We start from the raw sequence: 144,179 nt of genomic DNA, 5'->3' as shown, positions 1-144,179 counted from the left end.
CTTTTCAAAGGTCTCAAACTTGTATTTCATCAATTAGACATACCCATATCTACTTAAGTCATCAGTGAGGGTGAGAACATAACGATAGCCACTGCGAGCCTGAACGCTCATTGGACCGCACACATCAGTATGTATGATTTCCAATAAGTTGGTTGCTCGCTCCATTGTTCCGGAGAACGGAGTCTTGGTCATTTTGCCCATGAGGCATGGTTCGCACGTGTCAAATGATTTGTAATCAAGAGACTCCAAAAGTCCATCTGCATGGAGCTTCTTCATGCGTTTGACACCAATATGACTAAGGCGGCAGTGCCACAAGTATGTGGGACTATCATTATCAACCTTACATCTTTCGGTATTCACACTATGAATATGTGTAACATCACGTTCGAGATTCATTAAGAATAAACCATTGACAAGCGGGGCATGACCATAAAACATATCTCTCATATAAATAGAACAACCATTATTCTCGGATTTAAATGAGTAGCCATCTCACATTAAACGAGATCCAGATACAATGCTCTTGCTCAAAGCTGGCACTAAATAACAATTATTGAGGTTTAAAACTAATTCCGTAGGTAAATGTAGAGGTAGCGTGCCGACAGCGATCTCATCGACCTTGGAACCATTCCTGGCGTGCATCGTCACCTCATCCTTCGCCAGTCTCCGCTTATTCCGCAGCTCCTGTTTTGAGTTACAAATATGATCAACCGCACCGGTATCAAATACCCAGGAGCTACTACGAGTACTGGTAAGGTACACATCAATAACATGTATATCACATATACATTTGGTGTTGCCGGCCTTCTTGTCTGCTAAGTACTTGAGCCAGTTCCGCTTCCAGTGACCGTTTCCCTTGCAATAAAAGCACTCAGTCTCAGGTTTGGGTCCATGCTTTGGCTTCTTCCTGGCAACTGGCTTACCGGGCATGGCAACTCCCTTGTTATCCTTCTTGAAGTTCTTCTTACCCTTGCCTTTCTTGAAACTAGTGGTTTTATTGACCATCAACACTTGATGTTCCTTTTTGATCTCCACCTCCGCTGATTTCAGCATTGAATATACCTCAGGAATGGTTTTCTCCATCCCTTGCATATTGAAATTCATCACAAAGCTCTTGTAGCTAGGTGGAAGCGACAGAAGGATTCTGTCAACGACCGCGTCATCCGGGAGATTAACTCCCAGCTGAGACAAGTGGTTGTGCAACCCAGACATTTTGAGTATGTGCTCGCTGACAGAACTATTCTCCTCCATCTTACAACTGTAGAACTTGTCAAAGACTTCATATCTCTCGACCCGGGCATGAGTTTGGAAAACCATTTTCAGCTCTTGGAACATCTCATATGCTTCGTGCTGCTCAAAACGCTTTTGGAGCCCCGGTTCTAAGCTGTAAAGCATGCCGCGCTGAACCAGGGAGTAATCATCACTACGCGACTGCCAGGCATTCATAACGTCTTGAGTTGCTAGGAAAACGGGTGCTTCACCTAGTGGTGCTTCTAGGACATATGCTTTCTTGGCAGCTATGAGGATGATCCTCAAGTTCCGGACCCAGTCCATATAGTTGCTACCATCGTCTTTCAGCTTGGTTTTCTCTAGGAACGTGTTGAAGTTGAGGGCAACATTAGCGTGGGCCATTTGATCTACAAGACATATTGCAAAGATTTTACACTAAGTTCATGATAATTAAGTTCATCTAATCAAATTATTTAATGAACTCCCACTCAGATAGACATCCCTCTAGTCATCTAAGTGATACATGATCTGAATCAACTAGGCCGTGTCCAATCATCATGTGAGATGGACTAGTCATCACCGGTGAACATCTTCGTGTTGATCGTATCTGCTATACGACTCATGTTCGACCTTTCAGTCTCTTGTGTTCCGGGGCCATGTCTGTACATGCTAGGATCGTCAAGTCAATCTAAGTGTTTTGCATGTGTAAATCTGGCTTACACCCATTGTATGCAAACGTTAGAATCTATCACACCCGATCATCACGTGGTGCTTCGAAACAACGAAACTTCGCAATGGCGCATAGTTAGGGGGAACACTTTCTTGAAATTTTATGAGGGGTCATCTTATTTATGCTACCGTCGTTCTGAGCAAATAAGATGCAAAAACATGATAAATATCACATGCAATCAAATAGTGACATGATATGGCCAAATATCATTTTGCTCCTTTTGATCTCCATCTTCGGGGTGCCATGATCATCATCATCACCGGCATGACACCATGATCTCCATCATCATGATCTCCATCATCGTGTCTTCATGAAGTTGTCTCGCCAACTATTACTTCTACTACTATGGCTAACGGTTTAGCAATAAAGTAAAGTAATTACATGGCATTATTCAATGACACGCAGGTCATACAATAAATTAAGACAACTCCTATGGCTCCTGCCGGTTGTCATACTCATTGACATGCAAGTCGTGGTTCCTATTACAAGAACATGATCAATCTCATACATCAAATATATATCATTCATCACATCCTTTTGGCCATATCACATCACACGGCATATGCTGCAAGAACAAGTTAGACGTCCTCTGATTATTGTTGCAAGTTTTTACATGGCTGCTATAGGTTTCTAGCAAGAACGTTTCTTACCTACGCCAAAACCACAACGTGATATGCCAATTGCTATTTACCCTTCATAAGGACCCTTTTCATCGAATCAGATCCGACTAAAGTGGGAGAGACAGACACCCGCTAGCCACCTTATGCAACTAGTGCATGTCAGTCGATGGAACCTGTCTCACGTAAGCGTACGTGTAAGGTCGGTCCGGGCCGCTCCATCCCACGATGCCGCCGAATCAAGATAAGACTAGTAACAGCAAGTAAATTGACAAAATCGACGCCCACATCAACTTGTGTTCTACTCATGCATAGAAATTACGCATATACCTAGCTCATGATGGCATTGATGGGGATTGTTGCAGAAATTAAAAGTTCTTCTACGCATCACCAAGATCAATCTATGGAGAGATTAGCAACGAGAGAGAGAGGGGAGTACATCTTCATACCCTTGAAGATCGCGAAACGGAAGCATTGCAAGAACGTGGTTGGAGGAGTCGTACACGTAGCGATTCAGATCGCGGTCGATTCCGATCTTAGCGCCGAACAACGGCACCTCCGCTTTCAACACACGTGCAGCCCAGTTGCATCTCCCGCGCCTTGATCCAGCAAGGAGGAGGGATAGGTTGGGGAAGAAAACTCCAGCAGCAGCACGACAACGTGGTTGTGGTGGAGCAGCGGTTCTCCAGCAGGGCTTCGCTAAGCTCAAACGGAGGAGGAGGGGTGTTGGAGAGGGGGAGGGCTGCGCCTTGGATGTGGTGCTGCTGCCCTCCCTCCTTCTCTCTATTTATAGGGTGAAGGGGGAAGGGGGCCGGCCCCTCTAGATGAGATCTAAAGGGGGGCGGCGGCCAAGGGGAGGGGGCTTGCCCCCCAAGCCAAGGGGGCGCCCCCTTTAGGGTCCCCCCAACCCTAGGTGCATGGGCCCTAGGGGATGGCGCCCAGGCCACTTGGGGCTGGTTCCCTTCCACATAAAGCCCATAGGGCCCTTCGGGGCAGGTGGACCCTCCCGGTGGACCCCCGGAACCCCTTCGATGGTCCCGGTACAATACCGGCAAACCCACGAATACTACCGGTGACCGTATGATGACTTCCCATATACAAATCTTCACCTCCGGACCATTCTGAAGCTCCTCGTGACGTTCGGGATCTCATCGGGACTCCGAACAACATTCGGTAACCACATGTAACCCTAGCGTCATCGAACCTTAAGTGTGTAGACCCTACGGGTTCGGGAATCGTGCAGACATGACCGAGACATCTCTTCCGCCAATAACCAATAGCGGGATCTGGATACCCATGTTGGCTCCCACATGTTCCACGATATCTCATCGGATGAACCACGATGTCAAGGATTCAAGCAATCCCATATAAAATTCCCTTTTGTCAATCGGTACATTACTTGCCCGAGATTCGATCTTCGGTATCCCAATACCTCATTCAATCTCGTTACCGACAAGTCACTTTACTCATTCCGTAATGCATGATCCCGTGACCAACTACTTAGTCACATTGAGCTCATTGTGATGATGCATTACCGAGAGGGCCCAAAGATACCTCTCTGTCATACGGAGTGACAAATCCCAGTCTCGATTTGTGCCAACCCAACAAACACTTTCGGAGATACCTGTAGTGCACCTTTATAGCCACCCAGTTATGTTGTGACGTTTGGTACACTCAAAGCATTCCTACGGTATCCGGGAGTTACAAAATCTCATGGTCTAAGGAAATGATACTTGACATTAGAAAAGCTTTAGCAAACGAACTACACGATATTCTGCTAGGCTTAGGATTGGGTCTTGTCCATCACATCATTCTCCTAATGATGTGATCCCGTTATCAATGACATCCAATGTCCAAAGTCAGGAAACCATGACCATCAGTTGATCAATGAGCTAGTCAACTAGAGGCTCACTAGGGACATGCTGTGGTCTATGTATTCACAAATGTCTTACGATTTCCGGTCAATACAATTATAGCATGAACAATAGACAATTATCATGAACAAGGAAATATAATAATAACCATTTTATTATTGCCTCTAGGGCATATTTCCAAAATTTTGGACCCCTTCTGATATTGATTTACTGTGATGTAAAAAACATGCAGAAAACAACAACTGGCACTTGGCACTATGTCAATAGGTTAGTACCAAAAAATGATATAAAATGACTATATAATGATTATAAAACATCCAAGATTGATAATAAAATAGCACGGAATAGTCAAAAAATATAGATATGTTCGAGACGTATCACCATGACAAACCTACGAACTATGAAGAAGCTATGATGAGCCTAGATTCTGATAAATGGCTTGAGGCCATGAAATCTGAGATAGGATCCATGTATGAGAACAAAGTGTGGACTTTGGTGGATCGGCGACCCATAGAGAATAAATAAATCTTCTAGAAGAAGACTGACGCTGACGGTAATGTTACTGCCTATAAAGCTCGACTTGTTCTAAAATGTTTTTGACAAGTTCAAGGAGTTGACTACGATGAGACTTTCTCACCCGTAGCGATGCTTAAGTCTGTCCGAATCATGTTAGCGATTGCCGCATTTTATGATTATGAAATCTGGCAAATGGATGTCAAAACTGCATTCCTTAATGAATTTCTTAAAGAAGAGTTGTATATGATGCAACCAAAAGGTTTTGTCGATCCTAAAGGTGCTAACAAAGTGTGTAAGCTCCAGTGATCCATTTATGGACTGGTGCAAGCATCTCGGAGTTGGAATATATGCTTTGATGAGGTGATCAAAGCATATGGTTTTATACAGACTTTTGGAGAAGCCTGTATTTATAAGAAAGTGAGTGGGAGCTCTATAGCATTTTCTAATATTATATGTGGATGACATATTGTTGATTGGAAATGATGTAGAATTTCTAAATAGCATAAAAGGATATTTAAACAAGAGTTTTTCAATGAAAGACCTCGGTGAAGCTGCTTATATATTGGGTATCAAGATCTATAGGGATAGATCAAGACGCTTGATAGGACTTTCACAAAGCACATACCTTGATAAAGTTTTGAAGAAGTTCAAAATGGATCAGTCAAAGAAAGAGTTTTGCCTGTGCTAAAAGGTGTGAAGTTGAGTCAGACTCAATGCCCGACGAATGCACAAGATAGAGAGAAAATGAAAGTCATTCCCTATGCCTCAGCCATAGGTTCTATCATGTATGCTATGCTGTGTACCAGACCTTATGTGTGCCTTGTTATAAGTTTAGCAGGGAGGTACCAAAGTAATCCAGGAGTGGATCACTAGACAGCGGTCAAGAACATCTTGAAGTACCTAAAAAGGACTAGGGATATGTTTCTCCTTTATGGAGGTGACAAAGAGCTTATCGTAATTGGTTACGTCGACGCTAGCTTTGACACTGATATGGATGACTCTAACTCACAATCCGGATACGTATTTTTATTGAATGGTGGAGCTGTCAGTTTGTGCGGTTCCAAGCAGAGCGTCGTGGCGGGATCTACGTGTGAAGCAGAGTACATAGATGCTTCGGAAGCAGCAAATGAAGGAGTCTGGATGAAGGAGTTCATATCCGACCTAGGTGTAATATGTAGTGCATCGGGTCCAATGAAAATCTTTTGTGACAATACTGGAGCAATTGCCTTGGCGAAGGAATCCAGATTTCACAAAAAGACCAAACACATCAACAGACGCTTCAACTCGAGATTTGTTTAAGGAGGGAGACAAAGAGATTTGCAAAATACATACGGATCTGAATGTTGCAGACCCATTGACTAAGCCTCTTCCACGAGCAAAACATGATCAGCACCAAGACTCCATGGGTGTTAGATTCATTACAATTGAATCTAGATTTTTGACTCTAGTGCAAGTGGGAGACCGAAGGAAATATGCCCTAGAGACAATAATAAAGTTGTTATTTTTGTATTTCCTTATTCATGATAAATGTTTATTATTAATTCTAGAATTGTATTAACCGAAAACTTGATACATGTGTGAATACATAGACAAAACAACGTGTCCCTAGTATGCCTCTACCAGACTAGCACTGATCAAAGATGGTTAAGTTTCCTAGCCATGGACATGAGTTGTCATTTGATAAATGGGATCACATCATTAGTGAAATGATGTAATGGACAAGACCCATCCGTTAGCTTAGCATAATGATCGTTCAGTTTTATTGTTACTGCTTTCTTCGTGTCAAATATACATTCCTCCGACTATGAGATTATGCAACTCCCGGACACCGGAGGAATGCCTTCTGTGCTATCAAACATCACACCATAACTGGGTGATTATAAATATGCTCTACAGGTATCTCCAAAGGTGTTTGTTGGGTTGGCATAGATCGAGATTAGGATTTGTCACTCCGAGTATCGGAGAGGTATCTCTGGGCCTCTCGGTAATGCACATCATATTTAGCCTTGCAAGCAATGTGACTAATGAGTTAGTTATGGAATGATGCAGTACGGAATGAGTAAAGAGACTTGCCAGTAACGAGATTGAACTAGGTATAAAGATACCGACGATCAAATCTCGGGCAAGTAACATACCGATGACAAAGAGAATAACATATGTTGACATTGTGGTTCGACCGATAAAGATCTTCGTAGAATATATAGGAACCAATATGAGCATCCAGGTTCCGCTATTGGTTATTGACCGGAGATGTGTCTCGGTCATAGTTCTCGAACCCGTAGGGTCCGCACGCTTAACGTTCGATGATGTTGGGAAGGAAATTGCATTTGCACGCTGAATGATCACTCGGAACAGATAAAGTTACTATGTACATAGAAAGTAATCCCTTCTTTTCTGCCATTGCAGAATTTAGACTTGGTAGATATCAGTGCCCATTGCTTCTGAAGAGTGTAATTCTTTTTTCTAGAAAGTGGAAGCTTTATCACCCCGGCTCTGCATCGATGATGCATAAAGCCAATTTATTACAGAACTACTATGCGCTCTGAAAGTACTATTGTATGCCCTTTCAGAATTTAGACTTGGTGGATATCAGCACCCACGGCTTCTAAAAGAGTGTAACTAGAGGCCACCATACTTGCAAGCTTGTACTGCATGTGTCCATGTAAAGAGTTATGTACTCCCTCCGATCGGAAAAAAGTGTCCAGTTTTACGCTCTTAAAGTTGGGACACTTTTTTTCCGATCGGAGGGAGTAGCAACTAAAGTCACACTTCCTCTAAGATGCTCTTTACAATATGGTCATCGCCATGTTTTTATCTAAACGAATGAATAGTCATGCCACTCACAATATGATCATTGCCAATTTATCACAACATAGTCATGCCATTCACATGTATGAAGTAAGCATTCAACCAAGATGATGCATACCTGCAAAATGATTAGCTGACTAGTGACTACAGATCACAGGTGCCAGTTCCTTTTCAAATGAATGAATGGAGCCTGCAGTAGTATACAGCTAAAAACAGGGACCAAACATTATACTTTGAACAAGTAGGCTTGTACTTTTGTCTGACAGAAAAAACAGAAAATGTGGACAATGCCAGAGCCTGCAGGAACAGTTGAGCGCCGCAACGACTATGACAAGCATACCTAATCTAATCCCTGTCATTCCCTGACATGTAGTATACACAACCTTGTCTCGCCACAATCCAATCTCCACAAATCCCCTAGCACTGAAAATCAGTTTCATATTCCGAAGTGGTGCAACACAGTTTTTAGTTTTTAGTTATGTGCACTAGCATTTCACTGCAATTCACCATTGTGCAACAGTCAGAAGCGCCTTACTCACTGACAGGAGGCCAGAGCAAGCGGGAGGGAGAATGAATGGGGCGTACACACAGACAGGGGCAAAGAGGGAGACCTTGGTGCCGTGTGTCACCACGGCAGTGCTGAGCACCACAAAGTGACCGCCAGTTGGCATAGCCAAGTGTAGCGTGCGTGTGTTAGCCAGCTGTAAGCAAGTGGATGGCCAAGGGCCGGGTCGGGTGGGTAAATAACCCCGGACGAGTGATGTAACAGACATGCTGTTGAAAAGTATTATGTATTCTCTCACCTTCTCTCTCCCGTGCTCATCCCCTTCCTCACGCCATCCTCACCCCCTTCCTCTCTCTGGCCTACTTTGGTCGCCCTCGATCCAGATCGGGGCGTGATATTTGGTATTCAGAGCCAACAGATCCTGCCCCAAATTTTTCTTCTCTGCTCCACGATCCTCTTGGCCTTGATCTGTAACATCCACCGCCGCGGGTGCGATCTGCTAGGGCAAATCGCCGAAAATCCCCGGCGGGTTGGATTGGCTCAGAGAGGAGCAACGGCGCCATCCAAACCCTCGGCTCAGGCGCGACAGTTGCTGTCCGCCATGGACGACAACACCAGCACGCTCAAGGCCCTCATGGAGGCCGTCGTCTCACGTCTCGACGAGCAGAAGATCGACAACGACAAGCGACTCAAAGCGCAAAACACCTTCAACGCCCAGGTTTCGCAAGATCTGCGGGCGCTGTCCAAGCAGGTGGATCTCACCTAGGCGGACGTTGACGTGACGTGCAAGGCGCTCGAGCAGTCGCCGTCTCTGCGCGGATCGGGATCGGCCACCGCCCTCAACCTTTCTCCACCTCCACCCCCATCGCCTTCGCTTTGTCATCCACCTACGCACCAGGAGCAGCAACCAGGACCGCCACCATCCCCCCGACTAGCAGATCAGCGACCACCCCTTTTTCAGGTGCCGCTCCAGCAACCGATCAAGCCGCACCACCATCACCACAATGACAGCTACATCAAGCCACCCAAGCACGACTTCCCGCGTTTCGATGGTTCCGCTCTATACCTCTGGTTGGACCACTGTCGCGCCTACTTCAACCTCTACCGCATGCCGCCGTCCAGCTGGGTGACCACGGCGACCCTGTACATCGAAGGCCAGGCTGCTCACTAGCTGCAAGCATTTCGCCGAACACATGGTGGCCCGGGGTGGGATGCGTTCTGCGTGGCCATAATCGAGGAATTCGGCACTGATGAGTTCGAGCTCGAGATGCACAAACTGCTTCAACTACGATAGAGCGGCACCGTCAGCGAGTACCGTCAGGTGTTCGACAGCCACATGTATCACCTGTTGGCGTTCGACCCCTCGCTCTCCACCAAGTTTTTCATCACCCAGTTCCAGCTGGGACTTAAGGATGAGCTGCGTGTGGCTGTGCGTCTTCAAGCGCCCACAAGCATCACATGCGCGTTGGTTCTCGCGTGGATCCAGGAGGAGGATTTGAACACGCCACAGGCGCGGCCACGTCCACAACTGCAAGGCCGTCCACCTCTAGTGCCCCCAGCGCGCCCGGGCGCTGCACCCTGTCAACAGCCTGGCGATTTTGCACGCGAGCGCCAACTCAAGGAATTTCGCCGCGCCAATGGACTCTGCTTCAAGTGCGACGATCAGTACAGTCGGGAGCACCGCTGCAATCCGCAGGTGCAACTGCTCACAATCCAAGTGGGTGCATACGGGGAAGTGCTCACCCATGACACCGTACACACACTCGACTTGCTCGACGCTCCTGACCCGGCAATGCCCCCTCCGGAGTGCTACACCATATACGCGCATGCGCTGGACGGCACCGAGGCGCCCAATACCATTCGTCTCCGGGCACTCGTGGGCAACCAGGTCATGCTGCTGTTGTTAGACTCCGGGAGCACCCACAACTTCATCAACAAATCCTTCGTGGAATGCGTCGGTGCCATCACACAGGAAATCGCCGCTCTGGACGTGTGGGTGGCAAACGGAGATCGACTCACCTGTTCGCGACAAGTTCCAGAGCTAAAGTGGTGGATGCAAGGGCACACTTTCTCCACACCAATGTACGAGCTCGACACCGGCGCGTATGACGGTATCCTCGGCATGGGCTGGCTCGCCAAACACAGCCCGATGACATGCCACTGGCAGGACAAGTACATTTCCTTCATCCACAATGGAAAGATGGTCACGTTGCAAGGTGTTCAACCCAACTCGAGGACCAAACTAGCTGCCGTCCAACCGGCCGAATTATGCAAGCTCATCGCAGGCAACGACATTTGGGCTATGGCCATGGTGGAAATGCAGCCACCTCCATCTCGATCGTGCAAGCCGTCCCTGACACTGCTCAGTGATCTCTTGGACGAGTTCACTGATGTCTTCGCCACTCCCACCGGCCTGCCTCCTCATCGACAGTACGATCACGTGGTCACTTTGGAGGAAGGAGCTCAACCTACCAACACTAGGCCGTACCATTACTCGCCTCTACAGAAGGACAAAATCGAGCGGCAAGTGAAGGAGATGCTCGATGCGGGTGTGATCACCCACTCCGTCAGCCCGTGCGCTGCACCTGTGCTCCTGGTGAAGAAGAAGGACGGCACATGGCAATTCTGCGTGGATTACAGACACCTCAACGACATCACCGTGAAGAACAATTTCCCCTTGTCAATCGTCGATGAGCTCCTGGACGAGCTGGCTGGCGCGGCATTCTTCTCCAAGCTGGACTTGCGCCCGGCTATCATCAGATTTGCGTGCAAGAGGAGGATGAACACAAGACATCACTCAAAACTCACCACGGTCATTTTCAGTTCCGCGTCATGCTGTTTGGCTTGACGAATGCCCCTGGAACCTTCCAGTGCTCGATGAACACGATCTTCGCCAAGTATACACATAAGGTCGTCATCATATTCCTTGACGACATCCATGTTTTTAGTGAGACATTGGAAGAACACTTGGAGCACCTCCGACTCATCCTGAGTTTGCTCTGCGAGCACCAACTCTTTGCCAAGATGTTGAAGTGCTCCTTCGCGCAAGATCACATTGATTATCTTGGCCACGTCATCTCCAAGCAAGGCATCGCGACGGACTCAGAGAAGACAGAAGCCATGGCGCAGTGGCCTACACCGACACATTCCACTGAGCTCCGTGCATTCCTGGGGCTCACCAGCTACTATTGCAAGTTCGTGCCCCACTACGAGATCATCCCAAGCCACTTACACATCAGCTCACCAAGAAAGGCTTCGAGTGGCCCGAGTCCGCGCAGCTCGCGTTCGACACGCTCAAGACGGCGATGGTGACCACGCCGGTGCTCGCCCTCCTAGATTTCAACAAGCCCTTCTCAATCAGGACAGACGCTTGCGACACGGAAATTGCCGCGGTGCTGGTACAAGAAGGCCACCCCATCGCCTACTATAGCAAGGCACTGGGAGTGAAGAACCAGAAACTATCAACTTATGAGAAAGAATTTCTGGCAATAATGATGGCCGTGGACAAGTGGTGCTCCTATCTGCAACGCGGCCCATTCACCATCGTCACCGACCACAAGAGCCTGTGCACATTGGGAGATCAACATCTAGTGACTGCCATCCAGCGCCGCGCGATGTTGAAGCTTGTCGGCCTGCAGTTCAAGTTCCAGTACAAGCGCGACATCGACAATGGCACAGCGGTCGCTCTCTCCTGCGTGGGTAGCAACTTCAGCGCCAACGCATTGTCTCTCTGCCAGCCAGCATGGATCCAGGAGGTGGCCAACTCCTACGCCACCGATACAGACGCCCAAGAATGGCTGCAACAACTTGCTCTTCACAGTCCAGATGACGAGGAGTATGAGCTTTACTGTGGGCTCATCCGTCGTCGGGGACGGCTGTGGATTGGCGCCAACATGGCTCTTTGTACAAAGTTGATCAGTGCAATGCACGATAGTGCCGTGGGCGGCCACTCCGGTGCCACGGCCACCTACCACCACGTTAAGAAAGCATTTGAGTGGAAGGGCATGAAGCAGGATGTCGATGACTTTGTGCGGCAATGCCAAATCTGCCAGCAAGTCAAGCATGAATTGCGCAAGCCAGCAGGAAAACTAGCACCTCTACCAATCCCCACGGCACCGTGGCAAGACCTGACTATGGATTTCGTGGAAGGCTTACCCAATTCAGAGGGGTAAGGTGCAATCATGCTGGTGGTCGATCGCTTCACAAAGTTTGCACACTTCATGCCGTTGAAGCACTCGTTCATGGCAACTCAGGTGGCACGCATGTTTTGGGACAACGTCATCAAGCTCCATGGCATTCTAGCCTCCATTGTCTCCGATCGCGACAAGGTGTTCACCAGCGTGCTCTGACGCGAGCTGCTAGCCGGCGCAGGCACAAAGCTTCTCAACTCCACAGCCTACCACCCCCAGACAGATGGCCAAAGCGAGCGCGTCAACCAGTGCATGGAGATGTACTTGCGCTGTGTCGTTCATGACACCCCCCGGCAATGGCGACGTTGGCTGCCTTCTGCTGAATTCTGGTACAACTCCTCATTTCACTCCTTACTGGGGTGCTCTCCCTCCAAAGCTCTGTATGGTGTCGACGCCAACGAGGGGAGCATGGCCACCTGGCCAGCATCCCAACCATCCTTGCCAGACGGAGAACAGTAGGATTGGTCACTACACAAAGACAACCTTCGCGCGCACCTGGCATGGGCGCAAGTCAAGCACAAGAAATTTTCTGATCTGAACCGGACAACGAGAGTGTTTCAGGTGGGGGAGCAGGCTCTGCTGAAACTGCAGCCATATGTGCAGAAATCCGTGGCCAGTCTCCCCTGTCAGAAGCTGGCATTCAAGTTCTTTGGTCCCTTCGCTGTCATCGCCAAGATCGGCCCCTCTGCATACAAGCTGGATCTTCCACCGGACAACAGAATCCATCCGGTGTTTCATGTTTTGCAACTGAAATCCTTCACACCTAACTGTAGTCCAGTGTTCTCTAAACTACCTATTACTACAGACCTGTCGACAGTGGAGACAATGCCAATGGAAATAGTGGACACAAGGATGATGAAGCACGGCAACGCACCAGGGATCCAGTTACAAGTGGCCTGGGATATCATTCCGCCGTCCACCACCTGGGAGGACTACGACGTGCTTCGCAGGCGCTATCCACGAGCAAGCATTTGGGAAGACAACACCGTCGAGGAGGGAGTTCCTTCTCAAGGGGGGGGGGGAGAATGTCACCACGGTAGTGCTGAGCACCACCGAGTGACCGCCAGTTGGCATAGCCAAGTGTAGCGTGCGTGTGTTAGCCAGCTGTAAGCAAGTGGATGGCCAAGGGCTGGGCCGGGTGGGTACTTAACCCCAGACAAGTGATGTAATAGACATGCTGTTGAAAAGTATTCTGTATTCTCTCACCTTCTCTCTCCCGTTCTCATCCCCTTCCTCACGCCATCCTCACCCCCTTCCTCTCTCTGGCCTACTATGGTCGCCCTCGATCATCCCCTTCCTCATGCCATCCTCACCCCTTCCTCTCTCTGGCCTACTCTGGTCGCCCTCGATCCAGATCGGGGCGTGACACCGTGCTGGCGGATGATGATGGCGCCGGGCTTGGCGAGCTGGTCGCCGTAAATCTTGACCCCGAGGCGCTGGCCCTTGGAGTCCCTGCCGTTCTTGGTGCTCCCGACCCCCTTCTTGTGCGCGATCTGGATGGTCAGCCCGCGCGCCAGCAGTGTCGCCACGCCCACGCCGCCGGTGGCGCCGCCGGGGAGCGCGGCGTGGTCGCCGTGGAGGAAGGAGGAGGAGGACGCAAGGGACAGGCCCTTGAAGGCTCCCACCAGCGTGAACGCCATTTCTGTCGCTTGGAGAAACGCAGCAGCAGCAATCCAGCAACGGCAGTAGACACTCTGTGCAGGGGAAAGAAGACGAAATCACTAATTAAGGTGTACTCCTTGCGGAGATCACTCCAACTTCCCCAGGTTGCGACAAATGGCGGGCTGCATGTGCGCCACTTGTTGCAACCTGAGAGTTTTCCCTTTTTTTGTAGTTCCGTTTATTGAAAACGTTTTATCTCTTAAACCATGCGTCCAAATCTCGAACCGCTTTCGCCATTGGATTCCTCGCATCGAGATCTTCAAAACTAGATCCAATGTTGATAGGTTTTGACGAACTTTTTTTCACGAAAAAACCAGACGAAAAAAATCGACGAAAAAAGCGAATCGGAACACGGTTTTTTCCCTTTCTGAAAGAGGCACACCCGTGCCTCTGACAAAATCACAACCGTGCCTCTCGCGGAAGCAAAACCGTGCCTCTCGCAAAAGGAAAAAAACAAAAAACATGTTTTTTTCCCTTTCAAAAAGAGGCACGCCCGTGCCTCTCGCGAAAGCATAACCGTGCTTCTCGTGGAAGAAAACCCGTGCCTCTCGTGAAAGAAAGAAAAACAGAAAACGTGTTTTTTCATTTCCGAGGAGGCACGGCTGTGACTCTCGCGAATGCACAACCGTGCCTCTCGCGGAAACAAAACCGTGCCTCTCGCGAAAGGAAAAAAAACAGAAAACATGTTCTTTTTTCCATTTCCAAGAGGCACGGCCGTGCCTCTCGTGAAAACACAACCGTGCTACTCGCGAAAACAAAACTGTGACTATCGCCAAAAAAATGCGTTTTTTTGCGCAAAAAAAATATTTTTTTCGAAAATTATTTTTTTGTCGAAAAGTTAGGGAAGACCGGTGGAAAACCAAAACGTAAAAAAAACCGTTTAAAAAGCCGAAAACGCGTGCAGAAAAATAAAAATAAAATTCGGAGGGAGCGCCCAGAGCACGACATGTGGCGAATGGCTGAGAGCGCGCCCAAGTGGCACTGATCATTGTGAGGCTTCCGAAGAAGCACTCGTTAATTAGTTGCTCCCGAAAGAAGATGAGGTGATAAGGGTGGAGTCGTGGGCCGTCAGTTGGCTGAATGTACTGGGCTGCTCACTAGGTTTGAGCTATGACCGGCGCTGCGCGCGCACGCCGCGCAGCAGCAACCCAGCGGGCCCAGGCCAGCAAGACCGAGCCCGTCCCCAAGCGCGCTAACGCCCGGACCGGCGTGTCATCCCCGACCTTGAGCCGGTGTCCATGGAGGAGTCCGGCCCGAGCACCGCCTCGCCGTGTAGCCCCGCGCCGCCTCTCGATCCCTGCATGAATGGAGGCGCTACACCGCACCTTAACCCGAGTCTGCAGCCCTCGAAACCACTCGAATCCGAGCTCCAATTTCTTGTGGTGCCGCCGCCGCCGCTGCCGCCACAGCTCCAGTCGACGCCAGAGACCACCACCGCCGTCTCCAAGGAGAGCAATGGAACCGCCAAGTCAAGACGAGCCTCCCGAATTCGAGCTCGAGTACTCCCCGGCGCCACTAAAGCTCCGACCGAGCCCAGCCGACGCCAGAGAACACCACCGACGTCTCCCAGGATAGAAACAGAATCGCCGACTCAAAGAAGATCTCTTGGACGCCTTCCGGAGGAGCAAGGATCACTGGAGCCAGCTCAGCGACAAGCCCCAAAGCCGCCGGCACCGCCTGAACGCATCTGATTCAATTAGGTATGCAATCTGGACCGCCCGATCCAACTTAAATCCTACTTCTTGGTCAACCGGTGGCGCTTCTTCAAGTGTAGTGTAGAAGCTTCAGGTGGGGCAAGGAAGTTGTATGTTGGAAATCCAGCTCCAATTGAGACTGACATGCTCCCCACATTGCAAAACAGACAGTGCTTTTCTGTGCAGGGTGATACTGTAGAATAAGTTTCTTGTCACAAAATGGATGGCATTTTGTTTTACCAAGCTAGTCTTTCAAACTTCTCCCTTTATTAATGTTATTAATCATGCTATTTACTATGATTCGTATTGGTAGTAGAGCAGACGAGAGGAACATTAAGTTTTAATCTAGTTTATTCAGGGGAAATAGGTGATTCTTAATTCTGTGTGATCTCTTAATTTGTGTGCCACTTGTAGTTGTGTGCTGATAGGTGATTCTTAATTCTGGGTGATCTCTTAATTTGTGTGCCACTTGTAGTTGTGTGCTAGCCTGGTGTTTGATGTTCCTTCAATAGTGATTGTCATATATACATGAGGCAGTTTTATTTTACTTATTTTCAAAAGCTCATTACAGTTGTTGTCTAATGGTTTTTTTACTGAGAAAAAAAATGACTGCTGCTATCTATAGGTTGTGCATTTCAGATTGCTTGATATCTCTAGAACTGTATGTGTTAGAAATCTCTGAACCTTCATTTAACACATTGACTTCTCACATAAAAAAGTACTGATAACTGATTTTACTTTCATACTTGTAGATCAAAACATTCCACATATATGTTGTTGACAAAGTTGCACAACATCTTGGTATGGATGATCCTTCAAAACTTCGCCTTACAAAGCACATGCCGCATTTACAGCAACCAGGTCAGGCACCTTTTTTTAATGTTTTCCTATTTATTTACTACTACATTGCATGGGAGTATTGATCATCTTGAGCTTCCTTTTTACTTGAAGATGTCTGACATTTTATATTATGAGACACTGACATTCCTTTGCCAGAACTGCAAGGTCTAATAACGTTGAGTTGCTTTTCACCAAGCTACAAACAATGAGGTTGTTTGCACCAAATTTTGTGCTTGCAGCCGCTTTTATGTGTCTAAACATGTCCTGCAATAACCTTTGTTTATCAGGTGTTGTTTCACGTTATATGATTGCCAAAAAGAAGTATGTTTTCTGATTTGATTGACAACTTTAAAATCAAAGGTGAATTCACTGTAAATACTGTTAGGTTTTTTTATCTTTCTGAATGGATTTTTTATGTTCTGCCAACTTGATCTTGAATTTTTCAATTTTTCCTTTTCTTAGGTTCAGCTATATCAAAGTAATGCTGGACTTAGCTATTTTAGGTCAACAATAACAAGATATGGAAGGTACTTGTTATCTCTGTTGTGCCATGGAAGTTGTAGTTCCTCTAGAGTAGATTTTTACTATTGAAATCTTGGTTCGGAAACAGTAGATTGTATTATCACGAAAGTCAACTTGTACCATAATGCATGTCTTTAGTTTAGTAGGTTGCAATGGCTGAAATATGGTACACCCTTATAAACGAATGCAATGGGACTGCTGATGGCAGTATGTTGGCAGGAATTAGGAAGGCAGTGCGCTAGTCCTTGCCTGGGTGGTACTACTACCCCATGATGGTGCTACAAACCCCACTTCTTTTGGAGTCCGTGTAATAAAAATGAATTAAATATAAATTGTAACCATGGATATCCATCTGTAAAATATGTGGTTTTGGCTATCTGCAAGGAAAGTACAAATTATCTTATCATGGTTCGTGATTTCATTAAACTTCTTCAAAGTTCCGTCTCTCTTTATGAATCCAGTTTTCATTAAGATGATGCACATACTTCACAATAATTCGGTTGACCTTTGTATGCATTATCAGTCATTGCCTTATTTTTCAGGTGTACCAGCCAATTGAGAAAATAGATGCATGATCCAAACCTCTTCATGTTGAGGAGGTATGCAACATTAACACAAATACTGTTTACAGTCTCCTGGAAGCTTTAAAGGCTTAACCTCGGGCCATTTACTCCTATTACATATCCATTCCTTATTTTCTTGCTTGGTTTGTTAGTTAATAGAGTGACATGGTCCATGTCCATCTCATGCATTATAAGCACTTCATGTAATTACCCATTCCCCGAATACGCTAGTCATCGTCTCCTTTCCCGTATTTCTCTTAGTCTCACTCCCAAACACTTCACGATTCGACAGAGGGAATGCCAACAACCATGGTGGCATTGTCCCCTTCGGTCATTCATGCCACTTGAGAGGATGAAGGCTCTAGCAACATCGTGCGAAAGGCATCGGCGCTAGCGAGTTTGCCACCATCCTAGCCACAACGACAATGCGCTGAGCATGTAGTGGAGGTAGAGTAGGAAAGTGGAGCGACGGCGCCGCGGGAGGAGGTGCACTCGAACGGGGGCACTGCAGTCTGTTTCTTCTTCTGGGCGAGTGACAGGCATATAGACAAGACTTCCAACAAAATGTATAAAGCGTTGGATCAGACAACGGGTCAACATCAGTAGCAGGGAGGTGAGCATTAAGCTCCATGCGAGTCTCAAGAGTGCGCTCATCAGTAAGAGTAGCACGATTAAGAAGATCATGGATTATTTTTGAGCAAGAAGGGACCTCAATCCCAAGAATATAGCGAGGAGGGCCAAGATAAGACATAAGAAATTGCTAACTAAGACGTGCCTTCACAAAGGTAATATACTCACGATCTTCGTCTGGTGATGATCAAGTCATCAACATATAGAAGAAGAGTCCTACCAAGAGCAGAAAGGTGGACAAACAATGTAGGATCATGAGCACTTGTTGAAAACCAGCGGCAGCCACCATAGAGGTAAAATGCTCAAACCAGGCGCGAGGGCTTGCTTAAAGCTATAGGGAGAGGGATGAAGATGACAAAGCATGTCGTCAGGAGCAGAATATCCAGGTGGTTGCTGCATGTAAACCTTCTCATGCAGCTCACCATTAAGAAAGCCTTTCTTAATAACAAGCCAAGGCACAGACCAGTGGAGGCATTCTTAACATCAAGCCGAGACATAGACCAGTGGCGAACAGAGGCCACGATAAGTGTGCGACAATGGTCAGACGGTTTACAAGAGAAAAAGTCTCATCGTAATCCGGACCATGCTCTTTCTGAAAGCCACGCGCCACAAGACGAGCTTTGTAAGGCTCAAGAGAACCATCAGAGTGAGTCTTAACCTTGTAGACCCACCAAGTGATGGGACGAACACGAGGAGGAGCAAAAACAATACCCCATGTGCCGATGCGCTCAAGAGCAGCAGTCCCCTCTGCCATCGCAATATGCCATCACTATAAGTCGGCTCAAGAACAACAACGCCAACACTTGGAAGACCACGGTGGTCAACAAGCCAAAGAGGACGAGGAAGCAAGCCATAAGTAGGCTGAGACGAGGAAGATGGCACATTAGTAGACGCATCCACAACACGCAGGTGACGTGTATATAAGACATAAGTTAGGAAAAGATAAAATAATAGGAGCAGGAATGATTGGAATAAACTCAGGTGATGGAGGCAAGGAAGCCACACGTGTAGAATCATGTGATAAGCGAGGTGAGGAAATCACAAGATATGATGGCGTTGGTTCTATAATAATCAGGGAAGCATGAGCAGTACATCAAATGCATAAGGGCTCAATAGGTCTGGTAGGAGTGTCGGGAAAATTGTGGAAAGAGATATACTCCACTGAAATGGTCGAGGAAGATGGACGCGGGTAGTAGGGACGAGACTCATCAAAAGTCATCCCTGAGAAATAGGTATCCAAAGACCAACATGATCCCAATAGCGATATCCCTTATGCTCATCGTTGTATCGTAAGAAGACACATGCAAGGGATTGAGCAGTCAGTTTGGTGCATTCACGTGGGGCAAGAAGGACATAGCAAAACACAACCAAATAATTGAAGCACCGAATAATCAGTAAACGCTCGAATAGATGCTCGAAAGTAGCGCCACCCTTCAAAGCAGTGGATTGCTGAAGGTTGATGAGATAGATGGAAGTGGAGATAGCCTCGGCCCAAAAGTGCAAGGGAGGAGGGGTAGTGACCATCAATGGACGAGCCGTCTCAAGAAGGTGACGATGCTTACGCTAAGCCATGCCTTTCTGAGCATGTGCACCTGGATAAGAGAACCAAATGCAAGAGTATCCTGCTCATCAAGGATACACAACAACTTGGGAGATATACTCTCCAGTATAGTCATCATAGAACACACGAATAGGCGTAGAGAACTGAGTATGAACCATGACGGGAAAGCTTATAGATAAGACCTCACTACGAGAAGAAATAAATTATATCCAGGTGTCTGGGTCAAAGCTATTTTTAGTGTTTGGGTCAAATTATTATTTGCAAGCAGGGGTTAGAGTTTGCCAAAAAGACAAGATTATCATTTGGTTTGATATATGACTATATCCCACTCAGTCTTGTTTTGCATCAAAGGTGTGGCCCACTTTGGAGAAGAATAGACCAACCATTTTGGCAGCGGGCCTCTCATCTCAGCACTTCTATTTAGGCCTCATTCCCCTAATTCGCTAGTCATCTCATTTTCCGTATTTCTCCTACCCTCACTCCCAAACACTTCATGATCCGAGAGAGGGAATGCAGCCTTGGCGGCATGGTCCACTTAGGTTGTTCATGCCACTTGAGAAGCTAAAGGCTCTCGCAACATTGTGTGAGAGGCATCAGCTCTAGCGAGTTTGCCACAATCCTGGCAACAATGGCAATGCCGCATAGCATATATGGAGGGTAGAGTAGGACAGTGGAGCGATGATGTTGTAGGAGGTGCACTAGAACGGGGGCACTGCAGTCTGTTTCTTATTCTGCGTAGTGGTATCCTAAGAAGAACATGATCCCAATAGCTATGTCCCTTATGCTCATCGTTGTATCCTAAGAAGACACACGCAATGGACAGAGCAGTCAGTTTGGTGCGTTCACGTGGGGCAAGGACAATGCAAACACAACCAAACAATTGAAGCGTCGAATAATCGGGAAATGATCGAATAGATGCTCAAAAGTAGTGCCAACCTACAGAGCACTTGCTGAAGGTTGATGAGACAGATGGAAGTGGAGACAGACTCGGCCCAAAAGTGTGAGGGAAGAGAGGCAGTGACCATCAACGGACGAGCCATCTCAAGAAGGTGACGATGCTTATGCTCGGTCACGCCATTCTGAGCATGTGCACATGGATAAAGAGAACCGAATGTAAGAGTACCCTGCTCAGCAAGGATTCCACGCAACAGCTTGGGGGATATACTCTCCACCAGAGTCATCACAGAACACACTAATAGGCATATAGAATTGAGTATGAACAATGACAGCAAAACCCTTATGGATAAGACCTCACTAAGAGAAAAAATAAAGTATATATCCAAGTGATGACCTCGTTTGGGGAAAAAGGGAGATGGACCACCGACATCAGAGTGAACAAGGTCGAAAGGTGGCTGAGACACTGTCTTGCTATGAGTATAAGGTAATTGGACCTGTTTACCAAGCCGACAACCTTGATGGTTTAGAGACATTGGATACGAATCGAAGAAGATCACTTCAAACTAAGGATGAGAGATCACAAGTGACCCAAGGCGGTGATGCCACTACTAAAACTAATAATTGGTAGACAAGGCAACAGAGGCAGAGACTAGCGACGGTGGCAGCAGAGGGACTTGATCCAGCATCCCACGTGCATGTGCACTCTCCGTACCGTGCCGATCCGGATTGTTGTTCTTCTCTTGTTTGTGGGTTGTGGGACACGCACTTGATTAAGCACCCCAGGTTCTCCTACTGTGTGCCCTTGGCCCCGGCTTTAGGTAGCGCCTGTCATCGGCTCGTCCCGTGCATAATCCAGGTACGCGTCGACTGTCCGAGCTCCTGCTCACCATTGGTGCTGCTCGAGCATGCAGTTATGGTGTCGCACAACAAGGGAACACGGGATGTGGGATTGAGACAGAGCCCATAGCAACCCGCAGCAAGGCAAAGGATGCCCATCCAGACTGACATGGAGCGGAGGTGGACACAAAGGTGGATGTTGACTTCATAGGAGTCTCAAGTAAGAGCAGCACGAGCAGCATGAGCAAGAAGATCTCAAGGAAGTAGCGAAGAGGACGAAGAACTATGACGAAGAAATAAGAAATGCACTATGACGAGCCTTCACAATGGCAATGTACTTAGAGTCATCGCCAGTAATGATCGACATGTAGAAGTGTTCGACCACAAATTGAATGGTGGACCGAAAGTGCAGGAAATAAAGAAGCCACTAGAGGTAGCAGAAACCTCAAGCTCAGGGAAATAATGATTGACATGTAGAAGTGTTCGACCACAAGTTGAATGGTGGACCGAAAGTGCAGGAAATAAAGAAGCCATTAGAGGTAGAAGAAACCTCAAGCTCAGGGAAGTAGCGAAGAGGACCAAGATCATACATAAGAAATTAACTATGACGAGCCTTCACAAAGGCAATGTACTTGAGTCGTCGCCAGTGATGATCGACATTTAGAAGTGTTCGACCACAAGTTGAATGGTGGACCGAAAGTGCAGGATCATGAGCACTAGCCAAAAACCAGCCGCAATGTCAATTGAGGGGAAGCACTCAAACCAGGCACGAGGGGTTTTGCTTAGGGCCATATAGAGAGTGATGAAGACGACAAACCACGCCATCAGGACGAGAACCTAGGTGGTGGCAACGTGTAGGCATTCTTGACATCAAGAGAGACAAACCATCAATGAATAGAAGCCACATTGAGAAGTGTGCGAAGAGTGGTCATGTGGGCCATATAGGAGCAAATGTCTCATCGTAGTCCTGACCATGTTCTCACCACTAGACAAGCTTTGTGACACTCAAGAAAATCACCAGTCTTAACCTTGTAGACCCACTTACAAGTGATGAGACGAGCACGAGGAGGGAAATGAGATTCCACATGACGATGCGGGCAAGAGCATCAATCTTCAATGCCATCACATGCAGCCATTCGGGATGAACAACCTTACGATAAGATGGCACATCAGTAGACACATCCACAACATGCGGATGATGTGTATAAAAGTGAGGAAAAGATGGAAGAATACGTGTTGGAATCATCAGGATAAACTAAGGTTATGGAGAGAACAAGGAAGCCACCGGTGATGATGCTGTATAATCCTGTGATAAGCGAGGTGAGGAAATCATAGGAGATGATGGCATTGGATTTGCAATAATCGGAGAAGCAGGAGCAGTACGCCGAATGGATTTGGGCCCAACAGGGGTGATAGGAATGTCGGAAAATTATGGAAAGACTCCATTGAAAACGTCGAGGAAGATGGACGAGGCTGGTAGGGTCGAGACTCATTAGAAGTTATATCCTGAGAAATAGCCATCAGACGACCTACATGATCCCAATAGAGATATCCCTTATGCTCATCGTCGTATCCTAAGAAGAACATGATCGCAATAGCAATATCCCTTATGCTCATCGTTGTATCCTAAGAAGACACACGCAATGGACTGAGCAGTCAGTTTGGTGTGTTCACATGGGGCAAGGACATAGCAAAAACAACCAAACAATTGAAGCGCCGAATAATCGGGAAACGATCGAATAGATGCTCGAAAGTAGTGCCAACTTACAGAGCACTTACTGAAGGATGATGAGATAGATGGAAGTGGAGACAGACTCGGCCCAAAAGTGCGAGGGAAGAGAGGCAGTGACCATCAACGGACGAGCCGTCTCAAGAAGGTGACGATGCTTGCGCTAGGCCACGCCATTCTGAGCATGTGCACATGGATAAAGAGAACCGAATGCAAGAGTACCCTGCTCAGCAAGGATTCCAGGCAACAACTTGGGAGATATACTCTGCACCAGAGTCATCACGGAACACACTAATAGGCGTATAGAATCGAGTATGAACGATGGTAGCAAAACCCTTATGGATAAGACCTCACTTAGAGAAGAAATAAAGAACATATCCAAGCGACGATCTCCTTTGGAGAAAAAGGAAGAAGGACCACTGGCATCAGAGTGAACAAGGTCGAAAGGTGGCTGAGACACTGTCTTGCTATGAGTATAAGGTAATTGGACCTGTTTACCAAGCCGACAACCTTGAAGGTTTAGAGACATCGTCGGATACAAATCCAAGAAGACCACGTCAAACTAAGGATGAGAGATTACAAGTGACCCAAGGCGATGATGCCACTGCTAAGAATAATAATTGGTAGACAAGGCAACAGAGGCAGAGACTGGCGACGGTGGCAGCAGAGGGACTTGATCCAGCATCCCACTTGCTTATGCACTCTCCGTACCGTGCCGATCCGGATTGGTGTTCTTCTCTTGTTTGTGTGTTGTGGGACACGCACTTGATTAAGCACCCCAGGTTCTCCTATTGTGTGCCCTTGGCCCCGGCTTTAGGTAGCGCCTGTCGTCGGCTCATCCCGCACATAATCCAGGTACGCATCGACTGTCCGAGCTCCTGCTCACCATTGGTGGTGCTCGAGCGTGCAGTTATGGTGTCGCACAACAAGCGAACACGGGATGTGGGATTGAGACAGAGCCCATGGCAACCCGCAGCAAGGCAAAGGTGCCCATCCAAACTGACACGAAGCGGAGGTGGACACAAATGTGGATGTTGACTTCATAGGAGTCTCAAGTAAGAGCAGCACGAGCAGCATAAGCAAGATCTCAAGGAAGTAGTGAAGAGGATGAAGAACTATGATGAATAAATAAGAAATTCACTATGACGAGCCTTCACAATGGCAATGTACTTAGAGTCATCGCCAGTAATGATCGACATGTAGTAGTGTTCAACCACAAGTTGAATGGTGGACCGAAAGTGCGGGAAATAAAGAAGCCATTAGAGGTAGAAGAAACCTCAAGCTCAAGGAAGTAAGTAGCGAAGAAGACCAAGATCATACATAAGAAATTTACTATGACGAGCCTTCACATACGCAATGTACTTGAGTTGTCGCCTGTGATGACCGACATGTAGAAGTGTTCGACCACAAGTTGAATGGTGGAACGAAAGTGCAGGATCATGAGCACTCGCCAAAAACCGGCCGCAATCTCAATTTAGGGGAAGCGCTCAAACCAGGCACGAGGGGTTTTGCTTAGGGCCATATAGAGAGTGATGAAGACGACAAACCACGCCATCAAGAAGAGAACCCAGGTGGTGGCTACGTGTAGGCATTCTTGACATCAAGAGAGACAAACCATCAACGAATAGAAGCCACATTGAGAAGTGTGCGAAGAGTGGTCATGTGGGCCATATTGGAGCAAATGTCTTATCGTAGTCATGACCATGTTCACACCACTAGACAAGCTTTGTAATGCTCAAGAGAATCACCAGTCTTAACCTTGTAGATCCACTTACAAGTGATGAGACGAGCATGAGGAGGGAAATGAGATTTCATGTGCCGATGCGGGCAAGAGCATCAATCTTTGATGCCATCACGTGCAGCCATTCGGGATGAACAACCTTACGATAAGATGGCACATCAGTAGACACATCCACAGCACACGGACGATGTGTATAAAAGTGAGGAAAAGATGGAAGAATACGTGCTGGAATCACCGGGATAAACTAAGGTGATGAGGACAAGAAGGAAGCCACCGGTGATGATGTTGTAGAATCCCGTGATAAGCGAGGTGAGGAAATAATAGGAGATGATGGTATTGGATCTGCAATAATCGAAGAAGCAGGAGCAGTACGATGAATGGATTTGGGCCCAACAAGAGTGATAGGAGTGTCGGGAAAATTATGGAAAGACTCTACTGAAAATGTCGAGGAAGATGGACGAGGCTGGTAGGGACGAGACTCATCAGAAGCTTATCATGAGAAATAAGCATCAGACGACCTATATGAGCCCAATAGCAGAATCCCTTATCGTTGTTTCTTAACAAGACACACGCAACAGACTGAGCAGTCAGTTTAGTGCGTTCACGTGGGGCAAGGACATAGCAAAGACAACCAAACAATTGAAGCACCGAATAATCGGAAAAGGTTCGAATAGATCCTCGAAAGTAGTGCCACCCTGCAGAGCACTTGCTGATGGTTGATGAGATAGATGGAAGTGGAGACGGACTCGGCCCAAAAGTGCGAGGGAAGAGAGACAGTGTCCATCGACTTACAAGCCGTCTCAAGAAGGTGATGATGGTTGCGCTCGGCCACGCCATTCTGCGCATGTGCACATGGATAAGAGAATCAAATGCAAGAGTACCCTGCTCAGCAAGGATTCCACGCAACAGCTTCGGAGATATACTCTCCACCAGAATCATCACAGAGCGCACGAATAGGCATATAGAATTAAGTATGAACCATGACAGCAAAACCCTTATAGATAAAGACCTCACTACGAGAAGAAATAAAGTATACATCCAGGTGATGACCTCCTATGGAGGCAAAGGGAGATGGACCACCGACATCAGAGTGAACAAGGTAGAAAGGTGGCTGAGACACTGTCTTGCTATGAGTATAAGGTAATTGGACCTGTTTACCAAGCCGACAACCTTGACGGTTTAGAGACATTGTCGGATACGAATCCAAGAAGACCACGTCAAACTAAGGATGAGAGATCAAGTGACCCAAGGCGATGATTCCACTGCCAAAAATAATAATTGGTAGACAAGGCAACAAAGGCAGAGACTGTCGACGGTGGCAGCAGAGGGACTTGATCCAGCAGCCCACGTGCTTGTGCACTCTCTGTACCCTGTCGATCCGGATTGGTGTTCTTCTCTTGTTTGCGGGTTGTGGGACACACACTTGATAAGCACCCCAGGTTCTCCTACTGTGTGCCCTTGGCCCCGACTTTAGGTAGCGCCTGTTGTCGGCTTGTCCCGTGCATAATCCAGGTACGCGTCGACTGTCCGAGCTCCTGCTCACGATTAGTGGTGCTCGAGCGTGCGGTTATGGTGTCGCACAACAAGGGAACATGGGATGTGGGATTGAGACAGATCCCATAGCAACCCGCAACAAGGCAAAGGATACCCATCTAGACTAACACGGAGCGGAGGTGGACACAAAGGTGGATGTTGACTTCATAGGAGTCTCAATTGTGCACTCATCAGTAAGAGCAGCACGAGCATGAAGATCTCAAGCAAGTAGCGAAGAGAATGAAGAACTATGACGAAGAAATAAGAAATTCACTATGACAATCCTTCACAAAGGCAATGTACTTAGAGTCATCGCCAGTAATGATCGACATGTAGAAGTGTTCGACAACAAGTTAATGGTGGACCGAAAGTGCAGGAAATAAATAAGCCATTAGAGTTAGAAGAAACCTCAAGCTCAAGGAAGTAGCGAAGAAGACCAAGATCATACATAAGAAATTAACTACGACGAGCCTTCACAAAGGCAATGTACTTGAGTCGTCGCCAGTGATGATCGACATGTAGAAGTGTTCGACAACAAGTTGAGTGGTGGACCGAAAGTGCAGGATCACGAGCACTCGCCAAAAACCAGCCGCAATCTCAATTGAGGGGAAGCACTCAAACCAGGCACGAGGGGTTTTGCTTAGGGCCAAATAGAGAGTGATGAATACGACAAACCACGCCATCAGGAAGAGAACCTAGGTGGTGGCTACATGTAGGCATTCTTGACATCAAGAGAGACAAAGAATAGAAGCCACATTGAGAAGTGTGCGAAGAGTGGTCATGTGGGCCATATAGGAGCAAATGTCTCATCGTAGTCATGACCATGTTCTCACCACTAGACAAGCTTTGTAACACTCAAGAAAATCACCAGTCTTCACCTTGTAGACCCACTTACAAGTGATGAGACGAGCACGAGGAGGGAAATGAGATTCCACATGCCGATGCAGGCAAGAGCATCAATCTTCAATGCCATCACATGCAGCATTCGGGATGAACAACCTTACGATAAGATGGCACATCAGTAGACACATCCACAACATGCGGACGATGTGTATAAAAGTGAGGAAAAGATGGAAGAATACGTGTTGGAATCATCGGGATAAACTAAGGTGATGGAGAGAACAAGGAAGCCACCGGTGATGATGTTGTATAATCCTGTGATAAGCGAGGTGAGGAAATCATAGGAGATGATGGCACTGGATTTGCAATAATCGGAGAAGCAAGAGTAGTACGAAGAATGGATTTGGGCCCAACAGGAGTGATAGGAGTGTTGGAAAATTATGGAAAGACTCCACTGGAAACGTCGAGGAAGATGGACGAGGCTGGTAGGGTCGAGACTCATTAGAAGTTATATCCTGAGAAATAGGCATCAAACGACCTACATGATTCCAATAGCGATATCCCTTATGCTCATCGTTGTATCCTAAGAAGAACATGACCGCAATTGCGATATCCCTTATGCTCATCGTTGTATCCTAAGAAGACACACGCAATGGACTAAGCAGTCAGTTTGGTGCGTTCACGTGGGGCAAGGACATAGCAAACACAACCAAACAATTGAAGCGCGAATAATCGGGAAACGATCAAATAGATGCTCGAAAGTAGTGCCAACCTACAGAGCACTTGCTGAAGGTTGATGAGATAGATGGAAGTGGAGACAGACTCGGCCCAGAAGTGCGAGGCAAGAGAGGTAGTGACCAGCAACGGACGAGCCGTCTCGAGAAGGTGACGATGCTTGCGCTCGGGCACGCCATTCTGAGCATGTGCGCATGGATAAAGAGAACCGAATGCAAGATTACCCTGCTCAACAAGGATTCCACGCAACAGCTTGGGAGATATACTCTCCACTAGAGTCATCACAGAACACACTAATAGGCGTATAGAATTGAGTATGAACGATGGTAGCAAAGCCCTTATGGATAAGACCTCACTAAGAGAAGAAATAAAGTATATATCCAAGTGATGGCCTCCTTTGGAGAAAAAGAGAGATGGACCACCGACATCAGAGTGAACAAGGTCGAAAGGTGGCTGAGAGACTGTCTTGCTATGAGTATAAGGTAATTGGACCTGTTTACGAAGCTGACAACCTTGACGGTTTAGGGACATCGTCGGATACGAATCCAAGAAGACCACATCAAACTAAGGATGAGAGATCACAAGTGACCCGAGGTGATGATGCCACTGCTAAAAATAGTAATTGGTAGACAAGGCAACAGAGGCAGAGACTGGCGCCGGTGGCAAGAGAGGGACTTGATCCAACATCCCACTTGCGGGTGCACTCCCCGTACCGTGCCGATCCGGATTGGTGTTCTTCTCTTGTTTGTGGGTTGTGGGACACACACTTGATTAAGCACCCAAGGTTCTCCTACTGTGTGCCCTTGGCCCCGGCTTTAGGTAGTGCCTGTCGTCGGCTCGTCCCGTGCATAATCCAGGTACGCGTCGACTGTCCGAGCTCTTGCTCACCATTGGTGGTGCTCGAGCGTGCGATTATGGTGTCGCACAACAAGGGAACACGGGATGTGGGATTGAGACAGAGCCCATAGCAACCCGCAACAAGGCAAAGGATGCCCATCAGACTGACTCGGAGCGGAGGTGGACAGAAAGGAGGATGTTGACTTCATAGGAGTCTCAAGTAAGAGCAGCACGAGCAGCATGAGCAAGAAGATCTCAAGGAAGTAGCGAAGAGGACGAAGAACTATGACGAAGAAATAAGAAATTCACTATGAAGAGCCTTCACAATGACAATGTACTTAGAGTCATCGCCAGTAATGATCGACATGTAGAAGTGTTCGACCACAAGTTGAATGGTGGACCAGAAGTGTAGGAAATAAAGAAGCCATTAGAGGTAGAAGAAACCTCAAGCTCAAGGAAGTAAGTAGCGAAGAGGACCAAGATCATACATAAGAAATTAACTATGACGAGCCTTCACAAAGGCAATGTACTTGAGTTGTCGCCAGTGATGATCGACATGTAGAAGTGTTCGACCACAAGTTGAATTGTGGACCGAAAGTGCAGGATCATGAGCACTCGCCAAAAACCAGCCGCAATCTCAATTGAGGGGAAGCGCTCAAACCAGGCATGAGGGGTTTTGCTTAGGGCCATATAGAGAGTGATGAAGACGACAAACCACGCTATCCGAAAGAGAACCCAGGTGGTGGCTACGTGTAGGCATTCTTGACATCAAGAGAGACAAACAATCGACGAATAGAAGCCACATTGAGAAGTGTGCGAAGAGTGGTCATGTGGGCCATATAGGAGCAAATGTCTCATCGTAGTCATGACCATGTTCACACCACTAGACAAGCTTTGTAACGCTCAAGAGAATCATCGGTCTTAACCTTGTAGATCCACTTACAAGTGATAAGACGAGCACGAGGAGGGAAATGAGATTCCACGTGCCGATGCGGGCAAGAGCATCAACCTTCGATGCCATCACGTGCAGCCATTCGGGATTAACAACCTTACGATAAGATGGCAAATCAGTAGACACATCCACAGCATGCGGACGATGTGTATGAAAGTGAGGAAAAGATGGAAGAATACGTGCTGGAATCATCGGGATAAACTAAGGTGATGGAGACAACAAGGAAGCCACCGGTGAAGATGTTGTAGAATCCCGTGATAAGCGAGGTGAGGAAATCATAGGAGATGATGGTATTGGATCTGCAATAATCGGAGAAGCAGGAGCAGTACGATGAATGGATTTGGGCCCAACAGGAGTGATAGGATGTCGGGAAAATTATGGAAAGACTCCACCGAAAATGTCGATCGAGGAAGATGGATGAGGCTGGTAGGGACGAGACTCATTAGAAGCTTATCATGAGAAATAGGCATCAGACGACCTACATGATCCCAATAGCGGTATCCCTTATTGTTGTATCCTAAGAAGACACACGCAACGGACTGAGCAGTCAGTTTAGTGCGTTCATATGGGGCAAGGACATAACAAAGACAACCAAACAATTGAAGCCCCGAATAATCGGAAACGGTTCGAATAGATGCTCGAAAGTAGTGCCACCCTGCAGAGCACTTGATGGTTGATGAGATAGATGGAAGTGGAGATGGACTCTGCCCAAAAGTGCGAGGGAAGAGAGGCAGTGACCATCAACTTACAAGCCATCTCAAGAAGGTGATGATGGTTGCGCTCGGCCACGCCATTCTAAGCATGTGCACACGGATAAGAGAATCGAATGCAAGAGTACCCTGCATAGCAAGGATTCCACGCAACAGCTTGGGAGATATACTCTCCACCAGAATCATCACAGAGCACACGAATAGGCATATAGAATGAAGTATGAACCATGACAGCAAAACCCTTATCAATAAGACCTCGCTACGAGAAGAAATAAAGTATATATCCAAGTGATGACCTCCTATGGAGGCAAAGGGAGATGGACCACCGACATCAGAGTGAACAAGGTAGAAAGGTGGCTAAGACACTGTCTTGCTATGAGTATAAGGTAATTGGACGTGTAGGCATTCTTGACATCAAGAGAGACAAACCATCGACGAATAGAAGCCACGTTGAGAAGTGTGCGAAGAGTGGTCATGTGGGCCATATAGGAGCAAATGTCTCATCCTAGTCATGACCATGTTCTCACCACTAGACAAGCTTTGTAACGCTCAAGAGAATCACTCGTCTTAACCTTGTAGACCCACTTACAAGTGAGGAGACGGGCACGAGGAGGGAAATGAGATTTCACGTGCCGATGCGGGCTAGAGCATCAATCTTGGAAGCCATCACATGCAACCATTCAGGATGAACAACCTTACGATAAGATGGCACATCAGTAGACACATCCACAACATGCGAACGATGTGTATAAAAGTGAGGAAAAGATGGAAGAATACATGCTAGAATCATCGGGATAAACTAAGGTGATGGAGACAACAAGGAAGCCACCGGTGATGATGTTGATAAGCAAGGTGAGGAAATCATAGGAGATTATGGTATTGGATCTGCAATAATCGGAGAAGCAGGAGCAGTATGATGAATGGATTTGGGCCCTACAGGAGTGATAGGAGTGTTGGGAAAAATATAGAAAGACTCCACTGAAAACGTCGAGGAAGATGGACGATGCTGGTAGGGACGAGACACATCAGAAGCTATATCGTGAGAAATAGGCATCAGACGACCTACATGATCCCAATAGCGGTATCCCTTATGCTCATCATTGTATCCTAAGAAGACCCACGCAACGGACTGAGCATTCAGTTTGGTGCGTTCACGTAGTACATAGCAAACACAACCAAACAATTGAAGCGCCGAATAATCGAGAAACGGTCGAATAGATGCTAGAAAGTAGTGCCACCCTATAGAGCACTTGCTGAAGGTTGATGAGATAGATGGAAGTGGAGACAAACTCGGCCCAGAAGTGCGAGGGAAGAGAGGCACTGACCATCAACAGACGAGCTGTCTCAAGAAGGTGACGATGCTTGCGCTCGGCCACGACATTCTGAGCATGTGCACATGGATAAGAGAACTGGGTGCAAGAGTACCCTGCTCAACAAGGATTCCATTCAACAGCTTGGGAGATATACTCTCCACCAGAGTCATCACAGAACACACGAATAGGTGTATAGAATTGAGTATGAACCATGGCAGCAAAACCCTTATAGATAAGACCTCACTACGAGAAGAAATAAAGTATATATCCAAGTGATGGCCTCCTTTGGAGAAAAAGAGAGATGGACCACCGACATCAGAGTGAACAAGGTCGAAAGGTGGCTGAGAGACTGTCTTGCTATGAGTATAAGGTAATTGGACCTGTTTACGAAGCCGACAACCTTGACGGTTTAGGGACATCGTCAGATATAAATCCAAGAAGACCATGTCAAACTAAGGATGAGAGATCACAAGTGACCCAAGGCGATGATGCCACTGCTGAAAATAATAATTGGTAGACAAGGCAATAGAGGCAGAGACTGGCGACGGTGGCCACAGAGGAACTTGATCTAGCATCCCACATGCATGTGCACTCTCCATATCCTGCCGATCCGGATTGGTGTTCTTCTCTTGTTTGCGGGTTGTGGGACACACACTTGATTAAGCACCCCAGGTTCTCCTACTGTGTGCCCTTGGCCCCGGCTTTAGGTAGCGCCTGTCGTCGGCTCGTCCCGTGCATAATCCAGATACGCGTCGACTGTCCGAGCTCGTGCTCACCATTGGTGGTGCTCGAGCATGTGGTTATGGTGTCGCACAACAAGGGAACACAGGATGTGGGATTGAGACAGAGCCCATAGCAAGCCACAGCAAGGCAAAGGATGCCCATCCAGACTGGCAGGGAGTGGAGGTGGACACAAAGGTGGATGTTGACTTCATAGGAGTCTCAATAGTGCGCTCATCAGTAAAAGCAACACGAGCAAGATCTCAAGGAAGTAGCAAAGAGGACCAAGATCATACATAAGAAACTCACTCTAATGAGCCTTCACAAAGGCAATGTACTTCATCGCCAGTGATGATCGACATGTAGAAGTGTTCGACCACAAGTTGAATGGTGGACCGAAAGTGCAGGAAATAAAGAAGCCATTAGAGGTAGAAGAAACCTCAATCTCAAGGAAGTAGCGAAGAGGACGGAGATCACACATAACAAATTCACTCTGACAAGCCTTCACAAACGCAATGTACTTCATCGCCAGTGATTATCGGCATGTAGAAGTGTTCGACCACAAGTTGAATGGTGGACCGAAAGTGCAAGAAATAAAGAAGCCATTAGAGGTAGAAGAATCCTCAATCTCAAGGAAGTGGCGAAGAGGACTAAGATCATACATAAGAAATTCACTATGACGAGCCTTCAAAAGGCAATGTACTTAGAGTCGTCGCTAGTGATGATCGACATGTAGAAGTTTTCGACCACAAGTTGAATGGTTGACCAAAAGTGCTGGATCATGAGCACTTGCCAAAAACCAGCCGCAATCACCACTGGGGCGAAGCGCTCAAACCAGGCACAAGGGGTTTGCTTAGAGGCATATAGAGAGTGATGAAGATGACAAACCATGTCATCAACATTCTAACCCATAATGAGGCTCGCCAACTCGGCCTCCCGGTGCTCCCCAAGATTGAAGCTTGGTTGGCCATTCGATAGAGCTGCTTTTCTTCAACTGGTTTGTCACGACCATCTGATTGTTCTGCCAGTTTTCACCGCACGGTTAGTTTTTAGTATTATGACCGGTGGGCTCGTTCTTTCTCCCTATTGGCGTTGTGCGGCTCGTCGTGGGCGTCTCCGCTGCTGCATGCAAACCCCATTTGAACCCTAGCCTCCCATCACAACCACCACATCTGTCCCTCCTCCACCCCTCGTCCGCCATCGTCCATCGTCCGCCATCGTCCATCGTCCATCTCCACCTCCTATCCCGACTCCTCTTGTACCTCTTGTTTTCCTCCTCGCCTCCCCATTGCTCGCCCCTTGCCCGGATTAGACGCATGTCGCCGCCGTGGGAGACCAGGGCAACAGGGACTTCACGGCGGAGGTGGAGTAGGGACGGTCATTAGGCTAGTGGCGGAGGGATGAAGCAGTGAGGCCCGAGTTCTAGGTGGTGCACACATTGCGGACTCTAGACTCTTGTGTTGTTGATTGGGTTTTGGTTCAGATAGAAGAGCTCTATGCTTACAAACTTTTGGGATAGCCAAGTTTGTCAATGCCAAGGTATGTGATTGGTTTCTCCACTTCCACCCTATGATATGCAATTTCCCCATATGCATTGATACCATTTCATTGTGCGATTTTTCTGCAGAAAATAGTCATCGGGTTTTCAAGTGTAGGCATCGTGTGTAAGCCCAGTTAGTGTTCCTGGTTTATGAATTAATACATTCTCATCTCCCTGCTATCTGTATTCCATTGTTTTAGATTTAAAAGTGCTTTAGATGAAAAAAAAATTAGGCAACCTTTCCATTTCAGGCATCATTTCTAAGTATTATGGCATCCACGAATTTCCCGATAGTTTGTTCTGCACCATGCTGCCTCATGTAGGATTTCGGCGCTCGTGATCTACCTTAGGTGTGACCTGCTCGCAGTCCTTCCCTCCCCTCTGACCTCTCTCCCTCTGTATGATGTTTGATTTGTGTTTTGGTTCAAATTTGACATGACTTTTTGATTGATGCTTGGTTTAGAAAGGAACAAGATCTAGAATTGGTAGAAGAGTCATATGTCATCCTTTGTATTTTTTGTCAAGATGAATGCTTCATAACAGGTGTATGGAAGCACAAAAGTAGACTCATATAAACTGCAGTTGCAGTATCAGCAATAAGCAAGGGAGGTATCACATGTTTCTATCAAAACTGTGTATAAATTTAAGAGCTTAGCAAAAGAATAGTATCTCTGTTCCGGGAGAAAAATTTAAGAGCTTAGCAAGAGAATAGCATCTCTATAAATTTTAGAGCTTAGTTTTTTGCATATGCATGTAACAGCAACTCTTTTGTGTTCTGGTCTAGTAATTTGCATCGGGCTTACTATGTTGAATTTTGGTAAGGGCAATCCCATTGTTTATGCATCTTTAACAAAGAACGATATTTGGTGTATCATCTGAGATGTGCTTGATTAATGTCTTTCAGGCAATGTGTGATGCCATTTGCAACCTTCTTGTTGAGCAAGCTGAAACAGGAGTAACTCCATTAATCATTATGTCACATTGTAATCCATCACAAGAATCATCTCTCCTATTTCATTCTCTGAATTTCTGTACTGCTGATGCTTACATATATGTATATTTTGCTTCTGCTTGATGTGTCTCGTGCCTGATCCGGTATTGTTGATCTATGTGGCCGAAAAAAATACATTGCCTGTGAATTTGTCTAAAGATGCATTATGATATCCAGCTGTGTTGGTATGGCTTAAAAATATGTCTACAGAGTATTATTGATGGTTATTTTACATGTTGGGTCATGTTAGTAATGTGATTTGAAATTATTTCCCCTCGTCTCAGTTTTGTTTTTCTTTAGGCAATATTATGGTATAAATATACGTATATTTTTTAGGCAATATTATGGTAGTTGCAGGAGTGGGCGGTACTCAGCTGCCAACAGGCGCTGATGACGGTGGCCGAGTTAGACCCCGTCAGGGGCAGGGCGGGCATGTACGTCGAGGCGCTCTAGGGCAGCGCGTGGGGCAGTTGTCTCTGGTCGCATTTGAGTTTTGCTTCTGAGCCATTATCGATTTCCCATTTCTTTCTTTTGTACTAGAAGATTAACCGTGTTGGAGGCTGTTAGTCACAGCGACGTCCTGATGGGGTCGTTAGATTGTCCGATGACCAAACCAGTTGCCGAGCAAACGTTGTCGCTGAACGCCGAAGGGCAAATCTGTGAGGCGCAGGGGGCAGCGGCTGCGGAGGGAGGAGGTTCACCATGGGCATCCAAGTAGTCGATTGGCGAGATGAATCCTGAACCCCCTGGCTGGACCCAAAGGTATGGCAGTATGTAGTTGTACAATTCTTGAATTTTAATCATGGTAGTCTGAAGGATCTGTGATACCTACCACACAAGCTGTACATGGATGTAGCATGACTTCTTAAGTAAGAACTGGGTCTCCTACAAGAATATATGATTATATCAGGAACTTAGATACTGAAGGGTTAAGCAATTTGGTTGTGATAGCATTTTCTAAGAATGAACACTGCAGCCACTTCGTGGCAGTACTGAATAAACATGTGCGAGTTTCAATGCTTGTGTTACCTTGAAAACAAGTCTTACTGCATAGGTAAGAAAATATAATCAGAGTGCAAATTTGAATGCTTGTGTTACTTTGAAACAAATGCTACAACATAGTTAAGAAAATACAATCAGAGTGCGAATTTGAATGCTTGTTTTACCTTGAAGAATGCTACAGCATAGTTACTTAACTGACAGAGTGAGGATTAAGTAATTTGCATTATGTGAGGATTAAGTGCTACCACCAGAAAATCCAATCTAAAAGTCCAGTGATGCAGCTCGGGATGGAAAACAAGATCATGAAGTGAAACTAGCCCTAGGTAGTAGGTGGACTGTAAATAATTATAAGTCGAAGTTGTGCGACAAAACCACAAGAGGCTTATTTAGGATTGGTACAAGTGAAACTGGAACGGCCTCTGGATCTAAGGGCTATTTCGTGGCCTGGTGCTTGGGAGCCGACGGGTTGCCGACAGAAAAAACAAAAGAAATGAAAAAGAAACAGAAACAGAAAAAACAAAAGAAAACAGGAAAACCAGTAAAAAAACACAGGCTGGCTAGTTCCGGTTGTACGCGCAAAAACTGGGCCGGCCCGTCGCGTCGCTGCTCGCTTGCTAGCCTGTGCGACGCGCCGGCGGTCGACGCAAAGAGCATCAAATAAGGCCTTGTACAATGGGAGATGCTTAGGAGAGGTGCTTAGAGAAATAAACAAGGACTTCTTTAAGCATCGGTGTTTATTTGTACAGGATAGACACTTAACTAAGCGTCTCTCCTATAGAAATAGGCACTGATGCTTCAAAAAAACCCGGTTTATTTTTCTAAACACCTACCTAAGCATCTCCCATTGTATAAGGCTTAAGGTATTTCGTGCCTTACGGCTTCATGTTACCAAAATCACTAATTGAGGAGTACTCGTTGCAAAGATCACTGCTACAAATGGCGCTGCATGTGCGTTATTTGTCGCAACCCGAGAGTTTTCCTTTTTTTTCATAGATCTATTTATTTAAAATGTTTTATCTTTTAAACTATGGGTCCAAATCTTGAACCGTTTTCACTGTTGGATTCCTCGTGTCGAGATCTTAAAAACTAGATCCCATGTTGATAGGTTTTGATGAACTTTTTTTCATGAAAAATAATAGATGAAAACCCCGAATTGGGAGCATGGGTTTTTTCCCTTTCTAAAGGAGGCACACCTTGCCTCTCGTGAAATCACAACAGTGTCTCTCGTAGAAGGAAAGCCGCGCCTCTCTCGGAAGGAATTTTTTTTTTTTGAGAAAACACGTTAGCCTCTCGTGAAAGCAAAACCATGCCTCTCGCGAAAGAAAAGAAAGAAACACGCATTTTTTCCTGTTTCTTAAAGGTGCGGCCGTGCCTCTCGCGGAACAAGAAAAAACAGAAATGCGTTCTTTTTCAGTTTCCAAGAGGCATGGCCGAGCCTCTCGTGAAAGCACTACCGCGCCTCTCGCGGAAGAAAAACGTTTAAAAAGCTGAAAGCGCGTGCGGAAAAATAAAAAATAAAATCCAGAGGGAGCGTCCAAAGCATGACATGCGGCGAGCGGCTGAGAGCGCCAAATGATGCCGATTGTTGGGAGGCTCCTGAAGGAGCGCTCGTCAACTAGTTTCTCTCTCATGTTACTGGTAGTCAGATGTGGGTTATGGATCATGCAAAAATTAATAATACGTGAACTATACCTGGGCCTAAAACATTCACGGAAGTTTTAAGAAGTTCATGAATTTGGGGGAAAATCCACGAATTTGAAAATTGTTCAGAAAAAAATAAAAGAAAACAAAACAAAAATGGAAACCGGAAAAGAAAGAGAAAAAAAAAGATGAAAAAACAAAGAAAAAAGACCGAAAGTATATGGGCCAGCCCACTACGAGCCTAGCGACATGGGGTTGTGTGCCCCGTACGAAAATGCCCTGAACCGGGCTGAATCCTATTCGGCGTCCTCTGCGCCCGCTACAGTGCAATACGCAAACGGGCGCATACCCCCCTTCTCCACTGGGCCGGCCCATCTAGCTCTTTTACTCTGTGATTATCAATTCGCAAAAAAATTCCGCTAGTACTAAGAATGGAACTCGGGATGGGCTGCTTAATAGTAAACCGCGGTAACCAACCCGCCATCCCAAACTGACATGCTAACTTTTATATATTTATTACTTTTCTTCTTTCCTTTTTTTCTTCTGTGTTCGTTTTTCTGTTTTCATTTTCCATTTTTCTTTTTTCCTTCATAGGTTCGGTGAACTTTGATCAAATTTGTGAAATTCTTATTCAAAATCGATGAACTTTTATAAAATTTGATGAACTTTTTTCAAATCTATGAACTATTTCCAAATTCGGTGAACTTTTTTCAAATTTGATGAACTTTTTCCAAATTTGATGAACTTTTTTTTCAAATTCGATGAACTTTTCTTCAAATCCGATGAACTTTTTTCAAAATTGATGAACTATTTTTCAAATCGATGAACTTTTTATTCAAAATCGATGAACTTTTTCCAGGTTTCGTGAACATTTTCCAAAATTTGATGAACTTTCCTTAAAATCGATGAACTTTCTCAAATTGAGGTATTTTTTTTCAAATTTGATGATTTTTTTAAAGTCAACACGGTCAACTGCAAAGCGGTCAAAAGTTTAATGATCAACTGAATTGAACGATCAACGTGTCGGTTGAATCGGACGAGCGAGTTTCCTGTCTGTTGAGCGATCGAAGAAGGAAGCGATCGAAGGAATGATCGATCCATCTAAATGGGCCGGCCCAAGTAACTTGGGACGTGAGCGCCAGCAGCCGAAAGCAGCGCATAAGGCGCCAACGAGGAGGACTCCTGAACCGGTGCTTGCAGCGCCGAATAGAGATTGACGAGTCCTACCATGGGTCATTATCATGTTTACGTCGTCTAATTTTTTCTTCCTTTTTTATTCACATTTTGGTTTTTCCTCTTTTATTTACTTTTTATTTTTATTTCAAAATATTTTATATATATTTCATAAAATACTTTTGTACAATTTTAAAAATACTTTACATGAAATTTTATTCTCGTGTATGAAAAATCTTAATCATGTGCACGAAAAATGTTTTAGAATAATGCATGTGACATTTAAAAAATGGTATACGTTGTAAAAGAATGTACGTGTAATTAAAAAGATGATTCATACATTGAAAATGTCTGTTACATTTAAAAATGTTAACTTGTTTCAAAAATGTGTTCGTGACATTTTCAAAAAAACGTTTGTACAATATAGAAAGTGCATAGTTCAGAAAAAAATGTTTTATTATTTAGAAAAAATTCCAATGTGTATTTTTAAAAAATGTGTTAAAATGTTATATATGTATTTAAAAATGTGAAACATTCTTTTAGTTGTATACAAAAAATGTAGAGCATGTATGCAAGTATACATCTGATGACCTGCAAAAGGAGCCGATTGGAAGGCATCACAGACCCCACAACTACGTTGTCACTTTACGCGGCTACGTACGCACCCAAACCAGAGTTTGGAAATAGTATACTCTATGACTTGCTAGGGAAACTAGATCAAAATGGTGTTTAACTAAATTACGAATAAGAAGGTAAACACTAATAAAAATATACTACGTTAGTGATAAAGGTGCTTGAGTAGCAAAGTGTTCTCTAGGACTCTGGAGTCATCACCACAAATATGACCCATGCAAGTAGTGCAGAGCAAACACTCTCTTTCGTATCGTCTATCCACCCTTCATATGCATAAGTGGTCACTCCCCAGTACAGAACATGTTCTACTCTAAAGTAGACTTCATGCCACATACGCCACCAACTATTTGCTTCCCCATGCCGGTTATTACAAACAGTCAATTAAGGAAGTGAGGTTTTAATATCACCTCAAATTCCTTCATCATCCTAACTTGTACAACGACAGTAGTTCCTTCACGGCCAATCATGGCAAAAGTGCGAGTGAGACCTCCTCTCAACACTCGCGAGAATACTAACTTAAACATGAACAAGAGCATATTGGATCACTTAGGAATCATAATGATTCTAATCATAAAGTAGTTCATTTGTATCCTTGACTAGAAATACATCCACTCAAACATAAAGGAGAGAGTCAAGTTACAAACCAGCCTAGAGTCGGTGAAGGGAGAAGGCATGGCGGCGGCGGTGGTGATGACGGGGGCAGCGCCGATGGAGGTGCCAACGCGGTGGAGATGGCACCGGCCCCAAGGCTAGTGCTCGCAATGGTGGAGCCCTCTCTTCTTCCCTTAATATTGTCCCTTCCTCTATGGTGGTGATGGAGCAGCAATGGAGATGGAGATGGTTGTGTTCTTGGTGAATGGCATGGTGTAGACGACGGCTAGGGTTGTAGATGATATATAAAATGTCTCCCTAGCCTCCTCCCTTGATGGGCTGCATCCAAGGGCTCTGGATGTGCTTTATCCTCTTCCAATTTCTTCTTTACGAGCCAAGGATCTCGTGGGATTGAATGGGGACGAAATCGGTTAAGAATCCCGTCTGGAGAGGCGACTTTCGGATCTATGTGCACATCATACGACCAGCGAAATGAGTGACCGCATTGGCATGAAACACTGTCTTTTATTCTGACCTTCTCTAGTAAAATGACCCCCATTTCTTTTGTATGAACTCGAAATTTGACGTTCTTGGGCTCGTTGGATTCATATGAATGACGTCGATCCATTCCTGGTCTTAGATATTGATTTGGACCACTTTGGGGGGTAATCACTTTTTTTGACCTTCGGAATGGCTAAGTCTGGCCCCTGGATGACTCCGTATTGAACCCATCCTTGGTCCTTTCATCATGATTGGTCCTAGGTTGGTCCAAAATACCTCTAGACACAAGAAAGGAAATAAAATTAATAAAAAAATACTATATGTGCAATGCTCACAAGGAAAAGTGTGAATACTGGTAATCATTCATAATGGACAATTATTTGGTTCAATGGGACATAATATATGAAGAGAACTTGCAACAAATGAGCTCTAAAAATGCATAAAATAGAGAGCCATCACCTCCCCACACTTAAACCTTGATTGTTCTCGAGTAAGAAGGTTGACTACCAAAAGCTCATCCTACCAACTCTAAAGCATACATTGAACCAAACCCCAAAAGTGTCCATGTTCATCGTGCAAGCATGCAAAAATTAACCAACAAGGGAGTACTAAAAGTTATCCTCTTAGTTCCATTGCCATGGAGGTCAAGATGCAGGAAAATATTTTTGTGGAGCCCAAATTTCCATTACCAAAGGTTTAGAGAGATGTTCAATATAATCTTAGGAACACAACAATAACTATCATAGACAAAACAAATCAAGCATTAGCGGCCGCTCACCAACCCGAGGCTTACCAGGTACAATAGCGAGATCGTCTGTCTGCTTTATTCAACCACTCAACTACCTATGCAACACTGAGCGCAAGCCTATGCCTCGCACCTAAGGGGAAAACAGAAAATGGTTGGGGTTTTGAGAAGTCAATAACAAAGAAAGTTTTGCATCAACGCAGCTATCCACTAGGCTATGAAGAAGGCCTTATGATCGATGTCAAGCAAGGAGTAGGGATCACCATGCAACTAGGATGCACATAGAGCTATGAATATGTGAGAGCTCTCCAAAGGACTAAGTGGGGGCGCGTCCAACTTGTTTTCTTATGAAGACCTCGAGCTTTTGAGGATGCTCGTCATTGGAATATACAAGCAAAGTTCTATACTGTAGGTTCCCTACTAGTATGAAACATGAAGCTCATGAAACTTCTACTTGACAATGCATGAAGCGGTGCTACTTTGAAGCACAAGGTATACTAAAAGAATAATGGTGTTGATCCTTCTCTCTTCCTTTCCTTTTTCCTTTTATCTTTTTTCTTTTCTTTTTTTTCTCTTTTTTGTGGAACCTCTCTGTGGTGCATTATGTCTCTCTTTTTTGGTAGGAGCAACAGCTTACAATGACTCACTTCAACGTAATTTAATCATAAGTCAAAACTGAAACATGAGAGAAACTCTATGATGAATGCCTCCGGCAGTGTACTAGCATGTGCAATGATCCAGAGTAGCATAGATATAAAAAAATGGACAAGCTATGAAAATATCGAGCTAGCCATACTATAATCATGCAAGGCAAATGAAAACATGGCTCTAATCATGTAATGTAATATGGCATGGCGATATGCTCGGAATGGCTATGAAAATGCCATGTAGGTAGGTATGGTGGCTATTTTGTTCAGACGGGGTATTTTTATGCCTCCCATGGGTTTGGATGTACCTACGAAGTGTGCGCCAAGTCTCACTATGAGAGTGGGCAATGCACAACACCGTAGAGGCTAGAAAATAAAAGATGAACGGAAGTGCAAAGGCTTCAAACTTGCTTTAGTCAATAAGAACTCAAATATTACAGAAGAGTATTGCGGTGTCATGTTGCATAAGACTCAGAAGGTAACACTACAAAAAAACACTTCTGTGATGATACGTGTTTGTCACAGTAGGTCACGTTTTCTGTCATGCATGTACATCCATGACGATTTTATGACAGAATCAAGATAGTCATACCTGTGCTGTCCTAGAAGTGCTCCATGACAATACCCAAATTATCATCACAGAAGTGTCCACTTCCATGATGATAAATGACGTGTCATGGAAGTGCTTTCGTCAAGGGTAACCGACATGTGGCATGCACCATAACGGGTCGCCGTTAAGCTATCGGGTCCGGTTTATGGTAACCCATTAACAGTAACAACAAATGGCAATTTTCCACGTGTAAAATTCTCATTAGCCGGAGGAAACACGTTCAGCTCCCCGTTTGGACAGATGGCATCCATCCAATGGACGGGCCACGCCTATGATACATTGACATGTGGCTGGGCCCAACAGTGCACATTTAGATCAAAAGGCGGCCTGTTTGACTTGGTCAAAAGGGGTGGGCCGGCCCACGAAAAGCCTGTTAATGGCTTGTTCGCGTATAGCCCATTTACACCCCGCTAACTCATGCCCCATTATGGCCCATCCAATTAAGGTCCAATATGATCCAGCATATGTTGTATTTTCTGGCCCATATAAGGCCCATGACGTCCTCTGGCCCATATGAGGCCCTTTGTAACTCTTGGCCCATTAAAGGCCCATGGTGAAAGTGGCCCATAATGAACAGTATATCGCCTTATACCCGTAAATGGCCCATTATTTTATTGGGTCATTTCCAGCCCATGTTATCTTTTGGCCTTCTAAGGGCCCATTTATTCTTGGGCTCATTTGCAGCATTCGATTACTTACAGTCCGTTACTAGCCTGTTCCGCTTGTGGGACAAATTCAGACTGTGGTTAAAGTCGGCCCATTTGCGGCCCTTTAATCCGTTGGGCCGTTTCAAAATGTCGCCGAATACGGCCCATTAACGACTTGTTATGCCTGTAGATAGAATTAGACTCGTTATACTCATCGGCCTATTAACGGCCCACTATAGTCGGCCCATAAACCCTCTAGCCCGTTTACGACCCATATTGCGGTTCGTTATTGGTCCATGAATAGTATGACCCATGTTTGGCCAATCGATCATACGGCCCGTAGAAGGCCCATTGATTCGACGGCTCGTAGAAGGCCCGTAGGAGGCAAATGGTAACTATAGTAGATAGCAGGACCATGGTTACAACGGTCCCTATGTTGCCCATGGTTATTGTGGCCCAGTTTTAAAAAATAGGTTATTGCGGCCACTGGCAAATTGCAGAAAAAGAGCTAAACTGACTACAACCAAACAAATAACAATATAACAAGGAAATAAATAAGCAAGCAACTTACGCTAGGCTATTACGGCTGAAAGGGCATGTAGCCCCTAAGTGTGGTTTTGGTGATTAATGACAATCTCTATGGACTAATGTTTTCACTGAGATATATATGAAGGTATTGCCCATAGATGGTGCATCAAGTATATTAGATGGAATCAAGGATGAAGTCCATATATATGAAGATACATTTTCTATAAGCTTTGGTATTCATGGACAATTCCTATGGAGCATCAAGTGCATTGAATCATATATGAAGAAATGTTCCATAGTGATGCATGAAGCATGTTGGATTTATGTGGGAAGAATGCCATCGAAACATTCGAAGAAGTCCTGATGGTATCCCTCTTTGGATACCCCGTGCGCACGGCCTCCTGACCCCCGTGCTCATGGGGTCGAGTGTCAACTCTCTGGATACCTCGTGCACATGGGGTCCCTGACCCCTGTGCACACGAGGCCTAGGTTTTGGCACTCGAGGTCCCATATCCAGTGAGGTTTCAAGTTGGTCTTTGGGGATTTATATTGAAGCCATCAAGATTTATTTTAATGTCTAACCAAATATATTCAAGGCGGAGTTCGTTAGAGGATCTCAAAGATTGACATATGTTGGCTTTTAAGGATCAAGGGCTTGAGAGTATAAACAAATAGAAGAATTCAAGTTATGGTTTCAAGACAAGATCATGGTAAGCTCATGTGTTGGGTTTTCGGTTGATCAAGTCTTGAATCAAGCAACTAGAGTGGAGAATTCATTATGCCTCTCAAGAGATTATGATGGAGTTTTTAAAAGAGCAAATGATGGCCAATATGATATTCATAGTGAAACTTGATATGGTCATGAAAGAGTCTTTGGTGATCTCTTTCTTGAAGCAATGAAGGGAAATGAAGAGTTCATTGTGGCTTTCAAGAAACCAAGATGGGACATGAAGTAAAGATGTTGGTTGACCAAGATGAAGTAAAGTGTGTTATATCGACTAGAGGGGGGGGGGGTGAATAGGCGACTTTTATGAATTCTTCACTGAGTAATTTGCTGGTGAGGAAATTCCTAAATGAAGAACTACTTGCAGCGGAATAAGTACTCAGAAAGGAACATAACATAACACAAGCACAGTCATCACGAAGAAATGAAGACACGCACAGAGTACAGAAAGCGTAAACACAGGATAACACAAGATGAAGACAGACAGACTGAAGAAATTGAACTGAGGAAATTGAGAAAGTCTTCAGTCAAAAGTCTTCAAATAGATATGAACAGGCACACAACAACATACATGAGGAAATGAAAGAGTTGAGGAAATAGAACCAGTTAGCTCGGTGAAGACAATGATTTGGTAGACCAGTTCCAACTGCTGTCTCCGTTGTACATCTGGTTGGAGCGGCTGAGTATTTAAACTCGAGGACACCCAGTCCCGGACACACAGTCCTCACCGTATTCTCCTTGAGCTAAGGTCACACAGACCTCGCCCAATCACTCGTGGTAAGTCTTTAGGTGACTTCCGAACCTTCACAAACTCGGTCACTCGGCGATCCACAATTCCTCTTGGATGCTCTAGACCTTAACGCCTAACCGTCTGGAAGAAGCACAGTCTTCAAAGGAAACAAGCGACAGATCCACGCAGGATCAATCTCTTCAGTGATGCTCAATCACTTGGGGTTTGTAGGTTTGGGTTTGGGATTTCCTCACTTTATGATTTTCGCTCAAAGTCCTCGAAGGATGGGTTGCTCTCTAATGACAGGTGTCTGTTTCTCTCGGAGCAGCCAACCAGCTAGTGGTTGAAGGGGGCGGCTATTTATAGCCTAGGGAGCAGCCCGACATGATAAGACATAAATGCCCTTGACTGATATGACCGTTAGGTGGGTAGATATTTTGGAACCGCTGGCGCATAGCACATCAACGGTCAGAATTTTGACTATCAAAATCCTCAGGGCTATCATGTTCCTCACTATGTATGCAATTCACACTGGTGAATTCCTAACTCCTCAGTCAGAACAAATTCCTCAGAGATCAGAAGAACTTCGTCTCTGTCACTGAAGAATAGGACTGAACTGTATGAGATTTCCAATGACTTCACTCAAAGGGATTGGTAGGTGTAGGAATTTGAGTTGAGCATCACATGGAAATTTTTCCTTAGTATTTCCTCGACCCCCTTTAACAGTACGGTGTTTCCTATGACTCAAGAAAGAGAAAATGAAACTATAAAAACAAAAGTCTTCACGCTTCATATTCCTCGAATGAATACCAAGTCTTCAAGGTCACACCAATTTCTTCACTTTCAAAGTCTTCAGTAAGTCTTCAGAAAGTCTTCAGAAATCCAAAGTCTTCAGATGAAGAACTTCATTTTTAGGGGTCGACATTCTTTGTAAATATCAAACTCCTCATAGACTTATATACCTGTGTACACTGACAAACGCATCAGTCCCTTAACCTATAAGTCTTCAATACACCAAAATCACTAAGGGGCACTAGATGCACTTACAATCTCCCCCTTTTTGGTGATTGATGACAACATAGGTTAAGTTGTCAACGGGGATAAACATATGAAGTGTAAATACTGATATTGAGGAATTTGATTGCAAGATATAGAAGAACTCCCCCTGAAGATGTGCATAGTGAGGAATTTGTTTTTGAAGCAATGCATACTTGAAGAGTATAATCATGGAGATCCCCCCCTATATCTTGTAATTCATACACGCATTTGATACATAATATGAAGAATTTGAAATGCATGATGAAATATGGTGACTGATGTAATTCAGCATGCGTGCATTAACATTAATGAGGAATAAGCATGCAGAAGAACAAGGCAAAAGTATCAAGCCACCATAGAGTTTAAGATTACAACTTGATCCAGCAAAGTCATGAGAAGAACGAGAGTTGTAACTTAGCAAAAAAAAACGCCCATATATAGACCCGCTTGAAGACTAACTCAAATTTCTCCCCCTTTGTCATTGAATGACCAAAAGGGTTGAAACTAAGGACTAACGCCCCTGAAGAATATCATGATGATGGAGGAGCGCCAGCATTGTCAGGGTCTTGAGTCGTTGTAGGGCCTGCTGCAGTGTCGTCCAAGTCTTCATGCTCGTCCGTGTCACACGATGAATGAGCTAGCTACCAAGGGAGGAACCTTGACCTTCTTGTATCTCTTCGGAGGAGGAGCAGACCAGTCAAAGTCTTCCTTGAAGCCCATTTGCTTCAGATCTTCTTCACCATATAGATGTGACAAAATAGCCCAGGTGTGATCAAACACTTCATGGAGGTAGTAGTGGTTTTTCTTCACTGCATTATGTGTGGAAGTCATGTTGTGAAGAATAGAACCAAACTGACGCTTAACCCACTTGTGATTTCGATCGACCTTCTGGTGAAGACTTATAAGTAGTTCACGGTCAGTCATCACATGAGGAGCAGTAGCTTGAGGACTTGACTTTGGAGCATTGGCAGCAAAATCATGTGTGGCAGAGTCATCATTGGTGGAGTAGGATGCAGCTTTGCGGAACTGACCATCCAATGGACGAGTGCCTTCATCGATCACAGTTGGTGACTTGCCCTTCTCATTGGATGAGGAAATTGTCCGCTTGAGGACTTCAATAGGGGGCAAGTAGTTGAGGTGATTCTGAAAATCTGCCTTGTAGTTGAGTGAAGACCTTGTTCTGAGGAATCTCATGATCCACGGCGCATAAGGCTTCAGCTCAAATGGTGAAAGTGCAACATTCGCCAGAGTCCTCATGAAGAAATCGTGATAATTTATGGGGATGCCATGCATGATATTGAAAAGCATATTCTTCATCATTCCGATAATTTCTTCATCAGATGAGTCATGGCCTTTAATGGGACTCATGGTCTTCATCAGAATGCGGTAGATGGTTCTGGGCACATAGAGCAATTCCTTCACGAGGAATTTGGTCCTTGGAGCTTGTCCTGGCTTCAGCGGCTTCATGAGCACTTGCATATAGTGATCATTAAGTTCAGGTTCATCATACAGATAGCAACCGCCGTCAGGTGGAGGACTGATAGGTAAGGCACGAAGCAATTCAGTGGCTGGCACCTTGTAATGAGTATTTTCAGCCATCCAGTCCAACACCCACGAGTTGACGTCAGCAGCATCGCCTGTGATATGCAAAGTTGCATAGAACTGAAGAATAAGCTCTTCATTCCAATCACTATGTCTGAGTAGAAATTTAGCAAGCCAGCGTCATGAATCATGCATGGTGAGGACTTGAGAGAAGCAAGGCATGGATTCCATGTCCACATGAGGAATATGCTCGTGATCGAAGACTTTTTCCTTGTTGAAGAGCACTGATGAATAGAAGTTGGCCTGGCTAGCAGTCCAGAAATGCTTCCTTCTAAGACGAGCATTGTCATAGGGGTTGAAATCCGTGAAGAATACGTGCTCACCAAAGAAATCATCAGCCTTGAATTTTTGCTTCTTGGAGAAAGGATCCTTTGGCTTGGGCTGAGGAGTATCAGTCAATTGCATTACCACCTCAGGGATCGAAATCTCAGGTTCCTCAGGCTGAGGAATTTCAGGCTCTTCATCAGCTTCAACCTGGGTTGTCAATTCTTCATTGACAATTTCTTCAGCACTAGTGGCTGGAATTTCTTCATGAACACTTGGGGTTGCATGAGGTTCTTCAGATCCCATTTGCACTTCAGTGGCGGCAGGGGACTGAGGAATAGCTTGAAGGGGAGTGAACATTGGAGAGTTGGGATGTTGACTATCCCAAAATTCATCATTGAGCACAGGAGTGGTACAGCCAATGTCCACATCCTCATCTTCAATTTCTTCAACACCTGCCTCTTCAGCAGTAAACTGAGGCAAAGGTGAGGAAATGACTGGGGTTGAAGGGATCTCATCCACTTCAATTTCTTCGTCCAACTACTCTGTCGAAGCAACAAAAGGAGTTTCTTCATCTGATGCATCAGGAATCACATATTGTTCACCAAAAGGAACAAGGTCCTTTGATGGCATTGAAAAGACAGGAACGACATTAATTGGATTGTCAATTGAACTGATCAGAGTCTTCATCTTCTTCGGAGCTGAAGAATTTGAAGAGGTTGATGCCTTCCTCTTTTTCATCGCTGCACGCTCTGCAGCCTTGGTCTTTTTCACATCAGATGCAGATGGAAGGATCGGAGTTGGTATAGGCGCAGGAGGTTCATTTTCTTCAGGCGCAACTGTTGTAGTTGCCCTGACTTGTTCACTTTCTTCAGGTGCACCACTAGTGGGTGCCCTGGCAATATCTTCAGCGGCTGGAATGGAGTCATCAGCCCTGCTACTCTCATTTTCTTCAGCAGCCATACTGACATCAGCGGTGCTGGCATGTTCTTCAGTGGGCTGGGCAGATTCTTCAGCTTGAGGAATTTCAACATGCACCGGTGCAGAGGCAGTTGAAGAGAAAGTCTTTGTCAAATTGATGAACCGAACCTTTGCTCCCTTCCAATCAGCATGATACCAATTGAAATCATCACTCAGTTGCTTGATTTTATCTTGTACAACAATGAGTTGTTCAGGGGTAAGAGTGAAGACATTGTCCTTGAGGTAGCGATGTTTCTTGTATTGCGCTTTCTTCAGCCCTCGTCCTTGTTCACATTTCCACTTTTCTTCCTCAATGAAGTGAGTGAGAACATGACTTTGACCAGGAGTGAGGTTCATCTCCGGCAAAGGTGTAGCGGGGTCCTTCTGCCATAAGTCAATGAAATCGAGGATCAACTTGGGATCCAGAAGTTGTGGCACATTGCTACCTTTGGCTCTAGCGGCCCTGGCTTGCCTGTCTCTCATGATTTCGGCAAGTTCATCATCATCCGCCTCATCATCATCAGAGGGCACTTGGAAAGCGACTTGCTTCTTGTAAGGACTTGGTCGAAGACCTCGTCCAGTAGTGGCCTTTTTCTTCAGTAGTGAGGGACCAGCGGAGGAAGTTCAAGTAGCTGAGGAGCTTGCAGATGCTCCAGAGGCAATAGAGAAGCCTTGAGTCCTTTGGCACGTGGCAAGGTGCACAGGTGCCGAAGATTTTGTTAGAGCAACTGAAGACTTTGTTAGAGGAGGAGGAGCAGACTGAGGAATTGGCCGTGAGGGCTTTGAAGATGCTGGCCGTGAGGGCATTACTGAGGAGCTTGGCCGTGAGGGCGTTGAAGGAGAAGCACTGGACTTGTGGGCAGTCTTCTTTGGCATAGCCTTCCTGGGCTTACTACCAGAGGCCTCATCAATGTTAGCAGTAGTAGCAGAATCTTCATTGAATTTCCTCACTGCTTCTTTTGCTTGCTTGGCTAGTTTGGCCTGGCGCCTAGCCCATTCAGTAGCATAGTCCTCACCGTGCTTGAGGCTGGTGGGATCCGCCAGTTAGCCAGGTCTCAATGGAGGTCTTGAGCATGGAGGGTTGAGCGCGAATTTCTTAATGTACTTGGGAGTAACATACCTGTACTCCCTCCATTGTCGTTCCCATCTCCTCTCAATTCATTGTATGCGCACCTTGCGCTGATTCTTGTCCTCCTTGCCAAACTTGGCCTCACCAGGAGTGCAGTATCTAGCATAAATATCCTTAGGGATTTCAAACGCTGTGTTGACCTCAGGCCTTTTTCCTCCCTTCTGTGGCTTCTTGTCAGCCATTTTCTTCAGCTGAGGAATATGAACAACTGAAGTTTCTGAAGAGGTATGCAATTTTTCTTCAAGGAACACTGCAAATGAGTTAAGTTGATGAGAACCTAGTGATTTAGTAGCGGACATTTGTACCTGTGAACAGAGTATAGTTGCGAGGAATTTGGAGAGGTCATATGCGTTCTCAGAAGTTTTTTTTCAAAAAGAATAGGTTTTGAGGAATTTGACCAGATAAGTCTTGAGGAATTTCACTAAGCGTTCTTTGTCTTAGGTTCCAGAGTTGTACAGATTTGAAAATCCACACAATTGAGGAATCTTGAAGAAAATCATTGCTTAGAGAAACGAATCAAGAACAGATAACATGTGATGTGTTTTAGTGTGTGAAGATTTGAAGAATAAACACCTTTGAAGATTTTTAGGAAAACACATGAATCAAAGAGGGCAATGAAAGCAACTTTTAATTACCCGAAGTGAAGAACACGACGAACTGGGAAGCGTTGAGACGAAGTTCGTCCGTTCAGATCTTCCACGCCCTAACTTGGCAGAGGAAGACGACTACGGCGGCGGCGGAGTGAAGAAATCCGCAACCAGCGCGAGTACGACGGCGACGAGGTTGAGGCAGTGAAGCTCTTCCTCACTGGCGACGATGAAGTAGCGGCGGCGCTAGGGTTTGGGAAGCTCATGCGGGAGAGAGAGGTCGAGCGGAGTAAAAGTGAAGTGAGGAGAAGGCAGGGGTATTTATAGCGGTAGTGAAAAACTGTGCGCCCGTGGATTTCGGACGAACATGCCCCTGGCTTTTCCCATTCACATGACATGTGTCACCCACGTACTGTGAGGTGGCGATCGTGTAGGATCGTGGGTGAATAGATAAGTATTTGTCGTGAGAAGCGGAACAGTTTGATCGGCAACGCCGAAAATTTAGATAAGATAAGTTAAAAGTTCCGTACGCAATTTCTTCAGCTGTCAAGACACAGTGAAGATTTTGAACGAGTTTCAAACCAGAATGCATATGAAGAATTTGTGAAAAGATTAGATTGAGTTTAGCATAGAGGGGGAAGGGTCCAATCACATTCACTTAGCGGAAACAGTCAACTTGAAGAATTATCAATAAGTGAATGCTGTAGAGGACATAAAACTCATATATATATATATATATATATATATATATATATATATATATATATTCAAATGAAGACAAACGACGGAAATAGTGAAGACATTGCAAGTTGAAGAATTTGAAAAACTGAGGAATTTCAAAACTGAGGAAAAACTCGAATTGAAGATTTTCAACGTTTTGTGGTGGCGTAACCCACCGTATAAGAAAGTTGGCTTTAGACACCGCATACAATTGTCGTAGGGCTCTGAGAGTCAATTTCTTCATTAATTTCTTCACACTTAGAGGGTTAGTCTTCATTGATTGAAGAAAAACGTTACTTCGTGTGTTGCGCATCTAAGTCGTCATGTCAACATAAGTGTTAGGATGTGTGTCCATTTCAGAGAACATTTGAAGATTCTAGGATATTTAGCTCACACCACAACTTGCTAAATCTCTTCTCATCCAAGGGATTAGTGAAGATATCGGCCAACTGATCTTCAGTGCTAGCATGGTCGATGGAGATATCGCCCTTCAATACATGATCATGAATAAAATGATGATGAATTTGGATGTGCTTTGTCTTCGAGTGCTGAACTGGGTTATGAGCAATTTTGATAGCACTCTCATTGCCGCAGTAGAGAGGCACATTCTACACGTTTATGCCATAGTCCTTGAGTGTTTGCTTCATCCAAAGTAATTGAGCACAACATGATCCAGCAGCAATGTACTCAGCTTCTGCAGTGGAGAGTGATACACAGTTCTGTTTCTTCAAGGACCAACAGACCAAAGATCGTCCGAGGAAATGACATGTGCCTGATGTTGACTTGCGGTCCATGCGATCGCCAGCATAGTCAGAGTCTGAATATCCAATAATATCAAATGAAGAGCCCTTGGGATACCATAATCCAAGTGTTGGTGTGTGAGCTAGATATCGAAGAATATGCTTCACAGCCTTATGGTGTGATTCCTTCGGTGTAGCTTGAAATGGCACACATGCAAACACTAAGCATAATATCCGGCCTAGATGCACATAGGTACAATAAGGAGCCAATCATGGAGCGGTATACCTTTTGATCGAAGTCTTTACCATTTTTATCAGTGCATAGATGGCCATTTGTGGGCATTGGAATTTTGACCCCTTTGCAATCTTGCATGCCGAATTTCCTCAATACGTCCTTGAGGTATTTCTCGTGAGATATGAATATTACATTGTGCTGTTGACGAATTTGAAGACCTAAAAAGAATTTCAACTCTCCCATCATAGACATTTGATATTCTTCACTCATCATATAGGCAAATTCATCACTATAGCGTTGGTCAGTACAACCAAAGATAATATCATCAACATATATTTGGCACACAAACAATTCACCATCATAAGATTTAGTGAAAAGAGTTGGGTCGAGTTAACCGGGTTTGAAGCCTTTCTTCATGAAGAATTCCTTCAAAGTGTCATACCACGCCCGAGGGGCTTGCTTGAGGCCATACAGGGCCTTGTTGAGTCTGAAGACTTTGTCGGGATTCTTTGAATCTTCAAAACCTGGGGGTTGAGCTACATATACTTCTTCCTCAAGCTTACCATTGAGGAATGCACTTTTCACATCCATTTGATATAAAGTGATATTATTACGGTTAGCGTAAGCAAGTAATATGCGAATAGCCTCAAGTCTAGCAACAGGTGCAAAAGTTTCATCGAAATCAATACCCTCAACCTGTGTGTAGCCTTGAGCTACAACCCGTGCCTTATTCCTCACCACAAGGCCATTTTCATCTTGCTTGTTGCGGTAGATCTATTTTGTGCCAATAATGTTGTGCTTGCGAGGATCTAGACGTTTGACCAGTTCCCAGACGTTGTTTAGCTCGAACTGATGTAATTCTTCTTGCATAGCTTGAATCAACTCAGGCTCCAGAAATACTTCATCTACCTTAGTGGGCTCTGTGATAGAGACAAAAGCAAAGTGCCCACAAAAGTTAGATAAATGTGAAGCTTTTGAGCGTGTGAGAGGACCTGGTGCACGGATGTCATCGATGATCTTCTCGACTTGCACTTCATTTGCAATACGAGAATGAGCGGGTTGTCTTCGAGGAGTTTGATCCGCATTTTCTTCAGGAGCATTTTCCTCAGCACCATTTTCTTCAGGTGTGCCAGCTCGACGTTCATCACGTTCTGGAATGAATTCTCTAGCAGATTCTTCAGTAGGAATGACATCCTCAGTGGCCTTGAACTTGATAGAATCCTCAGGTGCTGGTTCATCTATCACAGAAGGTAGGTGCTCTCTTTGCGAGCCATTAGTTTCATCGAACTGCACATCTACAGTTTCAACAACCTTGTGAAGAACGTTGTTGAAGACTCTGTAGGTGTGCGAGTCCTTTCCGTAACCAAGCATGAAACCCTCATGTGCTTTTGGTGCAAATTTAGAATTGTGATGTGGATCTCTAATCCAACATTTAGCACCGAAGACTTTGAAGTAACTTACATTGGGTTTCTTGTTAGTGAGGAGTTCATAGGCAGTCTTCTCGAAGAATTTGTGAAGATATACTCTATTGATGATGTGGCAAGCAGTATCAATTGCATCAATCCAGAACTGACGAGGTGTCTTGTATTCATCAAGCATAGTGCGAGCCATTTCAGCGAGGGTTCTGTTCTAGCGCTCCACGACGCCATTCTGCTGAGGAGTATAAGGAGCAGATAACTCATGAGTAATACCAAGTTCATCAAGATAGCTATCAAGACCGGAGTTCTTGAACTCAGTCCCGTTGTCACTCCTGATGTGTTTGATCTTCACACCAAAGTTGGTTGAAGCCCTCGAGGAAAATCGTTTGAAGACTTCCTGCACTTCATGTTTGTAAGTGACAATGTGTTCCCATGTGTAACGAGGATAATCATCAACAATAACAAAGCCATATAGAGATGCATCATTCGTCATAGCAGAATAATGATTAGGACCGAAGAGATCCATGTGAATCAATTCAAATGGTCGAGTGGTAGTCATGATAGTCTTCGCTAGATGCTTGGCCTTTGTCATCTTTCCAGCTTCACAAGCTCCGCATAGGTGATCCTTGAGGAATTTGACATTCTCAATGCCAATGACATGCTTCTTCTTCGCAAGCGTGTGCGGATTCCTCACGCCAGCATGACCAAGTCGTCGATGCCATAGCCAGCCTTCTGAAGCTTTTGCAAGTAAGCACATGGCAGGCTGTGGTCCTGTAGAGAAATAAACAATATACAGATATCCTCTCCTAAAGCCTTCGAAGACTTTGGAATGGTCAGCTTCCATGATCACAACACAACGATATCTTCCAAAGACAGCAACCATATCAAGATCACAAAGCATTGAGACAGACATGAGGTTGTATCCTAAGGGCTCGACAAGCATGACTTTGTCCATGTGTCGATCCTTTGAGATCGCAACCTTACCTAGACCCAATACCTGACTTTTGCCTTTGTCAGCGAAGATGATATGCTTCAGATGTGACGGTGATAAGGGAGCATCCATCAATAGATTCTTGTCACCAGTCATGTGATTTGTACATCCACTATCGAGGACCCACTCATTTGCTTTGGGTTGATCATCCTGCAGATGAATTAGTGCAGCTTACAAACTCATATACTTCATTAGTGAAGAATATGATATCAGTATCATCAGTTCAATTTCATCAAGAAATAGCACAGATAATTTAGTACGAGGACGTGAGAAATGACAATTCATTTCTTCATGATTAGCCCGCGTCCTTTTAGGCACTGTTCAGGTCTCCAGCAAATTCTTTAGTCGTTTTGAGCATCACTGGAGACATGATCATGCATTAAGAGATCAGTTCTTTTTCTTCACCACCCACATCTGGAGGGGTGGCAAAGAATTCATCACTCTGCGAGCACCATATGAAAAAGGTGGCATAGAAGCCAGTCCACTTTGTTTCACATAGGAGGGGTTAGGATAAGCATATGAATAAGCAGAGAAATTCTTCGAGGACTTATGAACATAATGATTTGAAGAATAATGCACATATTCATAGCCCTTAGCTCTACCCTGCGAAACAGAAAGGTTAGCACGATGATGATCATATGAGGACTTTGATCCTTTTGAGGAATTTGATCCATGTGAGGAATTTGAGGACTTGGATCCATATGAAGAATTTGGTTCATATGAAGAATTTGATCTGGAGTTACTTTTCTTCACAGGTGGTGTCATGAGGACATTCACCTGAAGACTTTCAAGGCAACTTTTGGGAACCCATATTTTCTTCATAGGAGAACCGTTCCTGCAGTTAGTCCCAACATATCTAGCAAATACTTCACCATTCTGATTTTTGAACAGTTTATAGTTAGAGTCAAATGACTCATCAGAAGAATGAGGAGATTCACATGTCAAGCAAGATAAGTTGGATGGATCAACTGGAGGTCCCTTTGCAGCAACCCATGAGGTTTTGGGATACTGCTCAGGCTTCCAATATGTTCCATCAGCATTGAGTTTCCTCTCAAAGGCAATACCTTCTTTCTGAGGGTTTCTGTTGAGGATCTGCTTTTTGAGCACATCACAAAGAGTCTGATGCCCTTTGAGGCTTTTGTACATGCCTGTCATGTACAATTCCTTCAGCCCTGCATCATCAGTGATACTTGCATTGTCCTCAGATGAGGAATTAGTGACAGCAGAGACATAAGAAGAATTTGTAGCATTAGAAGCATTTGAACATTCAGGTGAAGAATTAGCAGTTTCACGTTCAATGCACTTCAGACATGGAGGAACAAATTCTTCCTGGGTAGCGCTGATTTGTTGAGCAAGTAATGAGTCATGCTCCTTCTGAAGATCTTCATAACTCACTCTTAGCTTCTCAAGATCTTGCTTTCTTTGAAGAAGTTTAAAAGAAAGCTTCTCGTGATCAGATAAGAGAGTGTTATGATGACCTTGAAGGTCATCAAACTTGGAATGAAGTCTCTGAAGACTTTCAGCCAAAGCTTTTGACTGATCCATTTCTTCACCCAACATATCATCGCTCTTATTTAGCATGTATTGAACTTTTTCCAACGCTCTTTGTTGTTTAGTGGCAAGGGAAGAAAGTTTGACATAGCTAGGTCCGAATTCATCGCCAGATTCATCATCACTGGACTCGGATAGATAGCATTCGGTTACCTTCACATTGTTTGCCATGAGGCAGGGTGTAGAGGATGATGATTCTGGTTCGAATGTCATCGCATTGAGAGAGTCCTTGTAGTCCTCAAACCAAGGATCATGACGTGTTCGATGACCTTCATAGACCTTAGAGAGACGGTCCCAGATTAGCTTCGCGTGATTGAGATGCATGACATTCCTGAACTGATTTCGAGACAGACTGGAGCAGATGACATCCTTCGCTGTGAGGTTGAGTAGCGTGTACTTGCGAATGTCATCATCCTCTGCCATCTTGCATAGATCGGTAAGACTGATCTCAGTGACGGTCCACAGCTCACTTTCCATAGCCATGAGTCGCTTCTTCATCATGGCCTTCCACCGAGGATACTCATGACCGTCAAAGATGGGACATGATATGTTCCTCAATCTTGCAGTCGACATAACTAAAACTCCAGGCGGTTAAACCAAAATCACACAAAACAAGGGAGTACCTTGCTCTGATACCAACTGAAAGTACATTATATTGACTAGAGGTGGGAGGTGAATAGGCGATTTTTATGAATTATTCATTGAGGAATTTGATGGTGAGGAAATTCCTAAATGAAGAACTACTTGCAGCGGAATAAGTACTCAGAAAGGAACATAACAGAACACAAGCACAATCATCACAAAGAAATGAAGATGGGCACAGAGTACAGAAAGCGTAAACACATGATAACACAACATGAAGACAGACAGACTGAAGAAATTAAACTGAGGAAATTGAGAAAGTCTTCAGTCAAAAGTCTTCAAACAGATATGAACTAGCACACAACAACATACATGAGGAAATGGAAGAGTTGAGGAAATAGAACCAGTTAGCTCGGTGAAGACAATGATTTGGTAGACCAGTTCCAACTGCTATCTCAGTTGTACATCTAGTTGGAGCGGCTGAGTATTTAAACTCGAGGACACCCAGTCCCGGACACACAATCCTCACCGTATTCTCCTTGAGCTAAGGTCACACAGACCTTGCCCAATAACTCGTGGTAAGTCTTCAGGTGACTTCCGAACCTTCACAAACTCGGTCACTCGGCGATCCACAATTCCTCTTGGATGCTCTAGACCTTGACGCCTAACCGTCTGGAAGAAGCACAATCTTCAAAGGAAACAAGCGTCGGATCCACGCAGGATCAATCTCTTCAGTGATGCTCAATCACTTGGGGTTTATAGGTTTGGGTTTGGGATTTCCTCACTTGATGATTTTCGCTCAAAGTCCTCGGAGGATGGGTTGCTCTCAAATGACAAGTGTCAGTTTCTCTCAGAGCAGCCAACCAGCTAGTGGTTGAAGGGGGTGGCTATTTATAGCCTAGGGAGCAGCCCGACATGATAAGACATAAATGTCCTTGTCTGATATGACCGTTAGGTGGGTAGATATTTTGGAACTGCTGGCGCATACCACAGCAATGGTCAGAATTTTGACTATCAAAATCCTTAGGGCTATCATGTTCCTCACTGTGTAGGCAATTCACACTAGTGAATTCCTAACTCCTTAGTCAGAACAAATTCCTCAGAGATCAGAAGAACTTTGTCTCTGTCACTGAAGAATAGGACTGAACTATATGAGATTTCCAATGGCTTCACTCGAAGGGATTGGTAGGTGTAGGATTTTGAGTTGAGCATCACATGGAAATTTTTCCTTAGTATTTCCTCGACCCCGTTTAACAGTATGACGTTTCCTATGACTCAAGAAAGAGAAAATGAAACTATAAAAACAAAAGTCTTCACGCTTCATATTTCTCGAATGAATACCAAGTCTTCAAGGTCACACCAATTTCTTCACTTTCAAAGTCTTCAGAAAGTCTTCAGAAATCCAAAGTCTTCAGATGAAGAACTTCATTTTTAGGGGTCGACATTCTTTGTAAATGTCAAACTCCTCATAGACTTATATACCTGTGTACACTCACAAACGCATCAATCCCTTAACCTATAAGTCTTCAATACACCAAAATCACTAAGGGGCACTGGATGCACTTAGATGAAGCTCGAAGATTATCTAGATGCTCAACTCTCAAAGTGCATACATTATACCATGTGGGATCAAGTGATCTAGTGGTATGGTAAGTAATTGTGAATTGTGCTTTGTAACCTAACCCATGCCATGTTTTTGTTATGTCTCTGTGGGTTAGGTGTTTCTCATGGGCTTGCATCAAAAAGGAAAGATATCAAGTAACCTATGTGTGGATGACATCAAGTGGTGATGGTCATCGGGTTCGAGGAGTCTAAGTGCAAGATGAGAAGCCAGAGGTTATATGCTTTGAAGCTTGCGGTCCACATCATGATAATGCACATGTGAACATGGGCTTAAGTTAAGGCTTCCCACATTGCAATATGTGGCAGAAATTCGAGTATCGTCAACAAGTGGTTGTGGACAAGAAAGGTATTCCAACTTGAGGCAAACATTAAAGTCATCATCAAACTCAAGTTGTATTTGCAAGGCAAAGGTATAACTTAGCTAGGTTTTCCTAGTTTTGCCGGTCTCATAGTGCTTGCACTACAAAAAAAGACACATCCGTGACATTTTGGGCCGAACGAATTTTTTTGTCATGCTTATGACACTTCTATGACGATAATTGTGACAAAACCCGGTATCATCATAGATGTGGTGGGCTCCTACTTCTATGACAAAAAATCATGACAGAAAATGGGCTTTTCATCCTGGGCGGGCCGGAGATGTAGCTGCATGACATTCTTTGGGCCATCCGTGACGGAAAAAACCATGGTAAAAGCAAGGGCGAGGAAAATATCGGGGAGATCCTGGTTATAGTGGGTGGTCGGGGCCGAGCGATGCATGGAGGGATTGCGCGTCTCTCTCGTATACTTACATGCGTGGGTGCGAGGCATTGGGCTCTAACTGAACTCGAGCGAGGCGTTCACCTACTGAACCCGAGCGATTGCACTGGCTATGCGTTACTGAACCCGAGCGATCGATCGATCCCTAGTTGTCAACTGAACCCGATCGAACGATTCCTTCGCTACTGCTGCTAACTGAAGCCGATCAACCTGCTGTGTCTTGATGAACACTGAGTGTTGTTGGGGGTTGGATGAACAATTCCCATTGGGGGTTGGATGAATAGGACCCCGTGGTAGTAGAGGCCGTTGCCGCTAGATGAACATGACCCCAATCGAGCCGGTTGGGGGTGGATAAACAGGACCCCATGGAGGGATGGTTGAATAGTAGCGGTGGAGGGAAGGATGAATAGTAGCCGTGGAGGGCTGGTTGAACAGTAACCGATGGAGCTTAGATGAACAGGAGCCCGTGGATGAATAGTAGCCGTGGAGGCAGGAGGGAGACGCCGTGGATGAACAGTCGTAGGTGGAGGCAGGAGGGAGACACCGTGGATGAACAGTCGTAGGTGGAGGCTGGATGAGGTCGATGGTGGATGAACAGTAGCCCATGGAGACCCGTTTCGTGGTATGCCACACCCCTCCTGATGAACAGAACCCCCATTTCGACCGTAGGAGGTCGAAGAGAAGTCTGTTTCCTCTGTTTTTGTGGTACGTCACAGTCCTTCTGATCAACAGGTCCCCTTTTCGACCGTAGGAGGTCAAAGAGAAGTCCGTTTTCTTTGTTTTGCGGTACGCCAGACCCCTCCCGGTGAACAGGATCCCGTTTCGACCGTAGGCGGTCGAACAGAAGGCAGTTTCCTCCGTTCTGCGGTACACCAGGCCTCGTTTCGGCTGTTTTATCCAAGCTGGTTGGCTCCCGATGAGCAAGACACATTCCATTGCCTCCGGTGAACACGATGCAGTTTCTTTGTTCCGACCCAGCCAGTTGGCTGCCGATGAACAGGACGCCATCACTGCTCTCCCTTGCCTCTCCATGTACACGAGCCCTGGCCGTACGTATGCGCGAGTAGACATTCGAGACCCCGCCCGTATGTACGTATGTGGACGTATTTACTTTCTTGCACCCTGGTTGTACGTACGTGTACACGATATAGACGGGACTGCGTGACATGCTACGTCCGCGCCTGTACTACGACACGTACCCTTCCTTACTCGGCCACGATTCACCGCTGCAGCCTGCAGACAGACCGGTCGACCAGTATGTATGTACACATTCGCGACCAGATAAAAAACCATACGTGTGGTTCGACCGGGTGGTCACAGCTGTCAGAGAGGTAAGGAGGCACTTCCTTGCATGCGAATATATAGCTGGTGGGTCCCAGCTATCAGGGGCAGAATCATATTTTTTGCCCATAATATGGACGCACTTCCTTTCGTGCGAAGATGTAGATGGTGGGTCCCAACAGTCAGGGGGGAACGTTTTTTTGCGAAATACGGTGGCCTGTCCGGTGGGTCCCCACTTTCAAGTGGAGGAATCATTATTTTGCGCGTAATAAGGAGGCACTTCCTTGCTGCGGCCGTGGACCTAGCTGTTAGCCTCTTCACGTATAGTACTCTTCGATGGAAGTCGTTCCTTGACCACATTGACCACGCCGCGCCGAGAGCACCAAGGTGGTGGACGACAACGAGGCCTAGGAAGGGGACGACGCCGAGCCGGGGAAGATGCGATAGTGGATGCCCATGCAGAGAGGAGTACGAGGGTTGGCTGGTTCGGCTTGGTGTGAGGCTGCCGTCGCTGCAGAATAACAAGGGTTGTGGGTGAGTAGATGGATGGCCTGGCCAGAGGTTGGAGTAGGGTGGGGCGGTCAGGCCTGCGCGGCAGCACAACTGGCCATGGGAGGCAGGAGTAGGCGGCACGACCGGTGCTGGTTTGGGTTGCTGGAGCAAGAAGACTAGAGGTTGAAGAAGCACTACGGCCGTTGGATGGACATCACGCGGTCACTGGTGCTAGAATCGTTCATATTGACTAAGTTGACAAAGCCCTCCGTCCGCGTCAATTTAGTAGGCCCACAAGTCAGCCTCCCACTATGGTGGGTCCCAGCTAGCAGGGGGAGTATTCATTTTTTTGTGCGTAATAAGGAGGCACTTCCTTGCGTGCCAAGATATAGCTGGTGGGTCTGAGCTGTCAATGGGAGGAACATTTTTTCACGAAATATGGAGGCCATTCTGTCGGTGTTCTGGGAACTGGGGTCCCCAGACTTGCCTGCCTGCGGCCTGCGGCGTGGCTCAAGGGGTGGCCCAGTACGGCCCACCTTCATCAACTCAAGCTCAAGACCCTCGCGAGGGGCCAAGCCTTGCGGGGCGGACGACGCAAGGCTTCCTCAGGAACGGCCTCACCATGCAGGCTCGCGAGGAGGCGGAGAGATCAAGGCAGGGGTGCCTTGCGAGGTGCTCATGACGCAAGCCGTGACGCTCGAGACCAGGCGGGCGCCGGCCTGCGCAGTGTCCTTGTTTCCTCTTTGGTGTAAAGGGGGCAAGCGCAGGCGCGGAGTACCAAGAAAAGGTTACCATTCCGGTGCAACAAGACCAAGACCAGCAGAGTGGCAGGACGGAGGTCACCGTGGAGCCCAAGACGGCGTCATCGCCAGTGCCTTTGGCAGCCGAAGACCAACTTTAGTCAGGATAACCTGTACTAGATGTTCCCCTTCAAAATGGCTGTTGTTGGCTCCCTTCCCGCTCAATATTTGGGAAGAGGACTAGGGCCTCTAGATATAGAGATAGCCACCACCAAAGAAGAGGGATCACATCACCTAGAGCCTAGAGAGATCCACCAACGCGGAACACCGCACCACCACAAGAACACCCCTCGTGAGGTTGTTCTTCCTCTGTACTGTTCATCATTAGCCCCTGAGGCAATCCACCACACCACACACTGGAGTAGGGTATTACACCACAACGGTGGCCCGAACCATTATAAACCTTTGTCCCTTGTGTTGCTCATCATGTAGCTTAGATTCGCAGCGAGGCATTGGGACGTGGATCGGTAGGGGGAAGATCTTCGCACGCACCCCAGAGTTCGAACCTTAAGGGTTTTGCCGGAACCCAATATCCGACATTTGGCACGCCAGGTAGGGGTGTGCCGGAATCTTTCTTCCGCCGTCCTGCGTTCCACCGCTTCATCGCCTCCATGTTCGGCGACCCGACGGCCAACGCCGACCGCTGGGCGGCCTGGTGTGCGCCCATACCGTGCTGCCTGCTCAAGGTGACCTTAACCCCGCGCCTGAGGCAGCCCGCGCTCCGCAGAACGCTGCAGGGCACGGGCGACGCGGTCAAGCGCCGCCTGCCCTCACCCCGCGGCAGGTGCAATCAGCAGCAAGGGCCTCAAACCACGCCGCGGCCACAACACCGCACACCCGACGGGAGCAGGCAAACATGAAGGCCGCGCTCATGGTGGCTCGAGAACTGCTACGGTGTAGGCTCCAAGAAAGCGGCCATGACATGCTGCTAGAGTGCGTTGCTGAGCTCCTGGATGCCACTGCTTCAGGGGCACCCCCTTTATGCTTCCAGCTTCCACCCTAGTCCCCGGGCGGATCACATGGCGGGCCCATCCGCACCCGTGCACCCTCAGGCATACCTCAAGGCTTCATTAACACCGGCTTGGCCATCAACGCTGGCGGCAAGCTGCACCAGTGCCTCCCCTGGTAAGCGAGGGCATGTGCATCGCTGCCTACGCCCCGGGCGGGCCGCCGCCCTACCACCCCCAAGACGGAGCTTCAAGCCAAACCGCGTGGAGCGCGGGGCACTATGGTGAGGCCTTTGGGGCGGCGAACCCGGAGGCTTATGTGCCCTACATGGTGGATCAGGAATACGCACTGGAAGAAGACCATGGCTCGTTCCTCGGGCCAGGCTGGGAGAAAGAGATGCCAGAAGCCGAGACCTTTCAGGAGCCTCAAGGAAGCCTCACCAACCACGCCGACGGCAGCAACTATTGGGTACCACTAATTCCTCAAGAGCAAGCTTATGCTAACCATGGGTCGCAGGAAGTCCAGGTCACAGCAGCGGAAGGCTGCCCCAATAATGCAGCCTCCCTCCCCTTAGGAGGAGGGCACTGGGGGCTGCAGGAGAGGGGCCAGGAGCCGGGCCCCTCCCCACGGCGCGCAGAGCAAGGTGTTCCTCGGAGGTAGGCCCTCTGCTGGGGAGGTGCCGCAAGGCCTACCCCCGGCAGAGGACCCGTGGTCGTCGGGGGAACCACTGGCGTCTCCTTTTCCCCATTGGCCTCATCCTTGGTTTCCGGTCGCCTTCAATGGTGGTCAAGGGTAGCGCAAGGCGGGGCCCTCATCCGGCGATATGAAGCAAGGCCGATACCTGAAGAAGGCCCGGTGCTTGTGAAGCTTGCTGCCTGTGACACTGTCACATAATAATGAGTTGGGGATGTACACGCCCCGGAGTCTCCGGAGAGCCGCCCTCGGGCCTCGGGGGCTCCCTCCCACGCCCAATGGCAGCACTTAGCTCCGCGCTGGTGAGAAGACGTCGAAGACTAGACTAGGTGCCGGACGCGGCCTTTTGCTTTTACTTCCTTTTGTGTGGTCAAGTTTTCTCGATTCGGATCTAAGTTGAAGTTAAATTTGTGTTTGCGTATGTGGGGAGGGGTGTTTTGTCTTGTTCGCGTGCTTTCTCGTGTTCCGGTTTCTGCTCAAAGTTGGAATTCGTACTAGCTGCCTCCCCCTCGCGAGCCCCTCGCGGGTAGGGCTGGGCCCAACACACACGCGCATGCTGTCCCGCGGCCGGTTCTTGCTCTCGCATGGCTCATGCCGCAAGGTCAACAGGTCTCCCAAGGGATCCTCAGAGAGTCGCCACAAGCCTACTCGAAGCTCACTCAAGGTAAAGGTAAAATCACAGCAACTAACTCATCGCAGAGCCCATAACATCATACGGGCACCCATTCGGTGCCGACCTTAATGACGCGTGGACAACAATCTTTTTTACATGAGGGGCTTCCCATCCCAAAATGCTCTTACAACCTTCAGGGGCACACCCGAGCTTTTCCCACGTAGGATAAACAACAGGGAGGCGTAGGATCAATCAGACATATCGCTCACCGCATCCTCTTGGTCGTCTCCAGAAGCATCGCTGGCGCCACTGTCGCTGTCGCTGGCCTCACCTCACCGTCGTTGGCACCGTCTACGCCGCCGTTCACCACGTCGCCTTCATCAGCAGCGACAACCACCCCGTCATCATCAGAGGTGAAGGCCCGGAAAAGTGCATCCACGTTGTCCTCCACCCACCGCGCCAGGTCGCCTCGGATGGCCTTGGGCACCGAGGCGATGGCGGCGTCGAAGTCAAAGTGGGGGTCGATGTTCTCGAGGTGGCTAAAGACACGGGAGAATGCCCATGCAAGTAGGCCACGGCTCCTCTCCTCGACAAGCTGGCGAGCCCTCTCAGAGCGATTCTCCAGATGCGTCACCACGTCAGTGAAGAACTGGAGATTACCGGCGTAGTTGGTCATGTGAGGCTCCTCAGCGGCCGCTTCACAGATATTGCCCAAGGCCGCGTTGGCCCTTTCCTTGAGTGTTCGAAGCATGGGGCCATGCATGTGCTCCAGCGTCTGCTGCTGGCGAATCTCATCTTCGTTCCGCCACGCCATGGACTCGGCGTCATCAACCCTCCATTGGAGGAGAAGCAGCTCGGCGCAGGAGGAGGCCAGCTCAGCCTGCGCCGTGCCTAAGGAAGTTGCGGTGGCCTCAGCGCGCTGTGTTGCTTCGGTCAGCTTGGTCCTAAGAGCGGCAGTGCTACCCGCAACCTCGGCCTTGATCAACTCCAACCTCTCTTCATACTCACGCTCAAGACCCGCCGATCTTCCGCCACGCGGTGGTCGATCTCTTCTTGGATTCGGACCTCCCGCGCGCCAACATCGTCCTCTGCCTGGGTAACCTGGCGCTCCCTTGTCTCCAACCATTCAAGATCGAGGTTGCGCTCGGCAACCTCCAGCGTCAGTGCTTCCTCACGCTTCTGGAGCTCCTCATCTTCGACGGGCGCCCCTTTCAGCGATGCAAGGGAAGCTTGGCGCAGCTCCACTTGCTGCTCCAGGGAATTGCACCAGGCTTGGAGCTCCCACACGCGCTCCTCCGCGATCTCGCGTCGTCGGTCTGCCTCCTGAGCCTCCTCGATAGATCGGGAGCAGGCCTTCCGCAAGGCTACCAGAGATGCTTCGGCCTTTGCATTGTCAAGATCACGCTGATGATGCGCAAGGCTGACGGCCACCTTCAGCCTGCACCGTTCCTCAGCCAGCCGCATGCCTTCAGCTTCAAGACACGCATCCTCACCCGCGAGCTCTGCACCAAGCTGGCTCACCGCATCTGTCGCCTTCTGGAGAAACTCTCGGCGGACGGCGCTGCGCTCCCGTGCACGCCTAAGCACGTTGTCAACATCGTCCTCCGCCATCAGCGTCGGCGGAGGGCCCTGAAGTGGCTCGCCCCCTCTCGGTAGAGGGTTGGGGGCTGGCGCCCCCACAATTGCCGGACAGGCCCTGCAAGGGACCCAGCCTGGCGCTGATCCATCCCCTGAAGAGGAGCCGAAGATCGACTTCAACCATTCGCCGTCCATGATCAGGGGAGGAGCACGGGGAAAGCAGGTTGTGTCCTGGGAAATGCGAAGGAAGAGCGGCGTGCGCACAGGCTCAAGGCACACCGCGGGTCGGCCTACCTCTCTAGCCGAACTCGTGTCGGGGATGACGCACAAGCTCGGGGCGCTCAAGGTCAGCAATGAAGGTGAAGCCTGAGGAGGTGGCTCCTTGGCCGGCTCCGCAGCCTCGGCAGGAGGGATCTTGAAAGGCCACAGTCAGCGAAGGGAACGACAAATGAGGAATTACAAGAAGGAGGAACTTACGCGTCCATGGCGAAGTACTTCCTGTGCTTCATCGGGTGGCAGGGGCGATTATTGCCACCCGAAGCCTCCTTCCTCTTGCGGAGGGCATCGAAGTCTATGCGGAACCGGCCCAAGCTCTTGACATGAGGGCCGACGCGTGGCATGGATGGCGAAGCACAAAGGAAGCCTACCTCAGGGGCGCCAGGCTGGGAGGAGCAATCAGGCGCCACCTCTCGGTGGCCCACTGGGTCCTCGGAGGCCCCGGCCTTGGGGGCCACAGGTGGCGTCCCCTCGTCAACGACCGCCTCAGGATGAGCTTCGCAAGCTCCGAAGGATGATGCCTCGGGAGCCCCACGCGACATCGACATCTCGACACCAAATCCCCCAGCCTCCAGCGATGCTTACCTCCCTGCACCACCTCCCGAGGCAAGATCGATGTGGACGACGGGGGGAGGAGCCACGGCGACGGGATTTTCGCGGGGCCCCACGAGGTCAGCAGGGCGCAACCCCCATTCATCAAAGCGGGGCATCTGCCTCGCGAACTCGGCCCTGCTCGAGCAAAGATACAAGAGGCCACCCCCATGCCGGATGCTGCCCGGAGAGGGGTCGCCCGTCAAGACTTTTAGCACCTTCCTCAGTACTTCAGGCGCAAGATACCCCTCCTGGAGCCTCATGCTATCTCGATGCCCAGTAAAAGTCCACATCGGACGGGAGTGGCGCTGGAGAGGAGCGATGCGGCATTGGAGGAACTCCTTCACCACCTGGGGCGCCGTCACGCCAAGCGTCCTCAACCTCTCGAATCGGCACCAGATAAAAGCAAGCTAGGGGCTCGCGAGCCTCTCGTGACCCCAGCCTGAATTGGGGATAGCAGGCAATGTGGGGTGTGCGAGCAGGGGGCTGGGCACCCCGACGTCCACGTATAGCCACCGCTCCCGAAACCCGCTCATGGAAGGAGGAAGGCCAAAATCAATCCCCGAGGCGGCCGTCTCTGGCACAGCCTGGAAGCTCACGCACCCCGAGCACTGTGATGGGTCGGTCAGGCGCATGGAGAAGAAGTGGCACAGGAGAGCAACAGAAGGGGCAATGCCCACCATGGCTTCGCAGACGAAGGCGAAGACAACAAGAAGAGTAATGGATTGGGGACCGAGATGCATCATATGGATCTGGTAGTGGGAAAGCACCGCATTGAAGAAGGCAGAGAAAGGACGAACCAGGCCCGCCCAAAGGGCGTCGGTGAAGAATCGAACCTCCGTGACGACCCTGTCGAAGGAGGCAAGGGACGCGGGCCAAGCCGTGGTCCTTCCGCACTCATTGAAGCTAGAGGTGAGGGCGGAGCAGACCTTGTCCAAGGCTTCCGGGTTGAGTATCAGCGACCGGTCGACGGCGGGCGTGCCTGCCGGAGGCGAGCGGGACGAAGGCGCGGGCTTCTTCCCCTTTTCTCTTTTTTTGCCGCCATTGCAACGGGAAGGGGGCAGAGCTCAAGATGGATTGGAGGCAGAAGCAGAGGCTCAAGGAAGAAAGGGGAACAGGAAGCACGCGGGCAGCAAGGAGAGAATAACCGTGTACAGTTTCGTGGCCACCTAGCCAGGCGGATATTGGGGGGACCGTGGGGAAGCGAAGACACCTGCCTCCAATCAACCATCACGCGACGACCAAGGTTGCAGGCTGTTGGGACCCGCGGCACTCCGCACTTGCCCTTTCGCTTCGCTGCTAAGCCAAGTCCGAACGTGCCTTGGGCCCGGGGGCTACTGTCGATGTTCTGGGAACAGGGGTCCCCAGACTTGCCTGCCTGCGGCCTGCGGCGTGGCTCAAGGGGTGGCCCAGTACGGCACATCTTCATCAACTCAAGCTCAAGACCCTCGCGAGGGGCCAAGCCTCGTGAGGCGGATGACGCAAAGCTTCCTCAGGAACGGCCTCACCAGGTAGGCTCACGAGGAGGCGGAGAGATCAAAGCAGGGGTACCTCGCGAGGTGCTCATGACACAAGCTGTGACGATCGAGACCAGGCCGGCGCCAGGCAGGCGCCGGCCTGCGCAGTGTCCTTGTTTCCTCTTTGGTGCAAAGGGGGAAAGCGCAGGCGCGTATTACCAAGCAAAGGTTACCATTCCGGTGCAACGAGACCAAGACCAGTAGAGCGGAAGGAGGAGGTCACCGTGGAGCCCAAGACGGCGTCATTTCCAGTGCCTTTTGCAGCCGAAGACCAACTTTAGTCAGGATAACTTGTACTAGATGTTCCCCTTCAAAATGGCCGTTGTTGGCTCCCTTCCCGCTCAATATTTGGGTAGAGGACCAGGGCCTCTATATATAGAGATAGCCACCACCAAAGAAGAGGGATCACATCACCTAGAGCCTAGAGAGATCCACCCACGCGGAACACCGCACCACCACAAGAACACCCCTCGCGAGGTTGTTCTTCCTGTGTACTGTTCATCATCAGCCCCTGAGGCAATCCACCACACTACACACTGGAGTAGGGTATTACACCACAACGGTGGCCCGAACCAGTATAAACATTGTGTCCCTTGTGTTGCTCATCGTGTAGCTTAGATTCACAGTGAGGCATTGGGACGTGGATCGGTAGGGGGAAGATCTTCACGCGCACCCCAAAGTTCGAACATTAAGTGTTTTGCCGGAACCCGATATCCGACACCTTCCGGTGGGTACCAGCTGTCAGGTGGAGGAATCATTATTTTGTGCATAATAAGGAGGCACTTCCTTGAGTGCGGCCGTGGACCTAGCTGTCAGCCTCTCCACGTACAGTCGTCTTCCGATGGATGTCGTTCGTTGACCATGTTGACCACGCCGCCGAGAGCACCAAGGCGGTGGATGATGGCAAGGCCCCAGACTGGAATGACCCGGAGAGGCCCCACTATTTTCGCATAATAAGGAGGCACTTGCTTGTGTGGGTCCCTATTATCAGCCTCTCCACTTACATCCCTCTTCCGATGGCTGTTGTTTGTTGACCATGTTGACCACGCCGTGCCAAAAGCACAAACGCGGTGGATGAGGGCGAGGCCCAGGAAGGGAATGACCTGGAGCCGGCAAAGGCACATCAGCGCATGCCCGCACTGAGGGGAGTACAGGGACTGTCTGTCGGCTGTGGGTTGAGGCTGACGTCGCCGGAATAACAGGATGTGCGGGTGGGTTGAGGGATGGCCTGGCAGCAGCACAACCGGCCATAAGAGGAGGGAGTAGGCAGTCCCACCGGCACTGGTTTGGGCGGCTGGAGCAGGAAGATCAGAGATTGAAGAAACACGACGGCCGTTGGATGGACATCCAACAGTCACTACTCTCTGTTGACTAAGTTGACAAAGCCTTGTGTACCGTCAAAACTTTTTTTTAGGATAGCGTCATTGTCAACCTAGTAGGCCCAGAAGTCAGCCTCCAAATCTGTGGAAAACAGCATACAACCCATTAGCCATTATTTTCAATAATTTACAATCCATTTGCTAATTCTTAAGGATATTTTGAAGCCCATGTTCTTTTTATTAGCATTACAGATGTCAGGACCCCGATTCTATGCCACACCGATCTAGCATGTAACACCCCATATCACTTTGTGGCCTCACGCACGGTATTCCCACGGGTGTCGCCTTACCATGCCCGGGACCGTTTGCGCCTTTTGGCACATGTATATGATAGTGTCGCTAGCATCCATATGACAAGAACCCGGGCTGACATGGCTAGTCGTGAACCCGAAGTGGCACTAACTTACAGGGACAGGCAAAGATGACCCAGCATCGAACATGTCGGTCATCAGCGAGTGAATCCAGGATGTAGCAACTGGGCTAGCAGGACTCCGGTAAACCGGGCTGTAGCAGGCTAACAGGACACCGGTAGACACCGCGTGACATTTCCCCGAAGGGACAGACACAGGAACGAAGGACACATGCCGGCCAGCCTAAGTGTTCCGGAGCAGTAGCAAGCTACCAGGGCTCAGTGGAAGCACTAGGAGACATTTCCCGGTAAGAGAGGTTACTAAGGATAAACAACTAGATAGTCAGATCCCACACATAGCAATACACATTACACGTACGCATAACATGCAAGTATGTGCTGTACTACATGGCCTCACAGCATAACTCAATAACTCATATAGATAAACTTCCAAGGATTCTGATGATGAATGAAGCCTGTCACACCTGGGGTCGCTGGCGAACCCTTTTAATCGCCACTTATCATTTCTTTTGTTACCTAATGTTCAACTCTATGCTGTTGTCCCGTGGATGTTGTAGATCATTGCGTGATCTACTTTTGCTTCTTTTCTACTTTGTTTGTAATGAATCAAACAATCTTTAGAGACTGGAAAATTCTGTGTTGGAATGTGCGTGGCCTTAACTCTGAAGCGAGGCAACTTGCAATTAAGCAAAAGATAGAGGAAAGTGGGTGCTCTATTGTTTGTTTGCAAGAAACTAAGTGCATGCATATCGATTAGCGTTTTCTCAGGCAATTTTGTCCTCGATGTTTCGATAATTTTGTGTATATGCCATCGTCTAGGGCGTCTGGTGGTCTACTGATCATTTGGAATCCAGCTTTCTTTTCTGGGAAATTAATTCAAGCCCACTCCTATGGCATCATTGTGGAATTCACGTCTGCGCACACTTCTGAAGTTTGGTCTTTAGTGTCAGTTTATGGTCCCTGTCAGAATCCTGCTAGAGATGAATTTGCTCAGTGGTTATATAACCTGAACATTCAGTCAGATGAAAAATGGCTACTTCTTGGTGACTTTAACTTCATGCGTTCTTTGGAAAACTGGAACCTGCCAGGAGGTAATGTTAATGATATTTTTCTTTTTAATGAAATCATTGGTCACCTCGGCTTGGTGGAACTGCCAATAAAAGGAAGACAGTTTACATGGTCAAATATACAAACACATCCACTGCTGGAGCAGATTGATTGGTTCTTCACCATGGTACCTTGGACTTCAGATCACCCTAATACTATCGTCCTGCCCCTTGCACGGACGGCTTCGGACTATGTTCCTTGTGTAGTTTCTGTCGCCACTTCTATCCTGAAAGCCAAAGTCTTCTGGTTTGAAAATTATTGGGTCGATCTCCCAGGTTTTTCTGATTGTGTTGCTGAAGTCTGGAACAGACCTGTTGAAAGATCTTCTACTGCTGGTATGATTTCAGCCAAGTTTAAAGCCCTACGCTATGCACTTAAGAAGTGGCATGTAAGCCTTTCAAAAGTTAAAGCCCTCATTGTTGATTGCAACAAGGTGATCCTACACTTTGATGGCTTGGAGGAGCTTCGAGTTCTCACTTGGCCTGAGTTTAACTTTCATAAAATTGTTAAACTCCATCTTGAAGATATCCTCCACTTGCAATTTATCTACTGGAAACAATGCTGCATCATCAGATCAATCAAAGTGGGCGAGGAAAACACGAAATTCTTCCATGCCATGGCTACAAAGCGATACCGAAGGAATACCATCACCTCCATCAAGAATAATGCAGGTGAGGTCATCACTGATCATCAGCAGTTAGCCTCCATGTTTTGGTCTGACTTCAAACAGCGCATGGGAAATGCCAAGGGTATTCGAATGAATTTCGATCTTAATAGCCTCATAACTAGAGTTGATGGACTAGAGGTTTTATCCAGGCCTTTCACTGATGATGATGTGGAGGAGGTAATCAAGCATTTACCTTCTGACCGTGCTCCTGGTCCGGATGGGTTTACAGGTCTTTTTCTGAAGAGATGTTGGAGTATTCTTAAGGATGATTTTATGAAGTTGGTTACAAAGTTTTATGAAGGAAACTGCAGTTTGGAATGTCTGAACACCTCTCTCATTACCCTCATTCCAAAGAAGTTAAGCCCTAAGTCTGTTGGTGATTTCAGGCCAATATCTTTAACTAATACTTGCCTAAATTTTTTAAGCAAGCTCCTGGCAAATAGGCTGCAGAAAGTAATTCTTCAATGCATCCACCTAAACCAATATGGCTTCCTCAAATGTCGATCAATCCAAGACTGCCTTGCATGGTGTTTTGAAGATATACACCAATGCAAAGCTTCAAAGAGGCCCATTGTTTTACTGAAGCTAGATTTTACTAAAGCATTTGACACGATTGAGCATGCTGCCATTCTGAAAATCCTCCAACTTAAAGGCTTTGATGATCGTTGGAATGGGTGGGTCAGTAACCTGCTTTCATCTGGCTCTTCTGCAGTACTGTTAAATGGAGTTCCGGGCCAACACTTTCAGTGCAAGTGTGGTGTTCGTCAGGGCGATCCCCTATCGCCTCTCCTCTTTGTTATTGCGGTGGATCTTCTGCAATCTGTAGTGAATGACATGTGCAGCCGTAATATTCTCAGCTTACCAATCCCAACTAGGTCCAATGACTATCGGGTTTTTCAGTACGCAGATGGCACTCTGATTGTTTTACCGGCGGTTGACAGTCAGTTGATTGCGCTCAAGGATATGTTACACAAATTTCCTGAATCCACAGGTTTGTGGGTCAACTTCAGTAAATCATCTTTAATCCCAATGAACATGTCTGATGAAGAAGGAGCGTGTATTGCTGCTTTGCTGGGCTGCTCGGTTGGATCAATGCCCTTCACGTATCTAGGCTTACCTATGGGCACCTCTAGGCCAACAATCTATGATTTGTTACCTCTTGTTGATCATATCGAGAGAAGGTTATCTGCAACCTCTTGTCTACTCAACCAACGCAGTAGGCTCCAGCTCCTGCAGTCATCTCTCACGTCCATGCCAATTTACTTTCTCTGCTTCTTATCTATACCGCAAGGTATCATCAAGAAAATTGAAAGGATTGAACGGCAATGCCTTTGGAGGGGGAATTCTGAAACTCCTAGACAATCCCTCGCAGCTTGGGGGTTGGTTTGTAAGCCAAAGAAGTATGGTGGGCTGGGAATTCTTCACTTGGGGGTGCAAAATGAGGCTCTGCTCATTAAACACTTGTTCAAGTTCTTCAATAAGAAAGATGTACCATGGGTTAATCTTATTTGGGACTCCTACTATCATTCATCGCCGCCACAAGTCACGCAGCTTTGTGGATCCTTTTGGTGGCGTGATGTGCTCAAGTTGTATGATAAATTCTGTTTGCTTGCCACATCACAGGTGCATGCTGGAGACACTGTGGTTTTTTGGCTTGATTGTTGGCACATTGACAACCGAAGGATTGCCCTTAAGGATCGCTTCCCTAGACTTCATTCTTTTGCCATTGATGATACGGTAACAGTCAAGGACTTTTTCTCCCAGCAGTCAACTACTGAAGGTTTCCACCTACCTTTCTCTTCCGAGGCATATCTGGAACTGATTCAGCTATAGACTCTGTTACAACCAATCAGCTTGCACCTGGAGGAGAAGGATGTTTGGAAATGGCCATCTAAATCTGGAGAGTCCCACTCTAAGCTCTATTATGAGTTCAGTTTCTCTCATTTGAGGGTTGATCCAATTTTCAAATACATTTGGAATTGTTCCTGTACCCTCAAAATCAAGGTTTTTGGTTGGCCTCTTTTGATGGATCGACTAAACACAAGGGATATGATGCAGAGAAGGCATTGGACTATCCAGGATGATACTTGTGTCCTGTGCCAGGATTCCATCCATGAAGATAGAGGCCACCTTTTTTTCTCTTGCAATTTTAGTCAGAGTTTGGAATTATCTTGGGATTTCCTGGTCAACTGCACCCAACATGTCTACTTACATGATTGCTTCAGCATCTAAGAAAGACTTCAATAGGCCTTTTTACTCTCAGGTGGTTTTTACTGCAGCTTGGAACATTTGGACTCAAAGGAATGGCAAGATCTTTAGAAATGAGAATCATAGCTTCGGAGCTTGGAGGAGGAACTTTGTACATGACATTTCTTTACTAGCTCAAAGAATCAAATGTAAATATAGGGATAGTCTATTAGCTTGGATAGCTTCTCTACCCTAACTTTCTTTGTAAGTATTAGCACTCTTTGTATTTTCTGTTTTCTTTCTTTCTTTTTCTGCTCATTTGTACAGAGAACTTTTGGTTGTTTGGGTTTTGAATAAAGAGCTGTGAGGCTGTTGCCTTGCAGTATATAGTCAAAAAAACCTCATATAGATAAAGGCTCAGAAGAGCCATCATAGCATTTAATACAAACAGGGGTCACATGACCCAACATTCAGAGCAAACAAGCAACAAGCGGAAGCATTACATGTCTGAGTACAGACATCTACAAATGAAAAAGGCTGAAGAGCCTGACTATCTACAACATCCGATCAAGATCGTAGCTGAGGTACAAGCTACTCGTCGAAGTCCACGAGAACACTAGTAAGACCGAAGTCTCTGTTGCAAAAACATAAATAAAGCAACATGAGTACAAAGGTACTCAGCAAGTCTTACATCAGATCCTATCATACATGCATTTGTATCAAGAGGGTAATGTGGGGTTTAGTTGCAGCAAGCCAGCCTTGACTCTGTGGTTATCCTGTTCTACGACTACGAGAAACTTCTTTGAGGTGAGATGGCGCACACGAGTCCACTAATCACCACACAATACACGAGTATGGATTCATTCCCGTCACCCTACGAGAAGGCCATCCATAGCACTCACACTTGTATTGAGCATTTTAGAGTATCCACTTCAAGTTGTCTATGTACCATGTAAGCATCCAAGAAGTCCATAACCGCGGACCCGGCTATTCGAATAGATCATGTTAACCCTGCAGGGGTGTACTTCTTCACACATGCTCTCGCCACTTACCGCTATGTACACGTCATGTAACTCGGCAACCTTCAAGCGGAAGCCTGGCGAGGGTGTCGGCCATGACCTGACTAACCACACAAGACTCTAGTCCATGTTTATCGCCTATTCGGGTTCCATCCGCAAGGAGATCCGGCCGAGGTTTCGCTCACGGCCCCAAACGATGTGTGCAGGGTTCCCGGCCCACCATCCGGGTGCCACTCGGTACACCAGGCCACGTGTGCCTAGTTTGTCCCAAGCCCACCCTGCCGGGTGCCACTTGGTAGAAAAATAGCACTACCTACAAACACCAGAAACTAGTTGCGACTCCTGGACAGAGATAAAGTTGGTTAATAAGTCGAGAGGGGCCGAGTTACCGGAACCCAATGTGTGGTAGTATCGAGTCATTGGACAACATACATAGAACTCAGTGCTTAAGGATGGTTCCAGTGAGACAACCCACCATGTACTCCTACATGGCCTCTCACCGCTACCTTTACCAAATCGTGTTCACAAACTTCACTCTCAGCATCAGAACATAGCACTGTACTGCAATTCATTCCCAATGAATCAGACCTGACACACTCTAAGCAATAGCAGGCATGGCATGGTAGGAACACAACAATGGCTTCAATCAACTCCTACACATGCTAGTGGGTTTCAACTATTTACTATGGCAACGATAGGTCATGCAGAGGAATGGGTTCAACTACCGCAGCACAAAGTAGCAGATGAATCATTGTTGTCCTAATGCAATAACTAAGAGCAGGAGCGAGAGAGTAGGATTGTATCGGAATGAACAAGGGGGTTTGCTTGCCTGGTAGATCAACAAGGAAGGCACTGCTCCGCAGACAGGTACTCTGGAACACTCTCCGGAGCAGGACCTATCGAGAAGTAACGGTGTCGACAATCAATACACAACATATGCAACAATATGATGCATGATCATGGCATGTAGATGTGATGTTGTTTGTGCTAATGCATCTACCATTCTATTTGGAAGAGATCCATTTGAACCAAGGGTTCAAATGCAACTCTAAATTAAGTCTCTTAAAATGCCATAATATGTTTTCTCATATACAGCATGTATAAGTTGGTTTGTCATGCATGAAACTAGTACAGATGGAAAGATTGCATTTTCCTGATAATTTTTCATATATAAATTATCTCAATCTGAGCTACGGTTGAATTTCTATGATTTTTTGAAGTTTGAATCATTTTCTGGAATTTCCTGATTAATTTTAAATCCAGAAAATAAATAACTGCGTCAGCCTAACGTGAGCGTGACGTCAGCGAGTCAACGGCCAGGTCCAGGTCAAATCTGACCAGCAGGACCCATATGTCAGTGTCTAACCTAACTAATCTAGTTTAGTTAGTGGCCTCGGGCCCACATGTAAGTATCAGCAGGCTAATTAAGTTTAGTTAACATCTAACTAAAATTAGCAGGGGCCTGGGCCCACTTGTCAGGCCGGCGAGGTCAAAGGGTCAAACCCTTGGTCAGCGGGGTCAAACCCGCCGGCGACTCGACGCCGGCGAGGCCATACGTGGCGAAGGGGCTCGGAATTCGCCCTCCAGCGTCCATTTAGGCGGAGGAGACCACGGACGAGGAGCTGGAGCTCGTCCGTGTCGTTTGGAGCAAGCGGGAGGCTGCGGGGGTGCCAAAACTCGCCGGAGCGAGGCTCACGGTGGCGGTCGGAGCACGGGCTTCGAGCGGGAGCGGGATGTGAGGAACGGGGAGGCCACCCGAGGGGCTCTGTGGCACTCTCATGGCACCAGGAGTACGGTGACATGCTCGGTTGCAGGCTGCGGTGGCCAGGGTGACGACAGCGACATGGACAGCGGCGAGAGGCTTCGGCCGTGGTGGGGAAAAGGGGCTACGGTGTGTGGGAGGCTAAACGGAGAGAGGGAAATGGGGCAGAGGCTCACTGCGGACTCGACAGTGTCGACGGCGAGCTCGGGGACGCGCTGAAGATGGCGGGGCGGCGAAGACGATCTTCGGCGACCGGAGATGAAGACGGCGGCGAGGCGGCTCTCCAGGCCTCCCGAGGCGCGTGGCTTTACGGGGAGGTAACCGGCAATGTGGCGGAGCTTCTGGGCGCAGCGACAGGGCGAGGGGTGGCCGGTGGCCGCGGCGGTGCTCGTCGGCGGCGGCAGGCGCGTTCGGACGCGAGAGAAAAAGCGAGGGAGAGGAGAGGAGAGGACCGGGGGAGAGTGAGAGGGGTATGGGCGGCGCGTGGCGTCGCGCGGAGCATCCAGAGCGACGAGAGGGAGGACAGGCAGGCAGGAAGGGAGGAGGTGGCGCGGAGCGGCGGTGCGCGCGCGTCGGGCACGCGCCCGTCCTCCTGCCAGGGAGGAAGACGTCAGAGGAGGGGGGCCAGGTGGGCTGGGCTGGCCAACTGGGCCGGCCAGGCCGCACAGGAACGGGCTACACAGGGAGGTAAGCGCCAGGTAAGTCTCTTCTCCCTTTTATTTTTCTTTTCTATTTTCTGACATTTGTTTGGTTTAATAAAAATACTAAACCATTTATATTCTTATGCCAATTTTTGTAGGGGCTAGTGACATTATTCTAGAGCTCCTCAACATCTGGCATAATTTTTGGACAATATTTTATATATAACAATATATATCCAAAGCAAATAATTACTGCATTAATTCCAAATGCCCAAAATAAATACTTATGTGCTCCTAAAAATATTGGTTTGATTTTTATCTTTGTCCAATATTTTCAGACAGAAACATGAGCATTTTCTTGGACCCTTTTGGACAATTTTTATTTGGGTCATTTCCAGAAATGATTCTGAGGGTTTCACAAATCCTCATTTCAAATTTAAATGGAATTTAAACATGATGCACAAATGACTAGCTAGCCTAGGTCATACCAGAAATAGGGATGTGACAACTCGCCCCCACTTGAAAGAATCTCGTCTTGAGATTCAGGGGTCGACGGAAAGAAAGTGGGGTACTCCAGTCGAAGACGATCTTCTTGCTCCCAAGTAGCTTCTCTCTCGGAATGATGAGACCACTGAACCTTGAGAAACTTGATGTTATGACGTCGAGTGACTCGCTCTGCTTGATCAACAATGCGAACAGGGTACTCTCGATATGTGAGGTTATCTTGGAGATCAAGCGTTTCGTGGTCCACTCCGCGGATAGGATCCGAGAAGCAACGCCTGAGTTGAGAGACGTGGAAGACATCGTGAACTCGAGAAAGATGTGGGGGTAGTTCCAACTGGTAGGCAACCTCTCCTCGTTTAGCGAGAATGTGAAAGGACCAATGTAACGAGGAACCAACTTGCCCTTGATACCGAATCGATAGGTACCCTTCAAAGGAGTAACCCGAATGTAAGCTTTGTCGCCAACTTCATAAGTCATATCCTTATGATGACGATCATACTGGCTCTTTTCACGAGACTGGGCTGTTTTCAAATTCTCACGAATGATGCAAACTTGCTATTCTGCCTCCTGGATCATGTCCGGTCCCAAGAATTGTCTTTCACCGGTTTCTGACCAGTTCAAAGGTGTTCGACATCTTCGTCCATAGAGAATCTCAAAAGGAGCTTTCTTGAGACTGGATTGATAGCTATTGTTATAAGAAAACTTGGCAAAAGGAAGATATTTCTCCCAATCCATACCGAATGAGATAATGCAAGCTCTAAGCATGTCTTCGAGAATTTGGTTGACCCTTTCCACTTGACCACTCGACTGAGGGTGGAAAGCGGTACTGAAGGAAAGATGGGTTCCCATGGCAGTTTGGAAACTCTCCCAGAAATGAGAAGTGAAAATACTGCCACGGTCCGAATTGATCTCTAGTGGAATACCATGAAGTGATACTATTCGAGAAATATATAAGTCAGCGAGCTGACTAGCGGTGATACTCTCTCGAACTGGAAGGAAGTGCGCCACTTTGGAAAGACAATCAATGACGACGAAGATAGCATTATTCCCTCTCTTGGTCCTGGGAAAGCCGGTGATGAAGTCCATACCAACTTTATCCCATTTCCACTCAGGAATGGCTAAAGGCTGAAGGGTGCCAGCAGGTCTTTGATGCTCTGCCTTAACGCGACGACAAACATCACAGTTGGCAATAAACTGAGCAATTTCTCTCTTCATCCTAGTCCACCAGAACCTCTGGCGTAGGTCCTGATACATCTTAGTACTACCGGGATGAATCGTGAGAGGAGATTCATGCGCCTCCTTAAGAATCAATTGCTGCATCTGCTGACTCTTGGGAACGACCAAGCGGTTCCCAAAGTAAACAACACCTCGTTCATCCATAGAGAAACAACCAGCTACTCCCTTGGAGATATTTTTCTTGATTAGGGAGATTCCCGTATCATGCTTCTGGACTTCTATGGTACGATCCACAATAGTAGGTTTCACCACCAAGGTAGAAAGGAATCCGTGAGGAGCAATGTGAACGTTAAGCTTACAGAATTCCTCATGGAGAAGTGGTTGACCCTGCGGCAACATGAGATTGTTGCAATAGGATTTACGACTTAGTGCATCAACCATGACATTGGCCTTGCCTGGGGTGTATGTAATCCCTAGATCATAATCTGAGATCACCTCCAACCAACGTCTTTGTCTAAGATTCAGATCTGTTTGTGTGAAGATATACTTGAGACTCTGGTTATCTGTGTAGATCTCGCAACGTTTACCAAGGAGGTAATGTCGCCAGGTCTTGAGTGCATAGACTATGGCTACAAGCTCTAGATCATGTGTAGGATAATTCTCCTCATGTGGATGCAATTGTCGAGATGCATAGGCAATCACATGACGATCCTGCATAAGAATGCAACCTAGTCCTTGTCGTGAGGCGTCGCAATAAATAACAAAGTCTTTAGTGAAATCCGGTGGCACAAGTATGGGAGCAGAAGTCAGGCGTCTTTTCAGTTCCTAAAAACTATACTCACACTGTGGGGACCACTCAAACTTTTTATCCCTCTTGAGAAGTTCCGTGAGGGGTTTGGCTACTTTGGAGAAGTTTTCAACAAAGCGGCGACAATAGCTGGCTAGACCAAGGAAACTCCTAACTTGTTTAACGGTTTCAGGTGGAGTCCCAATAAAGAACGGCCTTAACTCTTTCGGGATTGATAGCAATGCCCTTACCAGAGATTACGTGGCCTAGGTAGGTCACGTCTGGCAACCAAAATTCACACTTGGAGAACTTGGCATAAAGGCGATGCTCTCTGAGTTTTTCTAACACAAGTCTAAGATGTTCGGCATGCTCTTCCTCGTTCTTCGAGTAAATAAGAATGTCATCGAGGTAAACCACGACGAACTTATCTAAGTACTCCATGAAGATCGAGTTCATCAAGCGAGAGAATGTTGCTGGAGCGTTGGTTAGACCGAAGGACATGACGGTGTACTCGTACTGGCCATAACGAGTGACAAAAGCTATCTTGGGAATGTCCCCATTTCCGATCTTGATTTGGTGGTAGCCTAACCTCAAATCCATCTTGGAGAAGACTGAGGATCCATCGAGCTGATCATACAGGTCGTTGATCCTGGGGAGCGGATACTTGTTCTTTATCTTGACCAAATTAATGGGACGATAATCTACAACCATCCGGTCCGTACAATCCTTCTTCTTGATGAAGAGGACGGGGTGTCACGACCGGTTTTCCGGATAATAAATTTCTAGAAAAGACCGTCGTGCTCATCAGCCCCAGGATTACTGTTAGCTGATGAGGCTCCAACTTGATACAGAAATTCCAAGCAGAATACAAAATATGTAGTACAAGACCATTCTGGCCTATGAGTACAACAAATGGTTTCTAGTGGTTGATGGCGGAGGCGGGTTGTGAAACATCAGTGTCTATGGGACTCCATTTCCCACGGGAACAACTGACCAGGTTAACTCCTATCTTCGCGAGGCTGCTATCTCCAATACTTCGGTTCCGGGGCTGTCATCGCGTCGCTCCTCTTCGTGCAAGAAAATCTGGCCAAGACAATAGCCAGGGACAAGCCAGTGAGTACTTTGAATGTACTCGCAAACATTATGAACATAGGTATAATATAACAATGATGTACTGAAAATATTTTATGCTCATGACGTCAGTCACAAAAGATAAATAAATCTCTGATGCGTGCAAGCAAGTTATTTATAAAATTGCAATAACATAGTAGTATTAAAATTTATGAAATAAATAACAAGCAAAGCCACAGTCGGGCGTCTTAGCGACACCACATAAAGGGCTTTAAAAGAAATGCCACAGTCGGGCGTCTGAGCGACACCACATAAAGGGCTTTAAAAGAAATGCCACAGTCGGGCGTCTTAGCGACACCACATAAAGGGCTTTAAAAGAAATGCCACAGTCGGGCGTCTGAGCGACACCACACAAAGGGCTTTAAAATAAACAATCATAGTGAATACCCCGGAGGTAGAACCATCCGAGAGATACTCGATAATAACAATAATATCACGGGTTAGTCAACAATAATAATAATCATAATTATCACAAGTCACAGGTAGTAGTTCCAGTTCTGGTTAACAGTTTCACCTCCGAAGACCTACACTAAGACCGACACTTGACCCATCCCAGACTGTAATCCTTAACCATGGATACGGCTATTCGAATAGATTTAATCTCTGCAGAGGGTGTACTCTTTACCCACGAGTAACGGATTTCTTTAGTTCATCGGGGCTAATTCCATCTACGGTCTTTTTGTTGAAAACACACCTAACTTGCACACACCAGCTTAACTCACACGTGTCTGGAATCACCCACGACACCTGTTAAGCAAACTCTAAGTGGGGAGGCTACAACCTCGTGTAGCATGGGATCAAAATTTTATCGCGCGCTCTAAGGGGTGGCCTCCCCTCTCGGTCCCAACCGGAAACACCCATGCCCCCGGACCAGGTGGCCTGCCTACCAGCTACAACCGGTATCTTCCACCATGGCCTCTCAGTACGGTGTGTGCTAGAAAGAGGTTGACAACTTACTGAACCGTACTCTACTTGCTGTAGAGACGAGTGGTAGTACGAAACAAGTATGGGGGTTACTGGCACAAGACTCGATCTACGGTCGACTCAGGAGGTTTAAGTATTCCCTGCATGATTAGCATGACGAATATATTTCAACCAACAGAGTCACCGCTCATATCACCTTGCCATGCCATACCAGACATAACCGTCCCGACGGAGACCAGCGATAAACTCATGCCTACCCAAGGCAGAGGTTTTCCTGGGTTCCTGCCGGTATGCATGCAAGGCACATGAGGGTGATTATCATCACAAGTGTGTCCATTTCCAACAGCATGGAAATCAAAAACATACACCCATGCATATGATCATATCACATGAAATAACAAGTCCTTCGAAATGCGGTGGTGTTATAAATGTATCAACCATCACACCAAAAATATTATGCCGGGATTCAGAATGCTTGCATTTAATGTGTGGAAAGGCAGGGTGCACTCCAAAACTTGAAACATTTCTCCTCTCTTCAAAAATCCTATTTTAGCAATATAAAAGAATTAACACACAAAATAAAAACAGCACCAAAAGTTGTTCTGAAATTTTTTCAAATAAATCTTAAAATAAACTAGGTGAAATTTGAGAGAGGTAGGAAAAAGAATCATTTCATTTGGACTTATATTTAAAAAGATAGAGCCAGTCAAAGATTTGGTCAAATCTGATTTTAAATAAAACAGAAAAAGAAAAACGTTTCAGATAGAAATACGCTTTCGGTCATAGGAGGCGTACTTGAGGTTTTACGCCTCCACTTAAAACACGTGGACCGGTGCGGGGGTCACTGACAGTGGGTCCAGGGGGCCCACTGGTCAGGTTTGACTAGTCTTCCCCCTCCTCTTCCTCTGTCCCGAGCCGAGGCGGGGCGTCCGGCGATCGTCGCCGGCGAACGGCGTTTCTTCGCGGGCATCTGAATGCAGGGATGGATCCGCCACTCCTAGGCGGTCCTTCCGGTGGTCGCAGGGTCGCCGGGGTGGAGGGAGTCGCCGGCGGCGAGCTCCGTGGCGGAGGGGGCTTCGGTGACAAATTGATTTGGTGGCGGCGATGGCTCCCGATCAAAATCAAGTAGGGGGTTGGGTTCCTGGAAGGAAGGAGGTGTTCTTGGTGAAGATAAATGGGAGGGAGAGGCCCTGGTGGCGCTGGAATGGACGGGACAGTGGCGGCGGCAGGAGTTGCCGGAGATGAAGAAGACGACCTCCTCAGGTCGATTGACTGCCCCAAGGGGTCCTAGGGGATGGCTTAAGAGTCGCCTGCATGCTCGGAAGGTTTCGGGGCGTCCTTTTATAGCGCGACGAGGTCGGTTCCGCGGCGGTGGATGAGGACGCCGGCGAACCGCCCCTCTGTAGCTTGCATGGCGTCGTGGCGGCGATGAACACTAGCGGACACGCTTGCGGATGAGTTCGGGTTGTGCCAGGGGCCAGGTGGCGAGCCGGGGTGGCTTGGGAGGCGCTGAACGGAGCAGAGGCTGTCGACCGACGCCGGCGTGCCGCCAAAAGTGCTCTGGCGGTGGCGCTGTAGGGTGCCAGGGCGGGCTGGCGTGTAGTGGTGAGGCGGGGAGTACGTGGCGAGGTGCTGCAGAGCAGGCCAAAATCCAGGGGGGCCAGCGTGTCGGCTCGGGCGCGCGGCTGCAATTTGCGCGCTCTGGCCGCGCCCAGTGCACGCACGGGACGTTCTCGACGAAATGCTATGGCATGTTAGGGGGCTCCAAACCACAAGAAAGTTAGCAGGGTGGGGTTATAGTCTAAGGCAAAACCATTGGACATGCTGGTCTGGTCAGGGGATTAAGTTCACAGTGTAAACAAAAACTCATGTCAAAATAGATCATGCCCATAAGGTGTTTGACAAAATGCTAAGGGCATTTAGGCATTTCTTGGAGTGGCCAAAATTTCCAGATCCTAGTCTCTTTGGATTCACAAGAGGGTGGTGAGGTTAGTTTGCCAAATGAAGAAACTTGTTAGTGCAAGTTTTGCAAAACTTCAATTCTGGACAGAAAGCAAATGGCATTGTTGCAAGCACTTAGAATCATCCAATGGGTCCACTCTCCTGGACTTAAGGGTTTGGCAAGGGGGACTACCGGTAGAAAAAGTAATCATGGATATAGGAGCAACTAAAATGGTGGTTGCTGTACAAATCCTCAAATTGGACCAGAATGGAAAAGAGGTTGATTCACTCAAAATTTTCAAAGAACAACCCTGGATTTTTGCATATAATGGAATGATATGTTTCTACTGACATACCATAATATTGGTGGAGGCTAGAAAGAATTATTTAAAAGTGTTGTAGTGCAAAATTGCTCTCTGGACCAGAGAAGAAAATTGGGTGTAGAGCTCAAAATATGCAATGAATTAAATATATTATTACACAAAAGTGATTTAGAGACATCACATGACATCTCCAAATTTTGGTTGGATTTTTAGATAAATATATCAAAAGGTTGTAGTTCAAAAAGAGCTCCAAATTTTAAAACAACTCATTTTAATGAATAAAGTTCAGGGTGAAATAATTTTATAAATAAATCTCCTGATTGAGAGATGTTTTTTTAAAAGAGAGGGAAAATAAGTCCAATATGTTTTGGAAGGATCCACTTGGGAAAAACTCCTTAATATTAAAAGAAAAGTTTTGAAATCAACAGGGATATTCTTGCAGACAAATTTTTTTAAATCCTTGGCAAAATTTTAATAACTAAAACCTGGTTAAATTTTTGGGGTGTTACGATACTACCCCCCTTAAGAAAAAATCTCGTCCTTGAGATTTGCTAAAAGCCGTTGTGAAAAACAAATACTCCATGTGTGTACGAGCAGTTGTGAGTCTGCTGCCGGGGTGCTGCGTGAATAAAAATAATCCATGTAGTGTGGGATAAATGATGCAACAATTCAGTAAAAAGAAAACTCATACTAGGATTTTTCGCGGTTACACAAGTTAATCATGAAGAAAATTACTCATACCAGTAGAAACTAAATACTCGACTCGTCGCACAAATTTGGGGTACCATGCATAAGATACACGCAAATATAAATGTTGCAAAAACAAATACAGTAGTGACGTCTAAAATGAAAACGGTAACTGGGTGTGGTCCTGATAAAATGTCTCTGGTAAAGGGATACACTCCTCTTCTATCGGAAGAAGTGGATTGACCAGTCGATGTATGCGTCTCTCCGGGTCGGGCCTCAGTGGTCTGCCGATGGCAATCTGAGGATTCAGATCAGTGAGATTCTGGAGATAATCCATCACTCGTTGGGCTAAACTTTCTTGAGCGATGACGTACTGGACAAGGTTGGCCAGGACTGGGTCTCTCTCAATGCGTCCACCGGGAAAAGACGTTACTTCTCCGGGTGCTGCACGGCTCGGAAAGTAATAATATCCTCGTTCGCGGGCATAGGGTACTGCGGATCGAAGGCGAGCAATCGCTTCTTTCGCAGCAGCTTCTATGGCCAAGTGTGGGGTTGGCATAGATTTCCCCACGAAGGAAACTTCTGTTGGATCTTGATTGGAGTCTACGGGAGGGATGTGCACTGCTGCCCAATATTCCGAGGTGGAAGGGGTGATCCTTGATTTGAACAGCTCGTACTGGGGTGGCTGGGTAGAACCCATGGTACTGCGGGTAAAGTCCCACAATATTTTGACAAAGCTACCTGGGGTTGTATCTGGGGTTCTCAGATGAATGCTGGGGCTCGGCATGACAGGAAAAAGTTGTGAGTGTGGTGCACAAGGTGAGGGTTGCTGGGTAAGGTCACAAGGTGGCCTTTATATAGCAATGGAGCCGGAACATTTTACCGTGGTGAAAGGTAATAAATTTGCCAGCTTAGCTCCAAAGGTCGGGTCAGTGTCAGAGATACACATATCTCATAAAGAGACGTGTTACTGTGGTTGTCGTCGGGTTGGTTTTGGTAGTTGTGCCCGGAAAAATATGCAACTATGCGCTGACCAAATATGCAAGGCTACTATTAAAACAGAGGCACAACGACAGGCTGCGTTAATATACACGGTCGCATGATTACAAAGTGAGGATACACTGAGACTCGGTGCTACTCATACGGCTTAGTCTACCTTGTTTATGTCTAAACGGGCGTGCCTGGTGGATGTCGAGGCTTCTCCACGTGTCTCACTGCCGGGATTAGTCGGAGATGGCGGAGGAACTGCAGGGTCGGGGTAGTGATGATGACCATCGCGGGGATTGTTGGCCACAACCCCGTTGGAGTGTGTTCCCAAAAGGCGACGAAGCACTTCTGGGGTCATCAAAGCATCTCGGCTGATGGCTGGAGCTGATCTCGGGGTCTCGATCGGTTGTCCAAACAACACGACTGGGTTGTCGGCGTTGGGCTCGTTTTCTTCTCTCGCCGGGGCTCGACGAACCAGCTCTCCGCGAGCTGCAATTAAATCAATAGTGATTTGATCGCACAGTTCCTCTAGTGCACTTACATAGCGCACCAGGTGCAACAATGCAGGATCTGTCTCGTGATCTCCGTTGGCAACTTGGGGTGGTCTTCCATACCCTTCGCGTCTGGGGTAGTAGTGGAACGAGCGACAGTTAACTCTGGGCGACAAGTGCCTGAGATGAACTATAGCCTCTCGAGCAGCTAGTTGTATGGCTTGTGGCTCAAAGGAAGTTGTTCTTCCGGTGAACCTGTAGGGGCGTTCGGGTGCTAGACCCCTACCGTAGATGTGCACAGTGGCCAGAATTGGTGGTCCTCACTGCTCATGGGTCCTTGGTACACAACATATTTTGGTGGCTCCTCTAACGCATAGGCACGACGGGTGAGGTTTGCGAGGATGGTCACAAAACCTCCAAGGTTGGTTGTTGTGGTCTCGTTGTGCACTATGGGTCCAGGCATTGTGGCTCGGTTTGGGGTAGCGGCTATGCTGTGCTGGGTTGAGACTAGCGTGCCCTTTTTATAGGAAAAAGGGGACGGAGTCTTTTTCCGCACGCTTGCGAATGGGGCGCCTTGGGTGCTGGTCACTGGTGTGCGATCGACAGGCTAGGCTGATAGGTTGGGCACCGACTGCCAAAAGTGTCGGGGTCACTGTGTGGCTATCTTGCACGAGAAGCTTGGCTAGGGTTTGGCTAAGGTCTAGTGGGTTGGTTTGCCTAAGTTTTTCGACCTGGCTAAGATAGGATTAGCCAATGGTCAGCCTGGATCTGATACCAAGTCTGTCACGACCGGTTTTCCGGATAATAAATTTCCAGAAAAGACCGTCGTGCTCATCAGCCCCAGGATTACTGTTAGCTGATGAGGCTCCAACTTGATACAGAAATTCATAGCAGAATACAAAATATGTAGTACAAGACCATTCTGGCCTGTGAGTACAACAAATGGTTTCTAGTGGTTGATGGCGGAAGCGGGTTGTGAAACATCAGTGTCTATGGGACTCCATTTCCCACGGGAACAGATGACCAGGTTAACTCCTATCTTCGCGAGGCTGCTATCTCCATTACTTAGGTTCCGGGGCTGTCATCGCATCGCTCCTGTTCGTGCAAGAAAATCTGGCCAAGACAATAGCCAGGGACAAGCGAGTGAGTACTTTGAATGTACTCGCAAACATTATGAACACATGTATAATATAACAATGATGTGCTGAAAATATTTTATGCTCATGACGTCAGTCACAAAAGATAAATAAATCTCTGATGCGTGCAAGCAAGTTATTTATAAAATTGCAATAACATAGTAGTATTAAAATTTATGAAATAAATAACAAGCAAAGCCACAGTCGGGCGTCTTAGCGACACCACATAAAGGGCTTTAAAAGAAATGCCACAGTCGGGCGTCTGAGCGACACCACATAAAGGGCTTTAAAAGAAATGCAACAGTCGGGCGTCTTAGCGACACCACATAAAGGGCTTTAAAAGAAATGCCACAGTCGGGCGTCTGAGCGACACCACACAAAGGGCTTTAAAATAAACAATCATAGTGAATATCCCGGAGGTAGAACCATCCCAGAGATACTCGATAATAACAATAATATCATGGGTTAGTCAACAATAATAATAATCATAATTATCACAAGTCACAGGTAGTAGTTCCAGTTCTGGTTAACAGTTTCACCTCCGAAGACCGACACTAAGACCGACACTTGACCCATCCCAGACTGTAATCCTTAACCATGGACAGGGCTATTCGAATAGGTTTAATCTCTGCAGAGGGTGTACTCTTTACCCACGAGTAACGGATTTCTTTAGTCCATCGGGGCTAATTCCATCTACGGTCTTTTTGTTGAAAACACACCTAACTTGCACACACCAGCTTAACTCACACGTGTCTGGAATCACCCACGACACCTGTTAAGCAAACTCTAAGTGGGGAGGCTACAACCTCGCGTAGCATGGGATCAAATTTATATCGCGCGCTCTAAGGGGTGGCCTCCCCTCTCGGTCCCAACCGGAAACACCCATGCCCCCGGACCAGGTGGCCTGCCTACCAGCTACAACCGGTATCTTCCACCATGGCCTCTCTGTACGATGTGTGCTAGAAAGAGGTTGACAACTTACTGAACCGTACTCTACTTGTGTAGAGACGAGTGGTAGTACGAAACAAGTATGGGGGTTACTGGCACAAGACTCGATCTACGGTCGACTCAGGAGGTTTAAGTATTCCCTGCATGATTAGCATGACGAATATATTTCAACCAACAGAGTCACCGCTCATATCACCTTGCCATGCCATACCAGACATAACCGTCCCGACGGAGACCGGTGACAAACTCATGCCTACCCAAGGCAGAGGTTTTCCCGGGTTCCTGCCGGTATGCATGCAAGGCACATGAGGGTGATTATCATCACAAGTGTGTCCATTTCCAACAGCATGGAAATCAAAAACATGCACCCATGCATATGATCATATCACATGAAATAACAAGTCCTTCGAAATGCGGTGGTGTTATAAATGTATCAACGATCACACCAAAAATATTGTGCCGGGATTCAGAATGCTTGCCTTCAATGTGTGGAAAGGCAGGGTGCACTCCAAAACTTGAAACATTTCTCCTCTCTTCAAAAATCCTATTTTAGCAATATAAAAGAATTAACACACAAAATAAAAACAGCACCAAAAGTTGTTCTGAAATTTTTTCAAATAAATCTTAAAATAAACTAGGTGAAATTTGAGAGAGGTAGGAAAAAGAATCAGTTCATTTGGACTTATATTTAAAAAGATAGAGCCAGTCAAAGATTTGGTCAAATCTGATTTTAAATAAAACAGAAAAAGAAAAACATTTTAGATAGAAATACACTTTCGGTCATAGGAGGCGTACTTGAGGTTTTACGCCTCCACTTAAAACACGTGTAACGGTGCGGGGGTCACTGACAGTGGGTCCAGGGGGCCCACTGGTCAAGTTTGACTAGTCTTCCCCCTCCTCTTCCTCTGTCCCGAGCCGAGGCGGGGCGTCCGGCGATCGTCGCCGGCGAACGGCGTTTCTTTGCGGGCATCTGAGCGCAGGGATGGATCCGCCACTCCTAGGCGGTCCTTCCGGTGGTCGCAGGGTCACCGGGGTGGAGAGAGTCGCCGGCGGCGAGCTCCGTGGCGGAGGGGGCTTCGGTGACAAAGTGATTTGGTGGCAGCAATGGCTCCCGATCAAAATCAAGTAGGGGGTTGGGTTCCTGGAAGGAAGGAGGTGTTCTTGGTGAAGATAAATGGGAGGGAGAGGCCCTGGTGGCGCTGGAATGGACGGGACAGTGGCGGCGGCAGGAGTTGCCGGAGATAAAGAAGACGACCTCCTCAGGTCGATTGGCAGCCCCAAGGGGTCCTAGGGGATGCTTAAGAGTCCTCAGTGCTCGAAAGGTTTCAGGGCGTCCTTTTATAGCGCGACGAGGTCGGTTCTGCGGCGGTGGATGAGGACGCCGGTGAACCGCCCCTCTGTAGCTTGCATGGTGTCGTGGCGGCGACGAACGCTAGCGGACATGCTTGCGGATGAGTTCGGGCTGTGCCAGGGGCCAGGTGGCGAGCCGGGGTGGCTTGGGCGGCGCTGAACGGAGCAGAGGCTGTCGGCCGACGCCGGCGTGCCGCCAAAAGTGCTCTGGCGATGGCGCTGTAGGGTGCCAAGGCGGGCTGGCGTGTAGTGGTGAGGCGGGGAGTGCGTGGCGAGGTGCTGTAGAGCGGGCCAAAATCCAGGGGGGCAGCGTGTCGGCTCGGGCGCACGGCTGCAATTTGCGCGCTCTGGGCGCACCCAGTGCACGCACGGGACGTGCTCGACGAAATGCTATGGCATGTTAGGGGGCTCCAAACCACAAGAAAGTTAGCAGGGTGGGGTTATAGTCTAAGGCAAAACCATTGGACATGTTGGTCTGGTCAGGGGATTAAGTTCACAGTGTAAACAAAAACTCATGTCAAAATAGATCATGCCCATAAGGTGTTTGACAAAATGCTAAGGGCATTTAGGCATTTCTTGGAGTGGCCAAAATTTCCAGATCCTAGTCTCTTTGGATTCACAAGAGGGTGGTGAGGTTAGTTTGCCAAATGAAGAAACTTGTTAGTGCAAGTTTTGCAAAACTTCAATTCTGGACAGAAAGCAAATGGCATTGTTGCAAGCACTTAGAATCATCCAATGGGTCCACTCTCCTGGACTTAAGGGTTTGGCAAGGGGGACTACCAGTAGAAAAAGTAATCATGGATATAGGAGCAACTAAAATGGTGGTTGCTGTACAAATCCTCAAATTGGACCAGAATGGAAAAGAGGTTGATTCACTCAAAATTTTCAAAGAACAACCCTGGATTTTTGCATATAATGGAATGATATGTTTCTACTGACATACCGTAATTTTGGTGGAGGCTAGAAAGAATTATTTAAAAGGGTTGTAGTGCAAAATTGCTCTCTGGACCAGAGAAGAAAATTGGGTGTAGAGCTCAAAATATGCAATGAATTAAATATATTATTGCACAAAAGTGATTTAGAGACACCACATGACATCTCCAAATTTTGGTTGGATTTTTAGATAAATATATCAAAAGGTTGTAGTTCAAAAAGAGCTCCAAATTTTAAAACAACTCATTTTAATGAATAAAGTTCAGGGTGAAATAATTTTATAAATAAATCTCCTGATTGAGAGATGTTTTTTTAAAGAGAGGGAAAATAAGTCCAATATGTTTTGGAAGGATCCACTTGGGAAAAACTCCTTAATATTAAAAGAAAAGTTTTGAAATCAACAGGGATATTCTTGCAGACAATTTTTTTTAAATTCTTGGCAAAATTTTAATAACTAAAACCTGGTTAAATTTTTGGGGTGTTACACGGGGCAAGCCCAAGGAGAAGAACTAGGACGGATGAAACCCTTTTGCAAGGACTCATCAAGTTGTTTCTTAAGCTCGGCTAGTTCTAAGGGTGCCATCTTGTAAGGTCTCCTAGAGATTGGAGCGGTTCCAGGGATAAGATCTATGATGAACTCTACATCTTTGTCAGGTGGAACACCTGGTAGTTCCTCTAGAAAGACATCCGGAAAGTCACGAACTACCGGGATATCTTCAAGGTCTGGAAGAGGGCTGGCATTAAGAGAATAGAGCTAACACTTTGCAACTCTGGTGGAGACAGTGACTATCTTGCCAGATGGGTGTGTAAGCTGAACAGACCTGGTGTAACAATCAATCTTGTCATGATGAGCTGTCATCCAGTCCATACCCAAGATGATGTTAATATCTGAGGACTCAGGGTTACAAGTCATGCAAGAAAGACCAGCCTATCAACAAGGATTTCATTACCATAGCTGATTCTGGTGGTTTGCCATCTAGACCCTGGGGTTTGGATTTCAAGCGGAGTTGGCATATCACAAAATGACATGTCGTGCAAACGAGCATAGCCTTCAGAAATGAAGGAGTGAGATGCTCCAGTATCAAACAAAACTGATGCTGGATGACAGTTGACAAGGATTTTACCAAGAACAACATTTGGATCATCATGAGCGTCTTTAGCTGAGACGTGATGCACACGTCCATGTTCAGTGGGGGCTGACTTGACACTGATCATCTTGCGTGATGGCTTAACGCAGCCAATAGACTTCTCGGGCTGGGGTGGAACATAACTGGCCTGAGGGCAGTCACGTGCATAGTGTCCTGGCTTCCCGCATGTGAAGCAAGTCCCTGAGGTTGGACGTGGACCCGCACTAACAAGCGGTCTACCAGTTGGCCTGGGTGGAACATATGACTGAGCTGGGGAAGGCACCACATAGGATGGTCTGGGTGCATATCTGGAAGGAAGAGCGGAGTTTGGGACCCAAATCCGGCGCTTTTGAGAACTAGAACCGGAGGAAGATCCCAAATCACAGTTGTGCTTATGAGACTCCTCGTTCACAAGAGCTTGGAATGTATCACAATGATGTAGGTGGAGATCACAACGCAACTTGGGGTTGAGACCCTTCCGGAACCTAGCCTGTTTCTTGGCGTCCGTGGACACCTCTTCTGTGGCATAGCGGGCGAGGTTCTCAAACTCTATACTGTAAGCATCAACAGCCATCTTACTCTGAGTGAGACTACAGAACTCTTCTCTCTTGCGATCGATGAGGGCCTGAGGAATGTGATGCTCGCGAAAAGCCTCAGTGAAATCCCTCTAGGTAGGAATCTGGCTAGTTGGAAGCATAGCCTCATAGTTCTGCCACCAAAGACCAGCAGGACCTTCCAGATGGTATGTGGCATAGGTGACCTTGTCATCTTCAGCTATGTTCACAGAACACAGCTTATGAGTGATGCTACGGAGCGAGTCATCTGCATCAAGTGGCTCGATGGAATGATGAAAGGTAGGTGGGTGCAAGCGGATGAAGTCATGAATGGTCGCAGACCCTTTGAACTGATGTGCAGTGTTCTCCTCAATACGTGCCAACAAGCGGTTAGACTCACGCTTGTTCCTCTCCATTTCTAACATGAACTCCGCCAATGAAGGCTGGTCGGGAGGATCCTCATCCCTACCATCTCCGTGGTTTTGGCTACGAGCAATAGAACTTGATGACATCCTGAGAAATGAAACCAGGGACGGAATCAGCATCAACTATAGGCTATAAAATGTAGGACACAGAAAATAGTATCTCTCGAACTCCTAGGGCAATTCCGGCAGCATAACGGCAGTAAAATGCTCAGAATGAGACACCTGCTAAAAATGGAGTAGTACAACAACTCAACATCACCACTCAAGGTTCTGGTATAGTACTAACAAGGCTACACCGGAGGTACTCAAAACTAGGATATGACTCTGATTAACCAATCCTATGGGACTACAGAATAGTAACACGTGATCCTGATAGATGGAAGAGAAAGCCTAGTTCCTTAACCCCGTAGGAAATATAGAATGACTCAGATCAGAAGGCCATGAGGTAAAGGAGTAAAAAGAGCCTTACGTTCCTTCCCACGATCAATTCCCTTACATAACTAAAGAATTTCTAGACTCAACTTCGACTAGTTTGGCTTGGTAATCCTACAGGCAGTCAGGCTCTGATACCAAATTTGTCAGGACCCCGATTCTATGCCACACCGATCTAGCATGTAACACCCCATATCACTTTGTGGCCTCACGCACAGTATTCCCACGGGTGTCGCCTTACCATGCCCGGGACCGTTTGCGCCTTTTGGCACACGTATATGATAGTGTCGGTAGCATCCATATGACAAGAACCCGGGCTGACATGGCTAGTCGTGAACCCGAAGTGGCAGTAACTTATAGGGACATGCATACATGACCCAACATCGAACGTGTCGGTCATCAGCGAGTGAATCCGGGCTGTAGCAACTGGGCTAGCAGGACTTCGGTAAACCGGGCTGTAGCAGGCTAACAGGACTCCGGTAGACACCACGTGACATTTCCCCGAAGGGACAGACACAGGAACGAAGAAGGACACATGCCGGCCAACCTAAGTGTTCCGGAGCAGTAGCAAGCTACCAGGGCTCAGTGGAAGCACTAGGAGACATTTCTCGGTAAGAGAGGTACTAAGGATAAACAACTAGATAGTCAGATCCCACACATAGCAATACACATTACACGTACGCATAACATGCAAGTATGTGTTGTACAACATGGTATCACAACATAACTCAACAACTCATATAGATAAAGGCTCAGAAGAGCCATCATTGCATTTATTACAAACAGGGGTCACATGACGCAACATTCAGAGCAAACAAGCAACAAGCGGAAGCATTACATGTCTGAGTACAGACATCTAGAAATGAAAAAGGCTGAAGAGCCTGACTATCTACAACATCCGATCAAGATTGTAGCTGAGGTACAAGCTACTCATCGAAGTCCACAAGAACACTAGTAAGACCGAAGTCTCCGCTGCAAAAACATAAATAAAGCAACATGAGTACAAAGGTACTCAGCAAGTCTTACATCAGATCCTATCATACATGCATTTGTATCAGGAAGGTAATGTGGGGTTTAGTTGCAGCAAGCCAGCTTTGACTCTGTGGCTATCCTGTTCTACGACTACGAGAAACTTCTTTGAGGTGAGATGGCGCACACGAGTCCACTAATCACCACACAATACACTACTATGGATTCATTCCCATCACCCTATGAGAAGGCCATCCATAGCACTCACACTTGTCTTGAGCATTTTAGAGTATCCACTTCAAGTTGTCTATGTACCATGTAAGCATCCAATAAGTCCATAACCGCGGACCCGGCTATTCGAATAGATCATGTTAACCCTGCAGGGGTGTACTTCTTCACACACGCTCTCGCCACTTACCGCCATGTACACGTCATGTAACTCGACAACCTTCAAGCGGAAGCCCGGCGAGGGTGTCGGCCACGACCTGACTAACCACACAAGACTCTAGTCCAGGTTTATCGCCTATTCGGGTTCCATCCGCAAGGAGATCCGGCCGAGGTTTCGCTCACGGCCCTAAACGATGTGTGCAGGGTTCCCGAGCCCACCATCCGGGTGCCACTCAGTACACCAGGCCACGTGTGCCTAGTCTGTCCCAAGCCCACCCTGCTAGGTGCCACTTGGTAGAAAAATAGCACTACCTACAAACACCAGAAACTAGTTGCGACTCCTGGACAGAGATCAAGTTGGTTAATAAGTCGAGAGGGGCCGAGTTACCGGAACCCAATGTGTGGTAGTATCGAGTCATTGGACAACATACATAGAACTCAGTGCTTAAGGACGGTTCCAGTGAGACAACCCACCATGTACTCCTACATGGCCTCTCACCGCTACCTTTACCAAATCATGTTCACACACTTCACTCTCAGCATCAGAACATAGCACTGTACTCCAATTCATTCCCAATGAATCAGACCTGACACACTCTAAGCAATAGCAGGCATGGCATGGTAGGAACACAACAATGGCTTCAATCAACTCGTACACATGCTAGTGGGTTTCAACTATTTACTGTGGCAATGATAGGTCATGCAGAGGAATGGGTTCGACTACCGCAGCACAAAGTAGCAGATGAATCGTTGTTGTCCTAATGCAATAACTGAGAGCAGGAGCGAGATAGTAGGATTGTATCGGAATGAACAAGGGGGTTTGCTTGCCTGGTAGATCAACAAGGAAGGCACTGCTCCTCAGACAGGTACTCTGGAACACTCTCCGGAGTAGGACCTATCGAGAAGTAACGGTGTCGACAATCAATACACAACATATGCAACAATATGATGCATGATCATGGCATGTAGATGTGATGTTGTTTGTGCTAATGCATCTAGCATTCTATTTGGAAGAGATCCATTTGAACCAAGGGTTCAAATGCAACTCTAAATTAAGTCTCTTAAAATGCCATATTATGTTTTCTCAGATACAGCATGTATAAGTTGGTTTGTCATGCATGAAACTAGTATAGATGGAAAGATTGCATTTTTCTGATAATTTTTCATATATAAATTATCTCAATCTGAGCTACGGTTGAATTTCTATGCTTTTTTGAAGTTTGAATCATTTTCTAGAATTTCCTGATTAATTTTAAATCCAGAAAATGAATAACTGCGTCAGCCTGACATCAATGTGACGTCAGCGAGTCAACAGCCAGGTTTAGGTCAAACCTGACCAGCGGGACCCATATGTCAGTGTCTAACCTAACTAATCTAGTTTAGTTAGTGGCCTCGGGCCCACATGTCAGTATCAGCAGGCTAATTAAGTTTAATTAACATCTAACTAAAATTAGCAGGGGCCTGGGCCCACTTGTCAGGCCGGCGAGGTCAAAGGGTCAAACCCTTGGTCAGCGGGGTCAAACCCGCTGGCGACTCGACGTCGGTGAGGCCAGACGCGGCGGAGGGGCTCGGGATTCGTCGTCTGGCGTCCATTTAGGCGGCGGAGACCACATACGAGGAGCTGGAGCTCGTCCGCGTTGTTTGGAGCAAGCGGGAGGCTGCGGGGGTGCCGGAACTCGCCGGAGCGATGCTCACGGCAGTGGACAGAGCATGTGCTTCGAGCGGGAGCGGGATGTGGGGCACGGGGAGGCCACCTGAGGGGCTCTGCGACACCCTCGTGGCACCAGGTGCACGTGACATGCTCAGTTGCGGGCTGCGGTGGCCAGGGCGACGGCGGCGACATGGACGGCGGCGAGAGGCTTCGGCCGTGGTGGGGAAAGGGGCTACGGTGTGCGGGCGACTAAACGGAGAGAGGGAAACGGGGCAGAGGCTCACTGCGGACTCGACGGTGTCGACGGCGAGCTCGGGGTCGCACTGAAGACGGCGGGCCGGCGAAGACGATCTCCGGCAACCGGAGATGAAGACGGCGGAGAGGCGGCTCCCTAGGACCTCCCGAGGCACGTGGCTTGACGGGGAGGTAACCGGTGATGTGGTGGAGCTTCTGGGCGCAGCGACAGGGCGAGGGGTGGCCGATGGCCGCGGTGGTGCTCGTCGTCGGCGGCGGGCGCGTTCGGACGCGAGAGAGAAAGCGAGGGAGAGGAGAGGAGAGGACCGGGGGAGAGTGAGAGGGGTACAGGGCGGCGCGTGGCGTCGCGCGGAGCATCCAGAGCGATGAGAGGGAGGACAGGCAGGCAGGGAGGGAGGAGGTGGCGCGGCGAGGCGGTGCGCGCGCGTCAGGCACGTGCCCGTCCTTCTGTCGGGGAGGAAGACGACAGAGGAGGGTGGCCAGGTGGGCTGGGCTGGCCAGGCCGCACAGGAACGGGCTGCACAGGGAAGTAAGCGCCAGGTAAGTCTCTTCTCCCTTTTATTTTTCTTTTCTATTTTCTGACATTTGTTTGGTTTAATAAAAATACTAAACCATTTATATTCTTGTGCCAATTTTTGTAGGGGCTATTGACATTATTCCAGAGCTCCTCAACATCTGGCATAATTTTTGGACAATATTATATATATATAACAATATATATCCAAAGCAAATAATTACTGCATTAATTCCAAATGCCCAAAATAAATACTTATGAGCTCCTAAAAATATTGGTTTGATTTTTATCTCTGTCCAATATTTTCAGAGAGAAACATGAGCATTTTCTTGGACCCTTTTGGAGCAATTTTTATTTGGGTCATTTCCAGAAATGATTCTGAGGGTTTCACAAATCCTCATTTCAAATTTAAATGGAATTTAAACATGATGCACAAATGACTAGCTAGCCTAGGTCATACCAGAACTAGGGTGCTAAAAAAATCAATGAAATTTTGCATATTTCGGTGGGGTCTGAACTCTTTTAATCACAAAATTTCAAGTCACGTTAAAAATAAATTTTAAAAACTTAAATCAAAATAAAATTCAAAAAAAATCTCTGCAAAAAATGAATGAAATTTAAAATCTTGACTAGCAAGATGCCCGTGCGTTGCACGGAACATCAAGATGCATTTGTATGAGTAGTTTATCTTGTGGGAGAAAAGGATGAACGAGGGAATGCCTCATCTGCAAATGTGGAGAGGAGTGCGGGTAAATTGTCATAGTTTCCTTCCTATCCGTTAGATATAGATCGGATGACATATATTGCAGGATGGCAGGCACACCATCATCACCAACTCTAATTTTTATAAGAGTAGAGAAATCCAAAAAATGATATTTGAATGTAATTGCCGGTTGGCTTTGGTTTAAAAATTTACAGCCTATTTCTTACTACTTATAGCCCATTTTCTGGGGAAGCCCATTTCTTACTACTTACATCCCTCCTCGTCTTGAAAGATTTGCAGCCTAGCAGGGCTGAGAAAAGCAAGTAGACCTTGGTTGGGTATTCTCCAAAACAAACTGGGCTAGCCATTTTCAGAAAGAAAAAAGATATCAACTGGGCTCGTCATGTGCTTAAATAAAAGCGTAAGCGTGGGCTAGACCGGCCACAGCCCCGGCACAGCGCAGTTGAGCTCCGTCTCTAAAACTAAAAAACAACTGGGCGAGCTGCCGGGTCCTTGGTGTTAACCGCTCGTTGTGTAATTTTCTCGTTTATTGACTACATTGACAATGGTGTGGGACCTAGTTGTCAAATAATTAGGAGGAAGTATTTTTTTGGCTTGTAATAACGAGGCACCTGCTTGCTTAATGCAATGACCCTGGTGGGTCCCTACTGCCAGCCTCTCCACATACAGTCATCTCCTGATTCCTCTCGGTTGTTGACCATGTTGACAACGCCAGACAGCGGCGGGCACATCGAGTGAACCTAGGTGGAGAACGACGGCGAGGCCTCGGACAGGAATGAACAGGAGCCATGGAAGATGCGGCAGTGTAGTGGCAGGCGGAGGGGAGTACAAGGGCAACAAAATGTAACTCAAGCTTACAAACGTTACAAAAAGCCCAAGGATTAATTGTTCATCAAATTTAGACAAAACCCAGATTGAACATAGAAATAGCATCTAAACCAACCATTGTTTTTCGCAGTCACAAACAAATGGATCGGTCTGATCCATAAATCAACATCTTGTGCAAAAAAAATTATTGGAGGACGACTACATGTTGTTGTAAATAGAAGCCGAGCACGTTCAGAAGCCCATTTGTCCACCTGAAGCTTCTTTTTTTGCTATTCAACATGTCCGTCCGTGAGAAATCTCTTGTTGAAAAACTTAAGCCTCATGGACAATAGTAACCTCGCATTCAACAGGAAGAATGTGACAAAGTTTTTGTTTAGCTGGTTGGATTCATATCCTTCCATCATTATTGTCCTCAAACGAATGTCATGAGAACTGAGAAAATCCTGGTGCTTATTACACCACCGATTGGTAATATATTTTTCTCCATGTGTTAGTGCCTAAGTAGGCATGAAGATTGAAAACAGTTAAGGTCTGAAAAAGAGTATGTCGAAAGAGCGACAACTGAACGGTTAATTCTAGTACAATATATACGTGCTTTCAATGTGCATGAAATCATCACCTCTATATATAAATTCTCCAGACATCAAAAGCATCGCAGCAAGCCAATAATTCTGTTCAGATCACAACTAAACATTCCGATATATAAGGTCTTGACAGAATCCATCAGCATTGACAGGCTATCCATGGACGAACTCTTCATTGAGCATATAACATAATATTAGTACCCAAAGTGTACTCCAAGTTGATATAAAAATTATGCGCACAAATGAAAAATGAAGCTTATGATTACAAATGTGTAGATGATAATATATGGTACCTAAAAAAGTGAGGAGCCAAACACCAACTTGTTGCGATCATGAAACGGATCACGAATTACACCCAAGGTCTCCAGTTTAGGCGCAGAGACGACAGTTATTTGTGAAGGTTTATAACAATAATGAAGGATGGACCTTTAAAGTGAAGGGGCATCTTTGATGATGAGCTGTTGTCCTTCAAAACAAATTCCAATGCTTTTAAGGTGAGGCGACATTATTTGGAGACAACTGATAGGGATTTCTATTCCCAGAACAATCAGCAAGCACTCCAGGGCAGGGCAATTGGAGTGGATGATGCTGTGCGGTGAGGCCTCCGACAGATAAACCACCACAAGGGAAAGTTTTCTAGCAGTGGGAGTCAAAGCATTTGTACCAGATCATTTGGTAGATGGCACCGGGCGAAGGTGGCGGTGTGGAGAGAGGAGGAAAACCACGAGACGAACATCGAAGGTGTGGGCACAAATTCTTGGTGTTTGGTCCATGGTATGAAACTTTCGTGGTAATGCTAGAACTCAAACTGCTGGAGTTTTTCGAATTCAGGGGATGTTAGCCAAGCGTCCACCATGTAGGGTACGGACAACAGGAAGCGTGTCAGGATGCATAGGCGTTGAACGGGGCCCTGCTGGTGAGAGGAGACGATGGCTCTGAGGTGATCAAATTCAAGAAACACAGATATCTGATGACCATCGAGATTGAGGAGCGCGGTGCGCCATAGAGGGCGCCACCGAGTTGAGAGGACTTGTGCGCGGCATCAATCCTTGGTGGGGAGAAGCGAGATGATCTCCCCAAGGATGACATCCAGGAGATCGCTGATGCGGTCCACCTAAGATTCTACGGGTTCCTCAGATCCCCGTGGGTGGGGGGGCTCGCTGCTTCTCCCCGCGCTGCTGGGTGCGGGAGCTACAACTGGCGTCGCCGCTGGCGGGGGCATCATATTCTTGGCGATGGGGCCAGCCGACTACATTTTTCTTGTGGGTGTCGCACCGAGCTAATGGGTTTGAGCAGAGTAGCGAGAGACGAGCTTAGTGGCAGTGCAAGTGGGGAAGAAGGAGGGCTAGGGTTTTCTGTAGGAGTGGAAGAAGAGGAGCAGGTGTTTTCTGTACGAGTTAAGAAGAGGGTGAGCGGGGGTTTTCTGTACGAGTGAGGAAGAGGAAGATGGCGAGCGGGGGGAATCGGGGCGACGGAAGCGGGAGAGTCTAGTGAGCTGTAGTATAAGTTTTTTTTGAGATTTGCGAGCTGCAGTATAAGTGGAAGCAAGGAGGAAGGAGGGTTTTTCTGGGATCACCCCCTCTTCAAGAAATATGGGCTTCTCCTTGCAAAAAACAAAAACAAATGGGCTTTAAGATGGATAGGCTTTTGTATCGGCCCAGTTGGATGCCTGTGTTTCGTACTGGAGGGCCTTAACACTAGAGGCAGCCCATTATGGACACTCCCGCTCTCCAGCTCATTGCCCATTCGAAATAAGATAAGAGACGCCTCCAGCTTAATTATGGCTCCTCATCGGTCAACATACAAATAATCTTATTTCATCTTGCGTTCGTCATTCTACGTAGTTAAGAATGTAGGAATACCTGGAGCACCGTGAGGTCAGTTGAAAAATGGTTCAACTAAAATTGAGGTTTGTGCTTCCGTTTGCACAAATAGACACCATATGGAGACAGACAAGCCTGTTTGCACAAATATGTAACATGGTTATTTAAGCAGTGTCATTTTTTTGCAGCGGCATATGAGTAACAACAACGTCTCATATGTTATCAATGGCATTATAGTGACAGTATAAAAAAGTGCCATTATCTAAGAAGTACCATCACATCAAATCAACACTGGCACTAGATTAACAGGGGCTTACATTAACATGCATAACAATTGCATTATGACTATGTGATAACAAGGGCATGTGCGGTTCAAGGGGTTTTAACAGGGATTAACAGGGATTGTGGGGGATTAAATCATGTATAAGCCAAATTCCCCTCCATTCCTCTCGAAACCCCTTGGGAGGAGGTTGAACCGAACATGGCCTAAGGCTAACCATAGTGGGAGTAACTTAATTCCATACGGTATCATAATATGATACTCAACCCTCTCTTTCTTCATTTAATTCTATGCCACATCAAATTTGCCTAGTTGGCATGCATGATACTACTTATGATACTCCCATTACAACCAACCTGGTAGACTTAATATACCTAATCTAAATGGTCGCGCCCGATCTCTTTGTCCTCCTCCAGCATCCGGCTGAAGAAGAATCGTGCAAGACACCGGCTGTTTTCGCCAGCGTCGCCTCGACGGTGGCCTTCATGGGATACAATCGGCGGCGGCCTCCTGTGTTCTACTTCTCCTCAATGATGGCAGCGGGCGGGGACGTGTTGGCTGTTACCTCATCAACATCCATGTCAGCTTCTTTCTCTGCTTGCATGGCGCGGCTACGCGTGCGTTGACAGCGGATGGCGCAGTTGCATGCACTGGAGGCGCTACATGATGCGGCGGCATCAAGGGCAGCGACAATGCCTGTGCCGCCATGCTCACCAACAAGTCAGCGTGGAGCAAGTCGGCACTCTTCCTCGAGCTGTATTGGAGCGGCCAACTATGGAACCACGCGCTGGCTTAGTGCGGCAACTGCCTCCGACAGGCTAGGCAAGGTAGGTAGAGCAGCGAGCTGCCTCGCTCGTAACTGCCGGGCTCGGCAGGCCACCTAGACGGCTTTTATGTTGGAGAACTACTCTTCCTGCTCGTCAAATGCCGCCAAAAGAGTGGAGAAAATGGTGGAAGGAGGAGCTTGGCCGGCGTCCTGCTCCTGAATGGACGTGTGTGGCCGGAGTGGGTTTCTCGCATTCCACGTGGGTTTCTCTATCTCTACTCTTATAAATCTCTACTCTTATAAAAACAGAGTTGGTGATGATGGTGTGCCTGCCAACCTGCAATATAGGTCGTCTGATTTATATCTGACTGTTAGGAAGGAAACTATGGCAATTTTGCAAAAATATACCCACACCCCTCTATATTTGCAAATAAGGCCTTCCCTCATTCATCCTTTTTCCCACAAGATAAACTACTCATACAAATGCATCTTGATGTTTCGTGCAACGCATGGGCATCTTGCTAGTAAATGTAGGTTTTTGAATGCGGCGAGGAGGCGGGTACAGTTGGGAGTGCAGTAGGCGGTGCCCTCGGTTGGCGTGCCGCTTCAAATGGCGGACGTAGTGAGAGGTCGCGCTCGCCCGTACCCACTTGACCGTGGATGTTCGGCTTTGAGGAAAACATTATCCTTGACGGTGTACGTCACCTTGTGTCCAGATCTAATGACACGTGTACCAGATGAATGACTCCAAGTTTAACCACCTGATGCTAGGTGCGAGCCGAGGAACACTGTTTGAGAGACCCCCTCATAATTTTCCTACATTGGTCGTTTGATTCATAGGATAGAATGCTATAGGATTTTTTCCCCTATGTAATCATGTGTTAATTGGCAATCTAGCATCCGCTCCAACTTTTTTTTTCACTTCCTTTGTTTTTCCTAGTCAAACACTCTAGTTTATTTTAGGGGAACATTTTGTTAATGTTATGGGCTTCAATTGGACATGCCACTCCAATCCTTTATATTTCCTATTCCTGCCTTCTAAGTTCCTACAAAGAGAGTACTTTCTCTAAAGGATGTGCCGCAGCAAGAGCCGCCTATATTAATTAACCATGCTTTAAAAGGGTGGACCAACTTTGGCTATAGTATACTACTGTACTAGGTTAGTACTCCCTCCATCCCAAAATTCTTGTCTTACATTTGTCTGGATACGGATGTATCTAACACTAAAATGTAACTAGATACATCCATATTTAGACAAATCTAAGATAAGAATTTTGGGACGGAGGGAGTGTTGGGGAACGTAGTAATTTCAAAATTTTCCTACGATCACGCAAGATCTATCTAGGAGATTCATAGCAACAAGAGGTAAGAGTGTGTCCACATACTCTCGTAGACCAAAAGCGGAAGCGTTTAGTAACATGGTTAATGTAGTCAAACGTCTTCGCGATCCAACCGATCCAAGTACCAAACGTACGGCACCTCCGCGCAGCTCGATGACGTCCCTTGTGCTCTTGATCCAGTTGAGGACGAGGGTGAGTTCCGTCAGCACGACGGCGTGGCGACTGTGATGATGATGCTACCAGTGCAGGGCTTCGCGTAAGCACTACAGCGATATGATCGAGGTGTGTAACTGTGGAGGGGGCACCGCACACGGCTAAGAGAAGACTTGGTGTGTTCTAGGGTGCCCCTGCCCCCGTATATAAAGGAGGAGAGGGGGAGGCGGCCGGCCCTAGGGGCGCGCCAAGGAGAGGGAGTCCTACTAGGACTTCCTAGTCCTAGCAGGATTCCTCTACAAGGAACAGAGGGGGAAGGAAGGAGAGGGAGACGAAGTAGGAAAGGGGGCGCCGCCCCCCCTTCCCTTGTCCAATTCGGACTGCAAAGGGGGGGCGTGTGGCCAGCCCTTGTGTCCCTTCTCTCTCTCCACTAAGGCCCATGAGGGCGCATTAGTTCCCCTGGTGGGTTCCGATAACCCTCCGGCACTCCGATAGTGACCCGAAACCACTCGGAACTCTTTCCGGTGTCCGAATAACATAGTACAATATCTCAATCTTTATGTCTCGACCATTTCGAGACTCCTCGTCACGTCCGTGATCTCATCCGGGACTCCAAAGAAACTTCGGTCATCAAAAACACATAACTAATAATACAAATCATCATCGAACATTAAGCGTGCGGACCCTACGGATTCGAGAACTATGTAGACATGATCGAGACACATCTCCAATGAATAACCAATAGCGGAACCTGTATGCTCATATTGGTTCCTACATATTCTACGAAGATCTTTATCGGCCAAACTGCATAACAACATACGTTGTTCCCTTTTTTCATCCGTATGTTACTTGCCCGAGATTCAATTGTCAGTATCATCACACCTAGTTCAATCTCGTTACTGGCAAGTCTCTTTACTCGTTCCGTAATACTTCATCCCGCAAGTAAATAGTCACACTGCTGGCAAGGGTTGTAGTGATGAGCATTACCAAGAGGGCCCAGAGATACCTCTCCGAAACACGGAGTGACAAATCCTAATCTTGATCTATGCCAACCCAAAAAACACCTTTGGAGACACCTTTAGAGCATCTTTATAATCACCCATTTACATTGTGACGTTTGATAGCACACAAGGTGTTCCTCCAGTATTCGGGAGTTGCATAATCTCATAGTCCGAGGAACATGTATAAGTCATGAAGAAAGCAATAACAATGAAACTGTAATGATTATAATGCTAAGCTAATGGATGGGTCATGTCCATCACATCATTCGCCTAATGATGTGACCCCATTCATCAAATGACAACACATGTCTATGGTTAGGAAACATAACCATCTTTTATTAAAGAGCTAGTCTAGTAGAGGCATACTAGGGACACTATGTTTTGTCTATGTATTCACACATGTACTAAGTTTCAGGTTAATACAATTCTAGCGTGAATAATAAACATTTATCATGAAATAAGGAAATTAATAATAACTTTATTATTTCCTCTAGGGCATATTTCCTTCAGTCTCCCACTTGCACTAGAGTCAAGAATCTAGATTACAAAGTAATGATTCTAACACCCATGGAGTTTTGGTGTTGATCATGTTTTGCTCGCGGAAGAGGCTTAGTCAACAGGTCTGCAACATTCAGATCCGAATGTATCTTCCAAATCTCTATATCTCCCTCCAACACTTGATGACAGATGGAATTGAAGCGTCTCTTGATGTGCTTGGTTCTCTTGTGAAATCTAGATTCCTTCGCCAAGGCAATTGCACCAGTATTGTCACAAAAGATTTTCATTGGACCCGATGCACTAGGTATGACACCTAGATTGGATATGAACTCTTTCATCCAGACTCCTTCATTTGCTGCTTCTGAAGCAGCTATGTACTCCGCTTCACACGTAGACTGCGCCACGACGCTTTGCTTGGAACTGCACCAACTGACAGCTCCACCATTCAATAAAAATACGTATCCGGATTACGACTTAGAGTCATCCGGATCAGTGTTAAAGCTTGCATCAACGTAACCATTTACGACGAGCTCTTTGTCACCTCCATAAACGAGAAGCATATCCTTAGTCCTTTTCAGGTATTTCAGGATGTTCTTGACCATTGTCCAGTGCTCCACTCCGGGATTACTTTGGTACCTCCCTGCTATACTTATAGCAAGGCACACATCAGGTCTGGTACACATCATTGCATACATGATAGAACCTATGGCTGAAGCATAGGCAATGACTTTCATTTTCTCTCTATCTTCTGCAGTGGTCGGGCATTGAGTCTGACTCAACTTCACACCTTGTAAGATAGGCAAGAACCCTTTCTTTGACTGATCCATTTTGAACTTCTTCAAAACTTTATCAAGTTATGTGCTTTGTGAAAGTCCAATTAAGCGTCTTAATCTATCTCTATAGATCTTGATGCCCAATATGTAAGCAGCTTCACCGAGGTCTTTCATTGAAAAACTCTCATTCAAGTATCCCTTTATGCTATCCAGAAATTCTATATCATTTCCAATCAACAATATGTCATCCATGTATAATACTCCCTTCGTTCTAAAATAGATGACTCAACTTTGTACTAACTTTATACTAAAGTTGGTATACAGTTGAGTCATCTATTTTGGAACAGAGGGAGTATTAGAAATGCTACAGAGCTCCCACTCACTTTCCTATAAATACAGGCTTCTCCAAAAGTTTGTCTAAAACCATATGCTTTGATCACACTATCAAAGCGTTTATTCCAACTCCGAGAGGCTTGCACCAGTCCATAAATGGATCGCTGGTGCTTGCACACTTTGTTAGCACCCTTTGGATCGACAAAATCTTCTGGTTGCATCATATACAACTCTTCTTCCAGAAATCCATTCAGGAATGCAGTTTTGACATCCATCTGCCAAATTTCATAATCATAAAATGCGTCAATTGCTAACATGATTCGAACAGACTTAAGTGTCGCTACGGGTGAGAAAGTCTCATCGTAGTCAACTCCTTGAACTTGTCAAAAACCTTTGGCAACAAGTCGAGCTTTGTAGACAGTAACATTACCGTCAGCGTCAGTCTTCTTCTTGAAGATCCATTTATTTTCTATGGCTTGCCGATCATCGGGCAAATCAACCAAAGTCCACCCTTTGTTCTCATACATGGATCCCATCTTAGATTTCATGGCCTCAAGCCATTTTGCGGAATCTGGGCTCATCATCGCTTCCTCATAGTTCATAGATTCATCATGGTCTAGTAACATGACTTCCAGAACAGGATTACCGTACCACTCTGGTACGGATCGCACTCTGGAAGACCTATGAGGTTCGGTAGTAACTTGATCTAAAGTTTGATGATCATCGTCATTAGCTTCCTCACCTATTAGGAAACTCCTTCTCTAGAAAGGATCCATTCTTAGCAACAAATATCTTGCCTTCAGATCTGTGATAGAAGGTGTACCCAACAATTTCCTTTGGGTATCTTATGAAGACGCACTTCTTCGATTTGGGTTCGAGCTTATCAGGTTGAAGCTTTTTCACATAAGCATCACAGCCCCAAACTTTAAGAAATGACAACTTTGGTTTCTTGCCAAACAACAGTTCATAAGGCGTCGTCTCAACGGATTTTGATGGTGCCCTATTTAAAGTGCATGCAGTCGTATCTAAAGCATAACCCCAAAACGATAGTGGTAAATCAGTAAGAGACATCATAGATCACACCATATTCAATAAAGTACTGTTATGATGTTCAGACACACCATTACGCTGTGGTGTTCCACGTGGCGTGAGTTGTGAAACTATCCCATGTTGTTTGAAATGAAGACCAAACTCGTAACTCAAATATTCTCCTCCACGATCAGATCGTAGAAACTTTATTTTGTTGTTATGATGACTTTCAACATCACTCTGAAATTCTTTGAACTTTTCAAATGTCTCAGACTTATGCTTCATTAAGTAGATATAACCGTATCTCCTCGAATCATCTGTGAAGGTAAGAAAATAACAATACCCGCCACGAGCCTCAACACTCATTGCACTACATACATCAGTATGTATTATTTCTAGTAAGTTAGTAGATCGTTCCATTGTTCCGGAGAATGGAGTTTTAGTCATCTTGCCCATGAGGCATGGTTCGCAAGCACCAAGTGATTCATAATCAAGTGATTCCAAAATCCCATCAGCATGAAGTTTCTTCATGCGCTTTACACCAGTATGACCTAAAGGCAGTGCCACAAATAAGTTGCACTATCATTATCGACTTTGCATCTTTTTGCTTCAATATTATGAACATGTGTATCTCCATGGTCGAGATTCAATAAAAATAGACCACTCAACAAGGATGCATGACCATAAAAGATATTACTCATGTAAATAGAACAACCATTATTCATTGATTGAAACGAATAACCGTCTCGCATCAAACAAGATCCAGATATAATGTTCATGCTCAACGCTGGCACCAAATAACAATTATTCAGGTATAAAACTAATCCCAGAGCTAGAGGTAGAGGTATCGTGCCGACGGCGATCACATCAACCTTGGAACCATTTCCAACGCGCATTGTCACCTCGTCCTTAGCCAATCTTCGTTTATTCTATAGCCCCTGTTTCGAGTTGCAAATATGAGCAACAGAACCAGCATAAAATACCCAAGCGCTACTATGAGCATTAGTAAGGTACACATTAATAACATGTATATAAAATATACCTTTCACTTTGCCATCCTTCTTATCTGCCAAATACTTGGGGCAGTTCCGCCTCTAGTGACCACTCCCTTTGCAGTAGAAGCATTCAGTTTCAAGCTTAGGTCCAGACTTGGGTTTCTTCTCCTGAGCAGAAACTTTCTTGTCGTTCTTCTTGAAGTTCCTTTTCTTACCTTTGCCTTTTTTCTAGAAACTAGTGGTCTTGTTGACCATCAACACTTGATGATCCTTTTTGATTTCTACCTCCGCAATCTTGAGCATCGCGAAGAGCTCGACAATTGTCTTGTTCATCCCTTGCATATTATAGTTCATCACAAAGCCTTTATAGCTTGGTGGAAGTGATTGAAGAACTCTGTCAATAACACTATCATCAGGAAGATTAACTCCTAGCCGAGTCAAGTGGTTATGGTACCCAGACATTCTGAGTATGTGTTCAGTGACAGAACTATTCTCCTCCATTTTGTAGTTGTAGAACTTGTTGGAGACTTCATATCTCTCAACTCGGGCATTTGCTTGAAATATTAACTTCAACTCTTGGAACATCTCATATGCTCCATGACATTCAAAACGTCTTTGAAGTCCCGATTCTAAGCCGTAAAGCATGGCACGCTGAACTATGGAGTAGTCATCAACACGCGTCTGCCAAGCATTCACAATGTCTGCAGTTGCTGGTGCGGGTGGTACACCTAGCGGTGCTTCCAGGACGTAATTCTTCTGTGTAGCAATGAGGATAATCCTCAAGTTACGGACCCAGTCCGTATAATTGCTACCATCATCTTTCAACTTAGCTTTTTCTAGGAACACATTAAAATTCACAGGAACGGTAGCACATGCCATTGATCTGCAATAACATAGACATGCAAAATAACTATCAGAACTAAGTTCATAATAAATTAAAGTTCAATTAATCATATTACTTAAGAACTCCCACTTAGATAGACATCCCTCTAGTCATCTAAATGATCATGTGACCCAAATCAACTAAACCATGTCCGATCATCACGTGAGATGGAGTAGTTTTCAAAGGTGAACATCACTATGTTGATCATATCTACTGTATGATTCACGTTCGAACTTTCGGTCTCAGTGTTCCAAGGCCATATCTGCATATGCTAGGCTCGTCAAGTTTAACCCGAGTATTCTGCATGTGGAAAACTAGCTTGCACCCATTGTATGTGAACGTAGAGCTTATCACACCCGATCATCACGTGGTGTTTCGGCACGATGAACTGTAGCAATGGTGCATACTTAGGGAGAACACTGATACCTTGAAATTTTTAGTAAGGGGTCATCTTATAATGTTGCCTCCATACTAAGCAAAATAAGATGCATAAAAGATAAACATCACATGCAATCAAAATATGTGACATGATATGGCCATCATCGTCTTGTGCTCATGATCTTCATCACCGAAGTATCGTCATGATCTCCATCGTCACCGGCGCGACACCTTGATCTCCATCGTAGCATTGTTGTCGTCTTGCCAACTATTGCTTCTACGACTATCACTACCGTTTAGTGATAAAGTAAAACAATTACATGGTGATTGCATTGCATAATATAAAGCGACAACCATATGGCTCTTGCCAGTTGTCAATAACTCTGTTACAAAACATGATCATCTCATACAACAATTTATATCACATCATGTCTTAACCATATCACATCACATCAAGCCCTACAAAAACAAGTTAGACGTCCTCTACTTTGTTGTTGCAAATTTTACGTGGCTGCTATAGGCTTCTAGCAAGAACTATTCTTACCTATGCATCAAAACCACAACAATTTTTCGTCAGGTGTGCCGTTTCAACCTTCAACAAGGACCGACCGTAGTCAAAGTCGATTCAACTAAAGTTGGAGAACTAGACACCCGCCAACCACCTTTGTGCAAAAGCACGTCGGTAGAACCAGTCTCACGAAGGCGGTCATGTAATGTCGGTCCGGGCCGCTTCATCCAACAATACCGCCAAATCAAAGTAAGACGTTGGTGGTAACCAGTATGACTATTATCGCCCACAAATCTTTGTGTTCTACTCGTGCATAAAACATATACGCATAGACCTGGCTCGGATGCCACCATTGGGGAACATAATAATTTCAAATTTTTCCTACGATCACGCAAGATCTATCTAGGAGATGCATAGCAACGAGAGGGAAGAGCGTGTCCATGTACCCTCGTAGAGCGAAAGTGGAAGCATTTAGTAACGCGGTTGATGTAGTCGAACGTCTTCATGGTCCAACCGATCCAAGTATCGAACATACGGCACATTCGCATTCAGCATACGTTCAGCTCGATGACGTCCCTCGTGCTCTTGATCCAGTTGAGGACGAGGGTGAGTTCCATCAGCACGACATCGTAGCGACAGTCATGATGATACTACCGGCCCAGGGCTTCGCTTAAGCACTACGGCGATATGATAGAGGTGTGTAACTGGGGAGGGGGGCACCGCACACAGCTAAGAGAAGACTTGGTGTGTTCTAGGGTGCCCCCTGCCCCCGTATATAAAGGAGGAGAGGGGGAGTCCGGCCGACCCTAGGGGGCGTGCCAAGGAGAGGGAGTCCTACTAGGACTTCCTAGTCCTAGTAGGATTCCTCTTCAAGGAAGAGAGGGGAAAGGAAGGAGAGGGAGAGGGAGTAGGAAAGGGGGCGCCGCCCCCTTCCCTTGTCCAATTCAGACTGCTAAGGGGGGCGCGGCCAGTCCTTGTGGCCCTTCTCTCTCGCCACTAAGTCCCATGAGGGCCCATTAGTTCCCCCACACTCCGATAGTCACCCAGAACCACTCGAAACTCTTTCCGGTGTCCGAATAACATAGTCCAATATCTCAATATTTATGTCTCGTCCATTTCGAGACTCCTCGTCACGTCCGTGATCTCATCCGGGACTCTGAACAAACTTTGGTCATCAAAAACACATAACTCATAATACAAATCGTCATCGAATGTTAAGCGTGCGGACCCTACAGGTTCGAGAACTATGTAGACATGATCGAGACACATCTCCGAACAATAACCAATAGCGGAACCTGGATGCTCATATTGGCTCCTACATATTCCATGAAAATCTTTATCGGTCAAACCACATAACAACATACGTTGTTCCCTTTTGTCATCGGTATGTTACTTGCCCGAGATTCGATCGTCGGTATCATCATACCTAGTTAAATCTCATTACCGGCTAGTCTCTTTATGTTCCATATTACTTCATCCCGCAACTAACTCATTAGTCACATTGCTTGCAAGGCTTATAGTGATGAGCATTACCGAGAGGGCCTAGAGATACCTCCGAAACACGAAGTGACAAATCCTAATCTTGATCTATGCCAACCCAACAAACACCTTCGGAGACACCTGTAGAGCATCTTTATAATGACCCATTTACGTTGTGACGTTTGATAGCACACAAAGTGTTCCTCCGGTATTCGGGAGTTGCATAATCTCATAGTCTGAGGAACATGTATAAGTCATGAAGAAAGCAGTAGCAATGAAACTGTAACGATCATAATGCTAAGCTAACGGATGGGTCATGTCCATCACATCATTCTCCTAATGATGTGACCCCATTCATCAAATGACAACACATGTCTATGGTTAGGAAACATAACCATCTTTGATTAAAGAGCTAGTCTAGTAGAGGCATACTATGGACACTATGTTTTGTCTATGTATTCACACATGTACTAAGTTTCCGGTTAATAAAATTCTAGCATGATTAATAAACATTTATCATGAAATAAGGAAATAAATAATAACTTTATTATTGCCTCTAGGGCATATTTCCTTCAGGGAGTAGGTGACCTTGAGCTTGGCTCTTCTCCTCTTCCGGAAGTGGAACAATAATGATGGTACTACAGTAGTACTTCTGGCAACCTGACCTCAAATGAACTGTTGCATGTCCACCTCTTGTAAGCAAAAGTTTCTGCTCGTGCTGCGAGCCACCGCGCACACGTTGGCAAGAGAGAAGGCGTAGTAAGCAAGCTTCTCGTCATTTTGCGAGTTGACAGGACACATCAAAGTTATTTAGTACTCTCTCCAAAAAGGGCCGACCATGTCCATGGCTACCATCTTGTGCTCCATCATTGAGTATGTGCACTATTCATGTGCCATCGGGGAGAAAAGATATTGTGTAGTACTAGGTACCATCAAAGTGCATGACTCACTTACGCACTGCTTATCTCCATTTTCTTGCATGACACATGTACCTTGATGCTAGATGTCTCGCGTGTTGGCAAAAGGATGAACAAAGCTCACGTAAAAAAATAGTGGAAGAACATAGATTCCCAACAACCGAGAATGAGCAAGGAACCTCGCGGTGGAGTGTCTGCACTCGTAATATTTTATATTATTCAGCGATATGAAATCAACCAAATCTCTCCACATTCCTATAGTACCATTTTATAGTGTGAGAATAACTTTGAATGGTACCTCCGTGCGACACCTAGTTATAGTATATCCAGCATCCCGTATCGCTTCTCGCTCCTCGTCCTTATAGCTTGACGACAATACCTTATATACAGTTTCTCTTTGAGCAAAGGCCCCCCTAAGCACGCATTAATTTCCTAGGCATGCTTCTTTCTACTCAATGTTGCATGCACTTTGAGCATGTTGGCAACTTCACTGCTAGCTTCCTGGCTCATTTTGCAATTCATGCAAACACGGCCGGTTATACTGTGAGTAGGCGACCGTGCACTTGCCTCTTTGCCTCTACTGGAAGTCAAACAATGATGATGGTACTACAACATAGATATTTCTGGCAATCTGGCACCGAATGAACTATTGCACGTCCACCACCTGTATTAAGCGCACTATCGTAAAGCAAAAGCTTCTCCATCTCCTATGAGCCAACGCCCGTGCGTGAGCGATGGAGAGGTCGTACTAGTAATAAGCAATGAAGGAAATATGCCCTAGAGGCAATAATAAAGTTGTTATTTTATATTTCCTTATTCATGATCAATGGTTATTATTCATGCTAGAACTGTATTAACCGGAAACTTGATACATGTGTGAATACATAGACAAAACAACAAGTCCCTAGTATGCCTCTACTAGACTAGCTCGTTGATCAAAGATGGTACAGTTTCCTAGCTATGGACATGAGTTGTCATTTGATAAATGGGATCACATAATTAGTGGAATGATGTGATGGACAAGACCCGTCTGTTAGATTAGCATAATGATCGTTCAGTTTTATTGCTACTGCTTTCTTCGTGTCAAATATATATTCCTCCGACTATGAGATTATGCAACTCCCGGACACCGGAGGAATGCCTTATGTGCTATCAAATGTCACAACGTAACTGGGTGATTATAAAGATGCTCTACAGGTATCTCCAAAGGTGTTTGTTGTGAGATTAGGATTTGTCACTCCGAGTATCGGAGAGGTATCACTGGGCTCTCTCGGTAATGCACATCATATGAAGCCTTGCAAGCAATGTGACTAATGAGTTACTTACGGGATGATGCACTATGGAACGAGTAAGGAGACTTGCCAGTAATGAGATTGAACTAGGTATGAAGATACCAATGTTCGAATCTCGGGAAAGTAACATACCGATGACAAAGGCAATAACATATGTTGACATTGCGGTTCGAATGATAAAGATCTTCATAGAATATGTGGGAACCAATATGAGCATCCAAGTTCCGCTATTGGTTATTGACCGGAGAGGTGTCTCAGTCATGTCTACATAGTTCCCAAACCCGTAGGGTCCACACGCTTAACGTTCAATGACGATATGTATTATATGAGTTATGTGTTTTGGTGACCAAAGGTTGTTCAGAGTCCCGAATGAGATCACGGACATGACGAGGAGTCTTGAAATGGTCGAGAGGTAAAGATTGATATATTAGAAGGTTATATACGGACACTGCAATGGTTCCAGAAAGATTCGGGAATTTATTGGAGTACCGGGAGGTTACTGGAACCCCCCGGGAAAGTTAATGGTCCTCATGGGCCATAGTGGAGAGGAGGAGGCAGGCCACAAGAGGTGGCACCCCCCCATGGCAGTCCGAATTGGACAAGGTGTGGGGGGCGCGGCCCCCCTTTCCTTCTCCCTCTCCCCCTCTTTCCCCTTTCCCCTCTCCGTTGGAAGGAAGAGGGGAACCGACTAGGACTAGGAGTCCTAGTGGGACTCCCCCACTTGGCACGCCCATAGGGGCCGTCGGCCTCCCCCTCCTCCTTTATATACGGGGGCAGGGGCACTGAGGGAGTCCTGGATTAAGGGGACCTCGGGCGTCCGGACAATTTACATGGGCCGGACTGTTGGGCTATGAAGATACAAGACAGAAGACTTCTTCCTGTGTCCGGATGGGACTCTCCTTTGCATGAAAGGCAAGCTTGGTGATTCGTATATGTAGATTCCTTTCTCTGTAATCGACTTTGTATAACCCTGGTCCCCTCCGGTGTCTATATAAACCGGAGGGTTTAGTCCATAGGGGCAATCATAATCATATAGGCTATACTTCTAGGGTTTTAGCCATTACGATCTCGTGGTAGATCAACTCTTGTAATACTATATTCATCAAGATCAATCAAGCAGGAAGTAGGGTATTACCTCCATAGAGAGGGCCCAAACTTGGGTAAACATCGTGTCCCCCTCCTCCTGTTACCATCAGCCTCTGACGCACAGTACGGGACCCCCTACCCGAGATCCGCCGGTTTTGACACTGACATTGGTGCTTTCTTTGACAGTTCCGCTGCGTCATCACCAAAAGGTCTGATGGCTCCATCAATCATCTACAACAATACAGTACAGGGGGAGATTTTCCTTCCCAGACATATCTTTGTATTCGGCGGCTTCGCACTGCAGGCCAACTCGCTTGGCCATCTAGAGTAGATCGACAGCTACGCCCCTGGCCATCAGGTCAGGTTTGGAAGCTTGAATTATGTGGCCGATATCCGCGGAGACTTGATCTTCAATGGATTCGAGCCCATGACGGTCGTTCCCTGCCACCATGATGAACATGACCTAAATCTATCATCGGACCATGCTAAGGAGATAGCGCCTATAACTGCTCTGGCCCTAGATCTAGAGCAGATTGCGCCGTCCGAGGATGGGAAGCTCAAACCCACCACGGTAGCCGTAGACTCAGTGGTGTTAGAGCCGCACACAGATCCAACCTCGAGCGGGGCATGTGTCACCGGAACCTCGGATTCGTCTCTAGATATAGGTTCCGAACCGCGTGCATCCGCGCCCATCGAGCCTGATCAGAGGCCGATTGTTCAGTTCAGCTTCGCGGACATGTTCTGGCACTCGCCTTTAGGCGATGTGCTAAACTCATTAAAAGCCCTCTCCTTATTAGGAGACTCTCAGCCGAACTATATCCGGCTTGAACGGGAAGCTGATGACAAAGAATTCCGCTTCCAACCCACCACCCACTTTATAGCCACTGTCGAAGACTTAACTGACATGCTTGATTATAGCTCCAAAGACATCGACGGTATGGATGACGATGCCGGAGAGGAGCAGGCACAAAAACCACCGCTTACAGGATGCTAGACAGCCACCTCCTCATACGATGTATATATGGTGGACACACTTAAAGAGAAGGAGGCCGACGGCGATAACGATAAGCCTGTCGACGAACCTCCCAAGCATCGGCGTCTGAAGTGCCGATCTTGACCCGGCAAAGGGAAAGATAGCAACATTGTCACTAACGACGGTGATAATCCGGACTAAGCCGAGGACCCCGCAGATCCAGCGATGGAGTAGGAAGAGTGAGAGGATGGCCAACACATTCCAGGGACATTGTCTGACCACAGCGATGCCAAAGATAGCAATTATCAACCTGTCTCCGAAGAGGAGATCAGCCTGGGCGACGACGAAGTCGTCGTCCCAGAAGAACCCTTAGAACAAGAGCGCCTCCACCGAAGGCTTATCACCATGGCAAGGAGCCTGAAGAAGCAGAAGCAGCAGCTTAAAGCCGCACATGATACACTCAATGATAGATGGAACGAAGTGCTACACACTGAGGAAAATATGGTTGTAATCGCCAAACAAAGGGCTATCCTAAGCGTAAACTGCTGCCCGAATTCGACGACGAGGCTATTGCGCCCATATAGCCGAAAAACAACATCGCCGACAAGCCGGACCGACCACCTCGTGGATGAGACAGAGTGGCTAGCAATGGCGTACACAAGCCCGCACGCCTTCCCCGTAAAGGAAGGGAGGCCGCGGCTCATGGCCAGAAACATGATCTACATGAGGACTTGAACATAAAGGCTGGCAAGATCAGATCCATCTATGGATCCAGGGACCGTGCCCCCACGTGGGACTGTGGTTATTAAGCCAAATATGCCGGTCATATACCAGTTCAGAGCCGATACCGAACACCACAACTATCGGACCCGCGCCACGATGTAGCCAAATACAGGGGTGCCGCACACCCCATGTGCTTCACCGATGACGTGCTGGATCACGAATTTCTAGAAGGGTTTAAACCCGTAAACATCGAGGCATATGATGGAATGACGGATCCTGCGGTCTGGATAGAAGACTTTATTCTTCACATCCACATGGCTCACGTAGATGATCTGCACGCCGTCAAATATTTACCCCTCAAGCTGAAAGGACTAGCTCGACACTGGCTGAAAAGCCTCCCAGAAAACTCCATTGGAAGTTGGGAAGAACTTGAGGATGCTTTTCGGGCCAAATTTCAAGGGACCTATGTCCGGCCCCCGGATGCTGACGATCTAAGTCGCATAACCCAACAACCCGGGGAATCAGCCCATAAGCTTTGGAATCAGTTTCTCACTAAGAAGAACCAAATCGCCGATTGTCCGGACGCCGAAGCCTTAGCAGCCTTCAAGAACAGTGTCCGGGACGAATGGCTATCTAGACACCTCGGCCAAGAAAAGCCAAGGACAATGGCAACCCTAACTACGCTCATGACCCGGTTTTGCGCGAGCGAGGATAGCTGGTTAGCCCATAGCAGCACCAACGAGTCTGGCACATCCGAAGTCAGGCATGACAATGGAAAGCCACGATGTTACAAAAATAAACATGAAACAATGTTGGAAGCCCAGATGATATAGCAGTAAATGCCGGATTCAGTGCTCCATACCCGGTCAGCGGAAGAAACCATTTAAAGGCAACAAAGACGGTCCATCCAGCCTGGAAAAAATATTAGACAGGCCCTACAAGATCCATGGCAACCCTGCTAAACCCGCGAACCATACCAACCATAGTTGGGTCTTGAAGCAGGCCGGCAAGCTCACCGTCGAACACAAGGGGAAGGGACCTCAGAGCGAAGACGAGGATGAATCTCGCCAGCCAAACATGGGGGGACAGAAGAAAAATTTCCACCAGAGATCAAAACAGTGAACATGATCTATGTCACTCATATCCTAAAGAGGGAGCACAAACACGCACTTCGAGATGTCTATGTCGTTGAGCCTATTGCCCCCAAATTCAACCCATGGTCGGCCAGTCCAATCACCTTTGATCGTAGGGATCATCCGACTAGTATCCGTCATGGGGGTTCGGCTGCCCTAGTGCTCGATCCAATAATCAATGGATACCATCTCACTCGAGTCCTTATGGACGGCGGCAACAGTCTCAATCTGATATATCAGGACACGGCCCGCAAGATGGGGATAGACCCGTCAAGAATCAAGCCAAGCAGCACAACTTTTAAAGGAGTTATACCGGGCATAGAAGCCCGCTGCACGGGCTCTTTAATATTGGAGGTCGTATTCGGCTCTCCCGATAACTTTCGAAGCTAAGGGCTAATCTTCGACATAGCTCCATTCCGAAGTGGCTATCATGCACTACTCGGAAGAATGGCCTTCGCCCGCTTTAATGCAGTCCCACATTATGCTTATTTAAATATCAAAATGCCTGGACCACGTGGCGTCATTATGGTCAATGGAAATATGGAGCGCTCTCTTCATACGGAGAAAGACATTGTGGCCCTAGCAGTTGAAGTCCAAAACGCCCTATTCAAGCCGAATAGCTCATCGATCGTTAAGACCGCGTACACAGCTAAACATGTCCACTGTACGCCTCAGTGCGGCAGCTCAGACAAACCTGAGCTCAATTAGCAGTTACGCCTCCATCAACTGCCCCATAAGGTGATAGCATACGTGCCTCGTGTACACAACTATACCCTGAAAATTCCTTGGGCGGCGCTGGGGGCACACTGCACACAAATAGTCCATAGTTCGGCTCGACCCTATTCGGACTCTATAGTTATCTTTCAAGGTTCATTAAACGAACCAGCTTTGTTTACGGCCACATTGGATTTATTTTTCTAGGTTTTTCTTTTTTTTATAGATGGCCATCACACCCCCCCCTTCAAGGACACATCACAAAGAAGAAAACGATGCAGACATGCAGCAGGGGCCCACACTAAGGTTTCTTTTAGATTAAGACCCTGTGTAAACCTTTTATCTCCTTTTGTTTTATGCCTTTTTGTCATGTAAAATTTCCAAGGAAGCTATTTGCATTATCTGTAAGTACACGGCTCGCTGTACTAGAAAGGGATATTATAGAAGCAGCTCGGTTCATATTATGTTTGGAGTTTTATTCTCTCACCAGCTGCGTTCTCTCCCCATGTTAGATTGCCACACGTGCCTTGACACCGGGGTCCATTACCAGGGGCTGTATTCGGCCCGGTATACTTTGAAAGGTCCAAACACCTATAGGGAGTGTTCGACGTCACGAGTTTGGCCTTATATGCATCACCTCCGAATCATGTGTTTGGTCAATAGTTGGGTTGCACGGCTCCTGTGCTTACTACCTTACGTTCCGCTCTATCGGCTAGGGTAGTAAAGGGAGAACTACTGCGATTGTGTCCTGGTTCTTCCGGATGAGCACCTCGGTAGAGAAAGCCGAAAACTAACTGTCATGATGCGGCGAGAGATGGTCAACCACTCGATGACTCATCGGAATCTTTGCGATTCCTTCTGTATTACATGAAGGACCGTTCTTCCGGTCACGTATGTCAACACACCATATTCGGATAACCGCATGCATACCAGGGGCTATATCGTAGACCCACCGTCAAACTCCTATGGCTAAGTGAAAGTGTTAAAGCCCTATAGTCCGATTGCCTGGTTCGCCGCATTGACACCTCCTTAATGGACCAAGACGTTGGGTCAAGAGTGATCAAGTGCTTTTCCGAACACCCCCGCGTTATACGTGAGGGGGCAGAAGCCGACGACTGGCAAACTTTCAGATTATGCAAAAAACGAACGCACAAGAGGCATCAAAAAGTTTTTAGGCAAAATTATAAAAAAACATAGCCTTAAATATATCATAATATTGTTTTTACAATTTCGAACCACCTCACTCGAACATAATATCTTTCGAGCACTGACCCTCTATAAAGCGGGCACCCTCTAGGACATCCTCAAAATAATGCCCTGGTGTGTGATGGTCCTTACCCTCAGGTGGACTATTCGCTGCAATATCGGTGGCCTTCATCTTTGCCCAGTACGTCCTGACGCGGACAAGGGCCATCCATGCACATTCTATGAATGTTGACCACTTAGCAGCGTCGATAAGTGGCACTACATCAACAAGGCGCCGCACTAAACCGAAATAACTATTCGGAATTGGCTCCGTCGACCACAGCCGGACTACGACGTCCTTCATGGCAGATCCAGATAGCTTGTGGAGCTCGGCCCACAGGGCCATCTGTTCGTTCAGCAACAGTGGACGCTTTGGCATACTGCATTGCGACCAGAAAAGCTTTTCTGCCGCATGTCCTTCTTGTGCTTGGAAAAACTGCGTCACATCGGAGACACTCTTCGGCAAGTCCAAAAATGCGTTTGGAGAACTCCACATCTGATTAAGCGGGGCATACTTTGGATTGCCAAATTTAGTTTGTAATAAGAAGGGCTTACCAGCCGCGATCTCCCCAGCTTGTCGGATCTCCTCCCGAGCCGCTCTAGACTCGGACCGTGCTTCCCTTGCCTCTTGTAAGGCCTTGTCAAGATCAGCTGCCCTGGTTTTGTTATCTTTCATGAGAAAGTCGCATCGGCTAGTGGCATCCTTTAGCTCAAGCGCCATAGTAGATATTATCTCCTCGCACTAGCTAGTGGCATCCTTTAGCTCAAGCGCCATAGCTGTTCGGCCTTTAATTCAGTAGCTGCCTTCTCGGTAGCTGCATTGCTCATCCTGGCCTGCTCCTTGGCCCGGGCAAGCTTAGCCCGAAGAGTCTCAACTGCGGCGGCACTATATACAGTTATGCATATCTCAGTATACAATTCTCAGTGTCATGCTCATACTATAGTACTTGCATATACTGAGTGCCCCAAAGAACATACCTTGTGCCTCGTCGAACCGCCTATTAATAAGCGTGATATCATCATACGCCACATCAACTTTTTGCTTCAGATCTGCAATCTCTGTAGCTTGGGTGGTCGCCATGGATGTAATAGCCTCTGTTGCAATTAGTCAGATTATTTCCTAGGCATATCTTTCTTGATCCTCTGATCGCCTCCCTTTGGACGCCAACCAGAGTCTCTGGGGTTACTATCTATACACTTTTAGCACAATTGAAAATATTACATTATGTACCTCAAACCCTCTTAGTAGGCCCGTAAAGGCTTCATTCAATCCGCTTTTCGTGGACCGAACCCTCTCAACCACTGTAACCATCAAGGTACGCTGTTCCTCTGAGACGGACGCATGTCGCAATGTGTCCATCAACTTATCCGGCGCCTCTGGATCCGGAGCAGATTGCACCGTCCCTCTGAAATCGGATAGTCCATGGCCTTTATTGATGGTCCCCGTAGGGGCCGCACACCCCGGACCCTGGACAGCCAAAGTGTCACCTTCGGGCCCGGTCTTCACTGTTCCTCGCACCGCGTGTTGATCGGGAAAGATCCTCCGGGACAACACCTCAGCGTCATCTACCATATCGGGTAGGGAGATCTGTGGAGGCATCCTGCTCTCCATCATCTCCGGAAGAAGATCCCTCGACGTGGAGGACTGTTGAGGAAGGCTTCATGCCGGACTGCAAACATATATTTTAAATTTTACCCTTGCAACCAGGAAAGAATGGGATGTGTTTAAAACACCCTTGTTCACATACGATTCAGCTAAGGGCCTATCTTTACGGAGGGACTACATTGAAACGTCACCTCACGAACCGGAACCCCCTGACAGGGATATCTCCCCCCGCTTAGAAGCCTTTATTTTCAAGTCTACGGAGGCGGTCCTCTTCTTCCCATAAGGAGAAGGGATGTCAGTTTTTCCTTCCCTTCCATCTTCGGAAGAGGGAGTTCCAATCACGTCGGACAAGGTGCCTGGTGTGCCTCCAGAATGGGGGCACCTTGGGCCTCCTTGCTCTCCTCCTTGTCTTCCCTCGCTGACACTTGATATGGTGCCGGAGCCAGCATCCTTGTTAACACCGGATTAGCTGAGTCTTCGGGAAGAGGGGTCGAACACCTAATTTTCTCTGCCTTCTTTATCCATCCCTAGACGAGTATGATTTTGTTAGTATATTGTTATGAGGAATTTGACTAAACTGTGTTCAGGAGTTGAGTGCTTACCGAGGTATCCGGATGGTTGCAGTCAAGGCCGATGTCCTCTGTAGTATCCGGCCACTGTTTTCGTGCCCCAGTGAATAATTTCCACATTCCTCTGAGCGTCGTGCCGGAGAAGTGCTGAAGGGTTCGTGGTCCTTCTGGATTGAACTCCCACATGCGGAGAGGTCGTCGCTGGCACGGTAGGACCTGTCGGACCAGCATTACTTGGATTACGTTGATGAGACCAGTGTCCTTTTCAATGAGGCTCCGAATGCGGCTTTGTAGCGTCTGCACTTCATCAATGGATCCTAGTCCATCCCCTTATTAATGCATGATGCAAGATGTAACAGAGGGCTAGATTGGAATGCCGGTGTAGCTGCCCACCTGGTACCACGAGGTTCAATGATATAAAACCACTCCCGCTGCCACAGGCCGGAAGTTTCCATGAAGGAGCCCTTTTGCCAAGTAGTATTGGTGAGTTTGCTCACCGTAGCACCACCGCACTCCGCTTGTTTCCCATCGACTACCTTTGGCTTAACATTGAAGGTCTTGAGCCATAAGCCGAAGTGTGGGGGAATACGGAGGAAGGCCTCGCACGTGATAATGAATGCCGAGACATGAAGAAAGGAGTCTAGAGCTAGATCATAAAAATCTAGCTCGTAATAAAACATGAGCCCTCGAACGAAGGGATGAAGAGTGAACCCTAACCCTCAGAGGAAGTGGGAGATGAATACGACCCTCTCGCCGGATCTGGGAGTAGGAATAACTTGCCCTTGAGCAGGAAGCCTGTGGGGGATTTCTGCGGTCAGGTATCTTGCCTCTCAGAGCTTCGCGATATCCTCCTCTGTGACAGAGGAAGACACCCACCGGCCTTGAAGGCTGGGTCCGGACATGACTGGGAGGCGCGAAGCGATTAACTTGAACCTTGGGTGCTGGAGTTCGAGGTGGGAGAGGTTGAGGAAAGTCTTGGCGTAAAGAAAGAAGGATGAGTCTTTGCCCCTTTATAAAGGCGATGAATATCAAACACCCCCTCCTAGGCCTTAAAACCTGCCTATTCCCAAGGAATCATGCCAACAAAACGGTTGGGTTACCCACGCCCGTGTTGATGAGGATCCCACAATAAGGGGACACGATCTCTGCTTCGACAAGACGTGCCAATGAAACCGCCTCTCGAAATATGAAGCAGAAGGCTAAAAAATGGTTCGAATAAAGGCCAGGCGGCGACGTGATGTCACGCTATAAAAAGTTGTCAGCGGATTGGACTCGTGAAATATTATACTCTCCACGGTTGTGTGCGGTATTTGTTTTGTAGAGCCGGACATGTTTTTTGTGTTCGAAGACTATTGTGCAATATTCGGAGAAGGAACCCACCTTGCAATGCCGAAGACAATCTGCACGCCGGACACCTCATCATTGAAGCCTGGTTCAGGGGCTACTGAGGGAGTCCTAGATTAAGGGGTCCTCGGGCATCCGGACAATTTACATGATCCAGATTATTGGGCTATGAAGATACAAGACAGAAGACTTCTTCCTGTGTCCGGATGGGACTCTCCTTTGTGTGGATGGCAAGCTTGGTGATTCGTATATGTAGATTCATTTCTCTGTAACCGACTTTGTATAACCCTGGTCCCCTCCGGTGTCTATATAAACCAGAGGGTTTAGTCCGTAGAGGCAATCATAATCATATATGCTAGACTTCTAGGGTTTTAGCCATTATGATCTCATGGTAGATCAACTCTTGTAATACTATATTCATCAAGATCAATCAAGCAGGAAGTAGGGTATTACCTCCATAGAGAGGGCGCGAACCTGGGTAAACATCATGTCCCCCGCCTCATGTTACCATCAGCCTCCGACACACAGTTCGGGACACCCTACCCGAGATCCGCCGGTTTTGACACCGACAGGCACCCCAAGGCACAATAGTTGTCTCTTTGCCATGCGCGGTGCCCCCTCCACCATTTACTCCTCTGGTCATATTGTCGTAGTGCTTAGGCAAAGCCCTGGGCGGATCACTTCACCAACACCATCATCACACCATCATGCTGACGGAACTCATCGACTCCTTCGTGCCTCTACTGGATCAAGATTTCGAGGGACGTCATCGAGCTGAATGTGTGCAGAACTCGGAGGTGCCGTACGTTCGGTACTTGATCAGTTGATTCGAGAAGATGTTCGACTATATCAACCGCGTTAAATTAACGCTTTGTTTTCGGTCTATGATGGTACGTGGACACACTCTTTCCCTCTCGTTGCTATGCATCTCCTAGATAGATCTTGCATGAGCATAGGAATTTTTTTGAAATTGCATTCTATGTTTCCCAACAGTGGCATCCGAGCCAGGCCTATGCGTAGATGATATGCACGAGTAGAACACAAAGAGTTGTGGGTGGTGATCATCATACTGCTGACCACCAATGTCTTATTTTGATTCAGTGGTATTGTTGTATGAAGCGGCCCGGACCAACCTTACATGACCGCGTTCATGAGACCGGTTCCACCGACAGACATGCAACTAGTTTTGCATAAAGGGGGATTCTGGGTGTTTGTTTCTACAACTTTAGTTGAATCGAATTTGACTGCGGCCAGTTCTTGTGAAGGTTAAAACAATAAACTTGATAAATCACTGTTGTGGTTTTTGCACCGTAGGTATGTACAGTTCATGCTAGAATCCCGTAGTAGCCACGTAAAACTTGCAACAAACAAAGGAGAGGACGTCTAACTTGTTTTTGAAGGGCATGTTGTGATGTGATATGGTCAATACATGATGTGATATAAAGATTGTTGTATGAGATGATCATGTTTTGTAAAAGTTATCCGCAACTAGTAGGAGCCATATGGTTGTCGCTTTATTGTATGAAATACAAGTGCTATGTAATTGCTTTACTTTATCAGTAAGCGGTAGCAATAGTCGTAGAAGCAATGGTTGGCAAGACGACCACGACGCTACAATGGAGACCAAGGTGTCAAGCCGGTGACGATGGAGATCATGACGTTGCTTCAGTGATGGAGATCATGAGCACAAGATGATGATGGCCATATCATGTCACATATTTTGATTGTATGTGATTTTTATCTTTTATGCATCTTATTTTGCTTAGTATGGTGGTAGCATTATAAGGTGATCCCTTACTAAATTTCAAGGTATAAATGTTCTCCCCGAGTATGCAGCGTTGCGGAAGTTCTTCATGCTGAGACACCCCGTGATGATCGGGTGTGATAAGCTCTATGTTCAAATACAATGGGTGCAAGCTAGATTTGCACATGCCGAATACTTGGGTTAAACTTGACGAGCCTAGCATATACAGATATGGACTCGGAACACTGGAGACCAAAAGGTCGAATGTGAATCATATAGTAGATATGATCAACATAGTGATGTTCACCATTGAAGACTACTCCATCTCACGTGATGGTCGGACATGGTTTAGTTGATTTGGATCACGTATCATTTAGATGACTAGAGGGATGTCTATCTAAGTGGGAGTTCTTAAGTAATATGATTAATTGAACATAATTTATCATGAACTTAGTCCTGATAGTTTTTTGCATATCTATGTTGTAGATCAATAGCCCGTGCTACCGTTCCTTCGAATTTTAATGCGTTCCTAGAGAAAGCTAAGTTGAAAGATGATGGTAGAAACTACATAGACTAGGTTCATAACTTGAGGATTATCCTCATTGTTGCACAGAAGAATTATGTCCTTGATGCACCGCTAGGTGTACCACTGTCGGATATCGAGTTCCGGCAAAACCCTTAAGGTTCAACCTCTGGGTTGCGCACGAAGATTTCCCCCTACCGAAACATGCCCTCAGCCTCGCCGCGATCTCTAAGCTAACTCAATGAACTCACAGCACAAGAGACACAAGATTTATACAGGTTCGGGCCACCGTTGTAGTGTAATACCCTACTCCTGTGTGTGGTGTGGTGGATTGCCTCTTGGGCTGATGATGAACAGTACAAGGGAAGAACAGCCTCGCAAGGAGAGGTGTTCTTGTGCTAGTGTGGTGTGTACATGGACTTCACCCGTCCCTTCTACTATGGTGGCTGGCCCTATTTATAGAGGCACTGGTCCTCTCGCCAAATATTGAGCGGGAAGGGATCCAACAACGGCCATTTTGAAAGGGGACAACTAGTACAAGCTATCCTGACTAAAGGTGGTCTTCCCTGTCAAAGGCTCTAGTGATGATGCCGTCTTGGGCTCCATGATGACCTCCGCCCTGCCGTCCTGCTGGTCTTGGTCTTGTTGCACTGATATGGAAACCTTTGCTTGATGCCTCGGTACTCCGCGCCTGCGCTTGCCCCCTTAGCACCAAAGAGAAAACGAGGACACTGCGCGGGGTGGCACCCACCTGGCCTTGGTCGTCATGCCTTGTGTCACGGGAACCTCGCGAGGTACCCCTTGCCTTGATCTCTTCGCCTCCTCATGAGCCTGCCTGGCGAGGCCGCCCCTGAGGAGGCCTTCTGTCGTCTGCCCCATGAGGCTTGGCCCCTCGCGAGGGTCTTGAGTGTTTGGTTGATGAAGACGGGTCGTACTGGGCCACTGGTGGAGCCACGCCGCGGGCCGTAAGTAGGAAAGTCTTGGGACCCCCGTTCCCAGAACACCGACAGTAGCCCCCGAGCCCAAGGCACGCTCAGACTTGGCTTAGCAGCGAAGCCAAATGGCAAGTGCGGAGTGCCGCAGGCCCCAACAGCCTGCGACCTTGGTTGATGTGTGGCGACTGATCGGATGTGGGCGTCTCCGCTTCCCCATGCTGCCACGGAAACTGCCTTATTTGACGAGTCCCTACTGCATGCAAAAAGGGTTATCATTACCTGCGATCGTGGAGCTTGACGGTAGGCCTCCCTGGAGCTATAAATGAGGAGGGGTGAAAGCCCTCGTCGCCCATCTCTTCCCATTCCGCTCCCTTCTTCTTCCTTGCTTCATTGCTTGTAGCGTCCCCCATGGTGCCCGCGAAGAAGTTTTCGGCTGCGGAGAAGGGGAAGGCTCGCCAGGAAGGGCCCGGCTCCCCTCTGCCCAAGCACGGACGCGGTCGCCCTTGCAAGCACTCTACGACCCCTGTCGTGGCTTCCCGTGGTCGCGGTGGTGGCCCTTCACGTGGTGGTGGCCGCCCATGTTGAGGCAGCCCGGTTGGTGGGGGGAGGTGTGCCGTGGCTGCGCGGCCTCCCCGGCCGTGCTTCCATTCGAAGGAGGTGTTGCCGGAGTTCATCGTGCGGTCGGAAAACCCGGCCGGCAACTAGCTTCAGCTCCGCGCTTCTTCACCAGCGAGCTGCTGGCCGCTGGTCCAGGAGGGCTCTGGTTGCAGGTGGATGTCTGCTGCAGCAAGGCCTCCTGGGTCGCGGTGGAGGTCTCCGTCACCGGCAACGCAACCTTGGCCCGAGGCTGGCAGATGTTTGCCCGCGCACGCGGCCTGGGCAGGCCATGCACCCTCCACTTCAGGTATGACGGCGACGCGACCCTCTACATGAGGGTGTTCGGAGGGGACGGCCATCGCGTTGGGTGCTGCCCCGACGACAGCGACGATGACGAGGTGCTCGGACTTGGTGACGGTCGTGACGAGGGCAAAGGCGAACCCACCCCTGGCGTCGTCCGCAGCTCGTCAAGCTATGGCGGCTCCTCTTCTCGCGACAGCTCCTCCAGCGGTGGCTACGATCAACCGCCGCACCGCCGTGTCCGCCTCGAGGGCAGCAGTGGGGTGTCCCGTCGCAACACTTCGGAGAAGCGCGAGGTGGGGTCTGGCTGAGCTCAGGAGGTCACCGTAGATCCCTCCCCGCGAACTACTACAAGGCCGTGCTTCTTTTGTTTTGTCCTCCTTCCTTCCTGCATTGAGAGAGACAAGTATGGGGCCCCGTGGGGGTGTGCAACAGACTATGGTTTCCTAATTATCATGCTGCATTTATTGTTCCTGTGCTGTGTCATGGCGTTGTTGTTGTACGTTGGCGTGTAGGAAGAACTTAGCTCGGTATGTTTGAACTTTGAAGTAGTTTCCGCCTCGCGAGGTGCCTGCTTCAGGCCTCACCGGGCGCCTTAAGAGCTTCAAAAACTTGTTGAGAGGCTACCATTTTCTGAACCCTGGTCATGAGGGTTGCTGGCTGTGGCCCGGTGCTTCGTGTTGCGGTACCCGAGGGGCATGGACTGAGAGGGATGCTCCCGCTGTGAACTTGAATGAGACTGCCTCGCGACAATCAGAAGAAAAGGGCTCACGAGGGGACCCGCGCAGCCCCCTCACGAGGCTTGCGAGACAGTTCAAGCCAGACAAAGAGCTGAAGACAGAAAGCAGAGGCAGAAGGCGACGAAACAGAACCGGCAAGGAACACCAGTAGCAACTTTAATCAAGGTTCAAACAAGGAAGAGGGAGCCAACTGCAGAAAGCAAATGAAAATCCGCGTCCGGCACCTAGTCTAGTCTTCGACATCTTCTCACCAGCGCGGAGCTAAGTGCTGCCACTGGGCGTCGGAGGGAGCCCCTGAGGCCCAAGGGCGGCACTCCTAGGACTCCGGGGCGTGTACAGCCCCACTCATTATTACGTGAGAGTGTCACGGGCGGAGAGCTTCACAGGCACTGGGCCTTCTTCACAGGCACCGGGCCTTTCTTCGGGTGGCAAGCTTCACAGGCACTGGGCCTTCTTCACAGGCATCGTGCCTTTCTTCGGGCGGCGAGCTTCACAGGCACTGGGCCTTCTTCATAGGCACCGGGCCTTTCTTCAGGGGTAGAACTTCCAGAGGTGCTGGATGTTCCAGGCGTTCGGGATGGGCACCCCATCCTGAGTCTCCAGGCGCGCGGCGCCAAGCCTGGAGACATGGACGACCTTGAATGGGCCCTCCTACATGGGTGAAAGCTTGTGCAGCCCTTCCCTGGAGAGCACCCGCCTTAGTACGAGGTCACCTACCTCGAGCGTCCTGGGGCGGATGCTGCGACAATGGTACCGCCGCAGCGCCTGCTGGTATCTTGCCACCCGAAGCGTGGCTTCACGGCGGTGTTCTTCCCCCAGCACAAGGTCCATCCCCCGCATGGCGTACTGCTGCGCCTCGTCAAACGCCAGGACCCGCGCGGAGCGACGCCTGACCTCGTGAGGGAGAACCGCTTCTGCTCCGCAGACGAGGAAGAACGGGGTCTCTCCCGTCGGCTTGGTGGCGGTGGTGCGGATGGACCACAGCACGGACTAGATCTTGTCGTGCCAGCCCCTGCCGCATGTATTTGGCGGATAAGAAGGATGGCAAAGTGAGAAAAGGTATATTTGATATACATGTTATTGATGTGTACCTTACTAATTCTCATAGTAGTGCCTGAGTATTTGATACCGGTACGGTTGCTCATATTTGTAACTCGAAGCAGGGACTACGGATTAAACGAAGATTGGCTAAGGACGAGGTGACGATGCGCGTCGGAAATGGTTCCAAGGTTGATGTGATTGCCGATGGCACACTGCCTCTACATCTACCTTTGGGATTAGTTTTAGACCTGAATAATTGTTATTTGGTGCCAGCGTTGAGCATGAACATTATATCTAGATCTTGTTTAGTGCGAGACTGTTATTCATTTAAATCAGAGAATAATGGTTGTTCTATTTATATGAGTAATATCTTTCGTGGTCATGCACCCTTGAAGAGTGGTCTATTTCTGTTGAATCTTGATCGTGGTGATACACATATTTTATTGATGCCAAAAGATGCAAAGTTGATAATGATAGTGCAACTTATTTGTGGCACTGCCGTTTGGGTCATATCGGTGTAAAGCGCATGAAGAAACTCCATAAAGATGGGCTTTTGGAATCACTTGATTTTGAATCATTTGATACTTGCGAACCATGCCTTATGGGCAAGATGACTAAAACTTCATTCTCCAGAACAATGGAACGAGCTAGTGACTTATTGGAAATAATGCATACCGATGTATACGGTCCAATGAGTGTTGATGCTCGTGGCAGGTATCGTTATTTTCTGACCTTCACAGATGATTTGAGCAGATATGGGTATATCTACTTACTGAAACCCAAGTATGAAACATTTGAAAAGTTCAAAGAATTTCATAGTGAAGTGGAGAATCATCGTAACTGTCGGCGTTCTGGGAATGGGGGTCCCAAGACTTGCCTGCCTGCGGCCCGCGGCATGGCTCCACCAGTGGCCCAGTATGACCCGTCTTCATCAACAAACACTCAAGACCCTCGCGAGGGGCCAAGCCTCGCGGGGCGGATGACACAAGGCCTCCTCACGAGCGGCCTCACCAGGCAGGCTCGCGAGGAGGCGGAGAGATCAAGTCAAAGGGTACCTCGCGAGGTTCCCGTGACGCAAGCCATGACGACCAAGGCCAGGCGGGCGCCAGCGCGCGTAGTGTCCTCGTTTCCTCTTTGGTGCTAAAGGGGCAAGCGCAAGCGCGGAGTACCAAGGCATCAGGCAAATGTTTCCATATCGGTGCAACAAGACCAAGACCAGCAGGACGGAGGTCATCGTGGAGCCCAAGACGGCGTCACCGCCAGCGCCTTTGACAAGCGAAGACCACCTTTAGTCACGATAGCATGTACTAGCTGTCCCCTTTCAAAATGGCCGTTGTTGGATCCCTTCCCGCTCAATATTTGGGGGAGAGGACCAGGGCCTCTATAAATAGGACTGGCCATCACAGTAGCAGGGGCGAATGATTCCTCCCCGAGCAACCCATCAAGCACAAGAACACCTCTCCTTTGTACTGTTCATCATCAACCCAAGAGGCAATCCACCACCACCACACAGGAGTAGGGTATTACACCACAATGGTGGCCCGTACCTGTATAAATCTTGTGTCTCTTGTGCTGTGAGTTCATCTAGCTAGGCTTAGGGATCACGGCGAGGCTGAGAGCAAGATTCGGTAGGGGGGAATCTTCGTGCGCCCCCAAGTGTTTGAACCTCGAGGGTTTTGCCGGAACCCGATATCCGACATTTGGCGCGCCAAGTAGGGGTGCGCCAAAATCTTCTTTCCACTGATTCGCGTCTGCTACCTCTTGAGCATGCGTTGGTTTTTCCCTTGAAGAGGAAAGGGTGATACAGCAAAGTAGCGTAAGTATTTCCCTCGGTTTTTAGAACCAAGGTATCAATCCAGTAGGAGGCTCCTCAAAAGTCCCACACACCTACACAAACAAACAAGAACCTCGCAACCAACGCGATAAAGGGGTTGTCAATCCCTTCATGGTAACTTGCAAAAGTGAGATCTGATAGAGATAATAAGATAGGATAAATATTTTTGGTATTTTTATGATATAGATTGGAAAGTAAAAGATGCAAATAAAAGTAGATGGAAAACTTATATGATAAAAGATAGACCCGGGGGCCATAGGTTTCACTAGTGGCTTCTCTCAAGATAGCATAAGTATTACGGTGGGTGAACAAATTACTATCGCGCAATTATAGAAAAGTGCATACTTATGAGATTATCTAGGCATGATCATGTATATAGGCATCACGTCCTCAGCATGTAGATCGAAACGATTATGAATCTACTACTATTACTCCACACATCGACCGACTCCTGTCTGCATCTAGAGTATTAAGTTCATAAGAACAGAGTAACGTGTTAAGAAAGATGACATGATGTAGAGGGATAAACTCATGCAATATGATATAAACCCCATCTTTTTATCCTCGATGGCAACAATACAATGCGTGCCTTGCTGCCCCTGCTCTCATTGGGAAAGGACACCGCAAGGTTGAACCCAAAGCTAAGCACTTCTCCCATTGCAAGAAAGATCAATCTAGTTGCCAAACCAAACTGGTAATTCGAAGAGACTTGCAAAGATAACTTAATCACACATAAAAGAATTCGGAGGAGATTCAAATATTTCTCATATATAAACTTCATCATAAACCTACAATTCATCGGATCTCGACAAACACACCGCAAAAAGAGTTACATCGAATAGATCTCCAAGAAGATCGAGGAGAACTTGGTATTGAGATTCAAAGAGAGAGAAGAAGCCATCTAGCTAATAACTATGGACCTGAAGGTCTGTGGTAAACTACTCACAACTCATCGGAGAGGCCTTGGAGACGATGTAGAGGCCCTCCATGGTTGGTTGCCCCTCTGGCGGAGCGCCGATGAAGGCTCTAAGATGGGATCTCGCGGATACAGAAGGTTGCGGCAGTGGAATTAGGTTTTCATGGTGCTCTTTTACGTTTTCAGGGTACGGGAGTATATATAGGCGAAGGAAGTACGTCGGTGGAGCAACGAGGGGCCCACGAGGGTGGGGGGCGCGCCGGGCACCCTCGTGGCCGCCTCGTTTGCAGCTTGATGTCCACACCAAATCTCCTGGATTGCGTTTGTTCGGAAAAGATCACTCCCGAAGGTTTCATTCCGTTTGGACTCCGTTTGATATTCCTTTTCTTCGAAACACTGAAATAGGCAAAAAAACAGCAATTCGGGCTGGGCCTCCGGTTAGTAGGTTAGTCCCAAAAATGATATAAAAGTGTAAAGTAAAGCCCATAAACATCCAAAACGGGTAATATAATAGCATGGAACAATAAAAAATTATAGATACGTTGGAGACGTATCAAGCATCCCCAAGCTTAATTCCTACTCGTCCTCGAGTAGGTAAATGATAAAAACAGAATTTTTGATGTGGAATGCTACCTAGCATAATCCTTAATCTAATTTTCTTTATTGTGGCATGAATGTTCAGATCCAAATGATTCAAAATAAAAGTTCATATTGACATAAGAAATAGTAATACTTCAAGCATACTAACAAGCAATCATGTCTTCTCAAAATAACATGGCTAAAGAAAGTTCATCCCTACAAAATCATATAGTTTGGTCATGCTCTATTTTTGTCACACAAGAATGCTCTCATCTTGCACACCCCCGATGACAAGCCAAGAAATTGTTTCATACTTTAGAAATCTCCAACTTTTTTCAACTTATACGCAATACATGAGCGTGAGCCATGGATATAGCACTATGGGTGGAATAGAATATGATGATGGAGGTTGAGTGGAGAAGACAAAAAGGAATAAAGTCTCACATTGACAAGGATAATCAACGGGCTATGGAGATGCCCATCAATAGATGTCAACATGAGGAGTAGGGATTGCCATGCAATGGGTGCACTAGAACTATAAATGTATTAAAGCTCAACAAAATAAACTAAGTGGGTGTGCATCCAACTTGCTTGCTCACAAAGACCTAGGGCATTTTGAGGAAGCCCATCGTTGGAATATACAAGCCAAGTTCTATAATGAAAAATTCCCACTAGTATATGAAAGTGACAACAAATGAGACTCTCTATATGAAGAACATGGTGCTACTTTGAAGCACAAGTGTGGAAAAAGATAGAAACATTGTCCCCCTTTTTTATTTTTCTTTTTTTTATTTTCCTTTTTTCTCCTTTTTTGGGCCTTTCTTTTTTTCCTTTGGCATTTTTTTGGCCTTTCTTTTTCTTTTTTCTTTTTTGCCTTTCTTCTCTCTTTTTTATAAGGGACAATGCTCTAACAATGATGAACATCACACTCTATATGAATGCCTCTGGCGATGTACCGGGATGGGCAATGAATCAAGTGTGACATGTATGAAAATTATGAAGGTGGCTTTGCCACAAATACGATGTCAACTACATGATCATGCAAGGCAATATGACAATGATGATGTGTGTCATGATAAACGGAACGGTGGAAAGTTGCATGGCAATATATCTCGGAATGGCTATGGAAATGCCATAATAGTTAGGTATGGTGGCTGTTTTGAGGAAGATATAAGGAGGATTATGTGTGATAGAGCGTATCGTATCACGGGGTTTGGATGCACCGGCAAAGTTTGCACCAACTCTCAAGGTGAGAAAGGGAAATGCACGGTACCGAAGAGGCTAGCAACGATGGAAAGGTAAGAGTGCGTATAATCCATGGACTCAACATTAGTCATAAAGAACTCATATACTTATTGCAAAAAAATCTACAAGTTATCAAAAACCAAGCACTACGTGCATGCTCCTAGGGGGATAGATTGGTAGGAAAATATCATCGCTCGTCCCCGACCGCCACTCATAAGGATGACAATCTAAGAACACCTCATATTTCAAATTTGTTACAAAGCGGTTACCATACGTGCATGCTACAGGACTTGCCAACTTCAACACAAGTATTCTTTAAATTCACAATTACCCAACTAGCATGACTCCAATATCAGAACCTCCATATCGCAAAACAATTATCAACCATCAAGTTGATCATAGCATCCAATTCACTTCCTATGATAGTTTTTATTATACCCAACTTGGATTCCCATCATTCTAGGGCGAATTTTATAACCATAGAAAATACCATGCTGCCCTAAAAGACTCTGAAAATAGTATAAGTGAAGCATGAGAGATCAACAATTTCTACAAAATTAAACCATCGTCGTGCTATAAAAGATATAAGTGAAGCACTAGAGCAAAACTAACTAGCTCAAAAGATATAAGTGAAGCACATAGAGTATTCTAATAAATTCCAAATCATGTGGGTTTATCCCAAAAGGTGTGTACAACAAGGATGATTGTGGTAATCTAAAAAGCAAAGACTAATATCATACAAGACACTCCAAGCAAAACACATATCATGTGGCGAATAAAAATATAGCTCCAAGTAAAGTTACCGATAGACGAAGACGAAAGAGGGGATGCCTTCCGGGGCATCCCCAAGCTTAAGATTTTGGTTATCCTTGAATATTTTTGGGTGCCATGGGCATCGCCAAGCTTAGGCTCTTGCCACTCCTTATTCCATAGTCCATCAAATCTTTACCCAAAACTTGAAAACTTCACAACACAAAACTCAACAGGAAATCTCATAAGCTCCGTTAGTGCAAGAAAGAAAAACCACCACATAAGGTACTGTAATGAACTTATTTATTTATATTGGTATTAAACCTACTGTATTCCAACTTCTGTATAGTCCATACCCCCCGATGCTAGCCATAGATGCATCAAAATAAGCAAACAACACACGAAAAAAATAATCTGTCAAAAACAGAACAGTCTGTAGCAATCTGTAAGTTTCGAATACTTACGGAACTCTAAAAATCCTACCAAAATAGGAAGTCCTGGGAAATTTGTCTATTGATCTACAGAAAAATGAATCAACACAAAATCACGTTTTTGTGATTTACTAAAAATATTTTCGTGCGTGCAGAACTTTCTGTTTTTCAGCAGAATCAAATTAACTATTACCGTAGGTTATCCTATAGGTTCTACTTGGCACAAACACTAATTAAAACATGAAAACACATCTAAACAGAGGCTAGATGAAATATTTATTACTAAACGGAAGCAAAAAGTAAGAAACAAAAATAAAATTTGGTTGCCTCCCAACTAGCGCTATCGTTTAACGCCCCTAGCTAGGCATAAAAGCGAGAATAGATCTACGTAGTGACATCTTTGGCATTCAATTCATAAGTGGCTCGCATGATAGATTCATAAGGTAATTTAACTTTCTTTCTTGGAAAGTGTTCCATGCCTTTCCTTAATGGAAATTGGAATCTAATATTCCCTTCCTTCATATCAATAATTGCACCAATCGTTCTAAGGAAAGGTCCACCAAGAATAATATGACATGAAAGATTGCAATCTATATCAAAAACGATAAAATCTACGGGCACACGATTCCTATTTGCAACAATAAGAACATCATTGATCCTTCCCATAGGTTTCTTAATGGTGGAATCCGCAAGGTGCAAGTTTAAAGAGCAATCATGAAAATCATGGAAACCTAGCACATCACATAAAGTTTTCAGAATCGTGGAAAGACTAGAACCCAATTCACACAAAGCTTAGCATTCATGATCTTTAGTTTTAATCTTTATAGTAGGTTCCCACTCACCATAAAGTTTTCTAGGTATAGAAACTTCCAACTCAAGTTTTTCCTCATAAGATTGCATCAAGGCATCAACAATATGTTTGGTAAAAGCTTTATTTTTACTATAAGCATGAGGAGAATTCAACACGGATTGCAACAAGGAAATACAATCTATTAAAGAACAATTATCATAATTAAATTCCTTGAAATCCATAATAGTGGGTTCAATGCTATTTAAAGTCTTGACCTCTCCAATCCCACTTTTACCAAATTTAGCATCAAGATCTAAAAACTCCGAATCATTAGGAAGCCTTTTAACTAAAGTTGACTCATCTCCAGTCCCAACATTATCAAGATTCATATTGGAAAACAAACATTTAATAGGAGACACATCAATCACTTTCAGATCTTCATCCTTATTATCATAAAATCTAGAAGAACACGCTTTCACAAAGCAATCCTTTTTAGCACGCATCCTAGCGGTTCTCTCTTTGCAGTCATCAATGGAAATTCATATGGCTTTGAGAGACTCGTTGATATCATGCTTAGGTGGAATAGATCTAAGTTTCAAAGAATCAACATCAAGTGAAAGTGTATCAACGTTCCTAGCCAATTCATCAACTTTAAGCAATTTTTCTTCAAGCAAGGCACTAAAATTCTTTTGAGAGATCATAAATTCTTTAACGCAATTCTCAAAATCAGAGGGCATCTTATTAAAATTTCCATAAGAGTTGTTGTAGGAATTACCATAATTATTAGAGGAATTACTAGGAAACGGTCTAGGATTAAAGTTTACTCTATACGCGTTGTTACCAAAATTATTCCTACCAACAAAATTCACATCCATAGATTCATTATTATTCTCAATCAAAGTAGACAAAGGCATATCAGTAGGATCAATAGGAGCACTCTTAGTAGCAAACAATTTCATAAGTTCATCCATCTTTCCACTCAAAACATTAATTTCTTCTATATCATGCACTTTTTTACTAGTAGATCTTTCGGTGTGCCATTGAGAATAATTAGCCATAATGTTATCAAGGAGTTTAGTAGCTTCTCCTAAGGTGATTTACATAAAAGTGCCTACAGCGGCCGAATCTGAAAGATTTCTAGAAGCAAAATTCAATCCAGCATAAAAGTTTTGTATGATCATCCATAAGTTCAAACCATGAGTAGGGCAATTGCGAATCATTAATTTCATTCTTTCCCAAGATTGGGCAACATGCTCATGATCAAGTTGTTTAAAATTCATAATATCATTCCTAAGAGAGATGACTTAGCAGGAGGAAAATACTTAGAGATAAAAGCATCTTTGCACTTATTCCATGAATCAATACCATTCGTAGGCAAAGATAAAAACCAAGTTTTAACACGATCTCTAAGTGAAAAAAGAAATAACTTCAATTTAACAATATCATTATCCGTATCTTTCTTCTCTTGCATATCACACAAATCAACAAAGTTGTTTAGATGAGTAGCGGCATCTTCACTAGGAAGGCCAGAGAATTTATCTTTCATAACAAGATTCAACAAAGCAACATTGATTTCACAAGATTCAACATCATTAAGAGGAGCAATCGGAGTGCTAAGGAAATCAATATTATTGGTATTGGAAAATTCACACAATTTGGTATTATCTTGCGCCATAGTGACAAACAATCCAACACACAAGCACACAAAAAGGCAAGTGAAAGAGAGAGGAGATTGAGAAAGAGAGGGAGAATAAAACGGCAAGGGTGAAGTGGGGGAGAGGAAACCGAGAGGCAAATGGCAAATAAAGTAATGCGAGGGAGATGAGTTTGTGATGGGTACTTGGTATGTCTTGACTTGAGCGAAGACCTCCTCGACAACGGCGCCAGAAATCCTTCTTGCTACCTCTTGAGCATGCGTTGGTTTTTCCCTTGAAGAGGAAAGGGTGATGCAGCAAAGTAGCGTAAGTATTTCCCTCAGTTTTTGAGAACCAGGGTATCAATCCAATAGGAGGCTCCTCAAAAGTCCCACGCACCTACACAAACAAACAAGAACCTCGCAACCAATGCGATAAAGGGGTTGTCAATCCCTTCATGGTAACTTGCAAAAGTGAGATCTGATAGAGATAATAAGATAAGATAAATATTTTTGGTATTTTTATGATATAGATTGGAAAGTAAAAGATGCAAATAAAAGTAGATGGAAAACTTATAAGATAAAAGATAGACCCGGGGGCCATAGGTTTCACTAGTGGCTTCTCTCAAGATAGCATAAGTATTACGGTGGGTGAACAAATTACTGTCGAGCAATTGATAGAAAAGTGCATAGTTATGAGATTATCTAGGCATGATCATGTTTATATGCATCACGTCCGCAACAAGTAGATCGAAATGATTATGCATCTACTATTATTACTCCATACATTGACCAACTCCTTCGTACATCTAGAGTATTAAGTTCATAAGAACAGAGTAACGCATTAAGAAAGATGACATGATGTAGAGGGATAAACTCATGCAATATGATATAAACCCCATCTTTTTATCCTCGATGGCAACAATAAAATACGTGCCTTGCTGCCCCTGCTGTCACTGGGAAAGGACACCGCAAGATTGAACCCAAAGCTAATCACTTCTCCCATTGCAAGAAAGATCAATCTAGTAGAACTACAAAAAAATACACATCCGTGACATTTTGGGCTGAACGAAAAAAAATTCTGTCATACTTATGACACTTCTATGATGATAATTGTGACAAAACCCGGTATCATCATAGATGTGGTGGGCTCCTACTTCTATGACAAAAATCATGATAGAAAATGGGCTTTTCGTCCTGGGCGGGCCAGAGACGCAGCTGCATGAGATGCTTTGGGCCGTCCATGACGGAAAAAATCGTGGTAGAAGCGAGGGCGAGGAAAATTTCGGCGAGTTCCCGGTTACGGTGGGAGGTCGGGGGCCGAGCGATGCGTGTTTCTCTCATACACGTACGCGCGTGTGTGCGAGGCGTTGGCTCTAACTGAACCCGAGTGAACCGTTGGGATCTAACTGAACCCGAGCGATTGCACTGCAGGCTACGCATTACTGCACCCGAGCGATCGATCGATGGTTGTTAACTGAACCCGATCGAGCGATTCCTTCGCTACAGCTACTAACTGAAGCCGATCGATGCTGCCTCTGGATCGGTGGGGGGGTTGGATGAATAGTGAGTGGTGGGGTGGATGAACAGGACCCCGTGGCGTTGCCTCAGGATGAACAGGACCCCGATCGATCAAGCCGGTTGGGGCTGGATGAATAGGACCCCGCGGAGAGCTGGATGAATAGGACGACCCCGTGGAGGGCTAGATGAATAGTAGATGGTGGAGGGGTGCATGAACAGTAGCCCGTGGAGGGGTGGTTGAATAGGAGCCCGTGGAGAGGGGTGGTTGAACAGTAGGAGTAGCGTGCGGTGGAGGCTGGATGAACAGGAGCCCGTGGATGAATAGTCGCAGGTGGAGGCTGGAGGAGGTCGACGGTGGATGAACAGTAGCATGTGGAGGCTGGAGGAGGTTGACGGTGGAGATGAATAGTATCCCTTGGAGTCCCATTCTGCGGTACGCCACACCCCTCCCGATGAACAGGACCCCCGTTTCGACCGTAGCGCTCCAACACAAGTCCGTTTCGTCCGTTTTGCGGTACGCCACACCCCTCCCGATCAACAGGACCCCTTTTCGACTGTAGGAGGTCCAACACAAGTCCGTTTCCTTCGTTTTGTGGTACACCAGACCCCTCCTGATGAACATGATCCCGTTTCGAATGTGGTCGGTCACACACAAGGTCGTTTCCTCCGTTCTGCGGTACGCCAGGCCTCGTTTCCATCGCCTGTTCCGTCCAAGCCGGTTGGCTCCAACACATTCTGGTGCCTCCGGATGACCAAGACGCATTCCGTTGCCTCCCGATGAACACGACACATTCCGTTGCCTCAACAGGAACACGATGCCGACGCAGATTCCCCTTTCTGACCCAGCCATGTACACGAGCCCTGGCCGTACGTATGCGTGAGTAGGCGTTCGAGACCCCGCCTGTATGTACTTGCGTGGTCGTATTTACTTTCTTGCACCATGGTCGTTGTACGTACGTGTACATGCTACGTGCGTGCCTCTACATCGACCAGTATGTACATACACGTTCGCGACCAGAATGACAATGCTACGTACGCTTCGACTAGGTGGGTCCCAACTGTCACGCACTTCCTTACGTGCGAAGATGTAGCTGGTGGGTCCCAACAGTTGGGGGCGAATCATTTTTTTGCCTGGACGCACTTCCTTGCGTGCAAAGATGTAGCTGGTGGGTCCAAGCAGTCAGGGGGGAAACGTTTTTTTCACGAAATACGGTGGCCCGTACGATGGGTCCCTGCTGTCAGGTGGAGGAATAATTATTTTGCGTGTAATAAGGATGCACTTCCTTGTGACCGCTGTGGACCCTGCTGTCAGCCTCTGCACGTACAGTACTCTGATGGAAGTCGTTCCTTGACCATGTTGACCACGCTGCACGGAGAGCACCAGGGCGGTGGACGACGGTGAGGCCTAGGAAGGGGACGACGCGGAGCCGGGGAAGACGAGGTAGTGGAATCCCATGCATAGAGGAGTACGAGGGTTCACTGGTTCGTCTGCGGTGTGAGGCTGTCGTCGCCGCAGAATAACAGGGGGTGTGGGTGAGTAGAGGGATGGCCTGGCCATCGGTGGGAGTAGTAGGGGCGGTGAGGCCTCCGCGGCATCAGAGGCGGCCACGGGAGGCAGGAGCACGCGGCATGACCGGCGCTGGTTTGGGTGGCTGGAGCAAGAAGACCAAAGGTTGAAGAAGCACTACGGCCGTTGGATGGACATCGTACGGTCACTGGAGCTAGAATCTTTCATATTGACTAAGTTGACAAAGCCCTCCATCCCCGTCAACTTAGTTGGCCCAGAAGTCATCCTCCCACTGTGGTGGGTCCCAGCTAGCAGGGGGTATTCATTTTTTTGTGCGTAATAAGGAGGCACTTCCTTGCGTGCGAAGATATAGCTGGTGGGTCCGACCTGTCAGCGGGGGGAACGGTTTTTTCGCGAAATACAGAGGCCCTTCCGGTTGGTCCCAGCTGTCAGGTGGAGGAATCATTATTTTGCGCGTAATAAGGAGGCATTTCCTTGTGTGCGGCTGTAGACCCAGCTTTCAGCCTCTCCACGTACAGTCCACGTCCGATGGATGTCATTCATTGACCATGTTGACCAGGCCGCACCGAAAGCACCATGGTGGTGGACGACAGCGAGGCCTAGGAAGGGAACAACACGGAGCCAGGGAAGACTCGGCAATGGTTGCCCACGCGGTGGGGAGTACAAGGGTTTACTGGTCCGGCTGCCATCGCCGGAAAATAACAGGAGGTGTGGGTGAGTAGAGGAATGGCCTGGCCAGCAATGAAGTAGGGTGGGGCGGTGCGTCCTGTGCGGCAAGACAGCCGACCACGGGAGGCGGGAGAAGGCAGGCCCACTGGCGCTGGTTTGGGCGGCTGGAGCAAGAAGATCAGATATTGAAGAAGCAGCACGGCCTTGGATTAACATCCAACGGTCACTGCTGCTAGAATCGTTTGCGGACTAAGTTGACAAAGCCAAAGTACACGTCAACCTAATAGACCCACAAGTCAGCTCCAAATCTGTCCCAAACAACACATAGCCCGAAATTTCTAGCCAGAATCAAATTAATTTTAAATCTAAATATACCTTAATTTAAATTCAATGAAATTTTACCCGCACAAAAACAGTGAAATTTAAAATATCAAAATCCGAAAGAAAATAGTATTTTGGAACTAATTGCATGTTTGCTGTATTTTTTCATTTTACAGCCCATTTATTATTACTTATAGCCCATTTCTTATTACTTATAGCCCATTTTCTGGGCAAAATGCATCCCTCCTCGTCTTGAAAGATTTCCGGCCTAGCAGGGCATAGAAAAGCAAGTAGGCCTACGTTGGTTATTCTGCAAAAAACAAAATAGCTGGCTAGCCATTTTCAGAACAGAAAAAAATAAACTGGGCTGGTCATGTGCTAAACATATGAAATAAAAGCCTGGGCTAGACGGGCCACGGGTCCCGCACAACCCAGTTGATACCCTTCTCTGTCCCGAAAAAACAAATTACTGCGCGCGCTGCTAGGTCCCTACTGTCATCCTCACCATGTACAGTCATCTCCTTATTTCTCTTGGTTGTTGACCATGTTGACAACATCGGAGGGCGGCGCCGCAGCGAGCGAACCAAGGCGGAGGACGATGGTGAGGCCTCGGACGGGAACGAACAGGAGCCGGGGAAGATGCACAGAGTTTTAGGGTGCGATTTGGCCATGATGCATGTGCGGCAGCACAGCCAGCCGTGGGAGGCGGGAGCAGGCGGTCCCGCCGGTGCTGGTTTGGCTTTGGCGGCTCAAGGAAGAAGAGACTGAAGAAACACGACAGACGTTGAATGTCAATCCAACGGTCAAGTTTGGCAGAATCGCTTGTTGACTAAGCCGACACCAAGTAGCATACTTTTTATATATAGGAAGAAAAGAAAAACTAGGCTCGTTGGCCTGATAACATTCCCGAAATTGCGACCGTTCAATCTTGTGTCGCAACTAAAACTGCGAGGAAAATGCGTTCATCTGCCATCCTCCTCCCAGGGAACGTTCACCACATAAGTGACTAGCACCCTTGGTTTTCAACTGAGAGGTCTTGGGTTCGAGTCCCGGGAACTCTCAGTTTTGTCCTCCTTACTTCCTCGCAAAAAAGGGAAAGAAAATCAAAGACTTGGGAAGGCGTATAGAACAAGATAGTGTACCAGTAAAGAGACGTTGCTGAGTTTTAGAAAAAAGGGAGATGTGCTCCTGTAGCTGGTTTGAATCCAAACCTAGACTATGACTATATATGGTGCGATGCTACTCTGCAAGTAATGAAACTGACATATCCAACATTTGCTTCTCCTCTTCTCTACTTACTCTGCCTAGCATCAGAAGCTCTGGCCGCAGGAACCATGTCCGCTGGCTGCTCGTCCACCTGCTCTTCAGCAGGCAACAACCAGATATGCGCCAAGTCACCACCCGTACCATCGCCTGTGGGTCTCATCACACCCCCGCCGGCACGCGCACCGCAGCCAATTGCTCATCGCAACCCACTGTCGTTGGTGTGGTGCCACTGCTGCAAATCACGTAGAGTCATCCGTCGCGTCTCAACCACAATCCTCAACCCTGGCCAAGTCTTCTACAAATCCCCGAATCATGGGGTAATAATATGTTTAAGTGTTGTTCTGCTGCTTTCAGTTGCTGATTTTTTTAATAGTTTGGTTGATGATCTTCCAATTTGATTCGTGCAGAAAAGGGAAGATTCGTGTGATTTGTATTTCTGGGAAGTTGCTGATGTGGGGGAATGCAACTACACTGATTATTTGGTTAGCCGAGGAACCCCAATACTAGTAGGTTGGGGTGTGGGACAAGTAACTGAAGGAACGTCAAAAGAGGAAGATGCAGAGCAGAAGGTTAAAGATGTAGTTCCTCTGATCATGGCCAAGCAACAGCTGCTGAACGGCCTTAACAGCAATGAGGAGATGAAAGAGCTTGTGAAGATAATGGGCAAAATCAATGTGCTCTATAGGATGATTGTCTCTTTATTTGCAGTGTATGTAGCACTCATGATGTATTCGGTGGCTATGACATGAGCACTTTGCTGAAACTAGTAATGAATGAAACCTGTGTAGCAGGCTGGGCATAGTGTTGTGAACATCTAATGATTTCTATTAACGGAAATCAGGGGGTATCCCCTTTTGCTCATAAATAAATAGCAGAGGCCCTGTCTGGTCAGCTTTGTTCTCATTTGAAGACGACGAGCAAATTGCAGTCCAACAGCAAACTATGTCATCAAATTCAAGTTTCACAACCAAATATGAGTACAACTAAACAACAATGTCATCATGTTTTAGTCATCATACAATCACCAAACACAAATCAGCATACATAACAAGTGATGTTCTCGCAACAAAATACTAAACAACATGTTCATTAGGTTTCAGTTGTCATAGCAAACACAATTTCACATAGTAGATAAAAAACGTCTTCTGACAGGCAAATACGACAAAAGCAATGTAATCATCATCCGCAACAGCAGCATCAACATCCTCGCCATGTGTATCAGTCTGAATCGTAATTCCCCACGGTGTCATCTTCTTCTTCGTCCTCAACATCCTCGAACATTGGCTTCTTCTTGATCAACTCTTGTATATCCATAGCACGACAGACAATCTTTTCACCGGCGTCATTGACATGATGGTTCTCAAAGATATTAGGAACATCGGTGTTATCTTGTATATCAGGAGCGGTGTAAGCATCATCTTGTTGTGCAACTTCATTAAATGAATTCCTCTGCTCAAACCTTTGCAATACTCTCCAATCATCGCTACGTGCAAATGTGTCTTCCAAGAAAAATATCTGTGTTGCTTGATTTGCCAAAATAAAAGGCTCGTTGGTCTGGTACGCCGCCTTGACATTGATGGATTTTAAATAATCATCAG

Source organism: Triticum aestivum, chromosome 7B, assembly GCF_018294505.1.
Source record: "Triticum aestivum cultivar Chinese Spring chromosome 7B, IWGSC CS RefSeq v2.1, whole genome shotgun sequence".
Classification (NCBI taxonomy): Eukaryota; Viridiplantae; Streptophyta; class Magnoliopsida; order Poales; family Poaceae; genus Triticum; species Triticum aestivum.
The sequence above is the reverse complement of the archived record's forward strand: the minus strand, read 5'-3'. Positions refer to the sequence as shown.